The sequence below is a fragment of the Macrotis lagotis genome, chromosome 1 (assembly GCF_037893015.1).
Source record: "Macrotis lagotis isolate mMagLag1 chromosome 1, bilby.v1.9.chrom.fasta, whole genome shotgun sequence".
NCBI classification, from domain to species: domain Eukaryota; kingdom Metazoa; phylum Chordata; class Mammalia; order Peramelemorphia; family Peramelidae; genus Macrotis; species Macrotis lagotis.
The window spans coordinates 558,324,976-558,446,871 of record NC_133658.1 but is presented as its reverse complement, the minus strand read 5'-3'; the positions used below and the strand labels follow the sequence as shown (position 1 = coordinate 558,446,871).

The window sequence follows — 121,896 nt, the reverse complement described above, 5'->3', positions numbered from 1 at the left end:
GCATGGAAGAAAATCCAAAATATTCAATCATTTTTTATAAATTAGGTCCACATGGCTATTTTTTGCAACTTGAATTGATGACAAAACATTAAAGATTAGAATCTCAGTGATCCAATTAGTTCCATTAGTTGCTGTACAACTGAAAGAGTCACTAAATTAGTAAATGGAGGAAAAAAGATAATCTAACAAAAGCAATAAGTCTATCATGCAAAAACAGAGGGTAGATGAAGCAAGTAAAGAAGGTTGAGTTGATACCCCTGGAGTTTCAAAGAGAGACATTGGCCAGATTAAACCATGACATATTTTATTTAATTTTTTCCACCCCACTAAGTTGGTAAATAAGCATTTATTGACTATTATACACCAAACAATGTGCTAAGAACTGGAGATACAAAGAAAAAATAAAGACAATCCCTGACCCACATGGAGTTTACAATCTAAAGGGAAAATAACAAACAACTATATCCAAATAAATTATATACAAGATAAATATGAGATAATTAACAGAGAGAAGATGAAAGTTATAAGAGAAATATCTGCACCTTGAGTTCACATGGTAGATTATTATTGCCAAATATCTATTTACCTCAATGCGGAAATAATGGAAGTAAAAACTTAAGTCTTATTATTTTCCTCAAGCATAGGGTTCAGGCTTCAGAGAAAAGCTGAATAATCATGAGATTACTGATAAGGCTTCTCAAAGGCAAAATTGCATCAAGCTGAGAAATAATTCCTTTACATACTGCAATTTTATTTATTATTCTTAGAACATAAAAGTCAAAGTGAAGATGATTCCAGAATTTCATATTTCTTTTAACGCCATAAAAGTTGAATAAACAGGTTGACTCTCAGAGCATGCCAAACAAATCCAGATCATCTTTCAATCATCAGGATTCTGTATTGTCCAATTAGATCTCAACAAGTCTTCCCATATAGCAAAGCAGCTACCTCACCTGTCTCTCCCCTTTGTTTATTTGTCTCAAACCAAAGAAGACAACAAAGAGCGACAATCCATACTAAGAAACTTCAGAGCAATAGTTGTATGTGAAACTCTATTCCTATGAGCTCCAGTTTTATCCACTCAATCAGAAAATATCCAATGAAACCTTATCGTCAAGTAATAAAACTGCTCCTGGACAAGCCTGATGAGAGAAAGATTGGTTGGATTTGTTTTCTCTGTTTTGAGAGTCAATCAGAGGGCAAAGAGCTGTTAACACTATTTACTACAAGCTAATAAAATCTTTTAATGTTTTGGTGAGTGAAGACTTGAACAGGTTTGTCTGTCTTTTCTAGAAAGAAGCAATCTAATGAACTTTGCAATTCTCAGACTTATAGGAAACTGTTAGCCAAATCAATATTATAATTCTTTTCTAACCCCCCTTTTAAATTACTGCAACTAAAAAGAGTTTGTAAAGGCTTTGACAATTTAAGAGTAAGAGAAAAGAGAATTTACCCAACTGGAAAGCAATGGGGATCAGAAGGAGAGTAGCTTACACAGAAGAACTTTTGTGTGATACTGATGTTCCTGGCTGGACTAATTGCATCAAAGTCATCAGTCTAGTGTTATTAAATATATTGCACACATGGCTTTGTCTCAATTATATTCTCATACCAGATTTTGTGGGTGCAACTAGTCATCCTTATAGATATTAAGTGAATTGGTGGGAGAGTCTGATTCACTTAGATATACTGAGTTTTCTGTTTCCTGTTTCTTCTATGTCTGCTATTCTCTGAAATACTTATTCATAAAGGCACAAGAAAAGAGGGCACTTATTATTTTTTTTACTTCATGATTTAATTATGCATAGATCCTCCAAGTGCACTCCCTCCCTCTGGCCCAGTAGAAATATAACCCTTATAATCAACATCACTTCATGATTCATTTATGCCTGTATCCTCTAAGTACAATCCCTCCAATTCTATTCAATCCTCATTAGGTAAAGTATTGGCTAAAGGTTCAACACTTCAATAGTTATCGTATACCTATATCCTCTCTCTAAGTATGTTTCTTTTAACTATCCTAAGAGAAATACAATTCTCAAGAGTAACAAGTACTATCTTCCCTTTTTCATATATATATAGTTTAATGTTCTTGACTAACATTTGTTTTTTTCTTTTCACTTACATATATATATATATATATATATATATATATATATCTTTTGAGTCTTCAATCTTTGAAGATCAAATTTTCTGTTCAGTTCTGATCTTTCTATATGAAAATTTGGAAGCCCTCTATTTTATTGAAAATCCATCTTTACCCCTGAAAAAAATGCTAAATTTTGCAGGTGGTTGATTCTTAGTTGTATTCCAAAGTTCTTTTCCCACTGGAATATTATATTCTAGGACCTCCTATTCTTTAATGTTGAAACTGAGAAGTTCTCTGTAATTCTGATTGGAGTCATTGATATTTAAATTGCTTCTTTTTGTCTGCTTGCAGTATTTTCTCCTTTGGCTAAGAATTCTGAAATTTGGCTGCAATATTCCTTGGAGTTTTTATTTTAGGGTAAGAAGGCACTTTTTCATTCCATATTTACACTTTAGCTGGCATATTTCATTAAGTTCTGTTGCCACAGTTTAAGAAGATGTATCGATTACTCTGTATTTACTTCAATATATGGGTATGATGTGTTTAATATGATGTGATGTAGTTTTTATTATTCTTGCATTTTTTTCAATATATGGATACCTCCCATGATTTCTATTTCATTATTAAGTAAAAACTCTCTCCAGATCCTAGAAAAAATGCCTTTGGGTGGGGGTAAAGGTGAAGAATGTACTTCCTCTTCTTTTTATTTCAGCTACTCAACCCTCATAGATGCACTTTCATTTACACATATAACACACCAACAATAACACTTTTAAATCTTAAAGTAGTCATTAGGGAGAGTGCTTCTCACTCTCTTCAACCCACCCACCCAAAAATGTTACCTCCAGGTCACTGAGAGAATTTGACCATAATCATATGATGGTGACATTTCTGGGAACCTAGTCCTACCAGTCTGAGAATAGGTTAGAATAAGTAAGCCAGAGTATGAGGAACTTCAGTGTGTTTGGTCACACCATGTACTCATTATACCTAAAAAAAGACTAATTTTTAAACAAATATAATACAGCTCTTCTTCAAAGATCTAAACAATTGGATATGGAAGCTTGCAGAATAGAAAAAGCCAAGGCTAGATAAGAGCTAAGAAACTGCAATAAAGGGATAGCATTCTTCCCAGGTATAAACTATCTCTTTATAAAATCATGGAACCTTCTAGTTGGGAGGTCTTTGATGGTCATCCAGCTTAAACCTATTATTTATTGAAGAAAATAACCATATAGTATTTCTAAGAGAGGATCATTTAGCCTCTATTAGGAGTAAGAAACTTGTTGACTTGTTGGATGGCTTCCAATGTAAGAAAATTCTTACTTATATGAAACTGAAAACCATCTCCTTGTCTCCTCCATCCACTGGTCCTAGTTCTGACCCCTGTAGTAATCAACAGAAGTCAACCCCCTTTTCCATTTGACAGCTGTATTTCACCTTAACATTTTCTAGTCTTAAAGATTAGCTCCTTCAGTTTTTTTTTATGTGTTTTGGTTTCCCTGAAATGATGGACTACAACTAATAATATAATTACAATTTTTATTCACATAAATGAGAAAAACCCTAAAGATAGCATATAGTTAAATCATAGTTATAGGACCAAAAAGGATCTGTTATACCCAAACCATTCTTCAAAGTTATTTGTTGTTCAGTCATTTTTCACTCTTGCTTAACTCTTTGTAACCCCATTTGGGGTTTTCTTGGCAAAAATATTGGAGTGGCTTGCCATTTATTTCTCTTTTTACAGATGAGGAAACTGGGTCAAACAGGGTTAAGTTAGAGATGACACAACTAGTAAAGGTCTGAGGTCACATTTGAACTCAAGAAAATTAGTTTTTCTTATTCCAGGCCTTTGCTCTCTATCCACTGTTTTACCTAACTACTCTCAAAGTTATATACCTTTAAAAAAATTCTTCCAAAAAAGAATCCTTTCCTTCCTTTATATTTCTTACTGTCCCCAAACTTATACAGTGGGACATTTGGTATGGGGAGTAAAGCACAAAAGGAATTAAATAAATTGACCAAGCATACATAACTATAAATGGAGCTAGAATTTAGGTGTCTTATGTCTGGTTTTGTTGTACTATGCCATGTTGCTCTTTGAAAACCTGATTCAAAAACTCTAAGGAAAGGAGTCAGTTTCCCATTCTGTGCTCTAACTTGATCAAAGTATGTTGTTTAATTCTGCCTGCCACAATTAAAGAAGGATTTTGATTGAAAACTTTAACAGCATCTAGAGAAGAGCAACCAAGATGGTAAAAGGCTTGTCATGTATAGATAGATTGAAGAAAGGAGAAGAAAATAAAATGGATGGAAATATAATAACTGCATTTAAGTATTTTAAGGACTTATGTATACAAGAGGTATTGAACATGTTCTATTTAATGCCAGAGAGGAGACAGAACCAGGAAATAATAGATGAAAGCTGCAAAGAGTCAAATTTAGCCTTGATGATGGGAGAAAACTTCCTAACAATGGGAACTATTCACAAGTGAGAATGGACTCTCTTGAGAGTTGATAGCCCTTGTCTTCTTTTAAGATGGAGCTGAATGATCACTCATCAGGCATTTTTATAGCGGACATTCCTTTCATGGAACGATTGGATTAACTAACCATTAAAATCTTTTCAACTCTAAATTGTATGATTCTGCGATTCTATTAAAAGACAAAAGCCATAAGTGTTGAGTGAAGGTAAGAATAGAGAGGTCATGATTGATTTTTTTCTAATTCCTCTTTAAATCTTACTCATGAGCACATGTTAGTTTGGAAAAAAGTTGATGTGATTTTTCCCCAGATAAAGATTATCACTGGCAGCTTGGTTAGGACAGACATTTGGATCACAGATTCAATTTGATGATCGTGATTAATGGTTATTTTCATTATTTCATTGTTACAAGCAATATCTATGCCATGTGTTAAACCAGATTTTTTTTTAAATAATATCAACCAGAGTGGCAAATTGGTGTCTGAACCAGAGGTAAATTTACCTTCAAGTAAATGGCTGATCAACATGAAACTCTCCTAAGTTAATTCCCTTGCTTTAAAGTTATACCATGATGTGATGTGGTTTGTTTGTTTTTTTCCAAGTATCATTCATTCACTAAGCTGGGTCATAGTCTTGCATACTTATCTGTTCTCTCTTTGCATGAATCAAACCAAATAATCTAATGGGATCATCATGAATGTTTTCCTCTGACAAATCTCTTTCTTCTCTGAAACTGTGGATTGAATTGTTTTCAGGTAGCCTTGTATCCACTGCATGTAATTTCTCATTTTCATCCTTGTCTGAAAAGCGAGGTTTTGGCTTTCTGCGTTTCCCCTTGAAGCTGTGATCCAGTGAGGCATAGCACATCTGGGTGTCAGGTTTTTCCTAAAGGAGGGAGAAAAGCATGTTAATTTTTTATATTTTAGCATTTCCACTAGCTTTTCTCTAAACTTGCCCCCTTTCAAAATGTTTTCTAGTGCTAAGCTTTTCAAATCAGGATAGAAAGGGGAAAAGAAAGAGGCAAGTTCTTTGGGACTGGGTACATACATCATAGCTTTTAGCAAGAATGGAAGATAGGACTTAAGAGAGTATCATCCCAATTATCAGATAAACTCATGGTATTACTTCTTCCCAAATCAAGAATAAACTAGAAAAGTAAGAAATTGAACATGTTCTATTTAACCCCAGAGAGGGGGCAGAACCAGGAAAAATAGATGAAAGTTACAAGGAGTCAAATTTAATCTTGATGATGGGGAAAAAACTTCCTAACAATGGGAACTATTCACAAATAGAATGGGATGCCAATTTCAGAATTGGGTAGATGATTTAGGAACTACAGAGAAATGTGAATTCATTTACTGATTCAGCAAATGCTTATTAATACCTCCTATGTATGGGGCAAAGAACTAGGTGCATGGGATATATGAATATGAATAAGAAATGGTTCTTGACCTTGAATGCATAAATATATAGATATATTTCTAGACAAATCTATTTATTTACATATATATAATATGTATTCATATACAGAGAGTACAGCAGGGAAAACAAGACATGTACATGTTTACCTAATAAAAAAACTGCATTCAAATGTCATAAAAATGCTAAGTGCAATTCATAAAAAGAGATGACTTTTGATCCATTATAATTAGTGAAAGAACTTAGAATTAAAATCTCAAGGAATTTGGATAGTAGAGATATGAAAAATAGTTTTCCTGGCAGGGGAAACAGAAAAGGTCCAAAGTCAGAAAAGCACAAGTTTTTTATTCTAGGAACAGTTAGTCTATCTAACCATTAAGTAATATAGGAAATAAGGTACAGAGGACTTGGCTTTCTACCAAAGAAGATTTTAAGTGGCAGAGGCAATATTTATATTCTCATGGTAGCAGAAGTCATGCTCTTTCCACTTCAACAAAACTATCCTTGGCAAAGAAGAGGAGGCCTAACAAAAAAAGACAATTGATTTTGCCAGGTATCAGGATATTGGTTATCTGATTACATACTGTTTCATTAGAGAGGTAGGAGTAGACTCTGGGGTGGAGGCAAGGTTGGGTGATGAGAAAGTGGAGTAGGTAAAGATTATCATTTCAGCAAAACTGAAAGACAGAGAAGTTCTTTGCATCTTTATCAAGTTTAAGGAATAATTGAAGGGAATAAGACAGTAATGGAGGTGCGAGGGAATAAACAAAATAAACTTTGGAAAAGCAAAGGGACACCTCATAAAAGACAGAAGAAAAAGAAAGAATAAATGAAGAGCCCAAGATAAAAAGGAATCATTATAGTTCCTGTTTTCTTAATAGAATAAAATAACTTTAGTTATAGTAACTAGCAGTGGACTGAGAAATTAAATTTCTGTCTTTAGACTCTAGATTTGAAAGTAAAATGAATTTAATTACATTTTTGTCATTTTCTCTTTAAATGTTTCTTTTATAATATAGTAGAATTGAGATGAAACTAGGATGGCCCAACCAGAGGTTTGTATGAAAGCAACAAGAAGAAACATCTTCGTCTAGTGACTAGTCCTTCACCTGCTGCCATAGATTGCTACTCTTAGGTGTTGTTGCTGTGATGTTCTTCTCCCCTTTGCCATTGCTGCTACCTCTTCCTCAAACTGACTTGAACTTAGAGGTATGGACCAAAGTGCCACCTTGAACTTTTAGAGGGAACTGGGTTTTTTTTCTCCTCCAAAAACTTTCCTCCTATCTTCAACTCTCCCCTTCTTGCAATTGAATTTGCTTTGAATGCAACAACTCTTAGTTATGGCTCTACAGTCAATCCCTTATTAAGAACTAAAAACTAACAGATGTAATAAGGACCTGGGAATTTGGGATAGGAGCCCAGACTTGTGGTATCATAGGTGTAGAGATGTCCCATTTTAGAAAATTCCCTTTACCTACGTGATTTGGAAGTTATTCAACTTGGGGCACTAAGGTGGTAAGCAACTTGCTACAAACAGTATGGGTCAGAAATAGGACTTAACTCAAGTCTTCTGGTCTCTGAAGTTGCTCTTCATCACCCTGCTACACTCCTCCTCAGTAAGCATGTTACATGGCAATAAATATGATAATTTTTATTGTGACTATTTTAATCAGATAGAACTGAGGGACTATGAAACAATTATTTTAAATTGGCATTGCTATATTTATGGGAAGAATACAATGGTGAGACTAGAAATGCTAAGACCACTTCTGAAAAGCTATACTATAAAGAGATACCTTTCTTTCTATAATACCTTAAGGCTTTGTGCAGGCTTTACTTGAGTAAAAACCAGATGCTGTCTGAAATGCACTGGCCTTTTATGCTTATATATATTGTATACCAAAGACTTCATTAACTGCCATTCAAAATCCCCAGCTTATGTACCACTCAAGCATTACTGATCTGTAGTTCTAGTTGAATTGTTGTGGTCCTACTTGCAACCTGTCTAAAAGGTGCCTTAGAAAAAGGGGTTATTTGACCACCCAGGATCAAACAATTGATAGGAAACCACTGTGCAGCTGAAAGGTATGAATCTTTTTTGGCTCAGTACACATGGTGAACACAACACCAAATAATACATCTATTAGTCAGAAGGAAACTTCACACTTTGCATAAATTTAACCACATATTTTTGGTTTGAGCTGTGGGTTTGGTTAAAACATTACTAGAAACTGGTGTTTTTAAATTAGTGCTAAGGTATCTTGCATTCTTAATAAAAATTCTAGAAAGGTCTATCAATTTCTGGAGAGTATGTGAAACTAAGCAGTGTGGCAAAGTGAATTTTACATCCTAGGAAGATCGTAGGTTCTAATGAATTTTATTAGAATGGTTAAAATGCAAATCATTGCATTACTTACACTTTGAGTGTAAATATCAAAACCTTTTCTGTCCCTTTCTAGAAAATAGAAGAGAATGAAATTGGAAAGAGCTTGCAGTCACTTTTCTAATAGGGGGTTTATTATTTGGTCAAAATTCCTGTTTCTCTTTATCTGGGTCTCTCCTGTAGGTGTTTTTCCCAAGTTAAAAAAAACATCAAGACATAGGACCTTGTTTACCTGAATATAAAATAGGAGTACTAGAAGTGGCATGTACCCTTTTTGATTAGTGAATACTTGATATTAATATAGATACTGTATACACACTGTTCCAAATAATAAAAAGGTTGAACTGGATAATTAGAGAGGGAATATTTTCTGTTCTCCAAATTATTCTTTGTCTTGCCTTGAGTCGGAAAGTTGATTTTTTTTTTCCTGGATAGTAAATCAGTAAATAGAAGAAGGAAATTACCAATAGAAAACTAGGGTTAAATGGATGGGCATTGTATGCTTAGCTATTAATAGCATTTTCAAAGCACTTTACAAATATTATTTCATTTGATTTTCACTCCTGCTCTTGGACATTGATGTTTTTAATTCTCTCCCATTTTCCAGATGAGGAAACTGAGGTAAGTATAAATTAAGAGGCTTGACCAGGGTCAGGCACTAGCAAATGTCTGAGACCAAACTTGAATTCAGTTCTTCCTGACTGTAGAACCAGTGATCTATCCACTTCACTACTCAGCTATCTTATTCATTTTTTTCCTTGAACTTATCTGTGAGTCCAAGGGAAAACTCACCTGCATAGATGAAGGTTCCTGCTTTTCATTTACAACTCTCTCAGGCCGGGCTTTCATTTGTTCATAGCAGCTTTCATCTGTAGGTCCTTGTGAATTAAAAAGCATATAGTTAGGTAAATGGAGGTAAATGGAAAATTTGCAGCTCAAATTAAAATGTGGATTGAAAACAACATTTACAAAGAAGTCAGAAGCAGGGCAGCTAGGTGACACAGTGGACAGAGCATGGGCTCTGAAGTCAGGAGTACCTGAATTCAAATCTAAACTCAGATACTTAATAATTACCTAGCTGTGTGACTAAGGCAAGTCACTTACCATCATTGCCTTGCAAAAAAAAAAAAATAACTCAGAAACTCGGAATAGTACACAGTGTTTTGAGTCGACTCTCACTTGATAGAAGTGGAAGAAGTATGTAGCTCCTTCTGTAGAAAGTATCTATCTCTTCATTAACTATGTACAATGTGAAAGTATCTTTCATGAGAGAGCTAATGGTGAGAAGAAAATTAATCAACTAGAAGATAGAATCAAATTAATCCATTTTCCACCTTCAATAGAAGCTACAGTGAGAAAGTAACCATAATATAGAAACTCACAGCATAATATGGAAGTCAAGGAGAATAATGTTGAAATAATATGGGAAACAAGTGAATTTTCCTGTGTACTCATAGGATCAAAGAACAACAGATTTAGAGGGAAGAGATCTTGGAGGTCATTGAGTCCAACTTCCTCATCAATAGATGAGGAAAATGAGGTATAGTAAAAATGAATCTTTTGCCCAGGGTCTAATAATAAGCAGGATTAGGGCCTGAGTCTTTTTGACTTGTGACATTTATCTGTTACTAAAGAATAAGAGATTATAACAACCCTGTTGAATTACATAATGACTATTTGGTTGATTGAATATGAACAAGAAGTAAAATGAAGTTTGTAGGACTGAAAGTTAAACAATGCCTTTGAGTGGTGGAAGTCTATTAGCCTGAGAAAGTGAGTTCAGATTAAGGAAAATATCCAGTAACCACTGACAAAAATCCCTGCCTCCCTTGAGCTTTGTCTTAAATAACCTCTCTGTATAGTTTTGGTGAGGCAGCAAGACTTCATTAATTTTTTATTAAGGAGGAAAAGGTATGAGAACCTTTACTTTGTTCCCTTTTCTCCTTCATGCCTCATCTTCCAGATAATAGCATTTAGTTGATAGTTTGTATTTCCAAGTGGGTATACTTGAGGAGGAAAGTGGTGATAATCATATCTGGCAGGACCTGGTAATCTAATCTTTACTTATAAATTATCCAGTTTTGAAATATAAAATACATTTTCTAGAATAAGACTATACCTAATTATAAAATAATATTTTCTGAAATATGATGTAAAACTCATATTACATGAAGCACAATGATATCTCTAATCTTTGTGGGAACAAATATTAAAAGTTCTCAAATGCATAAAACTTGGTATTGACATTAGAACGGATGAAATAGGTAGCAGTAACTTAATTTTGATAGTAGGGGAGAAACAGGTTCAGAATCAAGAAGACCTAGGTTCAAGTTCTTCCTTTCATATATCATAGTTTAATGACTTTGGGCAAGTTATTTAAAATTTCAGTGCCCAAGGAAGCATTGTAAGATTATTAAATTATAAAAAGAAATAGCTGATCTGCACTGAGGAGGCAGTTCCCTTCACCAATAAAATTTGATCTGGATCAAAACAAAACAAATAAGTGCTCAGACCATATATTTCTTCTTGTTCAGCCATGTTCCTTCTTCATGACCTCATTCTGGGTTTTCTTGGCAGAGATACTGGATTGGTTTTACCATTTCCTTCTCAAGCTCATTTTATAGATAAGGAAACTGAGGAAAATAGAGTGAAGTAACTTGTCTAGGGTCACACAGTTATTAAGTATCTGAGTATGGATTTAAACTTAGTTCTTCCCGATTCCAGGCCTAGTGCTCTATCCACTGTGCCTCCTGGCTGCCTGAGAACTCGGATACGCTTGATTTTCTTACTTCTAACTCATCACAGAGAATACAAAGAAAAATGGCAGGGGAGGGGAATGAAGAAATCTTTAAAAATATGGGTATATATATATATATATATATATATATATATATATAGCTTTAAAATCATAGTTATTGGCAAAATATCAAGGAGATATCCACATTGCTTTATTGGTCCTTTGTTAAAATTAACGTGGTGTCTAACATCAAGGACTGTAAGATATAGAGATAAAAGAGAAAAGAAACCAAACCTTTCTCCTGTAGTTTACCAAGTTATCTGGAGCCAGGTGGGGGACAATGAAAATGCTATGCATGTACTACCAACTTTTTTCCTCTCAATAGCCTTTGGTCATTTGCAGTATTTATTTTGGTTAATGGTAAGGAGATTTTGATGGCTACTCAGATGGTTGGGATATGTCAGTTAAGAAGAGGTGATGAGAATCAAATCAAGGCTGCCTTATATGACAGCATGAAAAAAAATGATAAAGAGCTCAATAGCAGTTAAGTGCTTCTCATTTCTGCCTACAATTAAATAGTTCACAAATCAGTCCTTTAATTATCAAGTATAGTCATGTACCAATGCAAAGTTTTTATTTTTCAAGATTTTTCTTTATAGAAAATTCATAATAGCTAGGACAATGGAGCACAATTACAAAGGGACACCACCTGCATTGGAAATCAGCATTGTTGTAAAGAATATTTTTTTTGTATCAGTATTCATTATAACAGAATTTTTAGCTGTATTTTTATTATTAGTCGAGTATAGGCAACCCTGAAGCAGCTGAAGACTTAGCTAATATGTTACAATAGTGGTATTTGTAAGCAATATGGAGATAAATTAGCCACACAGTGGGATAATATTAATCTCCCCTCTTCCTAGAACATATATTTACTGCAAAATCATTTTAACATAATCACAATAAAATACAACTCACCAGAAAGCACATTATCAAGGTTACCATATATTGGTGCATCTTCAGTATAATACTCATCATCTCTGTAATAATGAAAATGAAATTACCACATGGAATTACTATACAGAACAAATACATTTTTTATGCTGTTTATGCAAAGGAGAATAAAAATCTCACTCATACAAATATAGCTTTGTCACAAATTTTATTACTTGCCATTCAGGCTTCTGAAAAAAGAAGTAAGTGAAAGAAGATTGAGAAAAATGAAACTTATTTCTGCTATTAACTACTCAGTATTTTATGATGGAAAAAACTACTTGATGAATAGAAATGAGTTGTCTCCCAACATCTCTACAGAGGTGGATTAGTATCTCTCATCTATTATTTCATTATTATGAAACCTGAGATCAAGGAGAAAAATTAGCTATAGTAATACCATATGGCAAATTGTAATGACCTATGAGGTTGAGATTCTTGTTCATTGCCTAACCTAGGTTTATAAATGATTATCGGTCTATTCAAAGGCAAGCTAGAGATACCTAATTTAAGTAGTACAGTCATCTATCCACTATGAGGGAGGTCTATCCTCTCTAAAACTGTTTCTGATTTCTCACAAAATATATCTCACATTCCTGTTTCCTACCTAGTTCTAAGCATTTGTTGTTGTTGTTGTTCAGTCATTTTCAGTTATGTCCAATGCTTTGAGATACCATTTGATGGATTTTCTTGGCAAAGATACTGGAGTGATTTGCCATTTCCTTCTCTGATCCATTTGACAGATGAGGAAACTGAGGAAAACAGGACTAAGCGACTTGTCTAGGGACACACATCAAGTACATGTCTGAGCCACATTTGAACCCAGGTAGATGAGTCTTCTTGACTCCAGGCCCATTTTATCTTCTGTACCACCTAATTGCCCAAGCTTGTATACCTTAATTGTTCTAAATATGTATACATTAATTCTACCTTTCACTTTCCATCCCTGAATCACACCAATACATGGGTTGTCATTGACAAATAGGGTGATTTGTCATTAATATCTTGCTTTTCTTATTTGTCATATATTTTACAATTTTTTAACTTAGCACTTACTTCCTTAAATGTACTGTGATAGGGAAGCAATGTGGTACAATGGAAAGACCACTGTATTTGGAATCAGAAGACCTGGATTTAATCCTCTGATTCTCAATTTGTTCATCCATAAAATAAGTGGGTTGAACAACTGACCTATAAATGACTAAAAATTATAAATCTATGACCTTGCTTTCTAATATTCTAAATCTCTGATCTTGCTTTCTATTTCTGGAGTTCTTTATCTCAAAGACCCTAGGCTAGCATCCCTTAGGGAAGGAAACATTTATGTAGTACCACTTAGCATCACTGGGTGGTGCCATAGTGCAGGGTCAGGAAGACACCTTCCTGAGTTCAAAGCCAGCATCAGATATTTTCTAGCTGTGTGAGCCAGGGCAGGTCACTTCACCTGATTTGCCTCAGTTTCCTCATTCATAAAAATTAGTTTAGAGAAGGAAATGGACAACCACCCACTCCAGTATCTTTGCCAAGAAAACCCCAGATGTGGTCATAAGACATCAACAACAAAAATAAAATCCATTATCCACCAGGCACTGTAGGAAGCACTCTTTTTTGTTTTTGCAAATATTATTTCATTTGTTATAGAAACATAGAATGTTGGTGCTGGAAAGGCCCTTAGATAATATCTAATCCAATTCCATTATTCTACTGTTGAGCACCCTGAGGTTGAGAAGGGGTGAGGAGACTCACATCATTACACAGATAATTAGTGTAAGAGCTCCATGAAAAAAGTTCAGTTCTCCAAAGACTGTTACCTTTAACTTAAAAAAAAGTTATCTTATTATGTAATTTTGCTATCTCTTATACTTTATTTTTTTTTTCCTTAAGGATATGATCTCTCTCTCATCACATTCAACTTCAATCAATGTATACCATGGAAACAATGCAAAGACTAACAGACTGCTTTCTGTGGGGGGCGGGTAGCATTGTAAAATTCAAAATAAATGAGGGCAGCTAGGTGGTGCAGTGGATAGGGCACTGGTCTTGGAGTCAGGAGTACCTGAGTTCAAATCTGGCCTCAGACACTGAATAATTACCTAGCTGTGTGGCCTTGAACAAGTCACTCTACCCCACTGCCTTGAAAAAAAAAATTTTTAAAGTTCAAAATAAATAATTTTTTTAAAAAAATAAAAAAGTCTGGGTCTCCCATTTTAAATACAATATTCCTTCAACTATATCATAACCCACACTCCTTTGCAAAAAACTAGCATCAATTTATCACCCTTCCTAAGAGCAAACAAAAGACTTTTGAAAACTAAAATAGTTCCAGGTCCTAAAGGACTGAACCAAATCAAACTTTCTGGAACTGACTCAGTATGGAGCAGTTCTTTTAGTTTGTTTTATTTAATTAATTCTTTTTTCAATTAACAAAAAGTTATTTTCTCTTTCTTCCACCTTCTCCACCAAGAAAAAGAAAAAGAAAATGACTATAATTAATATGCAAAATCAAATTAAACAAATTCTCACACTGATCACTTCTCATTCTGAATGAATGAAGTATTTATTTAGCACTTTCTATATACAAAGCACAATGCTAAGTGCTGAGGATACTGTACCCAGAGTTTCTCACACCTCAGTCAGGAAGTGGGCAAATGCTTTCTTATCTGACCTTATCAGATTCATGGTTGCTCATTGTATTGTTCAGAGATCTTAGGCCTTTAACAGTTATTTGTTTTTTCAGTTATAGTGTAAATTGTTCATTGGATTCTTCTCACTTCATGCTGCAGCAGCTCATTCAAGTTTTTCAGGTTTCTCTGGATCCATTCATTTTATCTTTTCTTATGGCAAAATAGTTTTGATTATATTTATATGCAATGATTTATTCAGCAATTCTTCAACTGATGGGAACTCCCTTACTTTCCTATTCTTTGCCATGACAAGAGTTGTCATAAACATTTGTGTTTATATGAGCCCTTTTCCTCTTTCTTTTATCTCTGTGGTAAACATTTCTATTACAGGTTCTGCTGGACCGAAATTCACAGACTTCTGAGTAAAGTCCCATCTTGTTCTACAGAATTACTCAACCAGCCCACAGTTTTCACAACAGTTCATTAATATGTCTGTTTTCCTGTAGCCACTCTATTCTATATCTAGAAGGAATAACTTTTGTTATTTCCCCTGATATGTCAACTTCGCCAATCTGATGGATCTGAGGTGGAACCTCAGATTTGCTCTTTCAGTTCTCTAAATATTAGTGACTTAGAGCATTAAATTAAAGATACAAACATATTATATTTTCTCTTTTTTAAACTGCCTATTCATATCCTTTCACTATTGTTTGGGAATAGTTTTTTATTCTTATAAATTTGAATAAATTCTTTATATATCATAGAAATAAGATATTCACATGAAATACTTCCTCACACCTATCAAATTGACAAAGACAACTAAAAGGGAAAATGATTGATGTTGGAGAGACGATAAGAGGATTGGGATATTAATGCATTGTTGGTGGAGCTGTGAACTATCCAACCTTCTGGGGAACAATCTGGAACTATGCCCACAAAACAAAAAAAAAACTGATCATACCCTTGACCCAGCAAGATTAATACTAGACCTATATCAAATATAAATCATAAAAATGAGAAAAGTTCCACATGTTAAAAATATTTATAGTAATTCTTTTTATAATGGTAATGAGCTGGAAGTTGAATGCCCATCATTTGGGGAATGATTGAACAAGTTGTGGAGTACTATTGTTCTATAAGAAACCATGAATGTTGAAGTTCAGAGAAGCATGGAAAGAATTATATTAATTGATGCCAAATAAAGGGAGCAGAACCAAGAAAACATTGTACACATTATCAACAATATTGTGAGATGACCAACTATAATGCATGCAACTTCTTTCAGCAGTTTGGAGATCTAGGACAACCCTTGGAGACCTGTTATGGACAGTACTATCTATAGCCAGAGGAAAGCAAAATGAAACCAAAAAAAAGCATATAGAATCTGAAGGTATACCATATTCACTTTTTAAGACTTCCCTTTTGTTTTTTCTTCCTATCTCATGGTTTTCTTTCTTTTCCTTTAGTCCTAATTCCTCATACACAAAATGACTAATATGTAAACATATTAAACACAAATGAACATTTTAGCAGATTGGTCAATGCTGAGGGGAAAGGCTGAGAAGGGAGGGTGGGAGAAAAATGTGTAACAAATATGTAAGTAAACAAATGTTGGAAAACATTCATAACATGCAATTGAAAAAATAAAATACAATATTAGTAAAAAAATAAGATGTTCATCTACAAAATTTTTTCCATTACCTCTTTAAATTTTAATTTTAGTTAAATTTAGTTTTGCACAAAAACTTTTTAATTCTTTGTGATTGATATAGCCCATTCTATCTTCTGTGACAGAGTGACACAATGAATAGATTGCCTGACCTAGAATCAAGAAGACTAATCTTCCTGAGTTCAAAATCACCAGAGGGCTATCATATTTAACTTTTATAAAATTCTAGTCAGGACCTTGATTTCTATCTTTGTTGTTATTATTTTTTTTTGCAAGGCAAATGGGGTTAAGTGGCTTGCCCAAGGCCACACAGATAAGTAATTATTAAGTGTCTGAGACCGGATTTGAACCCAGGTACTCCTGACTCCAAGGCAAGTGTTTTATCCACTACGCCACCTAGCCACCCCTTCTTTGTTGTTATTATTGTTAGATTTGTCTAAGTCTTCACAATGAACCACAAGGTCCCCAATTATTATATTCTACTATCTATTTCTCCTCAAAACCAATTTTAGTTTTTTCCTTTAATTATTTAGATCATATGATATTTGATAATATAAGTTAAATATTGATATCAATTCATTGCCAATGTTACATTCATTATAATATAGTTTTTTATCTCTTTGAATCAAATCCATTTTTTGTTATTGCCTTTTTGAGTTCACTCTGTTCTTCTTACTTTTTTTTTAATTCTGCTGTAGTAGATTTTGAGCCAGCCTCTTAACTCTTTCAATTTTTGTTTCACAAGTTTTCCTCAGGCAGCTAGGTGGCACAGTGGATAAAACACACTGGCCCTGGAGTCAGGAGTACCTGGGTTCAAATCCGGTCTCAGACACTTAATAATTACCTAGCTGTGTGGCCTTGGGCAAGCCACTTAACCCCATTTGCCTTGCAAAAAAACCTTAAAAAAAGTTTTCCTCATGAACAATATATTGGAGCTACTATTTTTTGGAGAATACTCTAAGTTGTTGAATTCCTTTGACGTTTTGGTGCAGCAATTGTGTGATAAGGTGCAAACTAGGAAAAGGAAATACAAACATCCTTGGGGAAGAAGCAAAGAAAGTAACAGATCAGACCTATGCACTAGGAACAAATGGAATGGTAGTGGCTGATGATGGTACATAAGAAGAACCTATAGATCATGATTCAGATATTGAAAAACCAGGATACCCATTGAATAGATAAGGACACTGCTCAAGACTTTTCCTAGGCCAAGGGAGACCTCAACCTGTATTAAAGGAGTAGAAGAGAGAACAAAGATTGCCCTTTGCTTAATAATCTAGTTGTGATTGCTAGAAGGAAACAAAGGTCACCAGAGGACACTTATCCTGACTCAATGTTCAGATATAATAACAGTTATCTTAGACTATTGAAGAGCTAATACTTGAGACTACTGGACATTGGATTTGAAGAGTCTGCGGATATAATACCCAGAGGTGTGTATATGGCATAGTTCACATATTTCTGAATGTGGAATCAGAAAAACCTGTGTTTAATCCTATCTTGGTCACATACTCAGAGTGTGACCTGGGAAAGGTCACTTAAACCTCTGTCTGTCTCAGTCTCCTCATCTATAAAATGGCAATAATAATAATAATATCTGTTTTCCTGTATTCTTGTAGAATTAAATGAAATAATGTAGGCAAAGTGTTACATAAATGGTAGCTATTAAACCACTGACAATAGATTACCACAGAATTATAACAGAATTATCCTTCCAGTCAATTGCTCCATGGTTAATGAGATGTGGTCATGTAAACTTGTAATTATTAGTATGAAACAATAAGGATAAGATTTTTAAAATCAAGCCTAAAGCAGGATTGCTCATATGATGTACATAACTGTTGCCCTGTCAGCACAGGGTTAACAGTGGGATGCAAAGTAATCCTTGGTGATAGTTTTTCTTTGGCCAAGCAGTTCAAGTAGCAAATAGTGAGTGATTTTTAATAAGGCGCAATCTATCCTTTAGATAGCAGATGCAACCCGCAAATGATAAATCATACCCAAATATGAACATCATTTCATTCCCTACAAATGAAAATAAGATGTGATTTATAATGCAGTTCCCTGAGTGTACATGCATGTCTCTGATGATTAATCATCCCAAATAAGCTATTATTCAGGAGCAGTTGCTCAGCCAACAAGTTAAAAAAAACACTTGCTTCCCAACATCAAAGAAAGTTCATGGGTTATTGCAAGCATTACTATTATTTCTGTTTTTTAATAAACGTAGTTGGTATTTACACATGGAAGATTGATTGATTTTCAAAATAAACACACCAATGAATCTATAAGGAAAAGGTTAGGGTACCATTGACATTTGGGTCAGATCCAAAATTGTATTACTGCCTGAATTTATCAAGTTTTCCCCTAAAAGATCATAATTCTTTAACCATATTGAGTTGTCTAAAAAATAAATACTTCGTGACCATGTTCACACAATAAACCAACAAATAGTTAAGTTCCTTCTAGGTGACATAACCAATGCCAGGAATGCAAAAAACAGTAAAGAAATCATCCCTATCCTAGAGGAGTTTGTATTCCACTGGGGGAGACAATATTAGTATTTACAAAAAAATGCTAAAAACAAGATATATTTTGGGGAAGATACTAATATCTGTGGGCATCAGGAAATGCAATGGGCTAATATGTCTATCCTACTCAAAGTAGGTTCCTCAGTTATGCTTAACATGAACTATCAATCAAGAAAAAATTTCATAAGTCTATCATGTGGCAAGAACCATCTGAGGCACTAAGAAGACAAAGGAGAAAATAAGATAGCCCCTGTTCTCAAGGAGTCTCCATTCTTTTATGGGAAAAATATAATCCCCAATATAAATCATCACACACATTTTTGTGTGTATATATAAAAATATAAAATATACGCAAGATAATTTCAAAATGAAGAAGAAATGTGTGGAGGAGATGCAATATCAAATTTGAGGAATTAGAGGAAAATGTATAAAGTGTCAAAATTAGCATTCCTCATGTAGAAAGTGGCATTTAATTTTAGCTTTGAAAAAAAAGTCAAAGATTTTGAGGAGCACAGAGGTAAGTATAGAGCACATTCTAGGACAGGATAACCTATGTAATGTCAGTAGTCAACAAACACTTATTAGGTAACCACTGCATACAAAATACTGAGGGTACAAAAAAAAGCATTAAAAGACAGTCAATGTTCTCAAGGAGTTAAAGGGGGAGACAAATGTAAAATAACTACATATATATATATATATATATATATATATATATATATATATATTTACAAAATATATGATGTTTGTCTGTTCTTGAAGAAAACCATGACATCAGGGAGGTGATGTCATGACAAGCACATAAATTGGGTTTGAGTGAGGACATGCTGTGCTAAGTCACCAGACTCCTTTCTCCTATGGAACCATCTGAATCTATCCAGATATGAATCAGGATGACTGGAGATATCCCCCGACTTGAGGGAATTGGGGTTAAGTGACTTGCCCAAGTTCACACAGCTAGTATCAAATGTCTGAGGCCGGATTCAAACTTCCACCACCCTGACTTCAAGACCACTTCTCTATCCACTGTACCACCTAGTTGCTCTACAAAATATATGTAACTTAAATTGAAGATAATTAACAGAGAGAAAGTAGTTATATTAAGGGAGATAGGGAAAGACTTCTTGTAAAAGACGGGATTTTAGCTAGGAGTTGAAGGAAGCCAACAAAGTTCAGAGGCAGAGATGAAGAGGGAGAGAAGTGTAGGCACAGGGGACAATGGCCAATGAAAATGCCTGGAGATGGAAAATGGAGAGTCTAGGGCAAAGAGCAACCAGGTGGTCATTGTTCCTGGATCTTAAATAACACAGAAATGGAGTCAGGGTTAAGAAAACTGTAAGAATAAGGAGGGGTCAGGATACGGACTTTAAAAATCAAATAAAGGATTTTATTTTTGAGACAGAAGGTAATAGGGAGTTACTGGATTTGTGAATGGGAATGGAATGATATGGCAGTCTATGTATTGGCCTTTCCTGTCCCAAGGTTCTCTATCCCCAAGTTCAACATGTCATCTCCTGACATGCTAGGGCAGGGGAGGCAAGATCTCTGGAGCAGGAACCTCCACTGATTTAACAGATTTTGTTTCTGCTACATTCATAATTCTCTACATCATCAAGATAGAGTTCTAGGAAACAGTAACTTTTATCAGGTGTGTCATTAGGAACGATTAGCAAAGAAAAGTAAAAAGGAACAGTTAGAAGAGAACCAGATCATTTAACAAGTAGAAGAGAACCAGAAGAGAGTAGTATCATGAAAATCTAGAGAGGAGAGAATATTAGAGAAAAAGAGGTGATTTGGACTTGGCCGCTGGAATCAACCTGGACTCTGAATTTTTGCTTTATTTTGCCCAGATCCAGGCCTTCAATTCCCTTCCTGGCCATCTACACATCATGTTGTCATGCCCATATCACCCCTGCCCTCTTTCCCAATTCTTTTCTAGCACTCTTCTATGTGTAGTCTCCCCCCCCCCCCAGTATGAATCTCCTTGCAAGCAGAAACTATCCTGCTTGTTTTTAGTTTTATCTGTAACTCTCAGCATAGGATTTAGAATATTGTTCAGTTGTTCAATCATTTCCAAATCTTTTTTTTTGGGGGGGGGCAGTGTAGAATTTTCTTAGCAGAGATTTTGGAGTTCTTTTTCATTTCCTTTTCCCCTCTCATTTTGCAAAAGAGAAACTGAGGCAGACATGATTAAGTGACTTGCCCAGGACCACACAACTAGTAAGGTCTGAGGTTGGATTGGAACTCATGAAAATTAGTCTTCTTTATTCCAAGACCAGTACTTTATTCAATATAGTAGGTGCTGCCATCAATTATCATGCAAAGTCACAAAACACAGCACAGAGGAAAAGACACACAATATAGCACACACTCTTTCCCACCAACCAACACAATGGCAAAATCATACATGAACAAGAAAACTTCTAAGTTTTCAAAACTTTCAAGTCCAGTTTCAAGAAAACTTTCTAAGATATCAAGATAATGCCACTATGTCCTTCTATATTCTGGAAGTTGACCTATATCTGACTCTGACTCTACAATCAATTCTGCCTAAATGCAGCAATTTTTATTTAGGCTGATTATTTAGTGATAGTTGCTAACCATCATTTTCCTTTAAATATTCCAGCTACTATTGTCATTGTTGTTATTCTTGTTCTTGTTGAGTTGTTTCAGTTATGCCCAAATCCTCATGACCCCTTTTGGGATTTTCTTGGCAAAGATAGAGGAGTGGTCTGTCATTTCCTTCTCCAGTTCATTTTACAGAGAGGAAACTGGGTGAATCAGAGTTTAGTAACTTGCTCAGGGTCACTCGGCTAGTAAGTATCTGAGACCAAATTTGAACTCAGGAAGATGAGTTTTCCCAATCCCTAGCTTTGTACTCTTTTCACTTATGCCACCTAACCCCCACCCCCTGCTGCTGCCTCTACATACTGCAAAAGTGGGACAAAATCATTTACATTATAGCTTATTTTAGGGGGTGGAGCCAAGGTGGCCACAGAAGAACCTCTCTTAGGTGCTCTCTATATAATATTTCAAAAATCATCAAATTATGACTCTAACTAAATTTTTCAAGAGACAGAACCCACAGAAAGATCCAGTGAGGCAGTTCTCCAGACCAAGGTAACCTGGAAAATAGTGGAAAGGCTCCGCTCCACAGGGTTGGAAGGGTGGCCCTGCAGAGTGAAGGAACTGCAGCCTCCCTGAGGCAGCCCCAGGGTGCCTGGGAGCCACGGCTCACCACAGTGGGGGCAGTTGCCTGATCTACATCCCGGGGGAGCACCGGCACAACTTGGAAGATTAGTGGGGGGGGGGCCTCTGCCAGAGCAAGGGCATGAAGCCAGCCCTCAGGGCACTCAGCAAACAGTGGTGGCCTCAGCAGCACAGATCCGGGAAACAGAAGTGGGCAGAGCTGCTAAGCAGGAGCCCCCAGCCAACTGAGCCTTGAGTGCTCAGCCTGCCAAAGGTAAAGGAATGGAAAGAGACTTCCGAGGTCTGTCCTCTGTCCCTGGAACAGGACTCTGGGGCTCTGACCACTTTCAGATCCTGATCACAGTCTAGGCCTCCCCATAGAACAGAAGGGGCCCCCCCACCTCAGCCCTGAGGCAGAGGGGTTCATTTGTGGTCATTCACAGACCGGGGGGAAGACAGAGCTTCACACACTGAGATCCTTGTGGGGGTGGTGGGCAAAAAGAACTCCAAAAGCTCAGGAAGTACCCCAAGACCAGGCACAGGCTGGGGAACTCAACAGAACAGAAAGTTTGATCTTCAAATACAGGACTCACTTGAAGCATAGAGAGTGGAGGAGAAGGGGAAAATATGAGGGACTTAACGATGATGAACAACTACATGTATTCCTGCATAGAAAAATGATACTGATAATACTCACATGAAGCTTCTCATTTAATAGAGCAGGTAAAAGGAGAGAGCTGAATTTGAAGATATAATATATTATAAAAATGGAGTCAATGGCTAAAAGGAAAATGTAATGAGAGAAAGAAAAAGGAGAGGTGGAATAGGCTAAGATATTTCATATAAGAAGATTTTTTTTTTTATTGAAATGAGCTATTGCAGTGATATGGAAGGGGGGAAGGTGAGGGGGAATGAGAGAACCTTCACTCTCATCAGAGGTGGCTCAGACAGGAAACAGCATTATACTCAATGGGGTACGGACATCTAGAGTAAGAAGGAGAGAAGGGGACAGGGGGAAGGGGGGGATGTGAGTGATGGAGGAGAGGGTGGACTGTGGGGGAGAATGAACAGATATAGCACATTTTCTTTTTTACTTCTTGCAAGGGGCTGGGATTGGATGACCTGTCCGGGACCACAGGGCTGGGTGATTGCTGGGCTTTAGGGGTGGTATGTGGGCTCGGGGCTTCTTGGCCCCAGGGCTGGTGATCAGTCTGCTGAACCACTCAGCCACCCTACAGCACATTTAAGAAGAGGGACAGTGAAAGGCAAGAGAAAATATAGTATATGGTAGTGGGGGAAATATGAATGGAGGGAGTTGCTATCAGTAATAGCAACAGTAGAAAAATATGGAAGTAGCTTTTGTGATGGACTTATCATAAAGAATGTGATCCACCCCCAATAGAGCTGGTGGTGTTGGAACATAGACTGGAGCACATTTCTTTTATTAATTTTTTTAAATTTAAATTTAAATTTTTTTCTCTTTCCTTTACTTTATTGCTCATGAGAATCTATTTTTTTGTGGGGGGGAGTATTATGTTTACTCTTAAACAAGAATATTTTAGTCATGTATAAATAACATTATTTGTACAAAAAAATAAAAAAATAAATATAATAACATATTTTATTTTATCCATTTTCCTTCACAAATCTTGCCTCCTTGACTAGTCTTTAATCATAGTCCTAACACTTATAATTGACTGTCCTCCATTCACCCATTGCCTCACAGAGTCCTATCTTCTTTCAAGATTTTTTTTCAAATTTTGGCATGAAATATTTAGCAAACAAGAAGACAAAAAGAAATAATGATCTTAATGTAGCATTTAATCAATTGAAACAAAAGCAAGAATAATGAAAATTTATCAGTACAAGTAATGTAAACCTTGATCACTCATCCATCAGTATACATAAGCTTCATGGAAGAGAGTGGGTTCACACTTGCAGAAACCTAGAAGTAAAACCCATGAGTAGGGAAATTTATGTTCTAGAGGCAACTCAAGACTCTGGACTGTGGACCTGGATATTAATGCTGATGCATAGTAAGTGCTTATTAAATGTTTATTGATTGATTCTTTTTATTTTTATTTGTTATCTAGTTTTTAATATTTTTTATTTTGATTGATTCTTAAGTAAATCACTGAACTTCTTTGGACTTTTTGATTTGCTTGTTTTATAAATAAAAGGATTAGGCTACATGTTATTTTTGTCAAATCTTCAGCATTTTATTTTTAAAAATAAATGTTGAGCTGATTCATGTCAAAAGGAGCCAAGAAAACTCAAAAAGTTCTGATACATTCATATGAGAAGCCTCACTGATCAGTTACTTCTGGAAATAGACAATCAGAAGGGAAAGATTAGACCTCTGTATTGAATAGTGGACAAGCGGCAGCTCCCAAGTGTGTCACAAGGTGCTTCTGGGGTAAGTTGAGAGGTCCAAGAAGTGGGATCACAGTGAGAAATGGTGGTGATGTGGTAAACAAGATGTTATATAAAGGCATATCAGAGTGACAGAAAGATGATGGTGATGTAGTTTACAAGAAATAGAGTCAAAACAACAGATGTCAGAGAAGGTGAAAAAATTGACTTTAGAGATGAGATGGCAAATGAAACTGAACTATCAGAGAGTCACGATTGTACATAAGTCAGAGACTTGATTATATGACATCATATATTTGGTATGGACTAGAATTGGGAAAAAGGAAATAAACCACTATGAAAGGCATCCTATGTTGATGATTCCCTTGCTAATTGGTCATCATTTTTTCTATTCTTTTCTTATTCTATGCTATGTTTAAATGCTTATCGTTTGCCCAATTTATACAAGAGAATCAAAAGACTCTCCTGGAAACCTAAAAAAGCAATTATATTCAGATGTTTTCAAGGTCATCCTTATAGTGACAAAATAATATGCTGCAGAGATTATCATTACAGAGAGACCTTCAAGAATAAGCCTGGTTCCAATGAGGTCAGGGTTTTCAGTCACATGTTACAAACCTTGAACTCAATATTAAATCAGAAAATTGTTTTCCAAATACAAAGGGGAAAAATTAAAGATTTTTAATTTGATAAAGAGCTATCAGAATTTCAAAAACCAGTGATTCCCATAATTCAGATGAACTATAAGATGTGCTTACAACAAGGGGCAAGTCATCTGTATACTTCATTTTTCTCAATTGTAGAATGAAGAAATTAGAATAGATGAGTTCTGAGGCCTCTTTGAGTTTTAAAGCTATGATCTTATACTTTTTCATCTCATTTGTAAAAAAAAAAAAACCTTGAACAATCCTTGAACTAACACTAATCTAACCCCTAAGTTTTGGTTTCCCCCATTTCTGTCTTTCTTTTCCTTACTTTTTATTACAAATTTGAACCTAGAACCCAAGATTTCTAGAACATAGGATTTAGATCTGGAAGGAAACTGAAAAATCACCTAACCCAATCTCCTATTTTTCAAGACAGCAAAACTGAAGCTGAGAGATTGTAATTTAGCCAAGATCATATAGATAATATGTTGCTAAGCCAGGTTTTGAATTCAAAACTTGTGTCCAATCTAAAATTATTAGGACTATTAAGAAACAGTACAGAGAGTTCCCCTCCATTAAACTCTTCCAAACAGATCTAGAATGTACTCTAAAGGGCAGTTGAGTGGCACAGTGGATAGATCACTGACAGGGAGTCAGGAGGTTCAGAGTTCAAATCTGACCCCAGAAACTCACTGTGTGATACTGGGCAAATCACTTCACCCCAATTGCCCCCCCAAAAGTGCACCAGACTGAATCCTCATGGGGGAAATACAGAAAAAGTCACAGTGAATCATTTGCCCAGTCCAGTTCAACATGAAATAGGCAGAAAGACCTGTGGACACTGGGCCAGGGTCCAACCTGGAGCATACTACCCATGGAGTACTCCAAGGAGAGTACACAGTTCCATAGTGGTGCACCACTAGACCCATACCAAGTCATTGCCATGGGAATAGGGTTTTTTTTGTCCATTATCCAGTTAAGGTTACAGATACAAGATGAACTGAAAAGGATACCTGCTGAGATGTTATTATGGGTAGGGAGGGTCTGGAAATTATATGGAGGAAGGAAAAAGTTCAGAAGCCAGCAACGTCAATGGTTGGTTCAGACCCCAATTACAGAACAGTCTCACTTTTTGGCATCATCTTCAGTCTTAAGAAGAATTACTAAGGCACGAATCCTAGACCAAAGGAGAGCTTATACTCCTGCCTGTCTGAGTAGGGTCCTCCAGATCACCAATAAGCAGCAAGTTTTTCTTGTACACACCCAAACCCAGGTCAGGAATTTGCAGAATTCAGACAGGGAGGCAGCAATTAGACCACTTTTGGAGCACTGAAGGGTTGCAGATCCCTGACCTGTCCTTGAGATCCTGGAACAGCCCAACAAGAAAGAAGCGACAGGACTAACCGAGAACTCCCTCCAGAAGTATACATAACACAGACCCAACATCAAGTCTAAAGACTGGAAGAAAGCTGAAAGAATGAGTAAACAGGAAAAAGAATTCTATCATAAAGAACTATTATAATGGCAGGGAAGCTCAAGACACAAACACAAAACAAATGTCAAAGAGAATCACTGCTTGAACAACAATTCAATTAGGACTCTGAAAAAGATAAAGCAAGAGGGGGATTTTCAAAAAGTTTTAAAATATCCATTTGATTAAATGAGAGCACTTGAAGGGAAAAAATGGAAAAGAATATAGAAGAAAGAATTGGAAAGAGAATTAATGGTTTGGTACAAGGAAGGAAAATTTTTACACCAACAAATTCCTTGAAAAAAAAATAGAAGAGACCAAAATAGAAACCAAACTATAAAAGGCAGTAAATATTAAAGTCACAAGATAAAAAGAATAGAAAAAGATAAGGTATTTCATAGTCAAAAAAATTGACCTAGAAACCAGAAAGGAGAGGTAGCAAAGAAAGAGAATATGAGCAATGCTCCAAACCTGGGGGAATGATGGTACAAGTTGTATTCAAAACTGATCAAATATCATTGTGTTGAACACTTAACAAATGGTGAGGAAACATACTGCCCACATCCTGATGAGATGAGAAGGGAAGAACTCAGAATGCAGAAGGAGAAAAAATAAACTTTTTGAACTGTGGCTAATGTGGAAATTTGACCGACTATAATTTCTGGAATAAATTTTGTTTTGCTTGTGTTCTCAAGTGTAAGGGTAGAAGGGGAGGTAAAGAGAATTTTAACTGATTAAGAAAAAAAATATTTTTTTAAAATGAAAAAACCCTAATATTCACTATTGAGTCTATTCTTATTAGCCATTCTATAGCATTAGGCTACATTTTAATTATTTGCTATCAGTGAACTTTGTAGTAGTAAAGTTCATTAATCATAAGATTTGGGACTGAGAGTGATCTTAGAGATGATCTAACTTAATCTCTACATGTTATAGGAAAGGAAATTGAATTCCAGAAAAGAGAAGTATCCTACCCAAGGTCAACAACTAAGTTAGAGTGAGGATTCAGATTCAGGTCTATTAAATCAAAGTGGAAGTAGCATATCTCTGATTTGTGCCTTGCTGGATATAAGGAAGAAGACCCATCTAACAAAAGAATATTTATGATTGAAGTTATCAAGGATTATTTGTGTGTTAATAGAATGAGTAAGGGGAATACTGACTTTAGGTAAGATAACCTGACTTCAAATTTCTGTAAGTCCACATTCCAGGCCTCAGTTTCTTCAGCTACAAAATAAGACTAATGATCTCTGAGATTCCATCTACCATGTCCTGGGCTCTATCTTTTGCTAATTAGATACTGGAGACCAAAAGAAGTGAAATGATTTGTGCACAGTTAATAGTCAAGGGAGTAATCTAAATTTCCTTGTTGTTTTAGGAATTTTTCTACAAAACCAAAATAAGAACAATTATAAAACTAGATTATATGAAAATATTAGATACAATTAAACAACTATATCACCTCTTTCTCTACTTCCTATTCACTCTTTTGATCTCTCTTTGTCTCTCTCTCTCTCTTGTGCTTCTGTCTCCATCTCTTCTCTTTCTCTCCTATCCTCCCTGTCTTCCTTTCCTTTACTCTACTCTCTCTTCTCCTTTCCTCTCCCCTCCTTTTCCTTCCCCAGGCTTTAATTTTAGTTTTGTGTATAACTGTTTATAGACATGACTCTCTTGCTTGGTGATTTGGAGAATGAATGTAAAGACTTATAACAAATGTCATTATTATTGAAACACACACTGACCGAAGAACAACAAATTGTAGAAAGAAGTGTAGAACTGACTAGATTTTGGGGGGTTTTTGGTTGTTGTTTTTTTTAAGACAAAGCCTATGATTTCATCAGTTAAAGGTATACTCATAGTGGAACTTTCTCTACTTATTCAAATGGGAAACGATTCTCTGATCTGTCATTTTAGAGAGTTGTCGAAACAAGTGAGATATAAATGACTTTTCTGTGGTCATAGAACTAGTATATATTAGTAGCAGGGCTTGAACCCACATCCTTCTGACTCCAAATCAACCTTAAGCACTGTGCAATGCTGCTTCTAATTATAGCTGCTCTTTCACTTTTAAGTCATTGTGTTTCTGGTAAAGCAATGCAGGGGTGTGATAATGATTTGGAAGAGACAAAGTGATATAGTGACTCTAATTTTTTTAATTTTATTTTTTTTTTCAGTTCCAAATTCTGTCCCTCCCAACTCCCCTTATCCCCTCATTGAGAAATATATATTTAATCATGAACATGTATAGTCCAACAAAACAAATTCTTTCATTAACTTTGTCCAAAATAGAAAATATGCCTCAATCTGTAATTTGAGTATATTCCATCTCTACTTTAGGTAGGTATCACAAGTCTTCTGCAATTGTGAAAACCAATATTCCTTTCCCCATAGCTTCCACACTGGAAATAGTGAAGTTGTTTTAATACATCCAAATACCCATACTGTGGCTAGCAAGACATCTAACAACTTACATAATTGTGTATAAAGGGAAAGAAAGTGATCTCATTGAGGCAAGTGGAACAACTGAAAACAGGCACTAGATCATCTTTTGGTTGTATATTTCAGCAGGTTACAAGAACATTAGGAACATTTGCCACTGGAACTATCTCTTGAAAATCCATTATATATATTTTCATTGTAATTACAGTGTCCAGAAAGTATCATTTGCTCATTCCTTGGTCAGATCTCTCTCATTTTCCCTTCCTTTTTTGTCATTTCCTTGTGTCACTTTTCTCATTTCATCACCCTCTATCCCAGAATCTCTTGGCATTCCAATTCTAAAATATTCACTACTGACATTCCCAGTCCTTTCTCCTTACCCCCTATTCCTATAACTAATGTAATCATGTGTGAAGCTTCTGAAATTTCAAGAATATCATATTACATTTAAGTAAAAAATTAAAAATATTTTTAAATAATGCTTTTATAGAGAGATTGACATGGATAGGCTACTGACAGTATTTGTTATTCAGGACTTTAATTTAATTTAATTCTTAGGCAAATCTCTGGGCTATTTGCTACAACATAGAAATAGCCTCATGGTATAGAATCCTGTGTAGTAAGTGGGGTTCTACCCATTTTTGAATCTTTTTGTAGTTTTATTGCTACAAATTTCCAGTGATTTTTCCATTAGGAGCAATTGATTGTAAAAAAAATCACCACAACAACAAAGGATTGTCCTAGAGAAAGGGGTAGAAAGGAAAGAAAGGGGGAGGGATGAAAAGTGGAAGTAAAAGATGGAGAGATAAGGGAAAGAAAAGAGGGGGGAAAGAGAGACAGAGAGAGAGAAGAAGAAGGAGGAGGAGGAGGAGGAGGAGGAGGAAGAGGAGAAAGAAAGAAAGAAAAAGAAAGGAAGGAAGGAAGAAATCTGTTCACTCTATCCCATCCTGATAAATTCAATTATTATTAAAAAAATTCATCACAACCTAAATCATCCCAGAGTTCTAAGTACTTATCCTTGTTAAAAGAGATTATTTATCCTAAAGTGAAAAGATTAGGATACACCATAACTCAGAGTGGGGTACGTTGTTTGGGAAAGTAATGCTATCTTAACTATGTGCTTTGCCTTTGCCATGCTTAGCATACTTTGGGCAATTCCATAATATAGAGAGTCCTTTATATTAAACTCTTTATATTGGTTTCTATGTATACCTCTGTCTCTAGAGATGGCAAAGTGGATATTGTGCTTTGGTCTAGAATCAGCAGATCTAAATTCAAATCTGACCCCAGTCATTTACCAGCTATGTGACCCTGGGCAAGTCACTTAATCTGTTTGCCTCATTTTCCTCATCTGTAAAATGGAGATAATGATAACACCTGCCTTCCAGGATTATTGTAAGGATCAAATGAGATAAAAACTGTAAAGCACTTAGTACAGTGTATGATATATATTATGTGCTTCATAATTTTTCCTTCTTTTCCATGTGCAGCAAATCTCTCATTTTGGTGCAGTGGAAAGGGTAAGGGACTAGGAGGTTGTGACTGCAGTTCCAGCTCTACCAAGATGCCAATTTCAACTTCACTTTCCTATTTTGTAATGGGGACTTGAAGGGGAAGGGGTAAGGGGATAAACTATCTAGGTCCCTTCCATCTCAAACATCTATGAATCTGTGAAGCTCCAAAACATCTGTAGATAACAAGTTAGCATCTCATTTTTGTCTTTGACCTTGTACTCTTTCTGACAGAAAGAGAAACTGCTCAGAATGAGTGCTTCTGAGTCCAAAGATAAGTAATAATCCATGAAAATTTATAATCTCTGTAGGGGAGGTGGTGGCATTAACAAAGCTAAAAGTCACCTTTCTTTCTTTAAAGAAGGCACCTCTTTGTTCCCCTCTTCAGCTCACTTAGAGTCCACCCTGATTCTTCTTTATTATTGAAAGATCTAAGCACTTACCTTGGAATGTAGCCATCACTGTAGTCATCAATGAAGTCTGTAAGATAATTGTAAAATGAATGTTAAAAAACACTTCAAATCATGTTAATGTTGTTGCCATGTTAACAGTCTGATAACTATATTTCAATATCATCAGTTCCTTTGTTTAGCCTACATATTTTATTTTGTGCATTTTATTATTCCAAAAATTTCCATTAACAGAGTCCAGGACACAAAAGCTGTTAAGAAGTCCTATTCTTGAGTGTAATTTTGAATGTGTTTGCATTCATTGAATCTGACCATTTGCATCCTAATTTTTAAAAAAGAGCATTCTCATTGAATTGTTCTAAGTGTCCAAAGACTTATTTTGCATCCAAGCTCCTTCCCTGTCTATATGTGTAACCTTAACCAATAACTTACTCTCTGTGTGCTTTCATTGCTATAGTTAAAAATGAGGTTCTCTTCCTAACCTAATGTATATGGTAAAGAAGAAATAAAGACAGGGAGGAATGACTCCACCCTTGGGTGAATATTTCACTGAAAGTAAGTCTTTCCAAAAATGTCAAGTTGCTGGGACTATCTGATTCACCTCCAGATCAGATGGATTTCCCAATTTGAATCATTTGATCTTTGAGCAAACTTCCTGATTCCTTATTGTAAGGTTGCAGGGTAAAGAGTACAATTCTTCAGCAATAGAAATAAATACATTATTACTTTATCTTCATTAAACTTCACTAATAACTGTTCATTTTTGTGCTAACTGAAATGGAAGCATGTCAGTTATTTTTAAAGATTCTTTGACAGTAAAAATTCTGCAGGATATTTTAGAAAAAAATTGGGAGTGATAACATCAGTGTCCTGGGGAAAACTAACATATTTTGCCAACTCTTTATATTGAGAAGTTGATAGTTCAAAAGAGTTGACTTGGGGAAAATGAAGTTAAGATAATGTTAGAGTTGGACAAAACAGCATAAACCTAAAGAAGACCCAGGGGCACACAACTATAATGATGTTATTAAGTTGGAATTTATATCATCTTTACTGAATTCTAATATGAACAAAGATTAAAAAGGCTATAATTGGCCTTTATCTGAAGGGATAAAAAGAATGTATTCAAATCTCTCAGTGTCTTTGTTTACTCATCTGTAAAATGAGGATGTTGGATCAATTGATCTCTAAATTGACTCCCAGCCCTAGATCTAAAATCCTTTGATCAGGAAAAGTGGAAATGGATAAGAAAGCAGAATTGGTTATCTAGTCCCAGAATGACAGAAATGGGGATATATGAAACTCAAAGGTAAAAAGTGGGGGGAAAAAAGGATAGGAATTATTCCTTTTCCTAGAGAAAAATTGTGAATATTGTTAATATGTAAGGAAAATGTGGCTTCAAGAAGGATTTAAGTAAATGAAGAATTAGTAGTTATAGACTCTTTGCGAATAAGGTTTTTGTCATTTGTTTTTTTTTTTGTTCATCCGCAGAATTTACCACCGTGGTTGGAACAAAGCAGGAGCTTAATGTTGATAGATAAATAGATTACAAATTATTAAGAGAAAAGTAGGAAATGCCACAAGTATTATCCCCAATATCAGGTCAGCATCACAGAAAACAGCTAAGAGGTATATCACGCTATGGACTTACACTTTGTTCTACTATCAGGAAAAGAATTCTGGAATAATGAGACCATTAATTTGGTCTAGCATCAAATTATTTGTGCTCTTAATCGTTTCATACTAATCATCATGCCTAAAACTTGAACAACTTCTTGTTGTGGCTATTTAAGAAAAAATAGAAAGGCCAGTGAGAGGCTGCGTGGTGTAACAATAGAAAGAAGGCTGACCTTGTGTTCAAGCCTTGTGTCTTAAAAAAAAAAACCTGGATAACTCTCAGAAGATAACTATATTCCCTTGTTATTGCTGAGTCACTTCAGTCATATCCAACTCTTTGTGATCCCATTTGGGGTTTTCTTGGCAAAGACATTGGAGTGATTTGACATTTCTTTTTTTCCAGTTCACCAAATAGGACAAAATCAAATAAAGAAAGTATGATCTGTAGACAATAAATATCAAATAATGAAGGAGACAGCAATGAAGGGCATTTTTTAACTGGTATTACAAATAATAATTCTATGCTTTTTGGTAAGAAAGGTTATTCTTTATACAAACCCCAAGCAGAATATCAGAATGTGTGTGTGTGTGTGTGTGTGTGTGTGTGTGTGTGTGTGTGCAAAATTAAACTAATGAGACAACTCCACAAATACAAAGATCACTTTCTTCTTGGGAGTTAAAGAATATGAATTTAAATGTGTCTCCAAGGAGATCATTAATTGTTGAAGATTCATTATCTGGAATAAGACTGCAACTTGGAGGCAGAAGTGGATATTTCACATGGAAATGTATTTTTTTTTATGTCGGTGGCAGAGATAATGTGGGAGATTTGCTACAGAACTTCATCAAGGTACTGTGCTAGAAGAAATGATGAATGCAACCCTTGGAATATATATATATGTCAAAAAAATTTCATTATCCTGTAGGGAATATAATCCTGAACTGACTAATGTGTAACTTCTAAGGTAAACTTACCTAACTTAGCTAAACTTGTGGTTCCAAGCACAAGAAATCAAATGTACACAGGGCTTACTTGGAAGTCATAGAGACTTTAAGGCAAAGTATACAAGGGTTCAGATGGTTCTTCTATCCATCCCAAGTTAACAGCAATATAAATAAAATTGTAAAACCTTGTGAGTAAAACAAAATGTCAAGAAATAAAATGGATTACCAATATTTGTCAATGAAGAAATTGAAATTTAGAAAAAAAGAAACCTGGTCTAAAAATAGGGACTGATTTATTTTTAAATTATGGGAGGACATAGGGTCATAGATTCAGTAGGAAAGGACTTTAGAAGTCATGGAGTCTAACCCAACTGTTTTATAGAGTAGTTAAGTGATGAACCCAGAATCACACAACTAATAAGTGATAAAGAAAGCATTCAAATTCAAATATTTTCAAATATTTAAATACTAGCAGAATTGGTAACAATTCATTTTTTGACTAAAAACAATACTCTGTTGTAACACTGTCCCTCTATACACTTTCCTCTCTTGAAGTACACAGCTCTCAATTTTCTGATCCTTTAGTCATAAATCTAAACCCAGAGACTCACCACTACCTTCCAAGATAATTTTGTCTCCTGGCATTTTGCCTTTCTTTCTATCCCAAATGTTTAGCACACAATGCATTATATCTGGTTGAATGACTGACTTCTCTAGAACTTTGTTTCATCAGTCATGCTCATTTTCATACCCATGCTCTACTGCTTGAACACAATACATTCCTTTTTCTGTCCCTCACACACACCACTCCATCTCTGTGCCTTTGCCAATGTCCCATTTGCCTTTGCCACATCTGAAATGGACTCTCTTCTCAATTCCACCTCAAAGAATGCATCTCTTCCTACAAGACATGGCTCAAGCACCATTCAATACAGAAAACTTTGTCAGTCTCCCCAACTACTACTGTCCTCCTCCTTAAGTATATGGTATTTATTTTGGATTTATTCTGTATATACTTATATATAAGTAGATACTGTCCCTCTGATGAGCTACCTGAAATGAAGGAAATTTCTCTTTCTTTCTCTCTCTCTCTCTCTCTCTCTCTCTCTCTCTTTTTCTTCTTCTTCTTCTTCTTCTTCTTCTTCTTCTTCTTCTTCTTCCCTTTCTCCTCCCTCTTCCTTCTTCCTCTTCCTCCTTCCTTTTGATTTCCTAGGCTATTTTTTCTTCTTCTTTCTTCTTTTTCTTCTTCTTCTTCTTCTTCTTCTTCTTCTTCTTCTTCTTCTTCTTCTTCTTTCTTCTTCTTCATCTTCCTGTCCTTTAAAAAAATGGACATCTCACAAGGCTCTGTTCTTTCCCTAATCTCCCTAGAGGCAGTTCCTTGACATCCTTATCCTTTCTCAGGGCTTCAATTTCCAGTTGTACCCTAAGGATACAGTGGATAAAGCATTGACTTTGGAGTCAGGAGGACAGGAGTTTGAATCAGTCCTCAGACATTTGATTCTTCCTAGCTGTGTGACCATGAGCAGGTCACTTAACCCTGATTGCCTCTCATGTAGGGCCATCTCCAGTCATCCTGATTCATAATCTAGTCACTAGAACCAGATGACTCTGGAGGAGAAAGTGAGGCTGGTGACCTAGCTCAGCAACCCCCTCACTCAAATCCAATTCATGTGCTTGTCATGGCATCACCTCCCTGACCTCATGATCTTCCTCGAAAATGAAGAACAAAACATTGTCTACATCTATATTCCCAAACTGAACTTCAGTCCTGGATTTTCAACCTCTTACATATTTCTAACTGTCCCAGTCAAGTCAACAAATATTTATTCAGCATTTACTCTGCTTCAGGAATTGTGCTAAATATTAGCAATACAAAGACAAAAGCAATCCCCCACCCTTAAAGAGTTTATAATCTAATAGGAGAGATAAAATCCAAACAAGTACAAACAAGAAATACACAGTAAACATCAAAGATAATCCACCAAAGGAAGGCATTGAGGGAGAACTGGCAAAGATATTTTGTAAGAGAGATTTTCACTCAAAACTTGTTCCTCTTTCTTAATACCCTGACTCTGTTATTGGTAACATTATCTTCACTGTTATCCTGACTCAATAGTTGACATCATCCCTGATTTATTATATTATGTCCTATTGATCTTACTGATGCAGAGGAAGATGAAAAGAATTTGAATGTAACTGAAAGAATTTGGGTGGAGATGTAAATTGACTTGAAGTAGAGAATTATGATTGTAATAGAAACAACTGTAATCTTAAAAGCTGCTTGGGGGTGGAGATCCTCCCAATTCTTAAGGTATCATTGATTCATTGTTTAATGTAAAATTTGTATGCTGATTTGCTTAGGCTTTACCCTCTACTTAATTCCTGGTCTAGTAAGAGAAAGGGAGTTTACCTTTTGCCCTCTGGATGTGAGGTGAGACATAACATGAGCTGGACAGAAACTCAGGGCCAGCTCAGTCTTCTCTGACCATGGCCCAGCCATGGCTGCTTGGCTGTTCTTCTCTCTCTCTCTCTCTCTCTCTCTCTCTCTCTCTCTCTCTCTCTATCTCTATCTCTATCTCTCCCTTCATTTGTCTTGTAACCTTTATAATAATTTTTTGTTTTATTTCCACCCATGCTTTCCCAGTCTGAATAATGATTCCTCATAGGCAGAATCAAACCCAAATAGCCAGTGGCTACATTACTACCTGAAATTTCACCTTTTATTCTCACTTCCATTTCCTTAAATCAGATCCTTAATAACTCTGACTGCAACTGTTGTTATTAGCCTATCTCCAATGTCTTCTCTCTTTCCATTCCAAAAATGGGTATGTCAAGGGTCAGTAGGAGGAGAGTATATGTGCCCAAGACTTCAGGAGGACAGAGCTTCATGTGATTTTCCTGGTCTATTTAAGTTTGTCACTAACTTTGGGGCTGGTATTTTGTTTCTTACAAGGTCGAGAGACTAGTGGGGAGGAAATGAAAAAAAGTAATATTATTGAAAGTGGTTTGAAAAAAAGAGAACGTTCAAAGTTGGTCATTCAACTAGCATTGATTCAATAGATGCATGGGAGACAGCAAACAGGTGAGAGTGACTTGAGTGTGGCAGAAAACTAAGAATGGGCTAGTTGGGGCTTACCAGAGCAAATAAAATCAACTGTGAGATAAGTCTTGGTCTGAAACTGTACTTGGAGGTAACAAAATGTCTTCTCTCTCTCACCCTTATAAGTACACAATTTAAGTATAAACTTTTCTCCATACAATCAATCTGAATGATCTGGATGTTGTCCAGGAACTCAAGGCATGCAATATGAGGGACAATCTAATGACCTCTCACCAATTTATCCTTTAAACTTCTACTAAAGTATCCCAAACTGCTTTGATTTGACAATTCCATCTCAAAACCTTTCCATATATGTGTGACAAAATGATAATATAATATGATATTAATAAAATACAATAATAACATTTAGTATACATACACACATATTTATTTTTAACTTTTAAAATTAAAATTATAAATTAAATTAAAAATTAAAAACTTCTTTATTTTATTTTATCCTGTTTACATGTAAAAATAAGTTTTAACATTCATTCTTTAAATTTTGAGTTTTGAATTATCTCCCTTCTTCCTGTCCCACTCCCCCTCATTGAGAAAGCAAGCTATAGGTTAAAAATGTTTAGTCATGCAAAACATTACCATAATAGTCATAATTATGGGAGCAAACATAGTCCTCCCCCACAAAAAGAGATATCTCTTCTTTTAATAGGCTTTTGCAAGGCAAATGGGGTTAAGTGGCTTGCCCAAGGTCACACAGCTAGGTAATTATTAAGTGTCTGAGACTGGATTTGAACCCAAGTACTCTTGACTCCAAGGCTGGTGCTTTATGCACTATGCCACCTAGACGCCCAAAAAAGAGATATCTCAATAAAAATGAAGTAAAAGAGAAAAACATGTTTCAATCTGTATTCAGAAACCATCAACTCTGTCTTTAGGGATGGATAGTATTTTTATCATAAGTCCTTCAAAATTGTGTCACAACATTTCTGAGAAAAGGAAAGTCATTCACAGTTGATCATCCTGCAATATTACTGTTATTTTGTATATAGTACATTAACTATTGCATCTGAAGGTATTTTATTAAGGTTTTACTAAGAGCATTCTGTTCACCATATCTTATAGCAGAATAGTGTTCTATCATAATCTCATACCACAATTTGCTCAATTACTCTCCAACTGATGGGCATCCCCTCAATTTCCAGTTCCTTACCACAAGAAAAGATTTTCTATAAATATCCTTTTATATATAGGTTCCTTCCTGTTTTCATCTCTTCTGGACTATAAACCTGGTAATGGCATTGCTAGATCAAAGAGTAGGCATGCTTTTGTAGCCCTTTAAGTATAGTTCCAAATTGTTCTACAAAATTGTTGAATCATTCCACAACTCCTTCAACAATGCATTAATATCTCATTTTCCCTATACCCCTAATTTCTATTTCTGTTCTATTAGCCAATCCAACAGGTATAAGATAATACCTCAGAGTTGTTTTAATTTGTATTTCTCCAATCAATAGTGAGTTAGGACATTTTTCTAAATATGATCATAGATAGTATTGATATCCTCATCTGAAAGCTGATCATTTATCAATTGGGGCAGGGGTCTTATTTGTTTATAAATTTGATTCAGTTCTCTGTGTTTGAGAAATGATATATTTATCAGAGAAACTTGTTTCAGTTTTTTTCCTACACTTACTCTTGATAATTACATTTCCCTCCATCCTATTTCCCCCCTCCTCCATTTATTCTATTCTTTCCTCTAGGGTAAGATAGAGTTCTATATCCAATTAAGTGTGAAAGTTTTCCCTCTCTGAGCCAATTTCAATGAGAGTAAGTTTCACTCACTCTCCCCCAATTCTCCCATCTCCCATTTCACTTTGAAAACTTTTTCTCATCTCTTTTAATGTGAAATAACTTAACCCATTCTATCTCTCCACTTCCCTTTCTCCCAGTACATTCTTCTTCTACCCCTTAATTCCATATTTTTAAATATATTATCCCTTCTTACTCAATTTACGACTGTACCTTGTATATATGTTTCTTCTAACTGCCATAATAAATGAGAATGTTCACATGAGTCATGAGAATCATCTTTAAGCAGTTCAACATCATTAAGTCCCTGATGATTTGCCTTTCCTGTTCACCTTATTAATTCTTTCCTTGATTTTCATATTTGGATACCAAATTTTCTATTTGGCTCCAATTTTCTTCATCAGGAAAGTTTGAAAGCCCCCTATTTCATCGAATATTCATCTTTTCCCCTGGAAAAATATGTTCAATTTGGATGGGTAGTGGATTCTTGCTTATAATCCAAGTTCTTTTGCCTTCCAGAATATCATATTTGATTCCTTTGATCCCTTAATATAAAAGTTGTTAAATCTTGTGCTATCCAGACTGTGACTTCATGATAATTGAATTGTTACTGACTATTTTTAATATTTTCTCTTTTATCTAGGAGATCTAATATTTGGCTATAATAATTCTGGCACTTTTGATTTTAGGATCTCTTTCAGGAGGTGATGGGTAGATTCTTTCAATTTTTATGTAACCCATTGCTTCTAGGATATCAGTGAAGCTTTCCCTGAGAATTTTTTGAAAGATGATGTCTTAAGTTCTTTTTTTATCCTGGCTTCCAGGTAGCCCATTAATTTTTAAATTTTCTCTTCTAGATCTATTTTCCAGGTCAGTTGTTTTTCCAATGAAATATTTCACATTTTCTCCTAGGTTTTTTTTTTCATTCTTTTGGTTTTGTTTTATTGTTTCTTGATTTCTCACAAAGCTATCAGCTTCCCTTTGATCAATTCTATATTTTAAGGCACTATTTTCTTCAGAGAGCTTTTGTATCTCCTTTTCCATTTGGCCAATTCTGCTTTTTAAAATATTATTCTTTCTCAATGACTCTCTTTTTCCATTTGACCCAGTATTTTCTATAGTATTTTTGTGGTGTCTCCTTCACTAAACTGCTAATTCAGTTTTCATGATTTCCCCACATCTCTTTCATTTCTCTTTCCAATTTTTCCTCTCCCTTACTTGATTTTCAGAATCCTTTCTGAGCTCTTCCAAGATCATTTCATATTTTTCTTATAAGTTTTGGATGTGGAAGTTTTGACTTTGTTTTCTTCTTCTGAGTGTGTATTTGATTTTCCTTACCACCCTAGTAACTGTCTATGTTCAGGTAGATTTTCTTCCATTGTCTGCTGATTTCTGTTTGTTGTCATGGGGCTCTGCTTCTAAGATGGAGCACACATTGTTGCAAGTTTTGGGGGTTTTTTTGGTAGCTGTTGTCAGAGATACTCCTAGGGATCTGCAAGTTTCATTCTTCCAAGGTCTTATGAGTTAAGGAGGGGTTTTCACTGCTCTTCTGACCTGTGCTCTGATCAGTGGATGGCCACTGGCACTTCTTTCTACCCTAGAACTGTGAGAAAGGTCACTGCTCTGCTATAGGCAATAAGCTCTGTTGTGCTTCTGCTCCTTTTCCTGAGACTGGGACTGTGATCTAAATGTGGGCAAAGCAACAGTAATAGCAAAGAGACCCCTGTAATCTCCTGCCTACCCCCTTACTGGGCTGAGAACCCCAGATCCAGTGGCCACTGCTGATAATTCAGTATCTCTGAGGTCAGCTCCTGGTCTACCAGGGTCCTGGCTGCACTGAACTATGTTCCAATCTCATCTCAGGGAGGCAGATTTTTCCTGCTGATCTTCCAAGTTGTCCTTGACAATCTCTGGACTGAGTCCTGGAAAATGCCAGCCCCTGATTCAGTAGCCCTGCAGTCTGCTCCTGGATTCTTGGGACTGGTTCACTCTAGTGCAGTTCCACTGTTTTGCATTCCTCTTCCACCATGGTGGACTGGAAAATTGTTTTACTCGGTCTTTTTGTGGGTTTTGTCATTCTAGAATTTGTTTCAAGTCATTATTTAAAGGTATTTGAAGTAATTTAGGGAAGAGTTCAGGAAAGTCCCTGCTTTCACTCTGCTATCATGGCTCCATCCCTCTACATATATATTTATATCTCTTTAACATTTTAAAAGCACTTTAAAGATATCTCATTAGACCTTCATAACAACACTGGGAGGTACTATTACATTAAAATATTTCCATAACACTCATCTTCATGAATTCTTTATACAGGTCAAATCAGATTTGTCCAATTAGTGCTCCATTCTCCAATCCTTGATTTTACCTTATCCACCCCCAGCTCCTTTCACAGCTTTAACCCTTTCCAATAACCATCATCCATCTTCCCTAAATTCCCAAATAGAAATGATTCCTGCCTACTCAAACCTTTCAATCTTCTCTCTGACCTCTTATACACTTAATAACTTTCTAATTAGTTTTCACTATTGATATTCAACCAGATGACAAACTTACTGAAGAGAGGAACTGCAGAATCTTTCATCTTTATATCTGTCCCTAGAATGATGCAAACACAGAGACAGCATTTGATAAATAGTTGTTTAATTCTATAGTAATATAATATGAAATATTAGTATTAGCAATATAATGTATTGAAATGGAAAATGTAAAATGTAATAACTATAATCTAGCCCAGCTTGGCAAGGTCTATAATATATATTCAAATGTTGTAAAGAGATAATTGATGTATAACTTTATAGAAAGGAAACTAAATTTGAGAGTTCATAGGTATGAGGAACTTACAAGCGAGGAGCTTCTCTCTCCCTACCAAGAAAAGTGAGCACTGCCTCTACAACTAACAGTCACAGACAGTTGCCTAGACTGATGCAAGTTAAATGAATTAGTAGTATAGACAGTATGTGTCAGAGGCAGCATCTGAATCCAAGTCTTTCTAGTTTCCAGGCCAACATGTTATATTCATGCTTCCTTTCTAATTTAGTAATTACTTTAGTTGGGTTGAATTTAAGAAATTGCAAAATACAAATAAAAAAATGTAGTTGAGTATGTCAGGAAAGGATATTCTTTAATGGGAAATGGGATTGAAATAATTAAGAACTGTTAACAAGTAAAAACCCCACAAAACACCTTGATTTAGTATTAAACTACAGAATTTTGACGATGACAATGGGATTATCATCAGTTGAGTTATTATTTGGGAAATCAAAAATAGATCAAAAAAACTTTAAGTGTGAAATGTTTTAATTGGCAATATGACAAGCAAGAAATAAAAAGAGAGGGTGGAGTGTGAAAAGCATTCTGAGAATTTGACCAAATTTTTAAAATAGATAATGATGTAACATTCTACTGAAAGTACAGGAAGAATGAATTCTGTTCTGTGGGAACTTGTACTAATAATACCCTCTAGAAAAGAATTTAAAATGTTTTCATAGACCATAACCAAAGAGGAACAGACTTAGCTGAAAGTGGATGGTCCAAAGAGAAAAGGTTGTAGGAAAGTGAAATATTCCAAATTAAACTGGAGTCTAAGAGAAAGCAGAAGGAATGATGATAACATTGCATTAAAGAAAACTATGGGAAACAACATACTTTAAGATAAATTCAGAGGAAAGGATAATTGAAAAATTCATTTACTTGCAAACTCTATGCAAATATTTGCACTCCTATATGCAATTGGAAGATGGATTATCAATAGTATTGTAATTTTCAGTTTGGAATATTTATAAATAATCAGCAGTCCTTCATTCCCCACCCTCATTACTAAAAAAAAGTCTACTGGAACAAATGGAATGTGTAAAACAATCAAATAATTTTAGAAATTTGGAAATGTTGTTTTACCTTAATCAACAAAGGTTATGTATAGATGAGAGAAGGATTGGTGGATGTATTATTTTATGGCTTAAAATGTTAATTATGGAATAAAGGGCAAAATACGAAAGTGAACTAAGATCTAAAAACGTTATATTACTGAATTTGGAATCTCTATTGTTTGTATAGGGAGGCACAGTGGATAGAGTTTCAGGGCCTGGAATTAGGAAGCCTAGTCTTCCTGAATTCAAATCTGGCCACAGAAACTTAATAGTTGTGTGACCCTGGGCAAGTCATTTAACTCCATTTGCCTCAGTTTCCTCATCTATAAAATGAGCTGGAGAAAGAAGTTGCAAACCTCTCCAGTATCTTTGCCCAGAAAACCCAATAAGTGTTCACAAAGAATCAGACATTACTGAAAATATCTAAATAATGAACTAATTTGTGCCAGCTCACTGCAGAAAGGAATTGCCGAGCAAGCAAGAATATGAAAAAGACATTTAGCAATTAGATCAAGAAAAAGAAATTACATGACAGAATCCATTACTACTTACATTCCCCCTGTGCTTCACCTTGGGTTTTAGTTTTAAGGTAAAAACATGCAAAAGAGTTTTAGAGTTGTAAATTTCTCTCTAGAGATTTCATTTGTACTTGGTGTAGAACTGAAAAAAACAAAACAAAACAAAGCACTGCTTCTAAGTAAAATATGATGTTAAAAAAATTCTTAATGAAGAGAAGCATAAGAAAATTCCAGGAGTATTAGTTCTAGTATAAGTTCAAAGAAATGCCATAGAAGGATAGTCTTTTAAATTAGCATAAAAATAAATTTCAGTCTTTGGATGGTTCTGAGATTGTATAAAATACAGTGAAACAACATGAGGCACTATTCCTACTCAACTTGAAAACTGGAATATTGGGACTAATGCACCTCATCTTAGAGAACCACAGGTGCTTAAGAATCACCTTAATATTCTTATCAACCCTTTTTTTCTGAACAAGGAATTTAGAATCAGATTTGAGAGTATGTGCCATGACCTTTTTACCTTTAAATCTCCCTGAAAAATAGTCTTCATCTATCTATCACTTTCCATAGGATGTGTTTTTAATTGGGTCTTAGCTATGGAGTGTTTTCATGTTTCACTGAGTCATTATAAAGACAGAAGCATAGTTTAATACACAATATATAAAGAGGCAACCATGAACAAAGTACATGGACTCCTAAAAAACCTAAATTCAAGTCCCACCTTTGATCCATGCTGCATGTGAGACCCTGATCAAGTCACTTAATATCAATGTCCCAGATAACTTTCAAAGACTATAATATACATATCTACATTAGTAGAGGAGCTCCCCATACCACTCATAAGTCCTAATAAAACAAAACAAAATGAAACAAAACATAGAACAATAGATAGAGAGTCAATCTCTGAGTAAAAAAGACCTGACTTTACATTCAGTCTCTGTCTAACTATGTAAACTTTGATCTCAGTGACTCAGGAGCCTCTCAAAGACCTAGTTGCAGAGCAGCTGTGACCTGTATTTATAGAGGGTGTTCCCTCACTAGAAGTTGCTTTTAAACAATAAAATTAAAGGTATATCAACACACACACACACACACACACACAGAAACACACACCTTCACACATGCTCACACACACTCACACACACACCATCTCCATCAAACAAATAAAGTTGAATGTTGCACAGATAGGTAAATATAAATGAATGTAATAAAAAATTGGGTTAGGTAGGCTCTGTGCTAAGTCTAGGGAGAGCCTTAAATTTCTAAGGGGAGACAATGTTTAGGGAGGTGGTAACTAGGAAAAGATGCTTTTTTATCAGAGGAATCACAGGGTTGACAAGTAAAATCATAGGACAGGGAACTGACCTACTCTTCCCAAAGCAGTAGTAGCAATGATATGATAATTGATCCAAGAAGATAAGATGAGGGAGGGTGGGAGAGAAAGTATGTGCATGTCAAGAGAATGGTCAACAATCTGTTCCTAGTTAGATATCATAGATTCTGGGTATAGGGATGCTAGAGCCAATTCAAACAGGCTCTCAGGAATGGATTGATAAATTTTCAGTGTACATATTTACACCCTGGAAATTGCAAACACAAACCAGGACTTAGCCTATTGTTGATTGATTAGACTTAAGAAAATAAAAGAAAAACTGAAAAAAGTGAAAAAGAAAATGTTAACAATGCATACTAAGCTTTAACGTATGTCTTTAAAACTCCTTTTCCTTGTACTTTTTCTTCTTGTTGTTGGCTTTTTTGTTTTAGATTTTTCAAGGCAATGGGGTTAAGTGGCTTGGCCAAGGCCACACAGCTAGGTCATTATTAAGTGTCTGAGGCCAAATTTGAACTCAGGTACTCCTGACTCCAAGGCCAGTGCTCTATCCACTTCGCCACCTAGCTGCCACCCCCCTACTTGTTGTTCTTCGTCTTTTCTTCTTCTTCATTTTTGGAGAACAGTTGTTAAAACATTTAACCAGCACTTCCCTACTCCAGGGCCAGAGTTCCATAATTGAATGACTTGTCTCCTCTAAGGCATATTCTCTGGTGTTTCTATTAGAAATAAATAGCATTAGGGATAGCAGGAAGATAGTTGGTGTGAAGCATGCTCAAAGGTCAGGGACTGGATTAGATTGGAATTTCATAAAACTAAACACATTTAACTTTCCTCACTTCTTCCTAAAAAAAAATATAAGTGGGAAAAGGGAACAATATTTTTCTCTGTCTATAAATAGAGAAGCACATTTCCATTAGAAAATTTCTCCTGAAAATAATTTAAGAATAAAATTTCACAAAAAAGTTAGCAATTATGCTCAAAGAGGGAGAAAATAGAAAGGAATATTTTGAAGCTTTTACAAATTGCTATAGAGATCATTGAGGGTCCACTTACCTTACTGTCTATCTGATTAGAACTATGACAATATCCTATTGCTGCTGTGATGAGTTTTTTCTTTTGTTATTTTATTAAATTTACCAGAAAAATTTATTCCCTGCCTTTATAGCTGGACCAGCATTGCCTTTTACATAGGGCAATGCCACATCCAATAACAGAAATGCAAACTGAAATATGATTTGTAATTAAATGCATCCAGAGGATGAAAATCTAACCAGTATGATGGAATAAACTTTCTTTTATATGTACCAGATGAAATCTTATAGGGAACCAGGGCCACCACCACCCCTCCAAAAAAATGTCTTGGAAGATGAACTAAGTTTTTTCCAAGAGTTCTCAAGCAGTGGGATAAAAAAGGAAAATGCTATTACCTGTTACTATAGAAGATAAAGGAAGGAAAAATAATAAGACCTGAAGGAAAAGCCTAACTGAGGTTGGAGGAAGTTGGAAGGGAGAAATAATAAGAGGGAACAAGAATAGCTGAAGATACTTTATAGTGCATAATTGCAATAGACAACGTTTTCACTCAGTTTTTTTAATTAAACAGGCATTCATTTTCTCAATAAACCTGTTAACTATTTCTCTATCCAACTCTTTGAAAACAAATGTTGAACATCACAGTATTGAGCATAAACTCTGGGAAACTGTTATTGAGATCTTTGAAACTGATATCAAACCATTAATGACTGCTCTTTGTGATCAATAATTAAACCAGTTCTGAACTATCCAATATGTGATTTCATCTACCCTATCCCACCATCATTTTTAGCAGAATGGCAAGAGAGACTTTATCAAATGCTTTCCTAGAATATAGGAAAACTATATTTTATCAGTCTCTCAATGCCCTTTTAATTGTATGATCCCCAGTATGAATCTCCTCTACTTGATTTTCCTGATTTTCCACCTGATTTTCCCATCTTTGTTTTCTTTGATTCCATTAATACTTCATTTATAAGCTAATGTCCAAGTGTACTGGTCATGCTATTTTTGATGGAATAGTTTGTTAAAATGACTTTTGAAAATCTTTTGCATTTATCTTCTATTTGTAGATTTTCTACCACTTTCATCCTTTAATCTCCTTTGGATGATTTTACTTAGTTCGCTATCTTGTCATGTATTTTTCATACATGTTTTATATTCTATTATTTCTCTTTTCTTTATGAAATGCTGGTCATAATCAACTATCAGGAAAGGACGATCTGCTCTCAAAAGATCATGTTCTTCATCCAGAGCTATGAGAAACACACACTTTGAAAATTATGCACAGAAACATGAGGCTCAATAAATATTAATTTAGTGCACTAAATCATTCTAAAATATGGTAACCCATATAATATGTTATAATTATAATTATCAATATAATATTTTATAATTCCTATTATAAAATAAATTAAATCTTAATTTAAACATCAATGAATCACAAAAAAAGCATTTGAAGAATTTGAAGAAATTTGAAGAAAAAAATTGCAGATGTTATAGTCTAACAGAATTACCTTTGATATCTATCTATCTTCATTTGGCAAATAAATCAGATGACTACTGACTAAGGCACTTTCTGGGCTCATTTGATCTCCTTATTGTGGTAATTAGCTTACACTGATTAAAGTTCTTGAAAAAATTATTATAACTTGTTTTAAATTTTTTTCTATTATCCATTTCATAATTTTTAAATTTTCAATTGCTTCAAATAATTCAGGATTCTATAATACTGTTTTTCATTATTATTCTTTCTTATAGACCTCATTATTCTTCTTATCCTCCTCTTTCATCTTCCCCTTTCCCTTCTTCCCCTTTTTTGTCCTCTTCCTTCTTTTCCCTGTTCTTCTCAATCTCTCTGTTCTTCTAGCACTGAATGAAAAAGGTTTTAACTGGCTAGAACATTGGCCAAAACTAGAATGATGGAATTTAAAAGGAATTGTTTCACTAAGACAAAAACTCATATTGGCAGCTCATATAAAATGAAAGGAATTCATAAGAGATCTAAAATGTCTAAGGACTTCTCTAGTGATCCAAATGGGAGCCATCACAAATAAAGCTCAAAATTAATCATGAAACAATAAAGAGCTATAATCACCCACTCTCTCTCTCTCTATCTCTCTCTCTCTCTCTCTCTCTCTCTCTCTCACACACACACACACACACACACACACACACACACACACACTCAGAGAGAGAGAAGAGGCATTGCAGCTGAAGGTTAGCAGAGACTAGTATCAGTAACTAAAGCCACATCATAGAGGAAGAGGAGCAGCAGGAGATCAGTGAAGAAGCCACATACCCAGTGATCAACAGATGGAGGCTTGGAGAAGGTGCTGACATTTCAGTGTGGGTAACTAGCAGAGAACTGCTGCTTTGGCAGCACCATGATGATGCCAGAGAATAACAGCAGCTTTGCAAAATTAGAGGCTAGGATTGTTACAGCTTTGCATATTCTCTGGCTACAGAGGTTCACTACAGTGGTATCAAACTCAGATAAAAACAGACTCCAATAAGGTAGCATATTGATTTTGAAAACTATAATTTAACATTATTCATATTACAATATTACATAATATTTGTATTTATTTTATTAAACATTTCCTAATTAAGTTTTAATTTGGTTTGAGCCCTACTCAGCAATGAGTTTGACACCTCTGAGTCTATATGTCTCTCTCCAAATGTCCCAGTTTTCCATGCATATGTCCCTCTATAAATAGTCACTGGAGTTATAAGCTAAAAAGTTGAAAGGTCACCTTCCATCCATGTATCCTTGGGAAAAAATGATCATTGCCCTCTACCATGTTTCTTTACTAGGCACACATTATCTACACTCATTGTGATAAAATGTGAAAGTATGCCTCTGCATCTTTGGGCGGAATATTTGTTGTCCCTTGTTTTTCTATTTGGTTGTCCCTTGTTTTTCCATTTGGCTTATCTTTCATTAAAGAAAATGATTTTGAATTTATTTATTGATTAAGTAATTGATTTTGAGGTACAGCATTCTTTGGTTGGTATAGTGAAGGAAATACATTTATGAAGATCAGAAACTATGATTTTGAAAAGATGCAGACTCACAAAATACCTCGTACCTGACTTCTTTAGAGGCTTAGATGTGAGAAAACCCAGAGGAATACACACACACACACACACACACACACACACACACACACATACACATACATATAAGTGTGTGTATAAATGTATATAAATATATATGTGTATGCATATATAAAGACAAATACAAATATAATATATTAAAACATATACATATAATTCAGCAAAACAAAATTATCAAAAATTTACTATGTATAAAATGGACCTATAGATCACATAGGCAACTTGCAGAAGCAAACAAGAAGGCAATGTTTCTTTCAAAAATACATGGGCCCAGATTACTAGGGAATGAACTCTTTAATCAGCACAAATGGCTAGAAAAACAAGATGACAAAACTGAAGTTAAACAATGTAAAATTTGGTATCATACCACCATATTATCATGTTTTCTTTATGTAACAATTTACAATCTCCAATAGTAGAACACGACCTTCTATTAATTGCAACCTTGCAATTTATATTATATATACATATATATAAAACAAGCTTATATATATTACAAATTTATATATATATAAATAACAAGTTCCAGAAAAGAGATTATTTGGGGGTTAGTTGGGAAACAAGTACATAAGTAATTCTTACTGGGATCTCACTGAACTAAGTGCTAGGGACCCAAATAAAAGGTTCTCAAATTCTGATGACAAATATTCATTGAGTCAAAAATGTATAAATTTTTTAAAGAGCTTCAAATAAGTATCAAGATATCTTTAAGGAGCTATATAGTCAGAAAAGGAGGGATGTGGTCATGTGTTATGGGCTGAATATTGTTCTGGTACTATTTTTTTTTTTAATTGAACCAGACCTGTTGTTCCATTGGTATAAAAACTCCTTCTACCAATGTAGCTCAGACCCAGCTCTACAGTAGTCTTAGAAAGTTGGCTGGAATACCATGAGTTTCAGTGACTTTCCCAGAAGTCATAGTTGCTTCATTACTTTTAATGAAAGCATTAAAGCTCCTTGAAAATGGGCCTGAAGCACACCAAGTAGATGTCCATGGAAGGACATGGATAAGAATAACACAGAGTGCCATTTGTGATCTGTGCCAGTAAAGCACAAATGGGTAAGACCCGTGGTACACTAGTATAAAGAAATATAATATCTGACTATTTATCTTACATATTAGTTTCCTTATGTGTAAAATGGGAGCAGTACCTTCTTTGCAGAGTTGTTCTAAGGATGTTCTGAGATCATACATATAGATAACTTTGTAAACTAGAGAAAACTTTGCAAATATGAATTGTTGATGTTGTTATCACTTCAGTGCGAAACCCTGATCTTTCCCAGGACCAGATTAAGAATTCTAAAGTAAAATTAGGAAAAAGACATAAAGATTATCCTGTGGTTAAATCAAATTTTTATTCCTAATTTTTCTGAAACTCTAATTCAAAATGGTTTTGATATCCAGAAGGCCAAGCCACCTTTAAAATTAAACACATGGGAAAGTAAAAACACATAGAAAAAATATCAATGTTTTATTTGATGGGAGAAGGGAAATACATGATGTTGGAATTGGCCTATAATTTTTTAAAGTAGTTCTAGTTAAAACTGTCTTACTGAGATAAAACAAATAGACAAGAAGAGCAGAATGGGAAGTCCTTAAAACAAACAATTGCATACCATGCAACAAAATAAAGAAAATATTGGGGGGGGGGGGATATTTAGCAAGCATCCTATAAACTTCTATACTTTCCTAAAAGGAATCCACAGAATAGGCGTTCTTAACCATTTTGTGTCTATGTCATGGACCCCGTTGTTAGTTTGGCAAAACCTGTGGACTCCTTTTCAATAATAATATTTTTAAATGTATAAAATAAAATATATAAATGCATAAATCCCCCCAAATAAAATAGCATAACAAAGAAAAACAATTATATCGAAATACAATTAACAAGATACTTTAAGTAATGAGTTTATGAATTCCAGGTTAAAAATTCCTGCTCTCAATGAACATGGACAGATATGGGTGATATGTATTAAGAAAACCCAGGGCCATTTGTATGCATTAGCATGAAGATACATTTCCATTAAAATGGTGGGATTTTTCTCCCTTCTCTCTTCTTCCCAACTAATTACAGCTCCTGTCACTGATTGCCAGATTTTAGAATATAATGTCCTAAAATCCAAAGCCAGAACAGGTCAGGATTTTGATAAAGCATATCCTGCTGAGTGATACCCACATTGCATGTGTACAACTCACATAGACAACTGATGGACATTAATACCTCATTTCTATATCACTAAATCCTGGGTGAGTTACAGAGAAGTGGTATCTGTTCTAGAGAAATTCCAAGCGATTTAATCCAGTTTTTAATTTTTCCTAATCTAGAAAACCATGGAAAATAACTTGGGTCCTTGAGAAAATCACCAAAAGTAGAAGTTTGTACTATTCTTCCATTCCTGATTAAAATCAAATGGATATATAAAGTGTCATGAGGTTTCTTGATCTATTTATGCAATGTATCAAAATATCTATGGCCATTCTAGAACTAATGAGTCTTCCAGGTGCGCCTATGTATTAGACCTACCCTGATATTGAATCTCTTATTACCCAGGTATAAGACTAAAAGCTACAATTTCTGAGCAGCTAGCTTGTATTAAAACAATTCTCAGAAGGAAAAAGTAATCCCATTTCTTTGCAAACTGATAGGATTTCTCGAGAAAAGAAGGACCATCATCTTAGTTATCCAGGTTCAAAACTTTTTCTCACCTCACCACAGATCCAATCAAGTGCCAAATCCTATCACTTCTACCTTTCTATCTCCTTCTAGTAACTTGCTTATGCTGCCATTTTAGTTCAAACTTTTACCATCACTTGCCTAGACTATTTTAATAGTCTCCTAATCTATTTTTCTCCCTCCAAATTCTTCCTTCTCTAATCTACACTTTGCAAAGATGCTAAAACAATCTTTCTAAAGCATAGATCTGTCTGCTACTATCCTTCTCAAAAACCTTTATAGCTTCCTCATACATCTGATATTTAAGAGCTGCCACAATCTGACTCCAATGTATCTTTCTAGCCCTGAGTTATTTCATATGACTCTTGTTTATTTGTTCTACATTGCAGGCAAATTGAACTATTATCACTTCTCCAAATTTCAGATATCATTTATCTCCTTGCATTTTTACAGGCACTACAGACATGAGTGTAATGTGCTATCTCCTCATCTTTGGCTTTTAGAACTCTTATCTTCCTTCTAGGCTCAGTTCTGATAATACCTCTCTTAATACTCATGAATTCTCCCTTCTCAAATTACCTTGTATTAGACTTATCTTCATAATGTAGTCCCCTCAGTCAGCTCCTTAAGAACAAGGGCTATTTTTATTTTCATCATTCTAACCAAAGTATATCACATAGGGTCTTGACAAAGAATGTATGAAATAAATATTGGTTGAATTAAATTGAAATACCTACTAGTTTGGGTTATTTTAAAATTCTTTAAATTCCATTAAGTCTCTCTTACCTTGTCGTTTCTTTTCCATCCAGTAGGAAACATTGAAGATCAGGGATATGATCAGAAACAAACCCAAGAAGGCTAAAAGGCCCCAGACAAAAAGGGGACATTGATCATTTTCTGAAATAGAAAGCAGATATACTTGTCATGAGATAATTGCTAGCTGTTTTATTTGTAATTTGCTTCAACACATGCTTAACATTGCTATTTACTGCTGAAATGCTGGACAAATCCATAGAAAAAATATTTAGTACTAACCCAAACTACTGAGAAATCAAAAACTGACTTTTTTTTGGCATTTTTTCCAAGTATATTATAGTATTAGCTAGGTAGCACTGGATTTAAAATCAAGATCTGAGTTTAAATCCAACCTCAGATACTAACTTCATGGCCTCAGGCAAGTCATTTAATCTCCCTCTGCCTCAGTTTCCTCATCTATAAAATGTGGGTATTAATAAAAACTACTCCACAGGGTTTCTTTGAAGATTAGAAAGAATATTTGTAAAGCACATTGCAAATCTTAAAATACCATAAATTCAAGCTATTATTGTATTTTGAGCAATAAATCACATGGAAAATTTTCCTTTTGTTTTAGTCTGACTATCTAAAGACAAACTTTATGTGGTGGTGGTGGTGGTGGTGGTTGAGTTGTTGATTGAGTAGTTGATTTGTTGATTGACTGAATATAATTGATAGTTGCAAAACGAAATTTTCTTTACCTGTTCAGATAGCTTAAATCATTGACCTGTCCCACCACGGTTTTTTAACCTAAATTCAGTCTATAAATTCCTAAAACCCTTGCTCTTTTTCTTTTTTCATACCAATCACGAGTTGAAGAGAATTCATATACTTTAATAATGATTATCCAGCTTTTATTTAAAGACCTCCACTGATGGGGATCTTCTCCCAAGGTATCTCATTCCAACTTTTGGTAGGAAGTTTTTGCCAAATCTAAACCTAAATTTACCTCTTTGTAACTTCTTTTTTTTAGTTGTTTTTTTTTTTTTTTTGCAAGGCAAGGGGGTTAAGTGGCTTGCCCAAGACCACACGGTTAGGTGTCTGAGATTAGATTTGAACCCAGGTACTCCTGACTCCAGGGCCGGTGCTTTATCCACTATGCCACCTAGCCGCCCTCTTTGTAACTTCTAACAAATGCTTTTTGTTTTGTGTACTTCTCTATGACAGCCATTTAGATACACAAAGAAGGTTGTATCCTCTTCTTTCTCTCATTACCATCAAAATGAAAGCTAGCTGGTTGCATTTAAGGAAGGAAACAGAATGAAGTAGTGAATAATTCATTATTCCCTTCCATTGATGTGCCCAAAATTGAGAGTTGTTGGGTAGTAGGGAAAAGTCACCTTTGGGAACAGCAGCTCCAGGGATTCTGCTGGTGGACCTGGAGAACATCTCATGGACCTAGACCATACATGCATACTTTATGTATTTATAATGGAAAATTGATTTTGCTTCCCTTTCTCCTTACTATGATCATCAGGAACAGTATCAGTTCCATGGACAATGTTAAGAATAAATCTTACAAATGATAATGACTGGTATCCAATGGTTTCACATATATGTATGGATATGTATGCATGTGTGTTGTGGTTGTAGTTGTTTATCCTTTGTTGTCTAAGAGAATCAATGCACATATAAACATAAATACATACACATACATTTACATGTATATGTGTAAATCAATCTATACATATGCACATTTCATCTCTAAGCATACTACCACTCCTCTCCCATATTTTTAATGGTCTCTCCTTCCTTAATTTACCTTGTACTTTGCTTATCTACAGTTTTAAACCTTACGCAGAATAAAAGCTCTTTAAGTACAGGAATTATTTCATGCTTTTGTCACATAAAGTGTGTGTATCTTTGTGTGTGTTTGTGTGTGTGTATGCTTGCATAGAGAAACTGTGGCATGGTGAAACAAGTTTTAGATTGACAGTAAGGGAACCCAATCTTCTAGTTCTAATCCTACCACTTCCCAGGTCACTTTATAAGTATTCTCTAAAAGTTCTTATGGTTCTACCATAAGTATTCTTCATGATATGTTATTGTCAAGTAATGAAAATTTTTCTTTGTCAAACATATTAGGAGTTATGAACACTGTTATACAAAGCTGCTATCTTTAGTATTCCTACATTTGTTCCACAGATACCTTAATTGTTCAAAACATTGCTTGAAAGCCTCATTTCTCTGTGTATCCCTGTCAGTCACTTTTGACTTCCCTTTTCCTTATTGGAATTATTTTTCTTTGTATCTCCAGAAATTTATTCCTACAAATATTCTATTCCTCTTATATAGACTTCCCCTTTAGAAATTTAGTCCTTAGGCTCCTACTTCTTCCTTTTCTGAACTTTTTGAAATGTATTCTCTCCAAAATTTAGGGTTCATATCTAAATATGTCTGGCTTTCCTTTCCTTCTTTATCAGAAATTCAAAAATTATGAGGTTCTTATCATTGCTACCCTGGCATCTAGTTTCTCCTTGTTAATGAGCAGACCTAGAACACATCACTGATTGGTTTTTATATATTTTGAAGGATCACATCATTAGAGGTAAACCAAAAGAATTATTGATTGCTCTGGTTTTGCCAGAAATAGAACTCAAGTGTCCCATCACTACTAAATGATGTCTCCATTCCTGGCTTATGATCTGTTTCACAGAGTTCTCTCTTATTTTTGTCTTTGTCTCTTCTGGACTGCATTGCTCAACAAAAACTTGGTCTATGTAATCTGTAATAGAACCTAATGATAATTCCTTCTGTATCTCAACATTTTTAGTGACTGACTTTTCTGACATAAATATATCTTCTTAACATAGAATATGTAATATATCTTCTTTACATATAACACTTTTCTCTCCATCTCAACTCCTTATGACTTTCTGAAACCATCCCTGACTTCCCTATGATCACATTTCCTCTTCTGTCTGATCTCATTGATAACTGAGTTTGAATATGTTTCATTGCATTAAAAGATCTAGTTTACTTTATTGTATATATTATATGCTTATGTTATAGGTAAAAAAATTATTTCCCAGATGGCTTTAACTAATGATAATAACTAGCATTAAGAGTGCATTAAAGTTTGCAAAGCACTTTACAAATGTTATCTAATTTTATTCTTACAACAACTGTGGAAGCTAGGTGCTATTAACAATTCCTTTTTACAGATGAAGAAATTGAAGTTGATGGAGGTTAAGTGACTTACTTAGGGTCATATATCATAAATGCCGGAGGCTGTATTTGAACCCAGGTTTTTCTTCTCTCCACTGCTCTACTTAACTATAAATACAGAATTGATAGAACAAGCTATAATATCTCACTTCTTAAGTGTTAACTTGAAATAAGAAAAGAAAAAAGATAATGGAATAATGTATGAAATCTAAGAGGAAAAAAACAGAAAAAGTAGGTTGAAAATTGGGCAGATAAATGATTGCAATGGATAGAGTGCTGGATCCAAAGGCAGGAAAATACCCCTTCCTGAGTTTAAATCTGGCTTCAGACACTTACTTGTAACCTTGGGCAAATCACTTAGCCCTGTTTGCTTCAGATTCCTCATCTATAAAATGATCTGAAGAAGGAAATGGCAAAAGCATTCCAGTATCCTTGCCATGAAAACTCTAAATGGTGTCACAAAGAGTCAGATATGATTGAACAAGGATTGGAAAGTAAAAAACTCAGTGTGCCTTCAGTCATGTTTAAAAGGAAAAATAGAAGAAGTGTTCCAATCAGCCTAACAAATATATTCCAATGGCAGATAAGGTTTATCCATATATTAGCTTAGATTTATATAACAATTTGTTATATACATTATCTCATTTGTTGCTTGTAACAATTCTGCAAGAAAAGCATTGAAATATATTATCTTCAATTCTCAAAAGGGAACTTGGGCTGAGAGATTATGATTTGACTAGAATTCCATAGTTATTAAGTAGAAATTTCAAATTCAAGTCTTTTGAATCCACATCCCATGTTGGTTCTATTTCACCAAACTTCTTAGTCAAATTATATTCTTCAAAAATCATTTTTCCAATGAATTCAATCAACGTTTATAGTGAATCATTTTTTTATGTTGGTATGGGCCCTCTCTTTATCTACATACATCACACATTATCCTTCCCTTACTAAGCATGTATTCTTTTGCAACTTAGAAGAGTTATCAGGGCTCAAAAAATTCACCATTGCACAGCTTGTGCCAGGAATGGACAAAGCGCCACAACTATGACAGAACAAGCAAAGCACACCCTCTTAAAAATTTAAAAAACAATGTTTTGAGAGAGGCATGTACAAAGAATGTGGGGAGAGGAAGGAGGGAAGAGTTGATCCTTAGATGTATCTTGTGATTGATGAATGTAAAGGGATGGCACCTGGGATAACCCAAAGAAATTATACCTTCATGTTAAAAGTTGGGGAATTTATATAAATAATAATGCACTAGGATGAGATATCATTTGTTTCCTTTCCCTCTTTCCAATCCCAAGTTTGAGTTTTTATTTCATTCATAAAAATCAATCTCTGTACATTCTTTATGTTTAACTTTTTAAGAAATAAGTTTCTGTAAGATCTTTAAGGAAAAATATCATCAACCTGAAGTCCAGTTGGTGGTGAACCTCTCTGAAATTCACTAGACTGGAACTCAGATAGCATATATGACTGTGACCATATACAAGGCCTTTCCAACTTGACAGTGTGTGACAGAAACTGTATTCCTCTTTTCTAGCCTCCAAGAACCCTGAGCTATGATTTTAATAGAGGTGAGCACTATAGCCATTAATTATAGTTCACTAGATAAGAGATAGGAAAAGGACTCTCTCATAAATGAGAGTGATGTGAAAACAAAAAGACTTTAGTCTCTTCCTCACCCCTTAATCCCCCCTAGAATGAACTGATAAAATCAGATTCCTCAAAGCTGAGAACAAGACAGTAGAGCACAGAAATAATAACAGAGCCCTCCTCAAAAAAAAGCCCACTAGTCTCCTGACCTACATTACTATATTTAATTTAGTGTAATTCCCCTATTTTTCAATTAAGTAAACTGAAAAATCCTAATTTTTACAGAAATTACAACCAATACTGGTGATGATATGATTCTTGCTATTATGCTGTCAAATGGAAGTGTTCTTTCCCCTTTCCAAATGAAATGGAGCTTTGAAATAATTGGATTAGTCTATTAACTCCCTCTAGAAAATAATTTTGTTCTTAGTCACAAAGAAACAATCATCTCAGTACTATAAAACTACATTTGCATAGAAAACTTCAGGGAAAATCCAAATAATCATTGTAAAACATACCATGAACAACACAGTAGAATTTGGGTCTTTTTGTATATTTCTTTGAGAGTGGGAAATCTGTTTAATGAAACATGATAAATATTTCTCATATACTGTTCAAATGTCTTCTCAGTTGGTCTTTTTAAAGTAACAAATTCTTATATGTCTGAGATTGGTTAGATGTCAAGGCAAAGGGATGTTCTAAATGAAAGGATTAAATGTAATCAGTGTAGAGTAGCTAAAGAAATTAAAACTATCACTTTACAAATTTTTTTTCAAATGAAATGAAAGTGCTTTGTAACCATAAGTAGCACTATATAAACGGAACTTACTATTTTGTCTTTTCATCTTTATATTCAATGGAATTTAGATTAAAAATCCTAAAAGGTTAAATTCTGTTGTTCTTTTTATATTTATCAAAACATTTTGCAAATCTGAAACAATTATATAAACATTATTATCATTAGTGTTTACAAACATAAGGGTGACTAAAATAACTGATTTTTTAATTGAATAAAAGAAATAAAAGAAAAGAGAAATAATGAAGAGGACCACACAAAGGTCAGCTTCTTTAAAAAGAATACAATACAATATAGTCACTAAAGACATAAGGTTGTATGGAAGGAATGAAGTAAAGGATTTTTAGTATTTACTTAATTAGATAGAGAGAAGACATAAAAGAGAAGGATAAATAGAAAAATTTTTTAAAGTAAAATTAATAATTTAAATAAATTCAAATTGAAATTTGAATAAGATAGGTAAATGAGAGAAGGAAAGAATAGCACTACTACTACTACTACTACTACTACTACTACTACTACTACTACTACTACTACTACTACTACTACTACTACTACTACTACTACTACTACTACTACTACTACTACTACTACTCTACTCCTAGTACCACTACTACCATCCTTTTAAGTTTCCTTTTATCTATAGTTTTCAATTATTCCTCTTTGCCCCTTCTATTTCTCAGAATTATCCATTTGAGCATCATTAATCTAATATTTTGAGTGGAAAAAGATATATATATATATATATATATATATATATATATATATATATATAATATCTTGGAGTTTTGTGTACAGGTATACTCCATAATAGGAATATGTCTCCAAATAATATTGAAAATAAATTCTAACCAAACTTCATCTTAAAATTGCAAGACCCTGTAGCAACATCACTCACCCACTGACCCATTCATAAAATTTACAAAGTAGCTCCTATGGAACCAATTGCCTATTATAATGTTTTATCACCTAAATTTATTTTTACACAGAACCAATTAATAATATCAGGGTATGATTACATTCCTGATGCCTCTTTCAAGTTTCTGAGTAGGAGTAATGAGAGATCTCACCTTATTTTAAAGAAATAAGAGAAATGGTATTCTATTCATCTGAGGTATATGTATTTAAATATTAGAAATTTTCAAGCTAAAGACATTGTTATGAAAGGCCATTAAGCCTTATTCAAAGATAATATTTCATTTTTATTCATATTATATGTATATATATGTATATGAAAATGAATTAACAATACATAACAGATAGATATGGACCAAATGTCTATTAATGTTTTATCAGTGTAAGAAACTTCTAGTATGGAAACTTTCTTCTCAAATATATATATATGGACTCTTCATCCTGCATGTAATTTATGACTGGGATATTTAAATAATTTGACCATTGTCACACTCAGAGCATGTGTCAAGGGGAGGTATTAAGTCCAAGTCTTTCTGATCCCAAGACTTGTCTTTTATTTAATATATTGCACTCTTCTAATAAATCACTTCAACTGAATTTTTGGGGTCACCTTTTGCTTTGATTTAATTATAGATTTCTAACCTCCACATAAGCACTGGTAATTGAAGCCCTATTTTGATTACACTTGAGTGCTTGGATTTTATTCTTTTTTTCCCCATGGGGTACTAGGTTCAATAGTTCTCTTCTTGTGCCTAATGTTGTAGAGGGACTGATCTTGAGTCCAAGGTTCTGACTTCAAATCCTAACTCTACTACTTTGTACCTTTGAGATTTTGGCTAATTGCCCTTGCTTTTCTTATCTGTAAAGTGAGACTATTAGATGTCATCCCTAAAGGATCTTCCTTCTCTAAATTTGTGACTTTCTATTTAATCAACTAATGATGGTTACTTAGATGAAGGAAAAACCCACTAATGAATTGTCACATCTTTTTTTTTTCCCCTTTAGGGGACCTTTAACTATGAAAATATATGTTCATCTTTATTATCATAAGAATTCTATAAATCTCACTTAATTATCCCTTACTCCCTCCAGAAGTAAGACCAAAACCCTCAAATTCCAAAAAACTTTCTTGAGTTCCATGTCTACAATGCTGGACTCATAGCTTCTCAATAAATAATAATACACAATTCCTTGCATGCAATTCTACAGATGGGAAACAATAAAGTGCAAGGTTTTGCAGTAGTGATAAATTTGTGCTTAACTATACATTCTCTTTATCCATGAATCTTATGACCAATGGCACATCATCATAAAAAAGCATTAGAATAATAATTTTGGAAATCATCTAATCCAAGGGTTCCCAACATACTCTACATGTATCCTCAAGATTGAACAAGAAATTTGACATGAGGAGATGGAGAATATTTAATAAATAACTATATTAGCCTTTTAAAATATTCTAAAAGTAGTAATAATAATGAAAAAAATTGATTTGGAGAAAGAAAAGTGAAGAGACAGAATGGAGAAGAAAAGGGAAGGAAACTTTATAGTACACCTGAAAATTGGAACAATTAAAGGAATAATTCCAACTAACCAAAACCAAAATAACAAGATTTATACCCCATATATTTTCATGTCAAGGTAGAAAAAAATAAAGTATCCCAGTAAAATGCTGGTTTTCACAATACCCAAGAATTCCAAAATAAATTCCACTTAATAAAACCAAAAATTTTAATATATTCATGGAGAAGCCTACTATACTATAACCAAAAGCAATCATATGGCATTCATTCCATTTATAACAACTTCTCTTTATGAACTACAAATCTCAGTCCTGTTCTCAGTCAAATCCATAGGAAGAAACAAATCTATGGAGGAGGCTGATTGTGTTTCAAAATCTATGTCCAGAACAAAAGTGTTAATTAATAAGGAATAGAATAGAGGCAGAAAAAAATTTGGCAGAGTAGCAGGAGGAAGGACAATGAGTTCTCCACTAAAAAGTCCTCCAAACAGAATTAGAGAATACAGCAAATGAAATGTGGAGTGGAAATTCCCCCCCAAAAAGTCACATTCCAGATTGACAGTAGCAAGACAGACCTAGGGAGGTCTGTGAACACTAAGAATGGAATCTGGACATTCCCAAGGTAATGGTAGGTCCCAGACCCAAATTGAGGGTAGCCTTAAGCAGAGGATGGGAACAAGTGACAAATAATAGCTTTGTTGTCCACTACACTTCTCAGATTTAGGATAAACTGAGAAGGGGGCCAGTGCCCAGAAATGAATAGATATAGCTTCTTGCCTGTACATTGAACAAGGAAGAAGCTTAGAAGCACCTGTGTGGCTCAAAATCTAGGAACAGAATAATATCTCAGTTCCAGTCTGTATATCAATTTAAAGCCTGCAAAGGACTAGCTAGGGAAGAATTTTAAACCAAAAGACAGCCTACAATTCTGTCACTCGGAATCAACATACCATTCCAGGTGATTGATAGTGTCAAAGTCCAGCAGAAACTCAGATCCAATCCCATGAAGTTGTAGATTTCAGAACAGGGGAGTGTAATCAATATGACCCTAGATTCAGACCACTTTGGTAGCCCTCAAAGCTTGCAAGTTCCCAGCCTGAACTATCCTTAAAAGTTTGAAATAATGTAACACTCAATACATTAAGAAAATGGCAAAGAGATCAGTTAAGACCTTCTTTGCAAAAATGAGCAAAGTCTGTCCCTAAAATCCCAAGTCAGAAAGGAGGCTGGAAGAATGAGCAAACTAAAAGAATCCCATCCCCAAAAAGATATTCTAGTGACAGAGATATTTAAAAGTAAAACTCAGAAGAAAATGACTAGCACATCAACAAACAAAGCCTCAAAGTAAAAAAAAACACAGCTTGAATACACAACTCAACTAGAATTCCTGGAAGACATTAATCAAATGTTTAAAAATAGTTTTGGGGTTTATGTTTTTATCTTTTTTTCTTTTTCAATTTTTTAAACAAATTAAATGACAGGGCTAGAGAAAATATTAAGAAAGAAATTAAAACAAAGAATGAAAGAAAGAAGGAAGGAAGGAAGGAAGGAAGGAAGGAAGGAAGGAAGGAAGGAAGAAAAAAGAAAGTTGTAACAAGAAGAAGATGAAGAAGAAGAAGAAGAAGAGGAAGAAGAAGAAGAAGAGGAAGAAGAAAGAAGCAAACTATCTTGTATTAAAAATGACTGACCAGGAAAATAAAAAAAATTTAAAATTAAGGACATCAGACCATATAAAAGTCATAAACAAAGAAAATGGCCTAAACTTCATTTTCAAGATATCTTTAAAAAAATTGCCTAGATCTCTTAGAACCAGCAGGCAAACTCAAAATAGAAAGAATCTATCAGTTACTTCCTGAAATAAACTCCAAAATGAAATTTCCTAGGAACATTATAGCCAAAATCCAGAGCTTCCAGGTTTAAGGAAACAATACTGCAAACAACCACAATGAAATAATTCTAATACCAAGGAGTCACAGTTAGGATCATACACAATTTAGCAACCACCACTCTATAGGAGTAGAGAGCTTGTAATATGAAATTCCATAAGACAAGGTTTACCATAAAGAATAATTTACACAGCAAAATTGAGTATAACCTTATAGGGAAAAAATAGATCATTAAAAAAATAGAAAAATTCGGCATTACTGTGTAGAAGCTTTTAAGCTACAACACAGGATTTAATAGAAGCATAAAAAGTTAAATATTGAACAATGATAAAAGACTAAACAAAGATAAGTTTCTTACATTCTAATATGGGAAAATGAAATGTAAATCCCCTCTGAATCTTATCATCAGAAATTAGACGGGTTCTAGTTAGACAGAAAACCTAGCATTAGTTCTTTTATGTTTTGATAATCTTTAAAAAGGGGAAGAAGGGAAGAGAAGGGAAAGGGAGCAGAAATATGCTTTTGACAGTAGGTGAAAGGAGAGGAAGGTTAGTGAAAAATTATCTAAAATAAGGGAAAAGGGATGGAGAGAGTGATTGCCATTTGAATCTCACCCATCTAAATAGATCAAAGTAGGAAGAATACATATACACATGTATAGATACAATTTAGCACAGAAATACATTTCATTCAGCAGGAAATTAAGAGAAAGGGGAGAAGGAAGGAAGATTTAGAAAGTAGATTAAGAGAAAGATAATTCTATTTTTTGCACTCTATTTTTTTTCAATTACATGCAAAGGTAGTTTTCGACATTTATCTATTTGCAAGTTTATGAGTTCCACGTTTTTCTATCCCCTCCCTTTCCTTCCTTCTCCCCATGGTAATGAACAATCAGATATAAGGTGTACATATACAAATGTGTTTAACATATTTCCAGTTTAGTCATATTGAGAAAGAAGAATTAGAACTAAAAGGGAAAAAAAAAGAGAAAAAAATTTAAAGTGAACATATTATGCTTTGCTCTGCATTCAGATTAGACAGTTCTGTTTCGTTTTGTTTTGCTTTCTGGATGTGAATGTCATTTTCCATAACAGATCTCTCAGGATTGTCTGTGATTTGCTAAGAGGAGCTACTTCCATCATAGTTAATTTATCTCACAATAATACTGTTAGTGTATACCATGATCTCCTTATTCTGCTCACTTCAATCACCATCAGATTAAGCAAGTCTTTATGTGATTTTTCTAAAGTCTGACCATTCATAATTTCTTATAGAACAATAGTACTCCATAACATTCATATATCATAGTTTGTTCAGCCATTCTCCAATTGATGGACATCCCAATTTCCAATTCTTTGTCACTATAAAAAGATATATAACTATAGATAGTTTTAATGTCTTCATTTGGAAAATTCCTATTCATTCTTTGACCATTTATCTATTGGAGAATGACTTGTATTCTTATAAATTTGACTCAGCTCTCTATATATTTTAGAAATGAGTTTTTTTTATCAGAAACACTAGCAATTAAAATTGTTTCCCAGTTTTCTTCACTCCTAATCTTGGCTGCATTGGCTTTATTTCTGCAAAAACTTTTTAATTGAATGTAGTCAAATCATACATTTTGCAATTTATAATGTTCTCTATCTCTTGTTTAGTCATAAATGTCTCCCTCGCTCCATAGATCTGAGAGATAAACTATTTGTTGTTCTCCTAATTGACCTATGGTATCACCCTTATTATCTAAATTCTGTACCTATTTCAACCTTATTTTGGTACGGGATGTGAAATGTGGTTCTATTCCTAGTTTTTGCTATACTATTTTCCAATTTTCCCAATTGTTTTTCAAATAGTGGGTTCTTATTTCAGATGTTAAAGCTTAGATTTATTAAATGGTAGATTACTTTAGTCATTCACTACTGCTTATTTTGTACATATTCCACTGATCTACTTCTCTATTTCTTAGTACCAGACAGTTTTGATGACTGTCACTTTATAATATAGTTTTAGATCTGGTACAATTAAGCCACTTTCCTTTGGATTTTCTTTTTTATTAATTCCTTGATATCCTTGACCTTTTGTTGCTCCAGATGAATTTTGTAACTATTTTGTCTAACTGTAAAAGAGATTTTTGGAGTTTGATCAATATGGCCCTGAATAAATAATTTAATTTAGGTAGAAAGAAAGAAAGAAAGCGAGAGAGAGAGAGAGGAGAGAGAGAGGGAGGGAGGAGAGAGAGAGAGAGAGAGAGAGAGAGAGAGAGAGAGAGAGAGAGAGAGAAACCTAAGACAGTATGGATAACATCATCACTGCCCCCCACCCCCGGGGAATCTATAAAAATAAAACTTCCAACTTCCCCTTCTCAAGTACTCACCTGAGTGCTCCCAATTCTAGGGACTCTAGGGACCTCTTTTTCTCCCTTTTCCCTTCCCTGTGCCATCTATCGCAGTACTCCCTGGGTTATATTAAATTTGATTGATTCATTATCCCCACCTACTGCCAGTGTCATCTTTCTCAGTAAGTTCTAAAGAACTATCTTTTTCTCCCTAACCCAATCAGGAACCCCATGTGGTCCCCTCATTTGGTATAAACCAGAAACTCAAACTAGGATTAGATTGTCAGCAGTCACACCTAGTGTGGGGTATCATAGAGCTGAGAACATATAAGTAAAAATCAAGGGTTAATTACTAAATGCTGTGAAATTCTAAATAAAGACTTTCTTTCACAGTTGGGCTTAACAGAACATTTGGCATATAACAGATATAGATACAAGATAAATGCTTATTCCTTTCTCTCTCTCTCTCTCTCTCTCTCTCTCTCTCTCTCTCTCTCTCTCTCTCTCTCTCTCTCTCTCTTTATATACTAAATAGGTTTTTATGAAAAAATTAACCTCTGTTTTATTTCTTATGCATGTATTGCTGTTGTTCAGTCTTTTTTTCATTCATTCCTGACTCTTTGTCACTCCATTTAGGGTTTTCTTGGCAGAGAAGCTGGAGTAGTTTGCCATTTCCTTCTCCAATTCATTTTACAGATGAGGAAACTGAGGCAAAGAAGGTTAAGTGATTTGCCTAGGGTCCCACAGCTAGGGAACAGTCTGAGACCAGATTTCTATTTACTTATACCACCTAGTTTCCCAGTATATATGATAAATTCTAGAATTTATTTCCTTTCATGTTTACTAGAGAGGCATGGGTTACCAAAAGATTAGAAAATTCTATCTAGTTCAAATGAAGTTCTCTTCTAGATCTAAAACTTAGGATTTTATGATCTTGTCCAACAACTGCCTCCCAGGAGTTAAAGTATTATTATCCCATCTTCCACAGAGCAGGCAAAGTGAGTTTCCTAAAGTTCACAGCTAACCAAATCACCTCCCTCTATTACATAAACTATTGGTATTACATACCCAGTTGCTACTAAAATAAGATATAAAATTCTCTCTGACATTTAGATTTCCTCACAACCTGGCCCCTCCAGATTACACTGTCTTCTTACACATGATTTCCATCTTTGCAGTCTACAATCTCTCTATGCTGAATTATCCTTGTTCTGCATCAATGACACTCATATCCAGACTCCATTCCTTATGCCTGGAAGGCACTCCCTCCTCTACTCTACCTCCTAGAATTTCTGGTTTCTTTCAAATCTCAGTTCAAATACCAGCATTTAAGTGAAGTCCTGATTCCCAGATGGTAGGATTATTTCTCCCCAAACTACCTGATATTCACTTTGTGAAAATTATGTATATCTATAAATTTTCATCTCATCTTCTGCATTAGAATATAACTTCTGTAAAGGCAGAAACTATTTCATTTTTGACTTTTTCTCTCTCCAGTGCTTAGCATTGAGCCAGGCACGGTCTAAGAGCTTAATGGAAGCTTATTGTTCAATGATCAGGCAACTGAGATCCAGGGGAGTTAAGAGTTCCAATTGCATGTTCAGAATGTATTATATGCTGAAGTTGAGAAGCAAAAAAATAAAATAAAATAAAATAATCTATACATAGAGAGAATTATAAAAATCCTTAATTATGACCTATTACTTCATCAACTAGATTGTAAATACATCTTCTACAATATCATATGTTCATTTACTGAGTTATACTTTTATCCAGGAATTTGTGGTGACAATGATGAAGAATCATATGAGATCAAAGAGATGGTAATATACTATTAGTCACTTCAGTAAAATTCTCCAGGTCATATCCAGTCTTCTTTTTTAGACTAAAGCAATCTCTGAATTTAGATTGGTAATCTTAAAAACCCATTCAACTACTCAAAGTGATCTGTGATTTCATCAGTGCAGATACTTCCTCTGATGATAAAAAAACCATTAGAGGAAATGTTCATCTGTGCCAGATCATTATGTGCAATTCTTGGCCATATTCTCCCATAAATTCATTATAGAAAATCCTCCTAAAACAATGGGTGGTTTGCTTGCTTTCTCTTGACATTGTAAAGATACTAATCAAGTACAAACACAATCCATCAGCTATCCATTGCTTTCACCATGAGACTAAGACTCTTTTTCTTATTATTTTTATTGTAAGTTCCATTTGCTTTTTATAATTCTTTATTCATAGAATATTGTGGTCCATTCCTTATGATTAATAATAATTTTCATTTTTTTTGGAAACTGTAATGTTCCATGTCTCATAGTTATCGACATCACTAAGCTACTAGCATTTTTTAAATGGGTCTTTTTTCATGGAAGATTTGGGTGTCATTAAAGAAATTTGAGATACAGATGGAAGGAAGGATATCCATACTAATTATAATATTTTCATAAATGTTAAAATATATAAATCAGTTTCCATAATGAGCAGAATAAAATAAATTTTAAAAGCCCCTTACTCAGCTAACACTTGACTCACTTGCCAAGAGAGATATGAAAACTGATGTCAAAAGAAATTTAGGATATAAACTTAAATTTAAACTCTAAAGGTAAGAGTAATAGATAATTATGAGTAATATTACCTCACAAAAAAGAAAGGAACAGTGGGAGCTAAAAACCAGTTAAAAGAAAATTTGGCAAGAGATGCAACTTATTAAAGTCTTTCTGTATCCATTTAAACAAGAACAAACTTCTTTCAATATCAAGGCTATTGAAACCCAATACCATAATCCTAGTTGTGCTTTTAACTGGAGGTAGAAATTTTCCCTCAGATAGCAGAGATAGGTAAAGAAATTAGATCAGAACAAATGTGTTCAGAGAAAGCCTGTGCTGGAAGTGACCAAATAGGGAAGATATTGAGGTCATTGGATATATCTGAAAGAGGGGAAGGTGCTAAGGCAAGAGAAATATTTTGTACTAGAGGAAGAAAATTGGCCAAGACCACATCAAAATACACATTTAGATAAACATATTTTCAAAATAATTCTTAGCTGTTTCTGAAATTTTTGAATGAAAGTTGTCTCTTACTTGCATTTTGGCTAGACTAGATTTCATTTCCCTTTCTCCTCCTCATTATCTCAGTGATTGAAATAATCTTCATAAATAATAGCATTTACATTTTCCTTTAAAGTTTGAAAAAAATCTCCATTCTGCTGACTGAATTTCAGATATCATTCCTTAATTCATTGATTTAGTCTGAGCACCAAAGTCAATTTTTGTGTTCTCTTCCATAAATTAGAAATTACACTCCTTTTCTGACACCACATCATAATGTTTTTCTTAGTTCACAAATTCCTAAAATGATACTGAGAAAATTAAAGTGATACAAAATACATAAACCCAAAGAGTTCAAAAAATTAAAAAGGGCCCACATGTACAAGAATATTTATAATATCATTATTCCTATCACATCATAACTTTCCCAATCACAATTTTGATATATCACAAGTCACTTAAAAAATTACAGAGGAATTTGGAGTTGTTTTGTGAAAGCCACAGACACAGCAGAAAGCACAGAGCCTATGATCAAATACCTAATCCAAATTTTACAATAAGGTACTTATCTATAAATCAGTTTCCATTATGATCATTGATAAGGCAACTGAGTTCCAGGGGAGTTATATGAATTCCAATTTCATGTTCAAAATGAATTATATGCTGAAGTTGAGAGGCAAAAAAAATAGACTATACATAGAGAAAACTATAAATATCTTTAATTATGATCTATTACCTCATCGACTAGATTGTAAATACATCTTCCTTGCATCATATATTCAATTACTATGTCATACTTTTATCTATAAATCTAACTTTTAAAAAACCCTATCCACTATGAGAAAATAATCAAATTAATTTCCATTAAAAGGCAATATTTCCTGTAGAGCCACTTTTCATATCTGCTGACCTAAAAGTATGAAAAATCATCCACCAGTTTATATTTCCAGCATGAGTTATAATTTTAAAACAACTTAATTAGAATTCTGCCCTTTCAAATTAAAAAAGAGAACTGTGCCTTCATTGTTAAAGAAAGTCACAAAATGACTTCAGAAATAATCCATTAAGGGGACAAGTGGACTTGAGTTACTGATAGCACAACTTTCATAGGGATTGAATTGACTTCTTCAAAAAAATCCCTTTGCTTAATCTGCTATGAATTAGAACATAATTCATCAATCACAAGTTGCGATCACTATTTCAAAAAGGAAAAAAATTCGCAATCAGGAACTCTTGAGGATAGAAATCACATTTTTAACCCAAAATTAATGTTATAGAATCATCCAGGAATCCACAAGAAGTTTGATCCTATAGCTATATCAAGGCCTTCAATGTCATTGCTTTCCCGATGAGTATCCACCTCAGGAGAATTTAAAGTACATTTCCTAATTCCATCAGTTTTTCTTCCTAATTTCTCATTATTTATGGCAAGAAATTTAGATATTAAATCATGAATTTCTTACTTCAGAGCTTGGATTCACCATGTTCCATTAAATGCATTTATTATTAGCCTCCACAAAGTAAGGATATAGATTTTAAAGCATCACTTACCTGACATCTTTGTTTTCTCAGACAGATTTGTTCACCCCATAAATTAAAAGTAAGCAGTTAAAAGAAATAAATGCCTGCAAATAGGTTTCTGCTAAATGAATCTACTCCTCAGCACTATGTATAACATGACAATGTGTGCCTGATCTTCACCTGCAACTCAATATTTTTTGCCTGTTTCTTAAAATCCTTTGTGTGCACTTGGTTCAGCTGCAAACAGGAAATGTGGTGATAGAAGCTTCTTCAGTTGAAATATATAACTAGTGGGCCCCTCTTTTGTTTTGTAACAGGAGAAAAGAAGTCCATAGGTCTCTCTCTCTCTAGTTTGGTATTTGATCTTAATCAATAACAAGAATCCAGAAAGGAAAGAAATCATTCAACCAAGACACAGGCTATGCTACAAGGATCTTTTGGGGCTTATAAATCAAAATTTTTTCAAGTCATTCTACAGGTAGTTGATTTCTTCCCTGAGTTTCTTTTCAATTTCAGAAGGAGTTTTAAGTTCAGTCACTCTATGAGTAGTTGGATTTTTCTTCTTTGGATTTCTTCTCCCTACTCAGAGTAATCAATGAGACATGTCAACAATGTCCCTTAGCAAATAGGAGTACTTAGAAGATGAATTAATAATGAAAATTAATAATGAAAACAAAAATGGTAAACTATCCAATTAGAAACTCTAAGGATGAATCTAAATCATAATTATATATTCTTAATAATAACAGGTCATCATTATATAATAACCCTTGAACCAAATGCCTTTCTCACAGGCCCCTGCAGATATTACCAGTATTGTCATTGGTTGTAGCCTGCTCCAAGATAGGTCAATATGTGCCTATGATTCAGCAAACCTCTGAGTGAGGTGGAGAAGAGGTAGTTGCCAATTGGACCAGGGAAACAGGGTTAAAATTGTAAGAAGAGTACATGGAAAAATTGATACCAGTATAGAAAACTCCAAGGAGTTGAGATCTACAGGATAACTGGTTGCTTGGATGGGTATTTAAGACAAGGAAGTCTATACTAAATTAGGAAACCAAGATGTAGGGAATTTCAGGTATGTGGCACCACCTGCTTCTCTACTCAGATTGTTTTTTGTTTTGGGGTTTTTTTTGACATTTGTTTGCAGTCCTACCTCTGCTTGATGCTGACAATATGAGAATTTTGCTGAATCCACCAAATTTCCTCCTGACTCAATTGTTCCTATCTGACCATGAGTTTATAGACTATCAATGCCTTCCAATCCTTAAAGAGTGGTATTAGGTAACAGTCCTCTAACAATTCCAGGCTCTGAACATGATGCACTGACATCCATATCCTTTCTCTAAATCTAAGGTCTCAAAAGTCCTTTAATAATCTAATGGTACTAGATAACTCTTTGGATATAAGATAAATGAATAAACTACTCCTTTTGACTATCCACCTTGAGTAGTGGAGGAAAGACTTCCAAATATGTGGTCGGGGGTGGGGGAGACTTCTCAAACAAAATCAAGTGGAACATGGGTAGTACCAGCTGATAGGCCATGGGACACCTAAACAATGGTGAAGGGCCTACTGTTTTTCTACTAGGAATGTCTGCTTGTACTGAAATTTGGGAAAAAGAAATTGACCTTATTTTCTACATTCAAGAGGCCAAAAACAACCCAACAGAGATAATGGTAACCAGGGGTCTTGATATAATTCTAGATAGTTGAATGCTCACTTCATATGTGGGGAAAGAAGTCCATATTACCATTATGTAGGGCTAGAGAAGGACCAGCCTTCTCTTATTTGTCATTTAAAGAATGTAGCCAAGAGGGTCACCAATCAGAAGATACCTCTTCTATCAAATGTAGTACCCTGTATTTTCATCTCTGCTTCAGTGTACAATTAGAAAACTCAGAAAATGAGTAATACATGTCCAGAGCCTGCCCTTCAGAGATGACACATGATTTCCTGAAAGCAGACAGAAAACTTCTGCATTTGTTGAAGATTAAGGAGGGTCAGCGAGAGACAGGGGAGGAATTACATTAGGAAGACAGGTTAACAGAGTTAAGACAAAATTCAACAGTGGGAAGAAAGGTACCCCAGTCATCCTAATGACAAGAGGTATAGAACTGGAGATAAAATTTCAGGATTCAGTTTGTGTTTTTCAGGGTTCACTTGTGCTATCACTTGTGAATATCCAGTAAAAAGATGAATCTTTAGTTAAAGGAACATGAAAAGAACAATTCAGAAATATGAAACAGGGAACTACTGAAGCTTTAGTATTTTAGTAAAACCTCTGAAAGGTTTATTATCTGACTACTGTAGGTGACTCAGGACCTCTACCTCCTATGGGGTGGGCTCAGCTTGAACAGTTGCATGCCACCAGGCCAAAGATATTGGGCACTAATCTCTTACCCAAAAGACTCCTATGATCTCTGCTCACTGCTCAACTTTGTACCATTCACACCTGTAAAGAGCAGAGTGGGTATTTCTTTCTTAAAAACATTTATGGCCCAGATTTCTTGGTCTTATTCAAGCAGCTGGAGAGGAAGGATGCCCAGGTGTCATTGGGCAAGTAACATATCCTCAAACTCTAGAGTTCAGTTTATCTTTTTAAACTCCCACTTTTTCCTTAATTCCTCTATGTTAGGGAGAAGGAACCATAAAATAACAGTCTCAGCCACTGCAGATTGTATCTATAAAAGGTTCCTTCTAGCCCTAAATTTTTTTTTTAGATTTTTGCAAGGCAAATGGGGTTAAGTGGCTTGCCCAAGGCCACACAGCTAGGTAACTATTAAGTGTCTGAGACCAGATGTGAACCCAGGTACTCCTGACTTCAGGGCCAGTGCTTTATCCACTGTGCCACCTGACTGCCCCCTAGCCCTAAATTTCTTGACAATAATAATAATAATAATAATAATAATAATAATAATAATAATTGCCATTTACATATTTTACCTCATTTGACCTTCACAACAACTCTGTGAAATAGAGATTTCAAGAATATTATCACAATAGATTGGCAAACTGATAAAAATGGGGGTGTTTAGTCTGAAGACTTAGAGGAGGATGCAAAAGTTATCTATTTGCAGGCTCACCATGAAGAAAAAGGCCCATTCAGATTACTGTGCTACAGTAGAGTGTTTTCCTACCAAAACCAAGGTCTACAAATTTCTGGGAAAATCCAATTAACAAATCTTCATTATTCTTAATCTTTGACTTTGACCTTTCTTTTCTCCTTGATTTATTTGCTATTTCCTTAATGGGAAAAGCTTTCGGTGTTCAGGTTTTCTTCTTCCCTTTTCTGATGAATTATAGATTTTCTCAAGTGTTTAGCTCTGGTTCTTCTAACTCTGCTTTGTATATGATCTCTTGACGAGCACATGCACTTGCATTTTCTTTTTTTTTTTAATTGTTAATCTTGATTAAAGAAATGATCATTTTAAAGGAAGGGAAGGTCCCCAGTACTTGGCACTTTGAAATTACTTAATAAAAAGGATGAAAAGGATTACAGAAGATAAATGGATGATTTTATTTATAAAAAATTAAAACTTTTTGTATAAATAAATCTAATGAAGCTAAGATTAAAAGCAAAATACTGGTGGGGAGGAAGGAAATCTTTGCTGCAAGTTTCTTGAAGATACAAATGTCCATTCTACATCTCTGGTCTGTCACTTTTCTGTCAATTAGTGGAAAAGATATAACTTGTGACTCTTGAGAATTGTATTTCTCTTAGGACAGTTAAAGGATTGAATATAATTGAAGAGATTGTACTTATTGAAGACCAAAATGACATCACTATGTTTGAGAGAAATTACAGGATATCTGGCTATGGCTGATTAGATCAATAAAAGTCCAGCATACCTTACCATAGGCTAGTCACAAATAGTCCAGTTGAAAAACTGAGGTGTTTACTCTAAATTTAAGCATCTTATGTTTCCTTTGACCTACTTTATGTCTTGGTCATATAACTCAACACTTGGTCTGATGAGAGCACCCTATGCCAAATAGTCCTGTGCCAGTATCTCCCATGCCTTACAATCAGTTCTAAAGTTCTTAGTGATCTTAACTGTAAATGAGAATGGAATGAACTCTCCTATAAAATGGAACAGATAGCTGAATGGATTGAAAACCAGAATTCTACAATATTGTTGCTTATATGAAACACATCTAAAGCAAAGAGATGCATACAATATAAAGGTAAAAGAATTGGAAATTGAGGGGGTGCCCATCAATTGGGGAATGGCTAAACAAGTTGTGGTATAAGCATGTTATGGAGTACTATTGTTCTATAAGAAACTGTAGGGCAGCTAGATGGAGTAGACAGAATACCAGCCTTGGAATCAGGAGGGTCTGAGTTAAAATCCAGTCTCATAGATTTAATACTTGCTTAGCTTTGTGACTTTGGGTAAGTCTTTTAACCCCACTGACTTTAAAAAAAAAAGAAAAGAGGGAGCAGCTAGGTGGCACAGTGGATAGAGCACTGGCCCTGGAATCAGGAGTACCTGAGTTCAAATACAGCCTCAGGCACTTAATAATTACAAGCTGTGTGGCCTTGGGCAAGCCACTTAACTCCATTGCCTTGTAAAAAAAAAAATCTAAAAAAAAATGAAAAGAAAGAAACCATGAATGGTAAGACTCTAGAGAAGCACAGAATGAATTACAGGAACTAATGCTGAGGGAAAGAAGCAGAACCAAGAGAACATTGTTTACATTAACAACAACACTGTGAGTTGATCAACCTTGATGGATACAGTTCTCAGCAGTTCAGAGAGCTAGGACAACCCTGAGAAACCTATTATGGACAATGCTATCACATTCAGAGAAAGAAAAGCAAAACAAAATAAAGAAAAATCTACAAAATCTGAATGAAGACTATGTTCACTTTAAAAAAAATTTTGCCCCTATCTCATGGTTTTCTTTCTTTTCTCTTAGTCCAAATTCCTCATACAGAAAATGAGTAATCTGTAAGCATATTAAACACAAATCTATATGTTCAATGTTCACCAGACTGTTTGCTGTTGAGGGGAGAAGGGTGTGAAGGGAGAGTGGGAGGAAACTATATAACTTATAAATATACATATGTATGGGGATGAATGTTGAAAATCTTTCATAGCATGTAATTGGAAAAAATAAAATAAAATATCAATAGTGGAAAAAATAAAATAAATTGTGTTCTTGGTTCTACTCATTTTACTCTGTATCAATTCATACAAGGTGGATAGAGCACCAGCCCTGGAGATAGGAGGACCTGAGTTTAAATCCGATCTCAGACACATAATAATTACCAATCTGTGTGACCTTGGGCAAAGGACTTAACCCCACTGCCTTACAAAAAAAAATTCTTACAAGATTTTATAGGTTTCTCTGAATCTATCATGCCTATCACTTTACAGGGCAGTAATTGTCCATTATTCTCAACTACCATTATTTTATCAACCACTCCCTTTAGTGAAGGGGCATCCCTTTAAATTTCCAATTTTTTGATAAGAAAAAAGTTACTACAATGAATATTTTGATCAAGTGGGTTCTTTCCTATTTTTCATTGATATCTTTGGGATATATGCTTAATAAAGGGTCAAAGCATATGCAGAATTTAGTGAGTTTGGGGTTATACATTCAAATTCCTTTCCAAAATGACTATCCCAATTCATTTTATAGTGCATTTTGTTTGTCTGTTCTGCCACACCCCCTCCAACAATTTTCCTTTTTTTAATCATTGTCAATAGAACATGTTAGTGTCAAAGTTGTTTTAATTCACATTTCTATAATCAATATCATCAATAATCTGTAGTATTTTTCATGTGATTTTTGAGAGCTTGCTTTTCATCTTTTGAGGACTACCTGTTCATATCCTGTGACCATTTTAGCATCTAGGGGCAGTTGTTTTTCCTCATATATTTTATTTATCCCTTTATATCTTGGATATCAAATTTTTAAACAAGAAATTTTTTGCAAAAAATTTTCCCCAGTTAACTGCATATTTTCTAATTTCAACTTCATTGGTTTTGCTTATACAGAAGTTTAATTTTATAAACTCAAAATTGCCAATTTTGTTTCCTGCTATCCTGTCTTTTGTTTTGCTGAGAATTATGACTCTACATAGTTTCAAAAAGTATCTCTTTCCCCACTCCACTTATTTAGGATATGGCATTTATATCTAGATAATGTATCCAATTGGAAATTATTGTGGTATATAGTGTGAAGTGTTTTTCTAAAACCAATTTCCGCCATACTGCTTTCCAGTTTTATAACCATATTTGTCAAATAGTATGTCTTTTATCTAGTAGTTGGGAGTCTGAGTGTATTTAGTATTATGCTATATTTGGTTGCTTCCAGACCTGTCTCACTAATGAACTTTCTATTTTTTTTTATCAGTACAGAATATTTTTGTTCATTATTGTGCAGTTATAACAAAAGCACACTTCGAGATAGTACTGCTAGATTCTCTACTTTAAAATTTTTTTCACTATTTCTCTTGAGATTTTTAAGCTTATTGTTCCTCCAGATAAATATTTTTCCAACTTTATATAGTAACATTTTGGTAACTTGATTGGTATGCCACTTAAAAAAAGGGGAATCAAGAAAAGTTTTATGTTGCTTGAAAATGAACTTTATTGGCAGTTTACAATGAATGATATTAAGCATGTCAAAAATATTATGAATTCTAGTAGATCATTAGGTTATTTTCCATAGAATCTCAGAGTCAGTCCAATAGACTAAGACTTTGGGCTGAATCTAATAAAATGAAATTTATACGGATAACTATAATGTCCACTGTTGCAAAAAAATAAATTTCATAGTATATAATGGGCAAGGCAAGACTAGACACTTGTTTTAGAAGGGAGTTTTAATGGACTTCAAATTCTTGTTAGGAAAAACTTCATAATCAGAGATAGGAAAGTAGAACAGAGTACTTTGAAAAGTAGTGAGTTTCCCCCATTATTAATTTTTCAAAAAAAGACTGACTGATCATTTGGGATATGTTGTATAGAGGATTCTTGCTTGGGTGCAATTTGGACTGAATGACCTCTAAAGTCTCTTCTTACTCTGAAGTTCTATGATTATGAATTGTAAAGGGTCTAAAATATCATCTGCATGAATAGGAATCCCTTCATTCACTGACCTTGGTAAATTGTTATTAAACTCTACATAAAGACTTTCAGTGAAGAGATAAAAACAAATTCCTAAGATAGCCCATTCCACTTGGAACTATTCACACTTAGCACTAGGAAAGTATTTAAGACACACCCAAACTGTTCCATTATAAATATATTATGATTAATATATTTCTATGATTTTATGTTATTATATTACTATAATATATTCACTATAATATGAATATAAATTATATTATATATTCTATACAATTATTTAATATACATTGTCTCAATACAACCTTCCAAAAGTAATCTGGGATTTTTGGCCAATATCTTCCAATGTATCTCATTTACATTATGTTACATTTAGTAACTTGAGACACCAGAAACACCAAAGTAGCTCTAATTATCACACTGCATAAAAAATTAATTGTGAAGTACCTCCTGGTCTTTCTGACAAATGTGTTCAGGTGATCAAAACACAAAACTGGGTACCTGAAAAAGTGCATGAATTGACTAATTACTTTGAGGCTTCCCTCAAAAGGATACAATAATTTGTATATTATACACATACATAATATGTGAATATATGAATATGCACATTTATATTTTATATTTACACATATATATTAATGTTGTTCAGTTGTATCTTATTCTTCATGACCCCATTTGGAATTTCCTTGGCAAAAACCCTACACTCTATCTTATTGCAGCATCTAGCTGTCCCTGTCCCATTGGGCCTAAAGTCAGAAAGACTCCTGAATTCAGGTCTGTCTTCAGAAACTTAGTATTTAAGTTACTCCTGAGCAGATCATTTGCCTCACTTTCCTCATGTGCAAATGGAAGCAGCAAACCACTTTTTTATCTGAGCTTAGAAAGCCCCAAATGGAGTAGTAAAGAGTCAGACATGGTAGAAGCAACTGAACAACAACAACATTAATGTTATTTTTTGCATGTTGGGTCTATTTATTTGGATTCTGTAAACTGCTGCTTTGATACTTTCAGGTAATATGGTTTCATTTAATACATTATATGCTAATTTAGTAAGTATAGTCTAATTGTTCAAAGGCCTAAAACAAATGTTTGTTGAAGAAAACTAATACATCTCTGTGGAATAAGAGAAATCTGGAGTAAGATAGCAAAAGTAAGGGTGGCTAGCTGGTGCAGTGGATAGAGCACCAGCCCTGGAGCCAGGAGAACCTGAATTCAAATGTAGTCTCAGACGATTAATAATTACCTAGCTGTGTGGTCTTGGGCAAGCCACTTAACCCTATCTGCCTTGCAAAAACTTAAAAACAAAAAACAAAAAAGATAGCAAAAGTACTTGAAAATTTGTAGTCATCTTAATGTCATTGAAAAGCAGGTCTGCATACAAGTTTCTCTGCTTTATAGATGTATAAAATAAAGAGGTTAAGTAGGTCATTCAAAGTCACACAGAAACTGTGGATCCTTGTGAATTTGTGTAGGTTTTACCAAGATGCAGATGATCAATATTGAAAAGAAAAAAAAAGCAATGACATTTCATTAAATACCAAGGGACATTATCAGAGTACATAAGAAGCTCTAGATACATATTTGTCAGGAAATATATCAATGAATGATCTTAGCAATTTAGGTGATAGTTTCATATATCATGCTCACATAATAAATAAACATGAGTGCTTTTATAATACTTTTTAATGAGACAGCACTATCAAAAGAAAGTTTAGAATATGGCTAGGCTCAGCAAGTTTGAAGACATGTACTGACAAGCTTATTGTACACCAGGAAATAATGCAGGGATTTTGAGGCAAGGTAAAGTAATCTTGATGAACATGTGTCAGAGAAATGAGGGTTCTGAGTCAACAAAACTGGAATTTTATTTTCGAAACTGAAAGTAGGATATTTATCAAAATGGCAGCTGGCATTTGCAACCATCTACATTTGGTGTAGAGTGCTTCTGAAAGCCAAAGAGCACCTAGTTAAAGCCAGTAATTAAATGATACCTTCAAAGAACTGCTTTGCTAACTGGGCAACTTTCTTCCTACATCATATGACAGTAGGATTTCTCCAGCATTTCCCATTCATTCCTTCCATGGTTCAGTTTTATGCCATACACATGAAGCACTCCTTCTGGGATGTTTCTCTAACCCAGACTCACAAATTGTGTTCCAGATCTCCAGACCACAGTTGACTATTCTCAGGATAATAGGATTTGGGTTTTTTAGTATTAACTGTCATGAGTCACCATTCAGTATGTTCCTTGTTATCAGCTATCTAGGCTTAATTAGCTTTAAGAAATGGTAATTTTCAATGTGATATGGTGAAAAACAATTTTCACAAAGCATTCTTCTTAATCGAGACATGCAGTTCCACACACAAATTCCCTAGGGAGCATAAACTGAAACCTAGATAACATGTGTGGTCCAAGGGTAATTTACAATTTTGGGTTAATGGCAGTTTTCTTCCCCCTTTGTGGAGTCCTCAAAAGTTTCCCTTAAGAGGATGTCACCTTTTATGTACTCTGAGTGTCTGCCCCTTTGTAGAGTGCTGCAGTTTCCTTCCCTTGGTGGTGTTATCAGCTACTGCTGTTCTAGGGACCTAGTGGAAAGTTCAAGTCTTCTAATCTTTGAAACTCACAAGATCATCCTTTGGTCATTGGGTATAAAGGAGAAAAATGCAATCCTACCCCACTCTCACTCTCTGACCTTCTGTCCTTTGAGTCACTCAATCCCTCTTGGTTAATTAATCCTCTCCCAGTCCTACATATTTAGGACTTGGTTCAATAATAAACCTGCTCTTTGAAATATCTGAAGAACAGAATCAGAGTTGGAAGTGCACAAAGTTTGATCTAGTCCTGAAACAATCGCTTTCTACAAAATTTGTGTGACAGTTGTTCATATAACTTCTACTTGACCTCTAATTATAGGCAATATTGATACCTTTCATTAAATTGGTTGAATAATTTTTAAGTGCTAAAGAATTTCAATTTAAATATCTATTTTATCATTCATAATTATTCATATCTCTTCTAATGAAAATTCTTACCCTTACCACAGCTGTGAAAGTTATATTGTTTGGTTCTCTTTTAAAGTTATTTTTTTAAATCATGTAGTCTTTAATGTTCCAGTCACATATTCATTTTCAACTTATTGTAGCATACTGGTATAAAATACTCCTCTAGATCTAAAAAAAAATCTTCCCAGTACTTTGTCTATTGGGAAATTCTCTCTCAAGATAATTGTTTAAAGCCTTGGTTATTGAGTTTCATTATTCCTAATTCTTCATTATTTAGTCTATTCTACTGAACTACTTTTCTATTTTTAGTGAATGCCAAATATTTTTACAATTACTCCTTTATAATATAAGTTGAGGTCTGAAAGAAGTATTACTTCTTCATTGCTAGTTTTTTCATTATTTCCCTTGAGAGTCTAGACTTTTGTTGTCCCAAATGATTACTGCTATTATTTTCTCTAGCTTTACAAAATATCCCTTGGTAATTTTATTACTTTAGCATTAGATTTTTAAATCAGTTTAGACTATCTTCATTTTTTATAAAATGGGATGAATGAACAATGCAAGAGCAATGGAAATCCCTCCAATTATTTTTTATTCTTTCTTTTAAAATGAAATTTAACCTGATATTGTATAAATTGTATATATATATATTTATAAGTCACATTTTTCCATTTAATAAAATATATACTCCCTGAAGATAAAATCTTAATTTGTGTCTTTATAACTTCCATAACCATTTCAATGCTTGGAGCATAGTGGGAGCTTTAGCAAACACTTATTTGATTAAGTCTTTGATCTAAATTTTCTTTGGAAACAAAAGACTAATACCTTTTCCTTATGGGAATGCAAATACTTAACAATGATTTTGTCACCCTCTGTCATAGCGAGCTGCAAAACATAAGTTTTACAGTGAGTCCCCCATATAATAAAACAAATTCCATTATATGTTGCTACACAGTGATCACAAGTGAATGACTTTTCATTTCATTGAAGGAATTGTAATGCATATGTACTCTGCATTCCCATATTCTAGAAATTGAAAATAAGATAAATTTAGTATAGAAATAAAATTATATTAATTTGGAGTGAAACTAACTTCCAAATATACTGCTTTCTAAAAATACACCAATCTTTCCTTCTTCATTCCAGTAATTTTCCCCCACATCTTTGGCATTCTGTATCCCATTTCTCAGGACTTAGCTCATCCATTTGAGAAAGCATTCACATCAACAAGGGTCACTTCAAACCTGACCCAGTCCATGAGTATACTTAAATGATTTTTCTATCTTATCTCTTACCATGTTCTTCCCCCATCCCATTTTTCAGATCCCTTTCACTATTATCTTCTATTAAAATGAAAGTTCATTAAAGACAGGGACTGTCTTGTGTTCTGCTAAACTTTGTATCATTACTGGTGATTAGCATAGCACTTAGCACATAGTAATAAAAGCTCACTGTCTCTGATCTCTTTTACTAAGGAATCAGAAAACATTTTTAATGGCCACAAAATGTCAGGTTTCTTGGAAAAAGAGAAAATCCATCTGCTTTCTAAGGCATAGTCCATTTTGAACTGTGAATTGACCATTGGAATGAACACTGAAGAGTTTTGGTCAATCATGTCTGAGAGGAAAAACAACTCAAGAGGAATTATTGCCTCCTCCACTGATGTCTTGCTCTAGTGCTACATTACGGTGCGAAAATTACCAGAACACAAGCTCTAAAATTCTACCACATTCTACCATGGTGACCTACAAATATCTGTCATCCAAGGAGTACTTTAGCTGTACTCAAAAAGGCTAAGCACCAAAAGATCAAACTCTATGTGATGGATAGGGGTTTTTTGACACAATTTATGAAGATTAACTACAAAGAGAAGAGTTGCAAGTTGCAACAATGGAATGTATACTTATATCAGCAAAATTATAGATCCTTTGAAGTGTTCAGAGAATCTTCTTACTAAATTATCTTGATCTAAATTTTCCCTTTTTTGGGCAAGCAATCCCAGGAACAACTTCCCTAAGGAGATCTATATTCAGAATTCTAGCAAAATGAATGAAATAAAATTGTCAATTTTAACTTTAGGCATCTAATTGTTAAAGGCCTGCTATGTTCCAGGTACTCTCCTAGTAATTGGTGATAACATTAGAAAAAGAGAAACAATTTCTGCCTATTCTAGTGGGAGACAACCACAAAGAGCAATGGTAGCCAGGAAAGGAACTTTTGGCCCCAGGAGTCACAGACATGATTATTGGAATCGTTGGGAATTGATTGGCACATCCTTTCTTAAAAGTGTAATACTATTAATTTATATTACTGTTCTCATAACCAAAAAAAGTGGAAATGGATTTGGAGCATAGATTACATGTATAGCAGTAGGGTAGATAGCAAAACATTTCTGGTAAATATGACATGAAACATAATGTGGGGCTAACTAGATATAGAGGAGCATTTAGATGAACCATTGAGTCTGGAGTCAGGAAGACTCATCTTCCTGAGTTCAAATTTTGCTCCAGAAATTTCCTAGCTGTGTGATCCTGGGCAAGTCACTTAACCATATTTGCCCCAGTTTCCTCATCTATAAAATGAGATGGAAAAGAAAATGGCAAAAACAATCCAGTACCTTTACCAAGAAAACCCCAAATGGGGTCACAAAGAGTTGGACACAATTAAAAAACAACTGAACTACAGCAAGATTTAAGGCATCAGGCAAATTTTAAATCATTCATTCACCAAACAAGACCATTCAGTCCCAGGGTAGAGTTCTAAAATCAAATGCATTAAACTCCTTTCAGGAAGAAAATCATGGTCCCAAGAGACCTACTCTCAAAGGTTATAAGAGAAGGCAAGGGAGTGGGGAGAGGGAGCAGCAGACAGAACAGATACCAAAACGTCTAAAGTGGATGAATGAAGATGTGAAGACGATTGAGAAGGCAATGATAATTAAACCTACCTCCCGGTCTTCTCTCTAAAGGAATAGCGCATTGTCAAATAAAATGAAAGGATAATGGGGAAAGGAATGGAACCCATGGTTTCATTAATGTAGGGAACTACCACTGAGGAACTTCTGTCAATGACAGGCCAACAAATTCTCTACCACTTTTTGCCTTAAAGAGCTATCCATTGAACTGAAAGGCTGTGATTTGCCCAAAGTTAACTTACCAAGAGTGTATATGAGACAAAATTTGAACTGAGATCTTTCTGGCTGCAAATCCATCTTTCTAACTATTATGCCATAATGCCTATTGAAAAGAACAATAAACCACTCCCTCCTAAAAAGTCAGAAAGAAAATCCTTAAAATGAAAACTTCATATAATACCTCAATAACAACTAGTCAACAAGAAAAAAGAATAGACCAGCATTAAGAACCTTCATTATGTTGACAAAATGCAAGAGATATAAAGATCTGGCATCCTTAAGAATGAATACCATTATACCTAGAGAATGCAAAATAATAAACATGAGAGATTTGAAAGCATGGACCATTTGGTGGAAATTCTTAATACATCAATAGATTCTAAGAAAGTATAGATGGAACAAAAAAAAATAGAGAAAACAAGAGTTCCATGTTCTCAATTCTTTCAAAGCATACTTGGCTTCATCTATTCCTTCTATCTTCTCTAGTTTCCTTTTCCTTTTTAATTTATTTAAGGCAATGGGGTTAAGTGACTTGCCCAAGATCACACAGCTAGGGAATCATTAAGTGCCTGAGGTCACATTTGAACTCAGGTCCTGCTGACTCCACTGCTCTATCCACTGCTCTACCTAACTGCCCCCTTCTCTAGTTTCCTAAGTTTTCTGACATTAGTACAGCTAATACTCATATTATAATTACTCCATCAAGATGAGATTACTTCAAATAATATGAATTCAGGTAGCATTTTATTTTTTTAAAATCTATTAGTCAGGGGTGTCTAGGTGGCGCAGTGGATAGAGCACTGGCCTTGGAGTCAGGAGTACCTGAGTTCAAATCTGGCCTCAGACACTTAATAATTCCCTAGCCGTGTGGCCTTGGGCAAGCCACTTAACCCCCTTGCCTTGCAAAAAAAACAAAAAACTAAAAACTAAAATCTATTAGTCAATTATTTTTAGTTTTGTATTTGGCTCTACAATCTTAAATGCCTTATATCTTCACTGATATAACTAAGACCTTGGTTAATAGAATAGACTGATCATGTGGGAAAAATCATAAGTGAAATCTCAGAGGGAACTAATACCATTGGAAAATACCTTGTGGAATAAAGCCTGTTCATTTCATAATAATAAAACTGATTTCTTTTCTGAGCTTTCTCTCTATGGTACAGTGACTTAATTGTACAGTAAGACCAAAGTTAATACAATATAAGTAACCAGTTTTATGAAAGTAAAGAGGAGAAAAATCCTTTGTTTCCTAATAGACTTTTTTTAAAAAAAAATGTGAAATCCTTCAAAAATTAATTACAAAAATACTACCACAGCTCATGAAATTATATTAATGATTCATATTTTTGTTGAGTTTAAGACCAAAAGATTCTACAAAAATCAGAGAGAAAAACATAATTTTATAGATGGAAATAGTCAAGCAAAAAAGTAAAGAATAATGATTTGATCCAGTACAAGCTTTTTTCTGTCTTACAGAATATAAACACTGAAAAATTATACTGGAAACAGAAAGATATATGAATATTAAAAGGAAGAGAAATAAAAGCAAAAAGAAGGCCAGATCAAATGGAAAGAATAGTCACAGCAAGTACTGAGATTCTATTGATTTGTGTTTGTGTTGAAGGGAGAGAGGGAAGGAAGGAAAGAAGTCAACCTTTACATAAAATACCCAAACTTTTCAATTGGGGGGCGAATAAAGTTTATTTTTAATTTGCCCTCCAGCCACAATTCTAACCAAATATAAGTGGAAAGAGCAACAATTTGCATGCAGCTTCATGCAGGATAGTTTACCAAGTCTATCTCTCTCCTCTTGTACTGTTTTGTATAGCTCCAGGATAACCTGCCAAGGTTATAATGGAGTTGATCTGCACTCACTCATCTCAATTAAAATATCAATCTAGTTTGGAATTGGCATTGAAGGGGTAATTAAAACATTTTAAGACACATGTTTTAAGGGTTCCTGCTTTGCTAGAAGGGTACACCTATGGGTTTAATTTTGTTTTGTTTTGTTTCGCTTTTGCAGTCTTTGAATATTACAGATAAGCATGCATTTCAGGTCTTATTTTCTCTCTCTTTTTTTTTAGGTTTTTTGCAAGGTAAATGGGGTTAAGTGGCTTGCCCAAGGCCACACAGCTAGGTAATTATTAAGTGTCTGAGACCGGATTTGAACCCAGGTACTCCTGACTCCAGTGCTTTATCCACTTTACCACCCAGCCGCCCCTCAGGTCTTATTTTCTTGAGAGGCATTGAGCTGTCCATGGAATCAGCCTAGGTACAAGTCCCATCTCTGACACATACTGTCTCTGTGTTCCTGGGCAAGTTAATTAAACTCTCAAAATCCCTAGGCACTTCTCAAAGACTGTCTTATGGATATAACCTGGTAAAAGTTCTTTTTGTTTTGTTTTTGCAAGGTGATGGGTTAAGTGACTTGCCCTAAGGTCACACAGTTAGGTAAGTATTATGTGTCTAATGCCAAATTTGAACTCAGATCCTCCTAATTCCAGGGCCAGTGCTGTAGATAAAAATTCTTAATCAGGAAGTTCCTATACCAGTGAAAACTCAGGTTCCACTTCTCCTCCTCTGTCCCAAGCTTCCTTTAAAAGAAAAGAAGTTGGAGTAACTCTGAATCTGGGCAGGCCTGTGCAACTATGGTGCCATGTTTTAGGACTTCTTTGAGCAGCGGTGCACTTCAACTAGTTACTCTCAATGGTAGTGTATTTTGCCTCTATTCTTCCCTAGCCCTTAGTCACCAAATGGGCATTGCTTCAGACCAATTGGAGCCTGGGAAAGACTTTAATTGATTGACCAAAGTCACCCACCTCATTCCAAACCATCACCTAGACATTTTTCTTGCCACTGAACTTCCATGATTCTGGAGGAGAAAGTGAGGTTGGCACCTGAACAGCTCTGCCATTTAAATCCATCAGCAATGATGTCATTGATGCTCTTTAAGAATGAAGGTTGAATAACAGCAACATTTATGAGTCTGGAACACAGAAAAGCTTTGAGACCCTATATGATTAGTCTCTCAAAAAAAAAAAAAGCAGTGACCATCCCCCTTCTGGAAAGAAGCCACACACAAACAACAAGTACAATTTAGCAGAGATCCAGCAGATGGCAATGACAAGTTGACAAAGGGGTAGAAAAAACAGACCAAGGAGATGACATCAGAAATTCAATGAGAAGTAATAGAAGCAAACATCAGCCCCAGAAGCAGAAATGGTATACCTGTGGAATGTAGAAACCTGAGTTATCTGGGTCTTATGTACTCTGGTTTGGTCTTATTTTAAGAAAAGATACTTTAGTGAACATTTTGAATGGGTGTTGACCCTATATCTTAGTCCTGGATATTGCTTTCAGGAGATTTTGACTGAGTAATGGACTTTACTACATATAAAGTTTCTCTTCATCTCCCATCTCCAGCAAAGTTAAATCTTTTAAGAAATCTTGCCCCCGTAAAGAGATCTACCAATTAATATAAATAATGAATTCCAAGAAATAGTCACATATTTGAATGCACACTGTATATTCTTTGGGATAGAACTTATCATATATACATAATTACAACTTTTGAATAGCTTGAATTTGGAAACAATGTAGCTACTTTAGGGGAATTCATTATTCATACCAATTGTATCTAACTGCCATTGTATCCTCCCTGGTCCTTTGTAAATGCTAAGCATCTTGTTTTTTCTCATTACCATAATATATTCACATTAATTTTGTGTTACAGGAATTCTGGAAGCCTTCTCTGAAGTACCTATGTAGTGAACATAACCCTAAACTCACCATCTGCTCTAAAGCATTTATTGGACCCAGACTGGTTTTTCAAAAACACCTATTAAGTCTTATCAGCCAGACCTCACTTAATTTGAAATTTTATTTGATCCTTTCTAATAATATAACAAGCAGAAAAGGACATAAAATATATATCTTATTTTTCTAATAAGTAAGAAAAGGGAAAGACATATAGTCAAAGGTCTTGCCTGGAGAAGACAAACCTTAGTGAGACCCTTGCATCAAAGGGAAAAAAAAATATTAGTGACGGAAAAATGAGAGGTGACACAAAAAATGAGGAGTCTGAAAAGATACTTTATCTTCACACTTTTGCCTAGCATTGACCGTACCTATACTGGCTTTCTAATCTTTAAGTAACAGTTTGCTTTCCATGACAGAAAATAAACTACCCAACTTCCCATCTAGAGAATGGGAACTGACAGCAAATTCATTTTGTAGTTTCCAACTTGATCTTCAATGCAGGTTGGTTGACTCCTAACTGAATTATCTTCTAATTGTAAGTTATTAGACATTCTCCACCCTCTTATTAAGTTAGTTTTTTTAGACAGAGGCAAATAGGTTATAAAGCAATTATTCAGTGACTTGAGAAGTAGTGAAACAAAGAGGGAAGAGTATTGGACACACAATAGTCCTAGTATATGGAGTAAAGTTACTCTAAAAGAAACTCTCAGGGACTAGGTCTGAGCAAAAGAAAGTCTTTAGTTACTCAGGTGAACATCAAGATAGTGAAAGTCAGAAAGCCATGCTTAAAGCACAGAAAAGCAGGTTTTTATAGATCCTAACTGCAATACCCCCAGTCTCCTTCCCCTTCAACCTATTGGTTGGGTCTCAGGGGATACAGTTTTTTAAAGAAAATCTACCCCAGCAACAACAGACGCAAAGAAAGGAATGTAATATTTTCAAAATATGTAGCTCACCAGATGGTGGGGTTAACTGTTACCAGACACTCTGATGAGCTTTCTGTTTTGACTAGAAAAAAGTAGGATTTTTATGGTCAGGATGTTTCAGTTAGCAAAACAATCTTGTTGCAAAAGCAGGATGTCCTGAGTACCCTAGAATGCAAGGTTTTTCTTGACATGAACATTTCTTCAACCCTCAGAGGACTTCATTAGAAATTAACCCCCTCACTAGCTATAGGCGTAGGACTAGAGTAGAAAAGAACATGAAATAACATTTTACAGATGAGGAACTTGAACCCTAAAGAAGTTAAGTGATTTTACCAGTGTCATATAAGTTATAAGTAGCATAGCTGATAATTTTCAATTACTAAAAATCTAGGGTTCTGTTCATTAGATTATACTTTTAGGAAAAAATAAGTAAATAACTTATTTATGGTGCCTAAATTTTCCAAATAATTTGAGTTTTGTAAAACTGTATAGATTCTTGTTGTTCAGTTGTTTTTTATTGATATTTTATTTTTCCAAATACATGTTATGAACATTTTTCAAAATTCATCCATATGCATAGGTATATTTTTAATTTATAAAATTTCCTTCCACCCTCCCTTCCCAACCCAATCCCTTCAGCCACAGTCAGGTTAATATTGTACATACACATTTGAGTTAAACATGTTACAGATTAGTCATTTTTGGTATGAGGAATCAGAATTAAGGGAAAGAAATACACAAGAGATATGTTTTTTTAAAAAATGAATGCAGTGTTCATCAAATTCTGAAGAATTTCGTTTTGTTTTGCTTTTCTTCCTCTGGATGGGAAAAGCATTGTTCACAGCTGATCTAAGAGGTTTGTCCTGGCTTTTCTTGCTTTCCGAACTACTGAGAGCAGTTACATCCATCAAAGTTGATCATCTCACAAGGTTCTTGTTAATGTGTACATTGTTCTCTTGATTCTACTCCCTTCACTCAGCATCAGATCCTGTAACTCATTTCATGCTGCTCTAGAATCTGGCCATTTATGGTTTCTTATAGAACAGTATTCCAAAACATTCATGTACCATAACTTGTTTAATCATTCCCCAAATGATGGACATCCTCTCACTTTCCAATTTTTTAACACTACAAAAAGAGCTGAATATTTTGGAACATGTGGGGTTTTTCCCAATTTTTATGATTTTGTTCTGGATATTGGAATAGAATTGGAATTTTGGGTCAAAGGGTATGAACAGTTTTATTGCTCATTGGGCATAATTCCATATTGCTCTTCAGAATGTTTGGATCAGTTAACAACTCCACCAATAATGCATTATTGTTCCAATCCCCCCAACAACCTCTCCAACATTGGTTATTTTTCTCTTTCTATCATCTAAGCCAATCTGATAGATCTAAGGTGATACCTCAGTGTTGTTTTAATTTGCATTTCTCTAATCAATAATGATTTGGAGCGTTTCTTATGATTATATATAGCTTTAATTTCTTCATTTGGAAATTGTCTATTCATATCCTTTGGCCATTTATCAATTGGGGGTGACTTGCAACCTTATAAATTTGAAACAATTTTCTATACATTTTATGAGATTCTTATCAAAACTTCTAACTGTGAAAAATATTTCCCAGCTTTCTGATCTCCTAATTTTGGCAGCATTGATTTTATTAGTGTGAAAATTTTTTAATTCAATATCATCAAAATCATTCAGGTTGTAATTTATAATGTACTCTATTTCTTGTTTGATCATAAATTTGTCCCCTTTCCAAAGATCTGATAGAATATTTCTGGTCTATTAATTTATCTATGGTGTCATTCTTTTTATCTAAATCCTGTACCCATTTTGACCTTATTTTGGTTTAGGGTGTGAGATGTGGGTCTATGCCTAAGTTTTGCCATACTATTTTCCAGTTTTCCCAAAAATTTTTGTCAAATAGTGAGTTCTTATACCAAAAGCTAAAGTCTGTGGGTTTATCAAACAGTAGATTACTGTCATCATTTACTATAGTTTCTTTTGAACCTATCCTAATCCACTGATTCATTATTCTATTTCTTAACTAGTACCAGGCAATTTTGATGACTGCCACTTTATAATACAGTTTTAGATCTGGTAGAGTTAGGCCACCTTCCTTTAGATTTTTTTTCTTCAGTTCCCTTGCTATTCTTGAACTTTGTTGTTCTAGATGAATTTGTTGCTATTTTTTTTAGCTCAGTAAAATAATTAACTGGTAGTTTGCACTGAATAAGTTATTTAATTTGGGTAAAATTGTCATTTCTATTATATTAGCTCAACCTAACCATGAGCAATTGACATTTTTCCAATTATTTAGATCTGACTTTATTTGGGTGAGAAGGGTTTTATGATTGTGTCCATAGTTTCTGGGTTTGTCTTGGGAGGTAGATTCTCAAGTATTTAAGGTTGTTTATAGTTACTTTAAATGTAATTTCTCCTTCTATCTCTTGCTCTTGGGCATTGTTGTTTACATATAGAAATGCTAATGATTTATGTGGGCTTTTTTTACTATCTTGCTAAATTTGTTAATTGTTTCAAGGAGTTTTTAAGATGATTTTCTTGGATTCTCTAAGTATACCATCATATCATCTGCAAAGAGTGAAAGCTTTGCTTCCTCATTGCCAATTCTGAGTCTTTCAATTTCTTTTTCTTCTCTTATTGCTAAAGCAAGCATTTCTAATACTATATTGAATAGTTATGGTGATAATGGGCATCCTTGTTTCACCGCTGATCTTACTGAAATGCTCTGAGCTTTTACATATAATATTTGTTGATGGTTTTAGATAGACACTAATTATTTTAAGGAAAATTCCAATTTTATTCCTAAACTTTCTAGTGTTTTTAATAGGAATGGATGTTGAATTTTATCAAAGGCTTTTCCAGTATCTATTGAGATAATCATATGATTTCTGTTAGTTTAACTACTGATATGTTCAATTATATTGAGTGTTTTCCTAATATTGAACCATCCCTGCCTACCTGGTATAAATTCTACCTGATCATAGTGTACTATCCTAATAACCAACTTGCTGTAATCTCATTGCTAAAATTTTATTTAAGATTTTTGCATCAATATTCATGAGGGAGATTGGTCTATCATTTTCTTTGTCTGCTTTGATTCTTCCTGGTTTAGGTATCAGCATCATATTGGTGTCATAAAAGAAATTTGATGGAACTCCTTCTTCTATTTTTTAAAATAGTTTATGTAGGATAAGAATTAATTCTTCCTTAAATGTTTGGAAGAATTCACTTGTAAATCTATCCAGACCTGGAGGCTTTTTCTTAGGAAGTTTATTGATGGTTTCTTTAATTTCTTTTTCTGAAATGGGAATATTTAAGTATGTTATTTCCTCTTCTGTTAATCCAGGCAGTTTATATTTTTGTAAATTTTCTTCCATTTCTCAGGTTATCAATTTTTTTAGCAAAGTAGTTCTGAATTGTCTCTTTAAATTCCTCTTCCTTGATGGTTAGTTCACCCTTTTCATTTTTGATAGTGGTAGCTTGGTTAGCTCTTTTCCTTTTTTAAATAATATTAACCAAAGGTTTATCAATTTTATTGGCTTTTTAATTAAACCAACATTTATTTTTATTTATTAGATCAATGGTTTTCTTGCTTTCAATTTTATTAATCTTTCACTTGATTTTCAGAATTTCTAATTTGGTATTTAATTGAGGATTTAATTGCTCTCTTTGTCTCCTTGTAATTCACTCAGCTTTTCCTCTAGGAATTTGAATGCTATACCACTAGGTGCATACATGTTTAAAAATTATATAGCTTCATTACCTATGGTGCCTTTTAAGAAGAAGTAGTTTCCTTCCTTAGCACTTTTAATGATATCTGTTTGCTTTTGTTTTTTTCTGAAATCAGGATTGCTAATCCTGTTTTTTTTTTACTTCAGCTGAAGCATTCTATATTTAGTTCCATCCTTTTACCTTTGTGTACCTCTGTGTGTATCTCTCTGCTTCAAATGTGTTTCTTTTAAGCAACATAGAATTTTGGTTTTTAATCCATTCTACTATCTGCTTCTTGCTTTATGGGAAAGTTCATCTGTAGCTGAAATTACCAATTCTGTATTTCTCTCCATATTATCTTTCCCCATATTATCTTTCCCCATTTATAATTTTATCTTCCCTTTCCTCTTATTCCTCTTCACCAAAGGTTTACTCCCTTTCCCCTTTAAGTTTACTTTTAAAATTTAAAATTTAACTTTCAGTTTATTTTCACTTATACCTGCACTTTTCCTTTTTTTCAGTGCCTTGTTCCCTTATCTTTCCCTTCCCTGCCCCCCACTTCCCTGCAGAGTAGGACAGATTTTTTTCAACCCAAGTGGGAATGTATCTTATTACCTCTCTGGGACAAATGTATTGAATAAAATTTACTCAGTGTTCACACCCACCCTTCTTTCCCTCTAAAATTATAAATCTTTGTGCCTCCTCTCCTGGTGTTATTTATTCCTCAAGTACCATTATTCATTTATCAGCAATCTCAGCTTTATTAATTGATTTATAATCTCAAAGTGTTATCAAAGTACTATCACAGATTAATTGATTGATTGCTTGATTGATTGATAAGCAGCAATGCCTCCAAGTCACTAAGTCCCCTTCCCCTCTTCTATCTCATTAGAAATACACTTTTCAAAAGTCTTGAATTACATCAAATTATAATCATTTTTTACCTTAGCCCCTTTTAAGTACTCTCTAAGGACACACAATCTTCATGAGCCAAAGTATAATCCAAAGCCAAATCATTTCATGAACTATTTGTATCCCTCCTCCCAAGCATATTTTCTCCCACACATCCTCCCCCCACCCCCATCCCAGGATACTTAAGCCTTTGTTAAGTAAAGTGTGGATTAAATATAACCCTGATTTAATTAACTATAAGAATTTCAAAGGGTTATAAGTACTGGGATGTTCTTAATGTCTCACTTAAGAACTTTACAATTGATTGTAAGTTATGGGAGACACTGACTCAGGACCACACAAGTTTAGAGTACATACCCCAGCTTTACATCAGGGCTTTTTTTTTTGTCTCAAACATAGTGAAAACATCTTGGACCTCTTCAATAGAGAAACAAGATCCAATCATACCCATATCCTCTAAATGAAATCTCTTCAACTATGTTCAACCCTTTAAATATCCTGAGAAGCACAATTCTTAATAGTCATAAATGTTAGATCTCCTTTTAGGGATATGCACAATTTGATGATATTCACTAAAATTTGTTTTATTTTGTTTTGTCCTTCCCTTTTCCATTTACTTTTTTATGCATCTCTTGAGTCCTGTATTTGGTGATTGAATATTCTGTTCAGTTCTGGTCTTTTTCTCAGGAAATTTTGGAAGTTACCTATTTCGATGAACATCCATCTTTTCCCCTGACAGAATATGCTGATTTTTGTAGGGTAGCAAATTTTTGGTTGCAATCCCAGGTCCTTTGCCCTCTGATTTATGGTATTCCAGGTCTTCTGGTACTTCAGTGTTGAGTCTAATAAGTCCTGTGTGAGTCTGATTGTGTTTCCTTTGCATTTAAATTGTTTCCTTTTTGCTACTTGAAGAATTTTCTCCTTTATTTGAGAGTTTTGGAATTTGGCTATAACTGCCCTTGGAGCTTTTATCTGGGTGGGTTCTGTGTATTCTTTCAATGGTATATTGTCTTCTTGTTCTAACAGATTTGGACAATTTTCCCTGATAATTTAATGCATGAAGTTTTCCAGGTTCTTTTTTATCTAGGCTTTTTTGTAGTCTGATAATTCATAAATTATCTCTCCTGTATCTATTTTCCAGGTCATTTGTTTCTTCCTAAAAGGTACTTTACATCTTCTAAAATTTTTTTCAGTCTTATTATTTTGTTTGATGGAATCTTATAGTCTCATAGATTCATTTGTTTCTATTTGTTCAATTCTAATTTTTAGGGTTTTATTTTCTTCAATTAGCTTTTGTGTTTCCTTCTCCAGTTAGTTATTTTTACTTTTTTTATTTATTTAAGGCAATGGGATTAAGTGACTTGCCCAAGGTCACACAGTTAGATAATTATTAAGTGTCTGAGACCAGATTTGAACTCAAGTACTCCTGACTTCAGGACCAGTGCTCTATCCACTGCGCTACCTAGCTTCCCCAGGTTATTTTTACTTTTAACAGAATTGATTCCTTTGATCAATTTTTCATAATTTTCTTGTGACTCTCATTTCTTTTTTCTATTTTTCTTCTTCTTGTCTTCTTTGGTTTTTAAATTCTTTTTTAAGCTCTTTTAGGATTTGGATCCAATTCATAGACTCTTTTAAGACTTTCCCAGTGTAATTTTTCACTGATTTCTTCTTCCAACATGGCATTGTTATCAGCTTTTTCTGAAAAGTAGTTTTCTGTAGTGAGTACTCCTTTTGCTTTTTTTGCTTATCTTTGTTGTTTTTATCTCTGCTTAAACAGGATATAGGAAGTATAGATTCAAGTTGTTTATACTGGGGCTGGCAGTCTGATCCCTGGCTTGTCATTGGATAAGATGTTGCCTATACAGTCTCAACCTTGCCTTTGCAAAGTTTTATTTCCTCCTTTATGTCCAGGTTCTGCCTATGCAGTAGTTTGTTCCCAATCCAGTCCTATCTTTTGCCCCAGTGTTCCCAGGTTCAGGCTTTGTTTGGGGTTGTGACCCTCTCTGCTGGCTTGTTATCTAGGTGCCAGGACCTATGCTGTTGTCAAGTTGTCAGGACCTGTACTGCACTATGGTTTAAAGCCTCCTGCTAGATGTTTCCCTCTCTAGCCTTGCTTGGCTTTACTACCCTTTTTCCTCCAAAGAGACAGATATACACTGAAGATTCTCCACATTGTCTAGCATTGAAAACATCTTTGGATCTTCTCTTTTTCTTGGTGGGATCTGTAGCTTTAATGTCAGTGCAGTGCAGATGCTTCATTTATCTTTGGTAGGGGAAAAACTCCAAGAGCATGTTAGTATCATGCTGCCATCTTGGTTCCCCACCTGAAAGTCCATGTTTAGTTGTTTTCAGTCATGTCCAACTCTGACTCCATTTGGGATTTTTTCCTCAAAGATACTGGAGTGGCTTATCACTTTCTTTTCCAACTGATTTTACAGATGAGAAAATTAAGGCACCAGTGATAACTGACTTGACCAGGGTTATACAGCTAAGGACATTGAGATCCAGGGAGGTTTGAACTCAGTATGTGAGTCTTCCTTACTCCAGACCCAGTGTTCCGTGAACAGTGGAACCACCTTAGCTGCCCTACTACTTCTGATCTGCTCAGTACTCCCGCTCAACTCTGTCAATAGTTGTAATATTATTGACTCATATTCTTTGGTGTTTCAAGGTTTACAAACTTTTCTCTCAATAACTTGTGAGGTAGAATTATAGATTTAGATTGGGAATAGACCTTGCCAGTCATCTTATCCAACCCCCTAATTTCACAGAGTAGAATGTTAAGGAAGACTTCTTCATAGTCATACAGATTGTCTTCTGTAAAGGCAAAGAAGATCATCTTTTGCCTCCATTCTTACCTAGTCTTTAATTACTGAATGGGCATTGCCTCAGTCAAACTGCAACCTGTTTAAGACCTTAGCTTAAAAAGGCCAAGGTCACCCACTGCATCCAGAGTCATTACCAATTCTCTTGATCAGTGTCTTGATACTGAATTCTGTTGACTTTAGAGGATAGAGTGAAGCTAATGACTTTTCACAGCTCTGCCTCACTAAATCCAATTCACTTGCAAGACAAGACATCATCCTTCTGATATCATTAGTTTTCTTTGAGAACAAAGGAAAAACAATAACAACACTGGCCAGCAAGGGATAGAAATAGCATTGTATTCCAAGTACTCTGACTTCAACTACAGTGTTTTTTGTACTCTATTCTCCCACTTGTAGCCTATGGTTATCTCATAAAGTAGAACAAAGGTGTGCATTGGGTCCACAATATTCCCCAGTGCTGCTGAACCAGATTAAAATAGAATTGGGGAAACTTTTGACTAAATGGAAATTCAATAGAACAATGATAATGTTAATATGGTGGGGGAACAAGGTGGGTGCATCAGATAGAGTATCAGCCCTTGAGACAGGAGAACCTGAGTTGAAATCTAGCTTTAGATACTTACTAGCTGTGGGACCAGTTAATCCTGGTTATTTTAGTTTCCTTCTCTGTAAAATGAACTACAGAAGAAAACAGAAAACTACTCTAGTAACTTTGCTGAGAAAATTCCAAATAAGGTCACAGAATTGGATATAAATGAAATGACTCAACAAAATATCAACTTTTTAAGCCAATATTTGACTGCAGAGATCCTTATGTATGGTTTAATAGCCTATTTCTTTTTGAATAACATTGGAAGGTGGAGGATGGGGATGGAGGTTGATGAAACATGATTGCTAGAACTCTAAACCTTTTCAACTTGCTTTCTATTGCATGATCGTTGTAGTTTGAGCTTCTATTTCTCAGTCACATCATAACTAAACAGTCAGTAATCTTTAAATGAAGTAAAAGCAGATCCAGTAAGTATTAACTTTTTATTGGTGTGATTGTTATTATTCCAATCCTATATTTGAGTTCTTAGCTAATAATGTTTTGTTTTAGGATGTGGTAAAAAATGAACAAAGAAACAGGTATGGAAAAATAAAAACAGCATTAGGTACAGGCCACACCTGACATCCTGTGACTCTCTGCATTAGTTATTTTTATCTGGATGCCATCACAGTCATTTTTCCTTACCATAATAGCTTCTGTGGCATAGACAGTCACAGAAATCCATTCTAAGTTTACATGATTCCCTTTAGCAAATGATATCTCTTCCTGTCAGTCCATAGGAAAGGATGACTTCCTTAGCAAAATCCCTGAACTCGGTTAAAGAGGCATTGGAGTGGAGCAGATGCCAACAGTATCTAGGAGATACAACTTACCAACTTAGCTTCAAATCCCACTTTTCACATTCACTAGAAAAAACATTGCCAATTGTTTTCCCTCTCTGGTACTGGAGATAAATTCAAATTCCAGTTTTGATACTTACTATCTATATGACTTTCAATAAACAATTTCTTCTCCCTGAATCTCAGTGTCTTCAGTTGTAAAACGGAGATGTATTAGTTAATATTTGAGATCTTTTATAGCTCTATGTCTATGATATTATTATCCTATAACCTTACAAAATCTTTGTGGAATTCAAATGGTAGAATGTAAAGAGTTTTTCAAATCTTAATATAGTATAATAAAGTCAGATATTATTATTGGATTATTCAATATAATAGTACTTTGCATGTTTCCAGGAAAGAACAGACTCATGCTCTTCCAGAATGTGTCTAATCTATTAATAATTGTCTTTCCAGGACAGCATCATTTTCTCCTTTTATTTCTTATTTGGAAGTGATACTAATAATAACTTGCCTTTATATAGTGCTTTAAAACTTTCAAAATACTTAACATACATTGACTCATTTATCAAAATAAATCTGTGAGATAGCTGTTTCTATCTATCATCTATCTACCTGTCTATTTACCTATCTTCCCCTAAATGTCCAGAACATGTTCCTGTATTCCAGAATTGCCCTATTGCCTCTCTTCAATCTCTTAAGTACTTATCTTAATTCTGAGGAAAGTTTTACTATTCCCATTGTAATTGAGAATGAGAAAATGTGTGATTGCTTAAAATCACACAACTCATTAGAGGTGGGACAATGAACCTGGTTTTCCTGACTTCCTGTCCATTATCCCATACACAACAGTAGGATGCTGCCAATAAACATTTAATCATTATCTAGTATATTCAAGATATTGTACAAAATATAAATTATGCTGTCAACTTGCTTTGAACTTGAATGCTTTAAGGTTACATTGAATTTGAGAGAGTCACCTACCCAGCAGAGGCAAATGTTGACAAAATTCAAGATGAGATCTTATGATCCTTGCCCCCTGGGATCCCATTATTTCTGCCTCAGCAAACAGTTCATTCTTGATGAGAATCAGTTTCAGACAAGAAAATCTGCCTTGCGGGTACCTTCATCTTTTAAAAGATGAAAAAGTAATTAAAGCAAACCAAGAGATTACTAGTTACTCTTTGGGGGCAGAAAGAATGCCAGCAGATGTCTAGATACAGTAGTGACTGGGAACTTCAATTATCCCTAAGGGAAGGAGAAACACAACTGTCATCCATATCTTTATATGAATTACTTTAATCATGTAACCAAATAACTTTCCTTAGAGTTAAGAATTGTATTTAGAAGTTTGGATTGGGGAGAGGGAACAGGATAATTCTGGAATAAGAAAGGATGTGGAAGAAGTTTGGAGGTACTCCAAAGAAGGCAGTTTTGGACATTGCCTGAAGGCAATGAGTTCCTCAGAAATTTGGGGGAAGATGAGAGAGAGAGAGAGAGAGAGAGAGAGAGAGAGAGAGAGAGAGAGAGAGAAATATAGAGATAGTTTAGGTTAAATATTACTGTGTACTAGGTCCTGTGCTAAACACTGAGAATACAAATTCAAACAAAAAAAGCAAGATAGATCCTAATCTCAGGGAGCTCATTTTGTATGGGAAAACATAAAAGGGGATGGTAATGGTGGGTGGGATCTTGGTAAATCATATGTGGAACCAGCTTTAGAGTGAACTTTTCTCATATGGATACTTCCTCAAATGGAAATTCTGGTGAGACAAACTCACCAATTAGAGGAAGAATCTAGAGAGGTGGAGGCATTGGTGACCTCTGCAGAAAAAGACCTAGGAGTCCAGGAGTGAAAGTCTGAAGGATGGAAAAGAACAGGAAAGTAGGAGAGAAATGCAGAAAATGATGTAGGAGGGTAGAAAAGACAAACTTCGTCTGTTGTGACATTTTCACAACAACTCTACTTGCCACAGGAAATCATCTCTAGCTCTGTCCTTGATCTGTGAACCATAAACTGCAGCTTCACATTATGAAGGAGGATGGCATCAGTTTAAATCATAGACTTCAAAACAAAAATGTTTTTTAAAAAAACTAGCTGTTATTCTACTCTTGAAATTTCTTACTGACACACAACGGCTAAAGTACAAAAGAGATTTATTTAGTGATAATGCCTCTACCTAAAATATGCCTTTAATGATAACAACTCCTTACCTACGAAATCCTCAGACAAGCTCTGAGTTCCTTTTTTTTCTTTCTTTTGCCTTTCAAAAATCCTCTCTTTCTGAGAGTCAAATGGAGTCCTCTCTCTTCTATGTAATTTTCTATGATTTCTTTTTTCACTCAACTGCAATACCATTCGTGACCTTTGTCAATTATAAATTCTTCCATAGCACTGAATGCTATGTTTCCTATTGTTTGCTGAAAGTAAATTAGCCAGGATTAGTTTCTTTGGAAACCAGTATTATTGAGATGTACAATTCCACAGTATCTATATCCTGGAGTGTTGTTCCATGATTAAGAATAGAACTTTGGTGTCATTTAAGCACAGTGTAGTGAAAGTCCAAGGAACCACAAAAATCTGAAGAGAAAGGTAAAAACCTACTCTTTTTCAACCAATTATCTAGCTTTTTAGATAGAAGTAGAAATTCTGAGAATGGATTATGGCTTGGTCATTTCATGTATAATATAATGGTGAATGACCATGAGTTCCTTGACTACAGTGAATGAGGCTTCTTTGGGGGGTGGGTTGGCCTTTATTTTTATCACCAGTTTTATCATAGTGCCAGGTCCAAAGTAGATACTTCATAAATGTTTATTGACTGACAGAAAATTGAAGGGAGTGGGGAGGTATTGTTTTGCTTTTGTTTCATTTGTATTAATGTTTTTTTCCTCCAGCTGGATAGTAAGCTCCCTGGGGATAAGGACTATGTATTATACTTCTTGAGAATCCTTCTCTTAATTCTACCTAATTCTGGAACAAATAGTACTTAATTCTGGAACTTAATACTATTTAATTTGGAACAAATATTAACTGCTAAATATTTCTGTGTGTGTGTGTGTGTGTGTGTGTGTGTGTGTGTGTATTTGTGTGAAGACACTATGGGACAGTAGAAAGGACACTTTATTTGGAATCAGAAGACCTGTGTTTAAATCTGCCACTTGGTAATCTGCATGGTCTCCTGCAAGTCACTTAACCTCTGGTCTCATTTTACTTATCTATAAAGTGGAATTGGACTAAATAATTCCTAAGGCACTTTCTGACTGTACTTCTATAACTATGTTTGTTAGAAATGTGTTGTAGAAGATGTTTATAATATTTATTAAATATAAATTAATTATTAATAATATTATCAATTAATATTTATATAGTCTATTAAGGATTATAAAGTATATATATATATATATATATATACACTATCTCATTTGATACTCATAGTAATCCCATGAGATGGACATTGCTCTTATTCCCATATGAAGTCCCCATAACTCCCTGTGGCATAGAAGATAGAACCCCAGGCTCTTCCTAAATCACTTAACTCTGTTTGCCTCAGTTACTCAGCTGTAAAATGAGATGGAGAAGGAAATGTCAAACCACTACAATGTCTTTACCAAGAAAACCCCAAATGGGATCATGAAGAATCAGACACAGCTGAAAGGACTGAAACACAACTTCTGACTCCAGTCCAGTACTTTATTATACCATTCACATTTGATACTACTGATGCAGAGAACCATGGGCATGGGAAATACTGACATCAGTTGGAAACAAATTTTGTAAATATTTTCTTTGCGTTGTTTTTAAAAAAACCTTCCTTCTTCCTTTATCCCTCTGTTAAAATACTCCATCCTGACCTTCAGCTAACCTTGGCTATGTTCTATTTTGGTAAGGGGCAGCTAGGCTATGCAGGCATTGGAAACATCTGAAACCACCTATAACAGAATCTGAGACCCATTGACCCCTATCCAAAGGGCAAACTCTCCATTATGGGACTTGGGCCACTCCCAGGTTACTACCTCTTATGAACCCTGAGAGGGAATTTAAGGAGATTTCAGGAGGGGCTCAAATCTCTCCTTTTTTCCAGACTTCTACTGAACCTGGCAGCTGGCCTGTCAAGATTAATTAGCAATTCATGTAACTTTTTCTTTAATCTCAGTTTAACTTTTCTATTACCTTTTTTGTGTTATAACTTCTTTAATAAATCTCTATTTTCTTTTTTACAGCTGCATTCCTGGGTCAAGAGTGATTCTTCACAGGCAGAATAACAAACACATGGAGACATTTTGATGAGCCAGCCAGGAGAATCTCCACCTTGATCTGGAAAATTGGATCCAAGTTCCATAGGTGAGAAGCATAACCCCCCTTTCAGATCCAAGATTTCTAGAAAAGTAGGAAAATTAAATTGGACCTTTCTAGTCATTCTCCTTCTCATTCCGTCCCTTCTTTTGCCCCTGGGGAAATGTGAGAGATGGTTGAGATGTGTGTTTTGAAGGGTCAGCACAGGTGTGGCATGAAGCCTACATGCTGACCCAAGAGTTGGCATTCCTTTCAGGGAAGTGTTGTGTTTATGAGGTTTTGAGTCCACTGTGGAGAGTGGGATATTATAGAAGGATTTCTTGCTATGGGTCCAATTGGCATGTTGTTTGCTTATCTAGAGTTTTAGGAGAATTAAAACATGGGGAAAAACTTATTTGGTACCGAAGACATCCCCCTTGAGATTGTGTGCTATCTCACTGGAAGGAATTAGACTTGACAAAAGCTAGCTTATGTTCGCATTAGCAAAACACCTGAGTTCCTGGAAATTATCTTTGGATTTGTACTTTTCTCTCTTTCTCTTTGAAATGCTTTCTCTCACTCTCTGTGGCCCCCATAGTCTGCAGGGGGAGGGGCGGGGGGAGAAGGGAAAAAAATTCTTACTTTTTTAGAACTTAGAAGCTCAAACTTATATCCCAGATAGAATGCTTGCTTCACTGCAGAAAACTTGTTTTAGCCACATTGTTTAAAAGAGAGGACTCCCATGCCTTTTCCCGGTTTGGGGAGGAGGGGGGCTGGGCAAAAGACCACTTTTTCCTTAGACTACTCCGGGTTTATCAATTCCAAGCCCCATCCCCTAAAGGCATTAGCTCAGATCCAGGAGGCCCACTCCTGAGAGCCAGCTGGCAGATTGATTGACAATTCTTATGGTTAGTTAAGAAGAAAAAAAAAGCAAAAAAGGGAAAAAAAGGAAAGCCAATTAAAAAGGTTAAGAATGCATTCAACTATATTAAGGAATTTTAACTATTGATTGGCTATTTCAAAATCTTAATGCATATATATATGTATATACATATATGTGTTTGTGTAGATATATATATGTGATATTATGTATGAGGTTCCTCAAGAAATTCTAATTGATTCTAAAAATTGGTTTTTGACTGGTCTTAATTGGTATGTTTCAAAAAATTATAATATAAATATGTGTGTGTGTGTGTGTGTGTGTGTGTGTGTATTTAAACATCAATCGGATATTTTCACTGGCCTTTAGAGGTGGGAAGATGTTTCTATATTTTTGAGATTTTGGTGCTGTCCAGGGTGTCCAAAAATCTCACTTGTGTAAATCTGAAACCTTTATACAAAAGAGTTATCTCTGTGTTTGTGTCTGTGTCTCAACTCATGTGTTTTTGCATGTGTTTGTGTGTGTGTGTGTACAATTCAAATCTGAAATAGTTACGGTTACCTGAGTTAAATGTTACTCCTTTTAGTCTGGCTTTTGAATTTAATTGTTTTAAAAAGTATAATTTAAAATTAAGCAATTAATAATGGTGTTGGAATCTGAGCCTACCCCTTTACTAGGGAATACCATTTTTACCACTTTTACATTTAAAAGTGTGTAAGTTGTAGGTGTGTGTAATGTTCTCATCTGTGAACTACGTTTTTCTTAACCTAATACGACTGACAGCTCTATTCAATTTATGTTAATTGAGACTTCAAGGGTTAGGAAATATAGCTTTCCTACCCTTAAGAAATTTCTCTGAAAAGGAGGCTGGGAGATTTTTGGAAGGAAAAGGCCCCCTCTTTGTGTTTAAAAATGAAAAACACTAAATTGGAGACTAATTTAGTCACCTTTGAGTTCAAAGTATTTGGAAATTCTGTAACAAATCTGGGAATTTATATGTGTTATTAAGAAGGAAAATATATTTGATGTAAATTGTATGTCAAAGAATGTGGGAATGTTGAATCATATTTAATTATATTATCAGGGATTTTACTGATTTATTTTGGGAAAGAAATATTGTACCAAATTCTGTGATCTGATTTGATGTTAAGTTGATTTTGATAATACATTGTCAACAATAGTATAAAGTCTTTCATTGGTAAAGAAAGAAAGTTTGTAACAATTTCTGTCTCATATGTTTATGGAAGGGAATATATACATATATGTGTATATAAATGTGACTAAAAGTAAAATCTACTTAACATCTGTTATTTGAAAATAAGAAAATGTATTAATAGTGCCTAGCATTTATAGCAAAAAAAAAAATGACATTGGGTTTTTAAATGTATTATATGTATGAGACTGGTTTCTTGGAGGATCTGGGTAAAGAGGTCTGGAAGTCAAAAGCATAAAGATAGTGGGATATTCATTTTGCTCTTGTACTAAGGTGAATGAGATGTTTAAATAAGTATCCTAGGGCAGTTAGGTGGAGCAGTGGATAAAGCACCAGCCCTGGAGTCAGGAGTACCTGGGTTCAAATTCGGTCTCAGACACTTATTACCTAGCTGTGTGGCCTTGGACAAGCCACTTAACCCCATTCCCTTGCAAAAAACTAAGATAAATAAATAAATAAACAAACAAATAAATAAACAAATAAATAGATTTCCTATGTTCAATGCAAATTAATAATGTATGTGTAATTTTAAAGAAGTCAAGGATGTGAACTTTCTCATGGTAACTGCAGTCAGATGATGTGGGGAGGGGGGCTCTGACAAATGACTAAACAAATAGTAAATGTGTGGTCCCACTGTAAGGTAACTTATTGATGAGTAAGATGTTACAAAACTGCAAAGAAATTATATTTACAATATTTGGTTACCTCTTGTGAACATATAAGCTATTTGAATGCTATAATGTTAAAGCCTGGAGTTAACATGTGATTGCTTTGAAAGGCTAATAAGTGAAATATCACAAATTATGACACCTTCTGGGATAAATTTGTGGGTTAATGTGTAATATAATGATGGAAATATTATTTTGTGAAATTTAATAACTCATGTGTTAATTGACTTGAATGCCTGGGTGTTCTTACTATTGTTTTATTGCATTGGAATCAACGCATGTTAGAAATTTAAGGTTGCCTAAGATGTTCTAATGGTTTTAAAGAATTCTGAAAATAATAATTTGAATTTTGAATATGGCTAGTAGTTCAATAAGTTTATGTATAGAAGTTTCTAGTTATATATGTAAACTGGGACTAAACTATGGTTGTTTGTTTTGATTGAAAAGTACTTCTGTAGCATGAGGAAGATAAAATAATGATGATAGTTTGAAATTTCTCTGTGGTGATCTCTAGATAATTATCATGTGAGAAGTCTGGAGAAGATAGGCAATCTCCTAGCCAAAAGGAGATGTTTAGTTATTTTAAACATAGTTAATAACTAAATGGGTTCACTGCAGAAACTTGCTTTTATAAAAATACTCTAAATGTAAATTAGGATTATTGTATTTTTACATCTCAAAATCTGTTTATTACATTTTATTTACAGCAATGTTCTTGGGTACATGAGCAACAATTGAATTATAATTTCTCCCTGTGTCTCTTATACCAAATTATAGTCTGGCATACTCTTGATTCTCCTTAGTGCTCAAGTCACCTGAAACTCTGGTTATAGGTAATTGCTGTATTACAAAGTATTGATAATTGATCTGTCTGACATTAGGTATGTTAAAATAAAAAGGCAACAGTATGCCAATGAAGCCATTAGCCCTATGGTATTTGATGTAAAATAACAGCAGCTGTAGTGAGCGGCCTATGAGAAAACATCTCACCCTCCAGTGCAATAGGATTTTCTTAAAGGAAGCATTAAACTGGCAGACCTGGAAGGATTGTTTGGAACCTCTGACTGTAGAGAACATCTAATTCATAAGGGAACATATCCTTGTGTCCCTCTCTGCTCTGTAATAGTAAATTGCTTTGATCATTCCAGGTACATCATAATTAAGTATGGGAGTGAGCCATTGGAATTCTTATCTTCTAAATCTTAAATAATTAGCAAGTATTTTTTCCTTGGCCTCTTAACATAGGATGTGACCTTTTATCACAACAAGTTCCCTTAAGGAAAAGAAGTATAGTATAGCTGTTTATATCAGGATAATGCCTATTGGTCTATTTTTTAACTGCTTTAAAGGAGAGATCATTCTTCAACTAGAATTTTTGTTCATTCTAAACATAATAACAGCTAAAATAGACCCTTCCCCAAAAGGCAAACTCTCCAGTACAGGACTTGGGCCACTCCCAGGTCACCATTTCTTCCCATGAACCCTGAGGGATAATTTAAGGAGATTTCTGGAAGGTCTTGGTCTCTTTTTTTTTCCCAGAAATCTGCTAAGCCTGGCAGCTGGTCTTCCAAGATTAATTAGCAATCCACATGGCTTTTTCTTTAATCTCTTCTTAACTTTTCTGTTATTTTCTTTTGTGTTGTAACTTATTTTAATAAATCTCTATTTTCTTTTTCATACCTGCATTGCCAATCTAGAGTGATTCATCACAGGCAGACTATCAAACATAGAGAAACACTATCATTTAAAAAAAAATTTGGTTCAGGGCTGCTAGGTGGCGCAGTGGATAGATCACTGGCCCTGGAGTCAGGAGGACCTGAGTTCAAATCCAACCTCAGACACTTAATAATTACCTAGCTGTGTGGCCTTGGGCAAGCCACTTAACCCCATTGCCTTGCCAAAAAAAAAAAAAAGAAAAAAATTAGTTGGTTCATTTATGAGTTTGTCTGATCTTAACTTCAGCCAATTATACTTATTTGGGTCAGACAGACATTCTACTTATCAACTGAAGTCAGTCTGTTGCTTCCTCATGTACCCTATAGAAGGTGCTTATCACAAAAGTTGAACTCTTGAACTGAAAGGAATCTTAGGGACTACCTAGTCCAAACCCCTTATTTTGCAGAGGAGGAAAGTAAGGACCCAGAGATCAAGTACTTCCCCCAAATCATGACCACTTGAATTGGAGTTGGGGTATGGCCCTTGTGACACCACCAGTGGGAGTTCCACTGTACTATGCCCCCTCACTACAAGACATCTCTTCTACTTCCTGAGCTCATGTTCTTAGGGATTTTATGCACCTTCAATAATACATCTTCACTTGGTTTATTGGTTCTAGGGTAGTAACAACCACCAGAGGAGAAGGAAATGAAACTAAACAGGGCCAAGTATGAGGGGCTAAGGAACAGGGGAAAGGAGTAATGAAGATAATAGGATGCCCTCTAGCTATAAAATAATGAGAGTAGTCTTCTTGTAAGGCTGCCAAACTGACTCAGAAGATAATTCTAAAAGAGGCATTTGATAAATATTTTGAGTAAAATAAATATTTTTGAACAATACTAATAGTTTCCTGCTAATGAGATGTGGGCATAAATCACCAAAGACCACAGTCTCCAAAAAGATCAGAGGGTAGTTAACTCTCAAGGGCATTCGAGGGATGGGTGTTTAATGGGGCTTTTTAAGCAAATATAGGGCCCAAACAGAAGCAGAATCAACTTAACAAATATTCTAATAAAATCTTGTAATTCTTATCAGACCAAGCAATCATTAATAAATTCAATGGAAATTACAGGAAGTTCTAGTACTTCAAAATTACAATAAAAAGGTCAGTCAAAAGTCTTTGGGCAATAGGACAGAAAGTCACCACAAAGCCAAGAAAGAACACAAGCAAATAAATCCATCACTCCTCAACACAAGAAGTCTATAGGGCTCGCTCTCTCTCCAGAGGCATCAAGAACAGAAGACCCTCCCAAGAATGCTCTGAGGTGACTATAAAACCATAGGAGATGTCCTTGAAAGAGGCTCTGAGAAGCAATAGCAGTAGTGTGGGTACAACAGCAAAGAGAAGAACATAACTGAGACCAGGACATCCTTCCTGTCCAGGCTCTGAAATCCCTAGCTCCCAAACCTAAGATGATATAGAAGGTGCTGAGGAGCCAATGTTCTGAACCAGTGAGACTTAAAATCAAGAGGAAGAAGTCAATATAGAAATGCAGGTGACCCAGAACAAGTCCAAACAAGGCCAACAACCCCATCCAAAAAAATAAATAAATAAATAAATAACAGGATACAGAGGCTGGCCCTGTCACAAAACCCAATTTTAAGAACTAAAACTGAAGAAATGATTAAACCAAAGGAGACATTGACTAGTATCAAAAATTATTGCAAATATAAGAATCCCTCAAAAAATAAAGGAATAATTGCATAACACCTGCAAACAGAGATTCAAACCAAAAAAAAATAATTTTTTGAAAAGAATTATATGAATTCCTAGGAAAAAATGAAGCAAGTTCAAAAAAAAACTAAAACTATTGGAGGTAAGAATTAGAAGGTGAACAATAGCTCAGAAGACAAAATAGAAAACCTCACTTTCAAAGAAACAGATTTCCTGTAAACTTGAACAAAACAAAACCTGGACAAAATTTTTCCAAAAAAACCCATTAAACTAAAACTGCCTAAATCTATTAGTCTGAGGATATGAAGTGAAAATTGGGGGGGGGGGGGGTTACATACAAATCACTTCCTGAAAATAAAGGAAAAGTTCCAGAAATATCTCAGTCAAGAAGTTCATGAATTCAAGCTTGGATCAGAAAAGACCTGTCAGCTTCTACTAAAACTGAGAGAAAAACTTGGAATACAACATTACAAAAAACAATAAAGTTAGTTTTACAACAAAGAATAACTTACCCTGAAAAAAACTAAAAGTAGCCCTGGAGTAAGTGCAGGAAAATGGACCTTTAATAAAAGAATTAACCTTCAAGAGAGTTTAATAAAAGATCGACTGAGTTGCAACTCTGAAATATAAACATAAGCAAAAGTAAATTTATTTGAGCAATTGGAAAGGGCTATGTGATTAAACAGTGTTAATATTCTAATGGGGGGGGGAAGAAACAAGTTTCTCTAATGTCTTCAAAGAGGGCTGGGAGAACAGAACCTGGGAATGGATTGATTTTGTTCTGAGGATTTTTTTTTTTAGGTTTTTGCAAGGCAAATGGGGTTAAGTGACTTTCCCAAGGCCACACAGCTAGGTAATTATTAAGTGTCTGAGGCCAGATTTCAACTCGGGTTCTCCTGACTCCAGGGCCAGTGCTCTATCCACTACACCACCTATCCATCCCCTGTTCTAAGGATTTTAAAAGGAAAAAGAGAAGAGAGTAGAAAGGGTGCTGAAAAAAAGAAAAACGATATTACTGTTACTTAAATTAGAGAACATTAAAATAAGAGTTATAACGTTTGTCCTTCATTTTTGAAGAAGACCATGACATCAGGAAGGTGATGCTATGACAAGCATGTGAACTGTATTTGAGTGAGTGGAATGCTATTCAAAGCTACCAGTCTCACTTTCTCCTCCAGAGCCATCTGGGTCCAGTGCCCAGATATGAATCACGATGATTAGAAATGGTCCTGGATGTGAGGCAATCAGGGTTAAGTGACTTGCCCAAAGTTACACAGGTAAGGAAGAATCAAGTGTCTGAGGTTGAATTCAAACTCTTGTCCTCCTGAATTTAAGACCAGTGCTCCAACCACTACACCACTGAGTTGCCCTTTAAAACAAGAGTAGGAGGAAGGCATCATATGAACCTCATTCATATCTGAAACATAAAGAAAGATTGAACATACCTAGTTGGGGATTTTCTTGACAAAAATACTACAGTGGTTAGTCATTTCCTTATCCATCTCATTTTACAGATAAGAAAACTGAGGAAAACAAAGTTAAGTGGCTTGCTCAAGGTCACACTAATAGTAAGAGTCTAAGGCCTGATTTGAACTCAGGAAGATGAGTCTTCCTACTTCAGGCCTTGATCTCTATTTATTAAGTCATCTATTGGCAAATTTGATTGGGAGGGAAGTAGGTAGGTAGATTTAATAGCCCTCAAGCAACAGGGCTAAACTTTTCAAGAAGTCAAACTTCTCCCTTCTTGATTTGAATTCAGTTTTTTAATCCTTGCTTATTAGACTTTGTTAGTAAGAGCTGGAGATCAATATTCTAGGCATTACAAGATAAACAACCTTGCAAATGTAGCCTAGTCTACAACCTGTAAACATTAGTTTGCAAGTTATCATCTCATTAGCCAGCTGTTGAAGTCAGTTCCACTATGCTGCAAAAGGGGTTTCCTGTGGGAAACCACTTCTCTACCCCCTAAATCTACCCCAACCCCTCCTCAGAGTTATGACTGCCATCATTGCTAAGGGAGCTTAGCAGAGTCTGCAGTATTTGTAAGTGTTGAGCTACTTCTAAAATCAACATTTCTAAGAATAAAAATGAACAGATGGGAAATATACTTGCATTTTTTATTTGTTTAGCAATAGTCTTTACTTAGCACAAAGAGGTCCATACCTCAAGAACCCAGGTGTCTTTCCTTTGTTTGTTTGCTTACTATCAATTCAATCAAGTTTACAAACAAGAGTCCATTAATGATGACACTGCTTCATTTTTTCCTCTATTTGGATAGTTCTTCTCAAGTTTTCATATAAGGAGAATTCCCAGGCTTAGCTCATTTCCCACCAGGCTATACTTGTCTCATCATACCCCAGCACCAGGCCATCTTCTCCTTATCACTTCCCTGCTTTTCAATTTCATTTTATGTGCTGTCCTACCCCACTACAGTGTAAGCTCCTTGAGGGCAGGGACTGTCTTTTTTGTTTGTTTTTGTATTTCCAATGTTAAATAAATGTTGTTTGGACTTCTGGCCAAAATGTTGAAGAGAAGCCAGACACTATGTTAAGCATTCTTGGGTTTCCCTCAGAACCAACAGAAATCAAGCCTCTTAACAAATTCTAGAGCAACAGACCCCCAAAAAGAACAGAATGGAACATCTTCCAAGATGATCTGTCAATGGGAAGAGGAGGGTGGGAGGCCCCAGGACTGGGTGCACCAGCAGCAGAGTGAGAAGAGGAACTAAATTGAGAATCTTTGCTGTGGGAGAAGTTTCTATGGTGTGGGCTGACTGGCAGAGCTCTGGAAAGCCTGACCCAAGCCCCCAGTGTTCCCAGCAGCCTAGCCCAGCCAGATACAGCCCAGGCATAGGAAGTGGGTGGCTGATAGCCCCTGCACAGATAATCCAGAGAGAGCCTCTAGCATTCCTTACCAGTTGGTTCATTGAATAATCCCTTGTAGTTTCTAACATCTATGGCTCCAGGAGAGCCTTTAAGATTCTCAATATCGAATGTCTCTGAGCAAGACTTTCCCCAACACATGATCCTTGGCATAGGTAACAAATCCCGAAATGAATAAGAAAGGTCAGAGAAAAGCAAGTTCTATTGAAAATAACCTTGAGGATCCAGTCTCAGACACTTAATAATAATTACCTAGCTGTGTGGCCTTGGGCAAGCCACTTAACCCTGTTTGCCTTGCAAAAAAAAAAAAACCTAAAAAATTGCCTTATGAATTGTCATTTTTTTCACTCTATATTTTTTCTTCCATTTGGATGTAATTCTTTCACAAAATGATTTTTAAATATTCATTTATTTGTTTTTACTACTACATGCAATGGTAGTTTTTACCAATCATCTTTTTTGCAAGCTTTTGAGCTTTGCACTTCTCTCCCTCCCCTCCCTCTCCTCTCTCCCTGAAAAAAAGCAATATAATATAGGATCCACATTTATAATCATGTTATGAGAAAAGGATCAGATCCAAACAGAAGAAAAAAACATTAGAGAGGGGGAGAAAAATGACATAATCCCTAAGACAACTTTTAAAACTGAGGAAAATAAGCCTTGGTCTTCATTTAAACTCCACAGTTCCTTCTCTGAATATGGATGGTATTTTCCATCACAAGAAAAAAATTAAAAAAATTTTCTGTGTTTATTGTACTGCTGAAATGAATAAGTCTGTCATGGTTGATCTTCACTCCATTGTTGCTCTTAGTGTGTACAGTACTCTTCTGGTTCTGCTCATTTCACTCACTATCAATTGATGCAAGTCTTTCCAGGCTTTTCTGAAATCCCCACCCTCATAATTTCTTATTGAACAATAGTGTCCCATCACATATATTTTGTTCACTCATTCCTCACTGGGCATGCCCTCAATTTCAAGTTCTTTGCCACTACGAAAAGAAATTGCTATGAATATTTTTGTACATGAGTAATTTTTACCCCTTTTCATGATTTCTTCAGGATTCAGACTCAGTAGTTTCACAAATAATTAAAATGAATCTATGTTTAGCATGGTTATAGATGTAAATCCTATATTACGTTGATTTCTATCAGGGAAGGAGGGAGAGAAAAGAAGGAGGGGAAAATATAAAAAAATGATTGCTGAAAACTACCATTTCATGCAGTTGGAAAAATAAATAAATGCATATTTTAAAGGGTACAAATTTATGTTAACATAAAAAAGTACTGTTTGACTGACTGACCAAACTCTTCATTTATCTCAGAGGGTCTTGGTGCTGTGGATAGAATGGTGTCCTTGGAATCCATATCTCTGTTCTAGTCTCTGCCCTATGTCGGTTGCTTGACTTTAAGCAAGTCACTTAACCCCTTAGAGGTTTAGGTAGCTTTCTTTTTATTTAAATTTATTTTTATTAAAGATATTATTTGAGTTTTACAATTTTCCCCCAATCTTGCTTCCCTCCCCCACCCCCACCCCACAGATAGCACTCCATCAGTCTTTACTTTGTTTCCATGTTGTACCTTGATCCAAACTGAGTGTGATGAGAGAGAAATCATATCCTTAAAGAGAATAGAATTCTCAGAGGTAACAAGATCAGACAATAAGATATCTGGGTTTTTTCCTAAATTAAAGGGAATAGTCCTTGTATTTTGTTCAATCTCCACAGCTCCTTATCTGGATACAGATGGCACTCTGCTTTGCAGACAGCCCAAAATTGTTCCCAATTGTTGCACTGATGGAATGAGTAAATCCTTCAAGGTTGAACATCACTCCCATGTTGCTGTTAGGGTGTACAGTGTTTTTCCGGTTCTGCAGCTTTCTAAGATTATAGGTTACAGGACATGTTCTCTCCTGAAACCATTGTTGGAAGACTTTTCTTTATCAATGAACTCAGAGAAACAGGATTAGAGCTAGAGACAGAGAGAGACAGAGACAGAGAAATAAAGAAACAAGACAAAGCCATGTAAAAATATCTTTTGGTCTTTCAAATTTTGTGCACCTACATACTTGCTGACTAACAATTTCTTATTTTGTTGCCCACTTCTTTAAAATTTTGAAATTCAATTTAATCTGACATTTTTTTAATCTTAAAAATTTACATGTAGAGATAGTCCTACTGAAGCAGAAAATTCTGCCTTCCAGTTCCAAGAAAATACTAGTTCCCAGAACTGTAAGGACTACAAATCCCAAGGTTCTTCAGTGCCTTTACCCAGTCCCTGAGGTAACTAGTCTGAACAGATTATTTACACATATCCTCTGAATCTCAGTCCAAATTCATCTTTGTTATTTTTCAGCTATAGCACATTGCCCAAAGGAAAGTTAAGTTTCAAAGACTCTATTTTTGGTGGAAAATTAATAGGTTAGGTGAAAAGAGATTGATTTAAGAACACTATATTTAGAATTAGAAGATCATTTAATTCATCCTCCCTTGTTTTACACACTAGGAAATTGGGACCCAGAGAAATTAAATGACTTCCCAAGGTCATGAAGCTAATAAATGGCAGAGACAGCATTTAAATCTATGTCTTCCAAATCTTCCCTTATTTTGTGTGTGTGTGTGTGTGTGTGTGTGTGTGTGTGTGTGTGTGTGTGTGTGTGTGTACTTATACAGGGGTGGAGAGAGCTATGAGAACACACATTCTTAATCCAATTATGACTCAATTATCTGCATCTCTTGTCAAGTCTTTTTCCTTGCTTGAGCCCAGCCTTCCTCATCTGGATGTAATGGAGTTTGACTTATAAAGACTGAAGAGGGAATGCATGCACAGGAGACCCAGGGGGATGCTTGCATAATCTGATTCTGAAAATTCGTGAAGATGTGAATGAAAATGTCCAGCTATCCATTGCAGAGCATGCACAGGTTTTTCTCTATTTCCTATCTGCTTACTTTGAGATAAAGGTCTTTTGGACTTCGAAGTTGGCTCCTGAGCCAGCACTGAGGATACATACAAAAGGATCCAATGTCTAAATTTTTCTTTTCTTCCTGCTGGCTATAAAGTGTAAGAATGACTCTCTGAGCTCCAGAGAATCAGTAGAAAGGTGGTCACCGCTCATCAGGCCATCTACTCAGAGCATAATGCCTGGACAAGCCTTTATCTCCCATGGAGCTACCTCTTGCTAATTCCTTCTTTCCTTTGGTACAGGGTCTTGTGAGATCTAGAAAAATCCAGGAACTGGAATTCATAACAGAGCCAGTCAGCAATCATGACAGAGAAATGATCTTTAAGACCCAGCCCAGCAATAGATCAAGTACTTTATGGTAAGAGAACTTGCCCAGCAGCTGTGTCACATGTGGAAGGGAAGTTGCTGAGGTTAATGTTTTGTAACAATGCTCTGAATTTGAGCCCATTATTCTTCAAGAACCAAGAGGTAAAGAGGCAAATGAATCCCAGTTTTGGCAGGTTTTGACTATATATTTGCTTGTTTATTTTTCGTTCATTCATTCATTTATATTTAAATATACTTATATATTTATATATTCTTCCATATTGACATATACTATATGTTTATATAGATTTATGTTTATATAGCTTTTATATTTATATATACTTATGCATATATTATACACATACACTTTTATACAGTATGTATACTATATAAATGTATGCATATACATTTTATATATAGTCATATCATATATACTTATATATTATATATTTATGTATAGTTATACTTCTTATATTTCCATATTTTATTTATATATGCTCATTTATATAGACATTATATGTTTTTATATATTTATATATTATATTTTTATAAAAGTTTTATTTTTTTTCTTTTTTTGGAAGGCATTTGAGATTAAGTGATTTGTCAAGAGTCAAACAGCTAGTAAGTGTCAACTATCTGAGACTGGATTTGAACTCAAGTCCTCCTGACTCCATGACTGGTGCTCGCTAAATTCTTTAATAGATAGCTCTTTGCAAAAACTACCTCAGGTTTATTAGTTAAATTGAGAGTGGGATGCAAATAAACAGGATTCATGATATCAAAGAGAAAATTTACAATTGATGCTATAAACAACATACTTGAATGGGGGAGAGATTGAAACAAGAGCATAAGGAAAATATCCCTAGTCTTCAAGATTCCCCTAGAGCCCAGAGGGTGAGATAAAGTTACCTAATGTTTCTGTGCAATTGGGAATTAGGATAAGGATCCTAGAATATGCACATACATATATACATATGACATGTAATATGACAAGGTTAGACTAAATGATCTCATAGATCTTTTTCTACCCCCCCCTTCTTTGATTTTAAAGAACAATTCTTCCCCCCCCCCCCCCCCCCCCCCCGCCTTTTCTGGTCCAGAATAGGCAGCTCCTAGTAAGGAAAGCCCTTCTACCAATGATGGACTGCATCTGCTCTGTAATCCTAATCTTAGAAAGTTGACTAGGGCACTGAGAAATTAAGTCAACTGTCCAGGGGTCACTCAGTCATTATGAGTCAACCAAGTGTCTCTGATTCCAAATCTAGTTCTCCAGCCTGGTTATCTCTTCTTATTTTGAATCACCTCACAAGTCAAACAGATCCCTATGAACTTTAATAGCCCCTTCCTTAAAACAGCTCCTTATCAGGTAGTTAATTCTCCTTGGTTTTATGCGGGCCATACAAGCTTCCCACTTGGATCTTGAAAACAGATTTTGTTCTTTTTTCTTCTTAATGGGATATCAAATGCCATTTATTTAGGGTTTTTTTTATCGCTAGCAATATAAGGCTTAGAGGATATTTTATCTCTTACTACATCTGTGGTGCTACCAAGGTAATTCCCTTCCTTAATTTTAAACTTTTCCCCAAAATATTTTACTAAAAATGAAAATGAAGTAAGCTGAAAACTTGTTTTTGTTGGCAGCTTCCTTATGCACCAGTGTTCTTTAAAACTTTATGTACATAATGACTTAAGCTTTTTTAGCGATTCAAAATTAATCTGTTTTTATCAGGTACAAAGAGTCAGAGCTACTAGAAAGTAAAAGAACTAACTTGCCCTATCAAGTCAGGAGACCTAGAGCCAAAGAAAAGAGGTTCTGTGGACTAGATAACCCCCTCCCGGACCCCAATTCCTGTCTGAAAATCCTAGAGCCAAATATAAGATTGTGTGGTTCCCTAAACAAATCAATATGACTTTGGGTAAGATATTTCTTCAGCAAGTAGGTGACTCAGTGGATAGAGTGCTGAGCCTAGTCAAAAACTCTTCCTGAATTCAAATCTGACCTCAGATACTTATTAGCCATGTGACCCTGGGCAAGTCATTTTAGTCTCTTTGCCTCAGTTTCCTCATTTATAAAATGAGGAAATGGCATACCTCATCAACACCTTTGCCAAGAAAACCCCAAGGAATTGAGAAGCATTAGGCACAAATGAACAACTAAAGATAGTCCCTTTTGAGGAAGAGGATGAGAAAAAGAAGACAGCCTTGTTTAGAACTTTGAGATATACTCACATTTATATAGTAGAAGAGAAGAAACCATCAAAGTGGAGATGTGAGGTGACATAACAGAAAAATCATGAGCACTTAGTGTCATGGAAGACAAGAGAGGAAATGATATCCAAGATGTAACAATGATTCAGTGTCAAATGATTAAGTATAGAAAGAAAAAAAGGTCCTTTTGCATGTTAACACCTTTCTCCTCCACCATCCCACTTGCAGCAGGAGCATCTCAGTTTAATGAGGATTTGTTGTGTGAGGCAGAATCAAACCACACTGGCCAGGTTAAAGGTCAGTCATCCTTTTTTTGCCAGAGTGACTTGTCTTTTTTAGATAAGAGGTATACAAAGCATAGTATTCTTTGTGGTTGAGACTATATTTATGTTCATCTTGTCAGTCAAATCTTTAAATATCTCTAACCTACCACAATCTCCTAGGGACTGTATCTAACTTTGTTCTCTGGTATCATTTCCTTATCAGGAGATGACAGAGCACAAAAGGTAAATCTCTCAATCTCTCTCTCTCTCTCTCTCTCTCTCTCTCTCTCTCTCTCTCTCTCTAAATATAGGAATCACAGTAAAATTACATTTGCTCCATGCAAATAAAATCATTCATAAACTGCTGTCTGCTACCAAAAGTATGATCATTTTTAGCTAATGGAAATATGCTGATATTACTCAGAGACTCTCTATTTCCTGTGTATGTGTAGGTAGGATGTGGCTACTACTGCTCTTGTGTGCTCTGTGAATGTATGGAAGACAGTAAAACTTTATGAAGTACCTGGGGGAAGCCCCCACAAATCACAGAGTGACTCTCCAAGCTGAAAACCACCCAGAATTTAAGGTATTCTGAGAGTACATCCCCTAAAAGCATAGCTGATAAAAGAGCTACCACTGCTATATTTGCCTTTAATAATTATCTAGAAAAGACACAATTAGTTCAAAGTGAAAGCATTTAGTAAAATGAATAGTAAGGAAAGTAATAGCAAAGAATTTCACCTGTAAATCCTGAGCATCCCCTTCCATGATGAAGCATCAGTAGAAAGTAGCCACATGTAGGCAATATATATATATAATGAGAAACACACATGACCTGGACAAACATGGGAAATAAATGTATTGTCTTTTAGTGATGTCACTGAACTGCTCACAAACAAGACTCCACTAGATGCTGCTCAGAAGGATGGATAGTCTCTACTAAATATTGTTTGGTTGAAATCTCTCCTGCCACTATCTTCTGACCCAATTGAAATCCTTGATTCTCTCTTCCTCAGGGGATAGAGAGGGTTACCATGTACTTTATTTTTAAATAACTTAATAATTTAGTTTATTTTTGTAAAATATTTTTCCAATTGGGGCAGCTAGATGGGACAGTGGATAGAGCACCAACCCTGGAATTAGGAGGACCCGAGTTCAAATCCAACCTCATATACTAAATAATTGCCTAGCTGTGTGACCTTGGACAAGTTACTTAACCCTAGGACCTTAAATAAATAAAAATCTAAAAATATATTTTTCTAATTACATATATAGTTATTAACATTTATTTGCATACAATTTCCTCCATCCTTTCTCCCCAACATCAAGCAATCTGATATAGATTATACATGTATGATCATGTTAAACATATTTTCATTACCATGTATTTTCAACTGAAATAAAGTCCCTAGCCTTTTTTTTTAGTCATTTTAAAGTGGCAGAAAAACTTTATATGAAAACCAGCAAAAAGCCTCCTTTGGGGTTCTCTTGTTCCCTCAAAATCTTGGTTCTGAAGCCTCTCTTCTTTCCTGGAGGAATTTCTCAGAACCAAGTGGCAAAACCTTATAAAGCAAAAATTATAATCCTCCCAGACAGCTAAGAGCCTCAGGCTGTCATTACTTTGGACTCTTCTTGATCTGTGGTTTTGGAGCCTTCTGTCAGCTGCTTCCCACTAATGTTTGGTGAGCTTTCCCTATAACTCCAATTTTCAATCTCTTAAGGAAAAATTACAAACCAGATAATGCTTATTTATCAAAAATAAATTTTTGATAAATTTATTTTTATCAGATAATTGATAGTTATGGACTTGAAGTCAGTCCATCATTCAAGATTTGTTAAACACCCTACTATGTTCCAAACATTTTCTAAGCATTGAACATACAAAGAAAGGGAAAAAAAAATAGTTCCTCCTCTCAAGGAGATCACCAACTAATAGGGAAGACAACATAGAAATGACTAGATACAAAAAAGACTCAAAGAGGGTAAATTTAGTGGTAATCTCAGAAGGAAAGCATTCAGGTTAAAGAGAATTGGAAAAGGTTTTTTGAAGAAGATAGAGTTTTAGCTGAGGTTTAAACCAGGGAAACTGGTCAGAAATGCAACAAGCATTTATTGTTTACTATGTGCCAGGAACTGATTAAACACTGAAAACACAAATATAAGCAAAAAAAAGCATAATATTTGCCCTCAAGAAGTTTACAGTTACCCCTTCCACATCACAGGGGACTGGACTTGCTGCTCACCTGTGATCTGGAACTTCTGCATAATTTTTTTTAGTCCTCCCTTCATACCAGAGAAGATTTTTTTTTCTTTTTGGGGAGTGGGGGTGGGGGTAGAATGTGTTTACACTGCCTTACTATAAAATTTGGGATTAATGTTTGGTTAAAGGCTATATATAGGTAATATGATATCCCTACATTTCATCTGCTGGCTTTTGCATTCTTTTCACAAACTAATTTTTTTTACTTATTTTAACTTTAAAAAGAAATTATGTATATTTATGGTATTGCAAAATAAGATATGTTGATATTATGCAATACTTTAGCTATATTTGATGCATTTCTGAGTTTCTAAACTTTTTCTGTGTCATTTGCTGGTCTTCACATGTGACATCTATTGCTTCCACAAAACTCTCCAAAAATTCCTACTTTATTTCTTGTGCTGACTTCTGACATTGAAACTGCAATAGGGGATGTCATAATGTAGAAGGGATAATTGTTCATTCTAAAGAGGAAAACAACACATAAAAGCTAGCTGAAGTAAGAGAAGGACAGAGGGGAAGAAAGCATCCTGCAATGAAGAAAGATGGAGAAATTCAGAGTACAGATTTATAAGAAAGGGAGGGATAGCTAGTCTGAGAACCCTCTTTAAATGGAGGTTCTTGGAGAAGACATATATTCTCTATAAGAAGAAGTGACTCCCAGAGAAGAGGATACTTCTGAGGTATGAGTTCCACAACTGAAATGAATTTCCTGAATAAAGAGGATTCTGGGGTATGACATGATGGGAAAGTCCAAAGAAAGGTGATAAATGGAACTGTGAGCTGTAGATGAAGAGGGAGAGTATTTAAGAAATGGGGAACAACCACTGTGATAATGTGCAGTCAGCCATAATGCCCTGTATGAGGAAAGACAAGGAAAGCAATATCACAGCAGAGTACATGGAGCGGATAGAGTGCAAGTGCTGGAGAGGTAGAATAGAGTAAGACTAGGAATGGTTTTGAAAGCCAGAAGGCATTCCACAGCCCATAGGGTGACTACACTTCCACAGTTTTTGAACCCCCTCCTTTAGAATCTTTCATATAGATAGATTATTGGGGGGGGGAATCATGAATACAAGCTAAGCTAAATTACTGTCATCATATCTACTATCAAACTAACTACATCATTCCTAAGTCTCTCTCTCTCTCTCTCTCTCTCTCTCTCTCTCTCTCTCTCTCTCTCTCTCTCATTTTCTCTCTCCCTCCCTGCATCATCCTTCCCTCCCTCAAATACATATACATATGCATATGTAAATATACATATATATGTTTTATAGATATACACATATGCTGAAATATATACTTTCTATATATACATATATGAGGAAATATATGTATATACTCATATATATCCTGTAACTTCTGACAAGGTGTTGGGGCCACTGACTTGGATACCATTGATCAATAGTATCAGCAAGAGACTAATAATACTTGCTTCAGAAATGTAGCAATAATAATTCTACACTAGACCTTGGAAAAACCTTAATAGGAAGTAATAATGAGAAAAGTCAAACTCTTCACTCTACAGCATAGTCTGCAATGGGTTAGAGAGAACTGCAAACTAAGTGAAATGCAAATGAAGGAAACCATGAGATATGAACTAAGAAGCAAGTTTAAAGGCAATATCAATGGGGAATCTGCTAGAGAAAAATTGTAGGTGGATGAAGCTATACAATAACTTGTCATGGGTTGTCCATTTCCAGTATTATTTTCTCTTGTTTACTGCATGGCAATTTTTTTGTTCCTCTTTTTGTTTTCTTAGACAAATAAATAAACCAGTTCCTTATTTGAGCTTTGTAAACCATACACATGAAAATGAAGTAGTTCATAAAACCCTACAGAGTTTATAGTAGTGAAGTTCTCAGGATATCTTGGTGGTGACATTAAGTTAGTCTAGGGTTCAAAATCCCTCAAAGTATAATTGGGACATTTGTAGAGGGGTAGATAGGGGTGGGGGGAAGATCTATCTATTCAAACATGTTCTAGCAGCCAAATTACTGTATAATAGTTCAAAAAAATGGGAACCATTTGTATGACCAGTGATTGGGAAAATGCTGAACAATGAATGTAATGAGCTATATATAACAAATGACAAATATGAAGAATAAACATGGGAAAATATATCAAATGAAGAATTAAGAAAGCAGAATCAAAAGAATAATATATATATATATAATAAAAATAGCTTCAACAATATCTAAATATTTTTCAAAACTTCAGTTGATCAATGATTATCACTATTTAGCATTACATCCATGCCTTCATAGCCTGTGCTTTGCTTGTTTTCCACAGAGAATTATCTGGCTCTCTTCCACGGAAAATTCCCTGAAAATGGTGGAAACCTTCCTTTAGGTCATGGATAGTTACAGAGCACTGGTTGTCTTCACCTATACTACTAGCCCCTCCTCCATGCCACCATGTTTTATTGCAGTATTGTAGGATATTGAGAAAATGGGATTAAATTTAGACTTGAGCTATCTCTCCCTAAAATCAAGGTTCATAGGCAGGTTTTTGTACATAAAAAAGAACAATGGCTCTCATTTAATACAAAAACTCATGAAGAAACAATATATATATATATATATCCCAGTAGCTTATAAAGAAAAACTAGGTTCAGAATATTATCCAAGGAATAACAGCTATATTACTCCCTTGATTTATTAAATACCTTGTCCATCATAAAGATTGAACATATACAGTTAGAAAAAAGGTCTTGAGATTAAAATAGAATTTAAAATTTCTGAAGTCTCTTGTTTCTTCCTTAAAGTAAATTAAGGTAAATTAAGAAATATAATTTTTAATATCTTTATCATATGTCATCACTAGAAATATCCTATAGCTCACAGACCATCATGCACCTCTCCATTTCCCATGGGTCTCTCACAATTTCAATTCCTCAGAGATTCTGAGGTTCCAAGTTTCATTACCATAGAGTATCAGAAGAGGAATACATTGAAAAGATGGTTCAGAGTAGGGAAAAACAGTTCAGAGAAGTAGAAAGTAGTGTACTAGGCTTGGAGTAAGGATGATCTGAGTTCAAATCTCAATTCAGATATTTATTAGCTGTGGAACCCTGGTTAAATCATTTAACCTCTGTCTCCCAGAGTTGTTGTGAGGATCAAGTGAGATAATATTTTTTAAAAGCTCTGAAGATATTGCCTGGCACATTGCTCTATATAGAAGCTTATTCTCTTCTTCTTCCTAAAGCAGACTGAAGAAGTTCTCGAATGTTATCGTGTTTCATGAAATCAGCCCAAACAGGATTATCTGGAAAACATTATCATCAATAGAAATTCTCTCTTACATTTGAACTTGTGCAAAAAACATCCTCCATGAGAACAGGGAATAGCATTGGTTGATCTTATAATCTATTTTTTGTCTTCATGATGCTTCACTTGAAAGTATAGTTAATCAGAGAATATTGAAATGTCTCATTAAGAGGGACAGCTTGGTGATACAGTAGATAGCGCATCAGTCAGGTCTGGAGTCAGGAAGACATCTTCCTAAAATCCTAAGTCTCAGATACTTATTAGCTGCTTGCCCCTAGACAAGTTGCTTAAATCCATTAGCCTTAGTTTCTTCATCTGTAAAATGATCTGGAGAAGGAAATATCAAGCCAGTCTACTGCCAAGAAACCCCCAAATGTGGTCATGAAGAGCTGAACACAACTGAAAAATGACTCAACAACAAATCAGCTTAAAAAGTACATGAAAGAATACTTGTTGGGGTGGCTAGGTGGCACAGTAGACAGAGCACAGGCCCTGGAATCAGAAGAACCTGAGTTCAAATGTGACCTCAGACACTTAATAATTACCTAGTTGTGTGGCCTTGGGCAAGCCACTTAACCACATTGCCTTGCAAAAAAAAAAAAAAAAACATAAAAAAATTAAAAAAAAAGAGTACTTGTTGATGAAGAGTCAAGATGAAAAAAAGGCTATGTTTTGTTGTACTGTGCCAAAGGCTTTTTCATAATTAAAAGGAATCCCAATTTAAGGATTATGTGCTTTCTACATCTCTTTATCAGTTGTCTAAATCTTACTTCTGACATTACTATCTTTCTGGTCATAGGTATGTCATTTAATCTCCGTGGGTCCTAATTTTCTCTTCTATAAAATGAGGGGGATTGGACTAGATAATCTCTAAGATCCTATGATCTTAGATTGAATGGATCTATGATTCTATGAGCCAAAATCAGGATAGGACAACTGGAGTTTTGCCCGAAGGCACTAGAATTTACAGGACCCTCAAAAATTTTCAAATAATGAATTTAAAATACTTTTTAAAATGATCACATTTTCATTCTATACACACTTCTATTCTTTATTATTCATTAGTTCTTTCTTTGGAAGCAGATAGTATCTCTCTTCATATGCCCTTTATAGTTAATTTGGGTGTTTGTAATACCCAAAATGACTCATTCACTCATTCCTAAAACAATATTGTTATTACTATGCACAATGTTGCTTGGTTTAGAAATGATGAGCTAAATGATTTTAGGAAATTATAAAAAAATTTTAAGATAAGAAAAGGCATATGTGGATTTCTGTTATGTTCTCATAGTTTCTTGGTTGAAAACATCATGTATGAATTTTAGAATCCAAAATCAATAATTCTTCTATTACTGATTTGGAGTCAAATGACTTGGGACAAAATCTTCTATTTTCAATTTGTGTGATCTTGAACATATCATTTAAACTATTCAGGCTTCAATTCCCTCATCTATAAAATGAGATTATCTTTATGGTTCTGTCCAGTTCTAAATCAATGATTTATTGATATATAATCTATATTTAAACATTGAAATTGTATTTTAACAGTGAAAAATATGTTTCTTTTTATGTCTTCTTGAGTCTGGCTAGTTTTATCTATGAAGCCATTGAGTTTATGCCAAATTTTCTATTCCCATTTTTCAATGTACTGCTGATAATCTTTCATTATTCTCTTTGGTATGTTTTTAAAATAAGTTTGTGTTTCAAACCAGTATTGTCCAAGATTTTCTATCTCTTCACAAAAAGATCTAAACATTGTTAACTAAGGTGGTGTATGACTTCTTTTAGCATTCCTTATCTCTCTTAAATTTTGTAGAAAAAAGTAATTTTTTGCATGATAGCTTATTTGAATGGATCAGATTTCAGCTTTTCCAATTTTTCTCAGAATCATTTTGGTTTCTTTAAACTTTCTTCTAATTTGATGTTGGATAAATCTCCACTTAAAAATAGCTAACAGGGGGTGACTGAGTGGTGCAGTGGATAGAGCAGTGCATAGGCCCT

At 34.8% G+C, this 121,896-nt stretch overlaps 1 protein-coding gene across 1 annotated transcript; it reads right to left on the bottom strand.

The window, feature by feature from the left end:
* Window positions 1-236: 236 nt before the first annotated feature.
* TRAT1 (T cell receptor associated transmembrane adaptor 1) lies at window positions 237-68,778 on the bottom strand. The gene is made up of 6 exons (XM_074214441.1): window positions 68,570-68,778; window positions 51,739-51,849; window positions 31,007-31,043; window positions 12,095-12,156; window positions 9,172-9,257; window positions 237-5,462 (listed from the first exon to the last, which is right to left on the bottom strand). The coding sequence occupies exons 1-6, from the start codon at window positions 68,574-68,576 to the stop codon at window positions 5,193-5,195; spliced, it is 573 nt and encodes a 190-aa protein (XP_074070542.1). The 5' UTR covers window positions 68,577-68,778; the 3' UTR covers window positions 237-5,192.
* Window positions 68,779-121,896: the final 53,118 nt, after the last annotated feature.

Coding starts and splice junctions, on each gene's coding strand:
- TRAT1 (XM_074214441.1), bottom strand. Junction 31,044..51,738: donor GATGGAAAAGAAACGACAAG/GTAAGAGAGACT, acceptor ATTATCTTACAG/ACTTCATTGATGACTACAGT. Junction 5,463..9,171: donor AGGAACCTTCATCTATGCAG/GTGAGTTTTCCC, acceptor TCCCTCCTTTAG/GAAAAACCTGACACCCAGAT.